A 144,179-nucleotide genomic window follows, 5' to 3' on the forward strand; every position below is an offset into this window, starting at 1 on the left:
TGATTCGGCCAGTCACAGTAATATTCCAACCTTGGGTAATCTAAGGGTGATTAAATCTTAACGCAGCAAAGCAACAGTCCACATTAGCTCCGGACCTCCCAATCTAAGGGTCATACAATGCTAAGGTAATTTGACCAAGATAGCCAACAAAGCCAATAAAGCCATCAGATGCTCATCTCCAGAAGGTCCAATACTTTAAATAGCTGCATGGGTAGATCCAGGGGGTCCTGGAGATCCGGACCCCCCCTAGTCACCATAAAATTACAATACTTTTTCTTTAATGCAATATTGTACTCAGGCGTTTTTTTTTTAGTAGTTACTATTGACCTCAGAATATCTCCTAATATCATGTGCATATGGCTTCAAAATGGCTTCAAAATACTCTTGATATTGGACAGATTAAAAAAAAATGCCGTGAGGGCTTACAGCGCCCCCTCCCCTTCTGATATTCCTGGATCCGCCCCTGAAATGCCGATAGCTTCTTGTATTACCCTCTGTCTAACAGACAGTAATACCTGTACAGTACTTATAAATGTGGACTTACATACATTATGTTTATATAATTACTACACTCACGGTAATTAAACTATGGGCAATTCGGGTGACTCGGGTCACGGATTTGATAAGCCGATTTTACAGCCATCTCTCTCTCTCTCTCTCTTCGTTCATTAACAATAAATTCAGCAGCGTGTTTTTTAATGTTTTGTATGTGTTAATGTGTGCTTGTATACATACTGAACAAAGCTACTAATATTGTATGAAGAGTATTGTGTAAATCAATAAAAGTACGTGTATAGGTATTTACAGTTGAAGGGGTATTTTACTATTAGTCAGCAGTAAAATGTTAGAAGCACCGCTTTTTGATCAGCTAAGTGAAGCAACGTTAGGTGTAGTTTGTAGTGGGATGGGTGACCGCTTAGCACAGATGCTGCTGGCATAAGGACTCTACTAGAAACAAGATTCTCATGACCTGTGGATTATATCTCTGGTAGAAGCTCCTTGGAGACTGCAAGATGGGGTGAACAAGAATTTACTTTCATGAGCATTCTGGGCCCGTCGTGTGTGGTGTTGAAGTAAGTTTTTAAACTGTAGGTTTTATTGAACGGTAATTCCTCCCGTGACTGCTCAAGGTATTTCAAAGTCTGGAAATATAAGACCTATTACTTCTTATCAAATTTATGAATAATCTGATTGTTTTTCAGTATAACCGTCCCCAAAATATCATGGGGGAATTCTTTATGCAATTTGTGACTTGTATTCTCGAGGGAATATTTTTACCTGAGAGAACACGTATACTGTATACCCCTGGAAAGCACGATAGGAACGTTTTACACTGTTCATCTGTCCATGCAACCTGATTTCGTTCAAGAAGACCCACACGCCCTGCCGTCATGTAGAGGAGGTAGACGCCAGATAAACGTGTCTCTACGAGCAGGTCACACGGGGTATCGTATATATGAGCCTTCAGGATATTTTCGTGTTCTAAAACTACCCTAAATATTGTCTAATTTCTGGGGAAGTCAGGAACCTTTACTAAGGAGGGCTGAAAGTAGAGTCTCAGGGTATCTGCAGGACCATCATGAGGACTGAGGTACCAAGTGTCAAGTTTTGAAAATTGGGGATCTTGTTTGTGTTTGCCGGTTAGTCTCTTGCTACGCCGAACTGCCAATGGGGGAACCAAATAAACTGTTACAGAAACACAAGTGAAAACACTCATCGAGGAAAACTTGTGTCACTGATTAATGTCGCATGAGGCATTTGATGTTAAAGATGTGTGAGGTAATGGAGATGTGATGGTGGAGATGTGTGATGGTGAAGATATGCGATAGTGAAGATGATTGTGATAATGAAAATATCGATGGTCAGTAAAGGCGTCTCTGTGTTGTATAGTGAACAAATGATCGAAAATCCCCCCCACACACACATGACACTGCCTCTCACACACTTAACCTTCCTGGTATAAACAGCACAGCATCACTAACACACGATTTGTCTTGTGTTTATGAATTTCTTGATGTCAACAACTCTCAGAGACCTTGACGCCTTGATGCTGTTCTATTGTAAAATTATTTCTATTTACAGATTATTGAGAGCGCACAATGTTGGTAGTAATACCCGTACACACCTGAAGATTAGGTACCTCAGTTTATTTCACCTGATGATTAATTAAATGTCCTGGAGCTACCTGGTGGGCGTTGTGTGTAAATGAGATTAAGGGAAGAAGAAGGAGGAAGGAGAAGTGGAAGAGAAGGAGGAGTAGGGGAACGAGGAGGAGGGTAGTGTAGGTGTCCCGTTATACCCAACGACCTACAGACAGAGATGGAGTAACCTTAGGGCGTCAGTTATTATCTAATGATCTCCTTTTCTGCGTTGTGCTACACCCCGCCCCCTCTATTTACTGCTGACTACAAACACCCTCCTCATACCTCCCTCCCTCCCTCCCTCAGGTTAGGTTAGGTCAGTTTAGCGTTAGGGAGGTTAATCTTCAGGTAAAATAAGCTAGGGGCGACTCATTAGGTAATCCCAATAAGGCATGTGGGCAGGTGTACGCGCTTGAGGCAGACCCACGCAGTAGGGGTCGTCCTGTGTTAATGGGTTGGCCCCTAGGTAAGGTACTGAGGGAGGGGCTGCATACCTCCTGACACAACGCACACACACACACACACACACACACACACACACACACAATTGTTACTACGACTATGAGAAGCCCACTGTACCTGTAATCACCTCCACCTGTATTTCTATAACTAAATCTATACCTGAATTAATTTATCTGTACGAATTATCTACATGTGCTTTAAGATACCAGATAAACGTCCCTCTCCCCTGCAGCTCCCACTCTAACACAACACTGGTCCCTTGATGGTCACCTACCCCAGTTATGGGCGCCAAAACCACAGCCATTTGTAACTAGATCTATGATGTTTACGATGATGTAATATCTCTCCCTTCCCCCCTCTAACTCCCTCACTACCACCCCTCCTTCCCTCTTCTCTACATTCATCTTCCCTCCCTCCCTCCCTCACTGCCCTCCTCTTCTCTACATACTCTCCCTCCCTCCCCTCACTGCCCTCCCTCCTTCCTCTTCTCTACACACCTCTCCCTCCCTCCCTCCCTCACCACAATCACCTTCCATCTCTCCCCCTTAGCCTTGGGTTCTCCTTGGGTGAATAGTTGTTTACCACTGTATGTATGCTTGTGGTTGCTAGGTATACACTGAATCAATGTATATTCCTGTGGTACGATTTCTTTCTATCTATCTATCTATCTGTGTTGCGTTAGTGAAGAATTAGTCGTTGTCAGGACAGTTTATACACACACACACACACACACACACACACACACACACACACACACACACACACACACACACACACACACATATATATATATATATATATATATATATATATATATATATATATATATATATATATATATATATATATATATATCTTGATAAAATCACACGGGAAAAGGGAAACAACGGAGCACCTAAGAAGATGAATTTGTAGTGAGATAACAACTACACTAAGTCACTCATGAAGAAAATATCCTCATCACATCAAACAGCCATCAGTTAGGTCAGGAAGGACTTGTAAGGAGGTACAAAATGCAGTCAAAAGTTGATAAATACTCTAGATGAATTTAATTATATTGCTATACGTTAACAGTCGCGCCATCAGTGTTTAATTCATTACTCCTGTATGTACGTATGTCTGTAGTCATGGGTAAAGGCTTCCGTGTTATGCATACAGATCATCAGTTATAGATGTGTCAGCAGGTGTATTGTTTCCTGGTGGCAAAATAAGCTAACCTTACAAGAAGTAGTTTCACGACACCCAAAGTTGCATCAGTTTGAGCGTAATTACCAGCTTCTCGGTCGTGTCCGCTCGAGCATACGAATATTGCCACACGAACACTACTACTCGCTATTGCACAGGCTCAAGACAATATTTGTTTTTTGTAGATATTCGTAGAAAGTCTAACATGGCAGTCACTTTTCTGTAACCATTAATCTGAAACCTGCATTCAATAAAATGTAATATTGTATTTTAGTAAGTGAATCGTATAGTGACGTGAGGGACGGAGAGCTGAACGTAAAATAAAATACGTTTGGCTGCGTCACGCGACCAACTCTCCCTTTCCTTCATAACTGTCTGTGAACAACGAGTTGAATTGATTCTATTCCCCTGTGTCTTGAAACGTGTAGGACGCAAGGCTTAACTTTTAACTCTCTCTAAATGTGTACTATCTCTCTTTCTCTCCTTTTCTCTTTTTCTGTCTCTCTCTCAGACGTATATACTAAAGACACCCCCCTTGTCCTTATGTCCAACTTTTATTTATTATTTCGTCTCCTCTTCTTATGCTACATCTTCTAATCTATTGTAGTTTGTAAATGAGATGAATCTTAACAAACTCAGATAATGTAAAAAATACTTAGAAATTTCCCACACTCCTATGAGGAAAAACTATCAGAATAAGGAAGTGTAGAAAATGAGAGTTAAATAAAGAGTTAACATGGCCAGAAAATCACATACTGAAGATATCAATAATTTTATCTAATTTACAGCTGTTATGTCAATCTCAAAGCTGCCGAGATTTGAAGTAAATCAGACGCGCCGTTGTTGGAACTCCCATATTATCCAGGAACTTGAGAAAACAAACGAACATCATGTATAAAAGATAAAAATAAAGAAAGATAAAATTATATGATATTCACGAGCCGCCAAGACACGCATCATTGTAGGTTAGGTAAATGTGTAGGAAATGACAGATATATCAAATGCAGTGAGAGAATGACTCGGTGACACGTCCTCATCATTCACGAAAGTCGAACTTGTCTCACATGTTAGGTAAAAAAGATAATTGTCTTCCTCATTCAGGGTTTATTAAGGAATGAGCCCAAAGAAACCTACGCGGAACTTCGAAGGTTTATTTAACAAGAGAAATATGAGGATGTGACTAAGCTTTATCCTGATACACCAGGGGCGGATCTAGGAATATCAAAAGGGGGGATCCAGGAAGACCTTGTGAGTGGAAGAAATGGCGAGCCCAGTAAGGCCCCCGGAATTTGTTTTGAAATCCGCCTAATATCATGGGCATTTTGAAGCCGTGTGCATGTGATATTAGGGGATATTCTGAAGTCAATAGTAAGTACTTTTTACTGTAAAAAAAACCCTGAGTACAATACTGCATTAAAGAAAAAGAATTGTAATTTTCTGATGAATCCGCTCTAGTACACTTTACCCACACTTGCACCTACCGGATTATATTATTCTAATATATTGTACTAATATTTCAAGATAAATATTTTTGGAACACTTGAAAATCCATCCCTAGCTTATTTCACAATTCATTATGAAACTCCAGTCTTTCGGCAATTATACGAAACGAAATGCTACGTATTTTTGGGATATACATCCTACTAATGTTTCAACACCAACAACAAGACAAGTAAAAATCATGTAACAGTACGCACCTTCCCTACAGTGTGCACGATGACTTGTCATGCGTTTCAAAAGACAGGAAGTTACAGGCACAAATTTGCGTCACAGTCAGCGTAGCTCCAACACGGAAAGGAATAATTGTAGTTAATAATGTATTCCTCTGCCTCTCTGGCTTAAAACATTAAACATTTCATCGTTACAATCAATTCGATTTTTTTCAATTTCAATTGTTTATTCCTTGATAGAGGAAGCGGGACCCTAGTGCTGTCACTTGAGGACATTCTTGCTGTTTATCCCAAATTTGCTAGCCCACACTGATTAGTCTTCAATTAGAATATGACTCCAATGTATGTGATCCACTGACCTATATATGCTGCTGGTGAATGTGATGTATTTCCTTCTTTGTGTACGAACCTCTGTCCTGCGTGGCAGTGAACAGTGGCATTACCCACATGAATCTGACCTATATATAGTGTCAATGAATATGATGCATTCTTTGTGTACGAACCTCTGTCCTGTATGGCAGTGAAAAGTGACATTACCCACATGAATCTGACCGACGTATATGTATGTATGTGTGCGTGTGTGCATGTAAATGTACGTGTACGTGTATACGTGTATGTATATACGTATATGTATGTATATGTGTGTGTGTGTGTGTGTGTGTGTTTACATATATGTATATGTACTGTCAATGAATATGATGCAACTCTTTGTGTACGAACCTCTGTCCTGCATGGCAGTGAACAGTGACATTATCCATATGAATCTGACCTCTATACATTTATAGCTGTCAATGAATATGATGTATTTCTTTGTGTGTGAACCTCTGTCCTGCGTGACAGTGAGAAGTGATACCACCCTCAGTGTCAAGACCTGACTGAATTACTCGGAATAGGCAAACTGTACTACAAGCTCTGCCAATAAATTTGTTAAACTAAAAAACTAGGTACCCCTGAACAATGACACCAGAAGCATCTGGCAAGTGTTACAAGTATATACGGTATAAATATTATAAAGGGGCTTACAAAAGCCTAAGGAAGGAAGGATATTCCTTTAACACATAATCAATGTTATTTACATAATATCTGGCCGGTATGGGGAGGATCATCGTGTCTCCGTCAGGGGGTCGTGGTCCAGCAGGCGTCACGGAAGCGTTGTGTGTGGGGACATCTTAGGAGGTAGTGGATAAGGGTGCTGCTGTCGGGTCTTCTGCATAATGCACAAGAGCGTTGCTCAGGGGATGCGGGAATGCTAATCTCCCAAGCAAAGTCATACCCAATGATGATACGGGCAGCGATCACCTCCCCTTTCCGCGACCCTCCTTACAATCTCAAATAAAATAGCATACGTTCATCGTCATCTCTACTGGCGTTTATTTTCACTGGCGTTCACACAATTCTCTATTATTATTATTATTATTATTATTATTATTATTATTATTATTATTATTATTATTATTATCATCTTATTGTTATAGGTTAATGACACATAAAAGCCTACGGTAAAAGTTTCAACAATATATATAATGATAATAGCACCTCTTGATACGACTCCTCCCTAGCTCTTTGAACCCCCTTCCTCTCTCTCTCTCTCTCTCTTTCCTCGTTCTACTGTATTTTGTTTTCTCTATGTGTCTAATATTTATCTCTCGGCCTTCCTTCCCTTCTTCCTTTTACGTTCTTTCTTCTATTTTTCTGTCTCAATCTATTTATTTATCGCGCGGTCTTCCCCCCTCTCTCTCTTCTATTCTCTCTCTCATCTCTCTAATTTCCCCATTCGTTTATTCACTCTAATTATCCCTCTTCCCTTTACAGATCCCCCTAAATATCACCTCCCCATGATGTGACCCCGTCCCTCACTCCCCCTTCCCCATGGTGTGACACCCTTCCCCCGCCCCTCACCTCCATCCACCCCTCCCCTTGTGGTGACCCCCCCACCTCCCTCGCCAGTGAAAGTAAGTGAGTGGGAGAGCAGCGGGTGTGTGTGCTGTGGTTGGCCAGTACACTACAAGTATTACTAGTGTAAGCGACGCTCCAGTTACGAGTGAGATATTCTTCGTCAATTCTTTCCCTCCAAAAATCGACTTAAGGTGGGTTTGAAATTGGTGATTTACTGTATGTGGGTTTTTTAGAGTAAGGTGGTTTTGTAGGAGTGTTTTTATGATTCAGTAGTGTGATTGTGTTGGTATTTTTAATCATATTCATTGTTATTCATGTCATAATTGTATAATCACCTTGATATCTGGATACTAGTCTATTCTTGGTAATTTACTGTGGATACGTGGAATGTATTTTGTTTTTGTTTTTGTTTTGAGATTTTGTTAATGTTAGCATCGCATCAAGCACATACCTGATAGTTAACAAATCACACAGACGACTGGATGTGAATGTAAACTTGATGTCAATAAATTTGTTAAACTTAAAAAAAGAAAAATGATTTACATAAATATGACTCTCTGTGAATTTAGAAGAGGATTGGGCAATTTTGTGGAAGTATCTGATCATGGCGAATCATCCACATGGTATTCAGAATGTAAGCGAGGCTCCAGTCCTCGGGTGGCGCTGTTGCTAATTAATCACTACAGAAGCGACTGACAGGATGTAAACATAAAACTTGTGGATTTGTTTGATTTTCATTAGTTACAGCTGGTATAAGAGACATGATTTCGTAATTTAATTTTATTTATTTCTTTTGAGGGGGGCACAAGTTGGCATTAAAACTTACAGCAGTGTGAAGTAAATAGGACCCTCTATCAAAGCCATTCGTGAGGCAAGAAACCAAAAAGTGACTAGACAAGAACTGGACTGATAAAGACACTGACACAAAACAAAGCCTTGAATACTATAAACATACGCAGTAGTTTAAAACATTGTTATTTAAATACCTGTTTTACAAGCTATTAACACTCTTAAGGTCTTAGTTCTAAACAGATAATGAATCTGTTTTTTTTTTTTTACGTTCAGAATAGATACGAGTAACATATGAAAGTTCGGTGTTTATTTTATGATATAGTGTTTATTTACTGTAAGAACTCAAGGTGCTAAATGATCCACACGCAGACTCAAACTTTCAATTCCGTAAGTGAGATGACGGTGAGGTTTAGATAGATCAGGGGTGGGCAAAGTGCGGCCCGCGGGCCACATTTGGCCCGCCAAATTATTTCTGTGGCCCGCCACTGCATTTGGCAATCAGAAAAAAAAATTCTTATTAATTACAGAAAGGACAATTTTGGAAGTTGGGTGGACACAGCAGCAATACTGGCTCGTCGCTGTTAACCTGTGGCCCGCGAAGTGTGCCACCATTCATATTGATTCAAAATGTACATAGACAATACCAATATATAAATAACATATATAGAGAATGTAGGTGTACAAAGAATGTGTGTAGATACTGCAGGTATACAAACAATGTCTATAGATAGTACAGGTATGCAAACAATGGTAAACAGTGAGGTGACTCGACCAAGGCCAGATGAACAACGGCACCGTAAGCATATTTCCAGTAGCCTCCCCCTCCCCTTCCCACCTCCCCCTCCCCCCACCTCCCCATCCCACCCCCCCTCCCCCTCCACACCGTAACGCGTAATGGCCGTAACTCTTGACAGTAACAGTAATAATACTAAATGATAATTATCTAATTGTTTTTATCATCCAGTAATATCATCCAGGTGGGTTAGCGGTTACGTATGATAATTTGTTTTACCTGATGATTAGACACCTTAGTTTATTTCACCTAATAATTAAATACCTTATCGATAACCATGACTTGCAAGGTGTATGTTGTGTTACAGGTGTGTGTTGAGTGTTACTTGTGTTGTGAGGTGTTAGGTATGTTCTCAAGAGACACAAATTCACCTGTTAAGTAACATTAAGACAACACAGTGGACGTGAAGCCATGGTCAACAGGGTTCACACACACACACTAATGGTGATGAAATTGGTATATGTCAGAGAGGGCATTTGTTGTTACTACTGACCTTAATACAAGATCAAGTGCCTCACCCCCTCTCAGATCCCACTCCCCTCCCCCTCAGATCCCACTCGTCCTCCTCCCCTGCAAACCCCCCAATCATAAGTTACAACACTATTAGCCTCTCAGTGTAGAAGAGAACTATGCTAGATAATCCTCGTAGGTACTAGGTTACTGTCAACCAGGTGTATGTGAAGCTGTAAGGTCGTGGTCGGGAATGATAAGTACCTCAAGTAGTTACGTTTGTTTCTTTACCTTTCACAGCTGATGAACTACAGGCTACACTAGACTGGTTAACTCGGAGAGATAAACAAACAGTAGAATGTTAATGGAGAGGTGTAAGAGGAACGAAGCTGTGACGAATAATATTGATGTGAGAGAGAGTTTCAAGCTGGCGGGAAGGACGGGTGGGCGGGTAGACGGGCGGGACAGGTATATTCTCTATTTTCAATGTTTATATACATTTTGAATTTCAGTAGATAGTGTGATGAGGATGTGGTGTTGTAGGATGACTCGTGTGCTGATGCTGGTGACAAGCTTCTACCTCGCCCAGGGTATCCGCGTCGACGATAAGGAAGGCTTCACTCTGTGCAGTAAGTTGGGTTAGGGTGTGTGGCGTCTTGCGATCTCTGAAGTGTGAAGTGTTTGTGTGGTGTTTTTCAGTCAGTATATCATGACAGACTCTATAAACATTCGCGTGATGCCTTTTTATAGTAGAGAGAGAGAGAGAGAGAGAGAGAGAGAGAGAGAGAGAGAGAGAGGTTAATGGACAATACCCAACTGTATAACCCTGCGGGACAGATGAATAACGAGAGTGTTTACATCACAGACGTGCCGCAACTGGCCCAGCTAAATTCCGTGGAGGTGAGGGAGTGCACCAAATGGCCCTGTCTTGCCCGTGCTGGACGCTCAGGCACCTACCAGATCACCCTCACCCAACAAACTAGTGAGTCACATGTAAACAAACAGTCTCGGTCACTTGTGTACTCGACGCGGGTAAGTACTGTGTTATGCGTCGTGTTCAGATGTAAACGAACGACGTTCTATGGGAAGTCAGTTTGAGTTAATATTTCACCATCAAAACTAAACATAAATCTCAAGTTATTTTGTTTTTCACGCTACATAAACGCCTGGGGGGAGGTCTTGTATCTGACATTATGTTCATTCCAGACGAAGACTTGTACAACATCAAGAGCGACATCTACGCCTGGGTGAGACTCCCCTTCATTAACGCGAACAATAAGCCTGTGAGAGTCTCTATGCCCGGGGAGAAGAAGAAGCCGCTGTGTCGCTTTACTGACACTGGCTGCCCTCTAGCGCCAGGAGTCCCAACTACCATCAGGAAATCTATCACCATCCCCATCCAGGCTCGTATGGTCAGTACCTCACAACACTCACGTTATTTGGGGAAAGAAATGATAAAAGAAGGTTATTTTATGAGTGATAGAAGGTGTTTGGGTCTTTACACTTGAAGAGATGATTGTTCTGAGAGATGAAAGGCGTGTGTAAGTGAAAATCATCTTATCACAATCTACGAAGTCTCAGAGATGAAAGGGATCATGACTATAATTAATTAACTATAAAGAAAGAGAGATTACAACTTACCTTTTATATATTAGAAGTTAATGAGTCTCTGGTCCTCCTTCAGGCTCAGGGCAACGTCGTGGTGGAGTTCCGGGTGACAGATGACAACGAGAGGGTCCTTACCTGCTTCCGCGCCCCCGTCATCGTAGCCTGAGTCCTCCCATCTCTTGACTCACCCTCCCCACCTTCCTTCAGACGTCCCACAGGATCCCCAAGAAACATGATGGATCTTGTCTTAGTTTGAATGCTGAAGGATGTAATGGTGTCCTGAAGAATCCTGATGACATTTATCTGTTCCAAAACCGCCATAGACTCTTATACTGAAAAGGACGATTTCAGGAGCCGTATAGGAGTCTTATGTACTAAAGAGTCCTGTCAACGCCCCCCACGTCCTACGAGACTCAAATAGCCTTAGATCCACTCAACAGATGCCCTTACTATACCAATTGTCCCTTACACGACCCCCACCTACCATCCCTACCACCCCACTACCCTTACCACCCCACTACCCCTACCACCCCACTACCCCAACCCCTACCACCCCACTACCCCTACCACCCCACTTCCTACCACCCCACAAACTACCCTCCTACCTACTCCTCCCCAATTCTACTCTCCCCCCACCCGCTACCCCTACCACTACCACCCCACTACTACCCCACGAATCAACCCTTAATGTACGATCCATTCAGTATTTGTTTTTGTTCACATGATCGAGATTGAGTAAGTTTGTTGATGACTAGAGGAAGTTAGATAAGAGTTAGTTTATTCAGTACAACAATATTTTGGTCGTCATCACGGTCAGAATAACCCTTTGTCTTCCTCAGTTAAGTATTACAGTATAAGTATAGTTAAAGTTTATTACTATATGACCTGTTATTACGAAAAATGATAATAGATTTCACGAGGCACTATTATGAGTTGATCAGTCTTCCATCCTTTATAATCATCAACTTGGGATCAGAACCTCTATAGTATCTTAGCAAAAGTACAACGAGATCTAATTCTTTTCGTAACTTTTATTCAAAGTTGTCTACTAACAAGTTGTTTTTATGTACCAACAATAATAAACTGGACTTTATTGAGGGAAATTTTGAAGAATTCTTTTATGTTATCTGTTTTGTAATTCTTTTCATGTCTTCATATAAATTTCCTTCATTTTTAATACTTACAAATTGAAATGAAATAATAAATTGCCTTTCTTTTATATTTCTTGTCCTTTATTGTTATTCCTACTATCTTTTTTTATTAATTATGGCTATTATTATCCACTGCAGGTAACTGATTAGAAATTTAGCTGGACTTGGAAGATGTGAGACATTAATATTTATCTCCCAAACAAAGGTGTATCTTTGTAAGGCGATTTATTTGTTGATATTAATATAAATATAACAGAATACAAGAAAGTCAGGTGTAATAAGCTCTTCGTATGGCGCTAGTGTGTGGTTTATGGGATCGGCTTCAGGAGTGAGGTGCTTCCCCGTCTGGAGTAGTCCCAGAGATATGCTAGGCTTACAGTAGCTACCCTGAGAGATTAGAACGCCTGCAATTGCTTAGCTTACACTACAGACGGACAAGGGGTGACCTAACTGAGGTGTATAAACATCTCAAGGGCACTATTCAATGGAGTGCTCATACTTGGAGCTGGCGGACGCTCGCCCCACAAGGAGTCACAGCTCAAGGTAGAAGAAGCCACAAGTCCAGAAAACTGTGAGGGGTAACTTTTACAGAGTGAGGGTTGTGAACTCTTGGAACAATCTTCCAGAGAGTGTTGTGACGGCACCGAGTGTGAGCTGCTTCAAGGCCAGACTCTACCAACACTGGAGCAGGTTCAGATACATTCAGGAGTCAGTGCATGCCCAGTACTTGGCAACAGTGGGAAACAGTGACGTGACCGATCGCCCAGGCGATTAACGAGCCGATCAGTGGCGAAGAGGATAAAAGTAAAAGTAAACGGGTACCGAACTTGAGATATAATGAAGTCATTTAAAAAATGAATCCGAACTTGACCTGCTTCGATTAGATAGATACATATATAATCGAAAATTGAAAATAAAAACCAATAATGTTAACTTAATAACAAATATTATGAGAGGACAAAGTTGTGGTACGCAACTTATAAGCGACGTCAGTAGAAAGAAAACGTTATCTGGGTGTTGCTAACTAAGCGATGTAAATAATGAAATAGAGATAGCTGAGATAATATTTATTTTTATCTAACACGTACATTACTGGAAAAACTACTTAGTTACTGTAATCGATTAGAAATAATTCGTTACTTGTCAACCACCAGTGGGCTCTCAGTTATGTTCTGGGTCCTAGCTGTAACTGGACAGGTGAGAGTAAGGTGTTTAAATCCCGCTCCAGCTTTTCCAGGTACTCCGGCTTCCTCCTGTATTAATACCAGACAACAAAAGTCGTAAAAAACTGTAAATAACAGAGCAACCAATTAAACAACCTGTAAACAAAGTGGTAAAATAATAACTAAAACACCAGGGAGGAAAGAGTTTGTTTTATATCTCCCGGGACTCAACTGACCAATCACACAGTAACATCGACTCCCAACTGACCAATCACGTCTCGAGTTTGGAGTAGTCGGCCATATTTGTGTTATTCCAGACCCGTGATGTTGTTAGGCGAGTTACCCGGGTGTTTGGGGCCTTATACAGGTGAGTCACATGTCTTTAATACTCTATAATTTACTCGTTAGATTCAAATACACCCAAGAATAGAATAGTTATAAATTTTATGAAGTAAAATAATGTTTAGACACTAATACCTTGTTAAAAAATGTACTCCCTGGGCCAGGCATTTAAAGTTGTTTCAATATACAAATGCATGTTTATGAGTCTTTATTTCTTCCTTACTCTATTTAACTCTCTTGATCAGTTATTATAATTTAGAGTACAGGGGGTGATGGTAGAGCCATAGATCTTTAATTATTATAAGAATTAACAAGCTGTCAAGATGGTTATAAGGTAAAAGAGACTGACCTCTAACGACCTGATGGACCTCGCTACTAACCACTAATACTAAATAAAAAATAATAACCTTAAGACTAATTCATTATCCTATTCAAGCTCTAAATAAACTGTTTTAATAAGCCATGGTTGAATACTAGTGAAAGATTAATAAGTTTTGAGTTCATTAAGAAATTAAAACTTAATTCTAGTTATTATTTAAACCCAGAGGTTCAGCAGGCGGTCGCCACTTTATATATACGAGTTATCAATGAATTCCTTTATTTTTTGTTTGAGTCATATAACAGATGTAGTTGGAGAGTAAGGAAAGAGTTTAACATAATATACTTGTTCTAATATTACCTCAATGGCTTATCAGGTCAATTAACTTGTTATACTGAACTTGTGGAATGAGCTAACATAATAAAAATACGGTCCGACTAATTACCCAAATGTAGCCGCAATGAAGTCAAGTGATGGTCGTACAAGCGTAATTTGGGCTGTGAATCACTTCTCGATTATTATTTGGTGTCATAAAGTAAAAAAAAAATTGGTAAACTTACTTTAATCTGAGTTGTGTTGTGTTAGGTTAGGTTCGGTTCAGTACATGCACTCGATCTATTAACTCAGATTAAAGTAAGTTTTCCATTTTTTTGTGAATTTGTGACACCATATACTAGTCGAGAAGTGATTAGCAGTCCGATTTATTCATGTAGGACCATTATTTGACTTCATTGCAGCTACATTTGGGTAATTAGTCGGACCCATCTATCAATCTATCTAAGGTATCAATCTATCTATCTATCTATCAATCTATCTAAGGTATCTCTATCTATCTATCTATCTATCTATCTATCAATCAATCTGTCATCAGCCGTCCGCCACTCTTAATAGCAGAAGCGTCTTATCACCACTACTGTTCTGAGTAGCTGAGTCTTGGGATACAGAGGTGATTTCCTTATCCATTTGTGAATAAATTTTGACGTTAGTGGCAATTTGTTCACTCCGATTGTATGCATCTTAAATGTTATCCTCAGTCAGTATGTATGTATGTATGTATGTATGTATGTATGTATGTATGGAGTGTAAACAGTAAAAGGCCATGGATAGCGGACAAAGCCATCAAGTGCTTATTGCCGGGAGATCATAACAGCTTTGTATTTTAAGAAACCATTGTCGTAAGATATGATCAGTTTATTGAAGTAATGCGTTATCTTTACAGTAAGCGATTAATGATGAGTGAAGGTACACGGATAGCTGTAAGGAAGGCGGAAGAAGTGTCCAAGATGGGGGAGGCGGGATTGACACCTGGCATTCCTGTCGTTTGCTTGGTGAGTACTAACCCAAATATACTTTAGTATTTTAATCATACAATACAGGTTATCTCTATGCTTAGAATGGGAGACAAGATCAGAAAGTTTAATATTAAATTTGTTACAGGTGTGTGACAGAACAATAAAAGACATTCATGCCCAGGACGTACACAACTTGTTCTTAGAGTCGAGCGTTACGTCACACACCCGGCAGCAGCTCGGAGACATACTGGAACAGATCATCAAGTCCCCTCTGGATGCTACTCAGGTGGGTATTGGTTTATGTTAATTCATCCATTATCTACAATTTATCCTGAGCTTTTTAATCAATTATCACATATGCTGAATGTTTCATATACTGTACGTACAGTAGTTTATTTACATGCTGGCTTTTAACTCGATCATTGGTTAAAGTTGGGATAACACACAATCTTAATCTTTATTTGAGTTACAGGTATATTGTATTGGTGTGACTAGGTAAGGTTTAAACCATTTATTTTTTCAGGTATATTCAAAGACTTTGTGTCGTCGATGCTTTAAACTTCTTGATGAGTTGGATGAAATGCAGCACCGCTCTGACGTCATCAAGAATACAATAGCCGGCTGGTACAACCGATCATTCCTTAGAAGACTTAAGTTACCAGGTGGAGAGGAAGGAAACTTAGGTATGAATTAACCTCCCTCCCTCCCTCCCTCCCTCCCTCTCTTTCTTGGAGAAGTTAGGAGGTGTTCTAACAAGTCATAGTGACTGGGAAGATTTTGAGTGGGATATGCAAGAAGCTAATTTGATGAAGTGTTGTGTGACTTGTGCTTCTGTACCAGACTGCCTCACATAATACAGGCCACCAGTTGGGTCAGTCATTGTCTTGTCCTCATACAACCCTCAGTTATTCAGCCTTGTTATGATATTTTGATCTAAATTGGGATACCGATCTCCCAAATAGTGGCCGGTATTATGAGAAGCTATTGGCTGTGCCAGAAGAGAGTATTTCAAAATCAAAGCTGCCAATTTTTTTTTTACCCAAAACACTGATAAAATATAATAGGAGCAGTAGAAATGAAAACCTAATTCATTACAGGTGACAACCCCTTATCCGAAATTCCGAAAACCGAAAGTTTTTTGTGGAGCATTTTTTTTTTTAAACAGGGATTAGCCCACCCAGGCATAGATCACTGACCCACATTGGGGCCTGTGGGGCAAAAATGTAATAGTAATACTAATTATAATAATAATAATTATTCACAGTAAATACACCAAAATAAAATAATAATGATAACAATAATAATAATAATAATAAAATATAATAATAAAATTTATGATAATAATAATAACAATAATACTGTGTTAATAAAATAATAATAATAAATACAAGAATGAAAAAAGATAAAAAGTGAGAAACACGACCTAGACCTATGAATTATTATTAATATTATTATTATTATTATTATTATTATTATTATTATTATTATTATATTAAAATACACACACACACACAAAAAAAACCATTCTGAAAACCGAAAAATTCCGAAATCCGAAATGCCTCTGGCCCCAAGGATTTCGGATAAGGGATTGTCAACCTGTATCACATTTTTCACACTTGAGCACAGGATGGCCAGAATTAAGAGCAGCATACTGTAGACTATCATTGGGTAAAAAATGAACATAGGCGATACATAAGTTGTGAAATTCAGGATAAGTGGTAAATGAATGAAGAAAACTTATGATAATGTGCAGTTAAAGGTGGAAAGGGAAAGCGAAACACATACTGTAGACAAAAATACAGTACAGTAGCCTGTATTATATGACGCACAGAAAGGATATAATATCTGATATACAATATATGATTTGTCTTCAACAGAACCAATGGATATAGATAGTCCTGATGAGGATGAAGAGTCAATTGACGAGTTAAAAGTTGAACCATTAGATGACGAGGAAGACCTCCTAGCAGATGAACTGAGGCCTGAAGACCAGGGGATCAGACCTGACGACCCTGAGTTTAACCCCGCCTATGATAATGTGTGGATGATGGGTAAAACTCGCGTCAGAGGTCGTGGCAGGTACGGTACTGTAAATTGAAATTATGTTTATGTAGAGGTGTATGTATTATGTATATAAGAGGCCCTCGGAATGAGTGTCCCGTACTAAACCTGCTTGTGAGAATATAATATATTAAGTTGATAGTCATGAAAAGTATAATACATGTGGACTTAACAGATGCAATATACAGTACAGTATGCTAATTTTATATTTTTCTTAAAGAGGGCGCGGGAGAGGGCGAGGTCGTGGAAGAGGTCGCGGACGAGGCCGTGGCCCCGGTAGACCACCAAAAAACCCAAAGGATGGTTTGGGGCCAGGCAAAACATCTGTCTCTCTGGGGGAGAAGTTAGGCCAACTGGTTACAAAGATACTAGGTAGCTAAGTTTAATATTGTACTTTTATGTTTATGTACTTGATGAATCAACTTAGTGTGCATAATGAATTACTGTATTGTGAAATACTGTACTGTATGGTGCAGCAGTATGGAGGGTTAGGACCCACTCTGCTTACCACCCATGTGAGGAAGTGTGTGTGGAATATTTACACTTGTATCAGCTCTTATACACTCTTCTCCTACCACTCTGTACTGTTATATCCTCCCACCTCTCTTGATGAGTTTGTATTTTATAACAGCTATCACACAACAGTGGAAGACGACTAAAGATGATATGGAAGTAGATAAAGTCTTAGGCTTTGACTTATATCATTGATCCTCTTTTTTTTAGGAAAAGAGATTATAGAAATTGGGAGCTTCTGTTTGTATATACGTACTGTATTCTCGTATGTTTGTGAACATTATTTGTTTAGAACATACAGTGCTGTATACTGTACTGTACAATAGTATATAGGTTTTTAAAATTATTTTCACTTGTTTCTTGAAAGTTACTGAGATATTGTTGGTATCATTTGCCCAGTTGAAAGTTAACAGTGCAAATTTTGGTTTCAGCAGCCATTGTATATGAGTGATCGAGGGTCCTCATGGAAGATTGTTTTACCTGTATTTAGTTCCTGGAGGTGTGTGGAAGTGGGAAACAAGGATTCCTTACCCTGACACAAATGTGGCTATTTGTTTGATTACTGACTACATTATAGTGTTAGTGTGCTGATTAAACAGACATGGGTCAGAAAGGACCTGCTTTTAAGGGTAACTGTTGCACCTAGTCCTCCTTATTTGGGGTTGATAGTGTTATGGGGAGGGAAGGGTGATTGATAAACTCCAATGGGGTGACTGATCAACACTGTCTTGCATATGGAGAATGGTCTGGAGAACAGTTCCGTACTAAGCACTGTGAGTAATGTGGGCCACCTGACTCTGCACTCTGTTAGAAAAAAAGACAGGGTTAATCTTTCATTTTTCAAGTAAGAAATTTAAGATATTTGGAGCATTCCCCTGGATCCCATCTTCAAATGATTTAAAGCCAAGGATATGGGGAATATCCGGTGAAAAAAAAAATGTACAAAAATGTAAATTATGTGGAAGACTTGTCATTGCTCTCATACACAGTTTTGAAAATATAAATTTGATTGCAGGAGATGATGACACGGAGGAACAGCCTAGCTTGGAGACTGAAGAATCTGCAGGTGCTGAAGAAACTGATGATGCAGCTACAAATGTTGAAGACAAGAGTGAAAAGGTAAGACACTTAGATTGTCATTGTTAATGTGTAGATTACTTGTTCTACATTGTTGTGTTAGGATGCAGCTTAACAGGTAGGTTCTGCAAATGAGTTAACAGTTTACAAAAAATTACAAATTGATTATCATTGTTACGATAGAGATACAGGAATTGTTTTGGGTGGTAAATACAGTACAATACTGTATAAGGGAATTTTGTTGGCAGGAACAGTAGGGTCAATTTATATATATCATGAAATCATTGTTTATGGCAGCTGGGGAAAAGTGACCTATTTGTTTGGGTCCTTTAAGCATAAGGAAGGAGCAAATTACAAGTGCCAGAAATAACATAACTTAGAACAATATATGACATGAATAGAATACTGTATTGGTAGTACAGTACAGTAAAAAATATAAGTGATTCTGAAATGGCAATGTAAAGATATTTTTTATAGTATCACTTCAAAAGACTAATATCTCTTGTGACTTTGATCTTCGATATACCGTACCGGCCTGATTCTGGTGATTCCCTCCTTGTCTAGTGATGTTTTGGACAAGAATAAGTATACTGTGTATTGACTCCCAGGTGAATATATTGGTACTACTTTATAACCTTATGTGTATGGAGCTGGGGTCATCTATGGTTGGAGGGAATGTGCTAATTTTTTGTGGTGTCTTTTACCAACTAGCAAAGAATTATGGGCATTGATTTTTTATTGGTACAGGGTGACTCTCTTATCTGGCATTCCGTTAACCAGCAACTCCAAATTAATGGTATTGTTATAGATGAGGCATTTCCCGGCAAACTTCTCAATTGACGGTACTATTATAGATGAGGCATTTCACGGCAAACTTCTCAGTTGACGGCACTATTATAGATGAGGCATTTCACGGCAAACTTCTCAGTTGACGGCACTATTATAGATGAAGCATTTCACGGCAAACTTCTCAGTTGACGGCACTATTATAGATGAGGCATTTCACGGCAAACTTCTCAATTGACGGCACTGTTATAGATGAGGCATTTCCCGGCAAACTTCTCAATTGACTTCACTGTTATAGATGAGGCATTTCCCCGTAAACTTCTCAATTGACGGCAGGTTAGGTTCCACCACCACATAGTTGTCCCATTTGGCCACAGACCTAATTTTACCATTGTTTCATGACATTCAAACAGCAGTTACCCAATAGCTACAACAAAGTAATGATCATGAAATAAAAATCAAATGAAAGGCTAAAGTTCAGTGGCAGTTCATTTGTTTGGGCTGAAGCTGAAGCTCTTACACTGTATAATACTGGCAAACATATGATCCTGAAGCTGATATTATCTACACTGATTGTCTGAAATATTTGTTTATGTCTCAACACTACCTACACTTTGGAAAGATTGAATGAATGTGTACAGGTATATGAGATATGTGGGTTTACTGAGTGTCCTGAAAGGTAACTTATTGTTTAGTTGGAAAATGTCTTATTTGATTACACAGTGCATGCAAGTATTTGTGTATGTGTAGGTATGTTCATCTGCCTGTATTGCTGCCTATGTCAGTTTGTATACTGTATTTGAATGTTTGGTATCACTTAGAGAATTATTCTAATATAATTATGGCAATCTATGCATACAGTCAATGTCACTATCTGATTAAAGAGTGTTACATAGTATATAACTATAGAGTAGATCTATTCCATCAAAGCAACACCAGCATATATTAATGATTTACCTTTAAGTGTTGGGTTCATATACAGTACTGTACAGTATTCCTAATGTATCTACTGTACAGTAAACTGTCAGTTAATCATGTCATATGCTATGTAGGTACTCAGTAGTAGCCTTGATTCCCCTATGTTTCAGGGAGGAATAGGAACTTCTTCTGAGGCTGAAATGTCCACTCATGTTCTCACACACGCCCACCACAGCTGCCCCAATTGTGGTCTGGCTCTCGCTAGACCAAGTGCTCTCAGACACCATTTAAAGATTGTTCATAATATTGAGATGGAGGTAAATAGGGATAAATTTGAAAAGGAAAAGTATCATTGCAAATTGTGTGGAAAGGCATATGCTTCAGCTGGAGGGCTACACAGTCACATGATTGGCATTCACTCGGGGAAGGTCTACAGCTGTAAGGAGTGCGGCCGTAAGTTTAATCACCCCAAGAATCTTGCAAGCCATGTTGTTAGACATAAAGAAAGACTTATCAAGTGTAGTGAGTGTGAGGCAGCATTTTACCTTCGTAGTGAGTTGAACAAACACATTAATCAGGTGCATCGCAAGTGTCGCCCTTACAACTGTGTAGACTGTGGACGATCTTTCTGTCAACGCTCGGTCTTGAAACATCATCGTATGGTTCACTCCGACCATCGTCCTCTCACTTGTCGTCATTGTGGACGCACCTTCAAGCACAGACATGCATTTAATTACCATCTTGAGCAAGAAAGAAAACTCAACACTCAAGAAAATGGCCATCAAGTGCATGCTGTTGAGACCCAACATTCAACTACAGTAGACTTGTCACAAACAACAGAATTGATTCAGACTCAGGATAAATCTAGAGAATGTATTCGAGTACGGAAGGTGAATGTGACGGGGAAAAAATCTGTCATTAAATGTACGACAATCAAAAGTGGAAAAAAATACATCAATGAGGACACCAAATCTTGTAGCCCTTTAAGATTTATTTCTCTTCTACCAAATCTAACCACTGGGTCAGACTCTAGTTCTGTCAGTACACAGGAGCCACAGAGATACCCAGATATAGAGCTGTTTGAGAGTAACACATACGGTGACTCTCTAGAGCCTCCCGGGTCATGTGTAGATGATGATAGACACATTATGTTAGTTAAAGATATGAACGAAGAACCAACTGCAGTAGCTACATTTGTCCTGGGTAATGGATCAGATAAAGTATTGGAGGTAGAGAACTTTAAAACTCAGAATGACCCATCTATTGGTGCCTGTGATTCTTCAGAAGATGCTTTAAGGAATATTGAACTAAGTCACACAGAAATCACATGCATTACAAACACCCAGCCAGGACCCAGCAGACTAGAGTCATCGGTTACCCAGTATATCAAAGAGGGTATTACTGACTGTTGTGTTCTTGGTGATTTTATATCTGTTATTGACAGTGAAGTCTTGAGGGGTAAAGATTCCTAACATGGTGGTGCATCACACTAATGGAAAAGTAAATCTTGTTTTATTTATAGCAAGTTGTAAAATTTGTGAAATATTATACACTCTCCAAAAAGTATCATCACGGAGGGGTCCAATGAATTTTAAAATGAACACCGTGACTCCTGTTGTCTTGGTAAGGTTGTCAAGATCCCTCATCTGTTGTGTAATATTATCTTCACACAAAATTGTAACAATACTTTTTGGAGCTAGTGTACAGTACAAAACAAATTACAGTGTTATAGATTTAAGTATAATATGACAAACCTGTAAGTACAAACATGAACAAAATATAACTCAAATAAATGAAGAGGTAAATATAATGTGGCACCTTTCAAAAATTATAGAACTTACAAGATGATTCCGGGATTAAGAAACTTAACATATTATTGTTTAGTGTTGCAGGAACAGAGCCGGTCTCTCTCACCTAAAGACCCAGGCTTAAGCACACTCCTTTCTTATAAGATATGTCAACTCTTCAGAAGGTGGAAACAAATGAACCCAATTTCAATATACTTCCATGTACAAACTCTAGGACTTTAATGGTAAAAGATTGACCATTAATTAAAAGTTTATAAGTCATTAAGTTTTGGGAAAGAGAGACATATAATTTATCGATGGAGAATTGAAGATTAAAGTCCCATTTTATGAGATTAGGATAAGGGCTCAGAAGATTAGGATGAGGATTGCAAGAGGGATATAAAGGCAGAGAGATTGGTCTGAAGGATTGTACCACCATATAGTGTTTAAGTGTCTGGAGGGTGTACAGTACAATTAGGTTCCTCAGATATACAGTCAGTGAGTATTAAGGACAAATTACAAGATATCCTGTAGTGCTTATGTGTTTCATGTGATAAATTACAATTATTATGTATCATTATAAGATATACTGTAACAGGAACTGAATTATGTATCCCAATTCTATTTGTCGTCTGATTTTATAGTTTACAAAGTACATGCCTTCTGCTATATGTATATACTGTACTGTATGTTCATGGTTGCAAGGTATACGTACCCCCAATCCCTATAGACTCTGACATTACCTAATAACTGAGAGTGGGACCCATTTGAATTAGGTTGGATCCTATTAACCCCTTCACTACAGGGACGCCATTTGTATTATTTTATTTGGCTAACGATAATTAGTTTAGATTGGGGAATGCTCATTTGTTTATTTACTATTTTTATTACCAGTATTTCTCACAATTTGGTCAACTTCATGAAACAAACTGTGTTGTATGATGGAGGGTTCTGGTTTGGTCAACACTTAACGTGCTAATTAAAATGTATTCCTACCATCAACTTGTGTAATGAGTCTCAGAATATTGATTTGATCCTGTCAGTTGAATGGTCTTATAATATGGAGCATTTTAAGTGATTATGAGATTGAATTTTTGAATTTTCTTCATTAATTGAGTCTGAAAGGCATTACTGATCCATAATTGTCTTCAATACTCTTAAGAAAAATTATTCTTATACGGTGGTTTTGTAAGAAAGTTGTAATTTGTCTTTGAAGTGAAATAAATTTGTTTTAAGTTACTAAATACAGGTACATCTTGTTATCCACCTGTCTTTATGTTCCCAGCTGTCTTTCATCTTTACATTTCTCATATTTTTGTGTGAGGTCAGGGGATACATGATCATCAAAGAACGGGGGTAATAATAGGGAGACTAGTACGGTAAACAGGATGGCGTCGGGTGCAGTGTGGCCCTGACCCAGCCTCATATACAGTGCACAGCTATTTAAAAAATACTACTGTACCTCCACTGTAGATCATGCAAATTGTGGTACAGTAATAGGAATTATAACAATACTGTCCTGTTCATAAATTGTGAAGAAAATTTCCCGGTAGTCAATGATGCTTACGACTGGTGTGAGAGGCCTCGGAAAGGTGTTCACCTCGCTTCCAGACGACTGAGAAAATGGCTGCATGACTTTAAGCCATGGCAAGGAGCCTTCTTACCCTACTGCATCTACTTCTGAGAAAAAAAGGATGGGTGGGGGGTTGGACAGGGGAGTTTTCCCCAGTGGTGTGTACAGTACAGTCACCCACAAAAGACCTGTCGTCTCTCCTCCTGAACCACAAACCCTGAGATTCAAACCAGTGAATCCAAAGCATTTATAGACAGAATAATGCATCTAATATATTGCTTCGGGTTCATGAGTCTGAATCTCAGGGTTTGTAGGACAGCAGGAGAGACAACAGGACCTTTGTGGGTGACTGTGCCTGGTATGGTTATAAGATATACAACAGAGTGTAAGCAGTGGGAAATATAAATCTTGAAAAGGTGTGTAGAAGCAATAAGTTTGGAAAGGAAGAGATGTTGATTGAGGATGGAAACAAAAAAGGAATTCTTCAGCTCTTACTGTACTTCTTTTTAACAGCATCATCAGTCTTCATCATCATCATTTTACGGCCGTTTTCTACACATGCTTGGATTAGTCGTGATTACTTGATGGCAAGTTTTATGGCTGGATGTTCTTCCTATCGCCATTCCACTTTTACAATGTTGGACCTGGCATTAAGTACTGTATAGGACTTCCAAGTGCTTTCCTAGCTGACAAAGCAGGTTACTACTCGATTAAGCTTTATTATTATGTCTAAGGAAATTAGATTGTATAAATGTTTAAACCTGGTGCTATTTGTACTGGATGACTAAGTGCACTTATACAGTATTGGAATCCTAATTTTTTTTGTTTTGTCTTGAAAAATATTTCTTACAGTATAATACTTTTAACATCTTTTGGAATATAATAGTGTGTGTGTGTGTGTGTGTGTGTGTGTGTGTGTGCATGTATTGTTTTAAGGGGGTGTTCTTGAGCATAATAACTACGGCAATACTTTACTGTAATTTATATAATATTACCCTGACTTAGGTGGAACTAGTTAGAATGACAGATCTTCCTCCTCTCTCGCTCCTGATACAGATCTCGTGCTTTACAGATAACTGTGGAAGAGATAGTGGTGCTGAGTGGTGTCAGAAGAGAGGGAGGAAAGGGGAAGTCTATGAGGAAGACTCCCAAACTTGAGGATGTGTCTTCTAAATCCGAGAAAATGACTTATAAGAACAAGACCCACATGTGTGATTTGTGTGGGATAGAGTTTGACTATGCACAAGAGTTCAGAGATCACATAAAGACTCACGGAAGTTACGAATGTGCCATGTGTGGAAAAGTGGTCGCCAAACAGGGAATGTTGACTCAGCATTATGTCAAATTCCACGGACTGAAATTAAATCCAGATGCTCAACACGTTTGCTGGATATGTGGCAAAAAATACAAATCTAAACCGGCAGTCACATACCACGTTACTACTGCCCATAATGACGCAAAACTTAAATGTGATATATGTGACAAGAGCTTCGGTCATTCAAAAAATCTCAAGGCTCATATGAAACGTCACGGAGAGAAGGAAGTAGCGTGTGATAAATGCCCCTCTAAGTTTTATACCACTTCTGAGTTAGGATATCACTACAATTCTGTCCACCAGAATGCAAGGTGTTGGAAATGTGAAGTGTGTGGAAAAGAATTTAACCGATCTAGTATTTATCTTAATCACGTAGAGAAGCACAGACCCAAGAGATTCGAGTGTACCGTATGTTTTAAAATGTTCCGTCGAAAAGCGCACATCGAAGCTCACATGAAGCAGCATTTTAACACTAATGCCGAACCCGATCCCTCCCCCAAGGACAAGATTAAGAAATACCTGAGGTGTAACGACTGTGGTGCGTTGTTCGAGAGCGAGGACAAACGGAAGGAACACCTCTGTGGCGACCACGTGAAACTCATCGAACAATACGTCTGTGTTGGATGTAATGTTTCCTTTCATTCCAAAGAGGACCTCGACACCCATGTTTGTGGTCAGAATGCCGCTCATATTTTAGTACAGTCTGAAACGATCACTGAAGACGTACAGATATACGCAGAGCCGGGCAATTTTGAACCTGCTGCCATTGGTATCAACACAGACGAATGGGACACTTGCTATGTTGTACTGGGATGAGTGGAATAGTTTCTTTGTTGTACAGAAATAACCATGATGCCTGCCTTGTTATACGTGTTTAAGAGGTTTGTCTACTTTGTATTCCTTCAGTTTTAACTAAGTGAACATTTGGATGAACTTAGAGCCCTGTTGACCGTAGCCGTACAGATTGTTTGTTTTGCCTTTCTTCTTGTTTGTCAGTGAACAGGGAACTTATCTTGTGCTTGATTGAGTACTATAGCTCTAATACTTACTTTGTATATTCTTTGATAGATGTTATTTAAATGAGTTTATTCTATACTAAATATTTGTCTTTTTATCTTGTGTACCTTCCATGTCATACCAGAATCATCCAGTACTCTCTCAGTTGAAGGTACTTACAGCAAAGAAATATTTACAGTTTTCAATTTCAGAAAAAGTAGGACTTAAATGGTTTTTAGTTATATATAAAAACCAAGGCTGTGGAAACTGCGTATCTGAATAATGTACATTTATTTTGTCCACTTATTGTTTAGGCACAAAACCACAACCTTACTGGAGTTGTATCAGTTAAAGCTGTCAGGGGAATTATACAATTGTATTGCTTGGCACATGTACAGTACAGAACTTTGATATTGAAGCACAAGGCAGTACTGTAGTTTCATATAATTGAGAAAGAGTAATAAACAAGTTTTATATGATACTGTCTCTCTTACCCTAGTACCTGTAGAACCCTTGTGAGTTGAGTGACAGGACAATGATAAAGATTATACAGATATAATGATGATAGACTGAAAGCCTTGTATTGTCTTTCAGACGTTACAGGTGACCCGTCCCAGGGAACCGGGCAAGAGAGTACCAGTTCTGTCCGAGAAGATGCGCCTTAGTATTGCCGAACTCTCTAGAAAATCGCGAGCTTTGCCACACATAGACACATCTAGTACTATAAAGAAGGAGTCAAAGTCACAGGAAAATGCCTCAGAGCCGCGTGTTAAGAGGCCATATCGCAAGAGATCGCACATCATCCATTTGTGTAAGTTTTGTATGAAAGTGTGTCCAACCGGCGAACAGTTAAAAGAACATCAGCGTTCCCACGATACAATCGAGTGCCAGTTCTGTGGGAAGGTTCTGGCCCGGATTGGAGCTTGGGAAAATCACCTTAAGATATTTCATAACGTTGAGATTCAAGTGCCGGGAAATGAGGAAGCGTTAAATCGCCCCAAAGAGGAGGTAGATTGTAGTGTGTGTGGGAAACAATTTTCATCAAAGTCTGCTCTTGCTTATCATTTGAAACTTCACGATGGCAAAAGTTACCCATGTGACAGGTGTAGTAAAGTATTTAGCCACCCAAGTAATTTAAAAACCCATCAGTTAAGACATGAGAAAAAGAAATATTATTGTGAGAAATGTGGTAAAAAATTCCATACAAACTTTGCCCTCTTAATGCATGATAACCAAACTCATCGCATGGCCAAGTCATGGAAGTGTAAACATTGTTCTAAAGCCTTCACTAGATGTGCTGCCTTTAAGGAACACATACGAGTCCACACAGGAGAGAAACCATTTGAATGTCACGTGTGCGGTGTAAAGTTTCGAAAGATCCATCACCTGAAGAATCACACCAAACAGCATGAGCCGAAGACATTCAGAGGTGGACCCTTTAAGTGCCAACAGTGTCCCAATGCAGTATTCTTACACAAGGTCTCATACGATCGTCATAGAAAGTTCAAGCACCCTCAAGTCTCGGTGAATGCTCTGATTGGTGGAGAGAATGACATGTTCACTTCAGAGATTGTACTGAAGAGAGAATATAAGATTGAAGATGGAGGAGAGAGAGTGAGCACGAACTATATGGTTGGAGATCTTGACGGGGTGGAAGGGATCGAGATGGTGGGTTTGGATGATGGCAGCTTTGGTGCCATAGGACAGGGTGGTCAGTGTATTATTGTCCTTTCTGAAGCCTCTGAAACTGTTGAAAAGGATGTAAAGAGCCAGTCACTCCTACAGCAGATGGAGGCATCTAGTGATGCCCCAGAAGCCGGGATTACCATAGAACCACAGCTGTTTAAACAAGAAATTGACGATGTCGTCGTCGCTGATGATGACGAAGATAATGAGTCGGAAGTACAAGAGTTGGATGAGGCTCAACTCGCTTCACTACAGGAACACATGCAGTTAACTGAACAGATGACGGCCACACAGTTACAACAGATATCTATGGCTACTCTTGAGAGCGGGAAGTTCCAAGTTCAGATGGACGGAGAAACTTTTGACGTGTATACAGTCGCTCCACCAGAGTAATGTGTGACATATTTATTCTAATGTCGATGCCATCAGTGTATGAGTAACTGGCAGACTAACTCTCCTCTATTCTTCTGTTGTCTATTGTACAGATAAAGAAGACAAAAACTAACATAAGAGTGGAACATACAGTACAGTACCTCAACTGATGGCCCACAATATTAAGGCTACATTAACCAAGGAGATTCAACTTTTGATATTTTATTTCTCTAATGCCAGACGATTTTATTCAGTTCAGAAGCGACCTTGTACACGAGGCGTTAACCGGTATTTTTATTTATAAAGGAAATCTGTAATTAAAGTTTATGTTCTTGTACAGAAACGGTGACAAAAATCGTTGTGTAAATACTTGTATATCATGAAGAATCATGTTGAAGCACCAGTGAAGTTTGAAAGAATTATTTTCCAATACAGTATTAACAGCATACACCAAGGTTAACATAGTTCACCACACATTGTAGGAGATGCACGGATAAAATATTTGTCATTTTCTGTAATTGAGTTTCACAGTACTGTATCTTGGGGAGCTTTTTCAACAAACTGATGACTGTAATTATGCAACAAAAAATATTACTTTTATAATCATGTTATCCTTGTGTTCAAAGAGATGAACATTTAATTTGGGTAATATTTTTCTGGTCTGGTAAGTACTGTGCAGGTTGACAATCCCTTATCCGAAATCCTTGGGGCCAGAGGCATTTCGGATTTTGTATTTTTTTGGTTTTCAGAATGTTGTTTTTTTTTTTTTTTTTGGATTAGCCCACCCGGGCACAAGTCACTGATCCACATCAGGGCCTGGGGGGCGAAAATATAATAATAATTATAATAATGATAATAAAAATAATAATAATAATAATAATTCGTAGGTCTAGGTCGAGTTTCTCGCTTTTTACTTTACTTTTTTTTTTACTTTTATCCTCTTCGCCACTGATCGGCTTGTTAGCCACTTGGGCGATCGGTCACTTCTCTGTCACGCACTGTTGGTAAATACTGGGCATGCACCGGCTCCTGAATGTACCTGAACCCGCTCCAGTGTTGGTCAAGTCTTGCCTTGAAAGAGCTCTTCTTTTTTCATTCTTGGATTTCTTTATTATTATTTTATTAATACAGTATTATTGTTATTATTATAAATTTTATTATTATATTTTATTATTATTATTGTTATCATTATTATTTTATTTTGGTGTATTTTTTAATTAAAAATTTTATTTACTATGAATAATTATTATTATTATTATAATTAGTATTGCTATTACATTTTCGCCCCCCAGGCCCCGATGTGGGTCAGTGATCCATGCCTGGGTGGGCTAATCCCTGTTTAAAAAAAAAAAAAAAAAAATATATGCTCCACAAAAAAACTTTAGGTTTTCAGAGGTTTTCAGAATTTCGGATAAAGGGTTGTCAACCTGTACTGTGTTAAGATGCCAATTAATTTCTTGTCAAGGCAAATTATCCATTATGTCTGATCTCATGTTCAAATTAAAGTCAATTGTTTTATATAAGATTAATAATTCATCTTTTAGTTATTATGCACCATACTTCACTATACTGTATTATACACTACCTGAAGAAAAGGAAAACCTCATCTTGTTTACACATACTGTACCTTAGTGCAGGCAAGCACATGTTGTTGATTTCAAGTTATGCAAAGTTTTTTGGTCAACAGGTTGGTTTCACAGAAGTTGGTTTCCTAATGGATAGATAAGTTAGCTTGGCATCTGATAGAACTGATGCCTGTTTAACCATCCTGTCAATTATTATTTCACTTTTGTTGTTGATATTTGAGAGTGTTGGGATAAGGTAACCAGGATGTCAGAGGAAGAGGGTGCTAAGTCTTCTCTGGTGTGTGTACAGGACAGAACAACACAATACCTACACATGACATACACTGAAATCATGACACTCCATACATTACTTCTCGAGATATAAACTGACATCTGTTTGATCCCTAGTATCTCTATATTTTCCCCTGTAAGAGACCCATGACTACCTTAAACTTGTCCCTCACCTCTTACTGGTAGGGAACCTGGAAATGCTGTCTTATCTGTTCATCTGTGTGTATGTCTGGTCAGGTGTCTTGAGTTGTGGATGCAGTAGCTTGAGTACAAATGAAAGCAGAGTCCAGTTCATTATCTTAATGCTTATTTATGTGTGCCTTCAGTCGTCATTAGTTTCCCATCATATTTTAGGAAGTAAGTTTTAGTCTACTCACATTAAGGTGTCGAGGATTACCCGATTCACCCACCCCTTATGTTGGAGTCACTGGTATTCATTTTTGGTCTTTAGTCTTAACATTTATTAATCATCTCATGGTATTTTATGGTCATTGTTCTATTCTGCTTTTCTCATTCACTCCTCTGTTAAATTATTATAGTGCAGTAAGTGAAGAGAAGCAACTAATTCTGGCAATGCTAGTTCAGTGTACAGTCGCTACAAGAAATATCTCTATGTAGGGGTCCGATGAATTTCAAGATGAACACCACGACTTCTGTTGTCTCGGTAGGGTTATCAAAATCCTTCGTCCGTTGTGTCATATTGTCTCATATATAATCGTCAAGATAGTTTTTGGAGTGAGCGTGCGATATATTTGGCCGACACCAGAATATTTTATTCAGCTTAGAGGGGATCCTGTACACAAGGGGTTAAAATATTCCTCCAGGCGCATTATTGTTTCTCTTTATTTACAGTATCGTTGTATTGTATTATTTTGAAGTGAATTTTGAAAAAAAAGTGATGAATTTCAGTTCCATTCAACTTTCTTATTTTTTATATTTTGTATATATTCCATCTCCCATGATCAACTATTCTTGGTTATGTAGTATATACAGTCACCAGCTCTTATACCGTAGCTCGTCTAGTATAGTGCCTGGTGTGTATTGTGAGATGTGGCACCTCTGTGTTTGTTTACATTGTATTTAAACTCTTGGAATGACCTTAAGGAACCTCGCAATAGTACCCAGACTAAAGATGCAAGATAAGCCTTCCACAGAGTTGCCACATCTCACAAAATACACCAGCCACTGTACAAGGTGTAAGTGCAAGCAACTGTACATCGTTTATTACTTTGGTTGTCCGTGGTATAAACTAATAAACTGGAGACTTGTGGTGTAGTGGTTCGCTTTCGTGCCTTGCGGTCGGGAGCTTCTGAATCAGTTCCTAAAAGGTGGTATGCTGGGAAGGTTCAATTATACTATTTGCCTCCTTCTATTGAGCAGTATTTTGGGACTGGACTGTGATGTGAATGTCAGTCATCGTGTGTATAATATGTGGCCCTGAACTGCCAATGCCATTAATATTATTCGTGTAATACTGACTAAGACATCCATTTATCTCTCACACGTTTGTTTTCCTTGATTTTGCAGTCATTTTTGTCCCAATTCATGTATATTATTTCATGTTCAGTAAATCCCAAGTTTTTTGTACATCTATCTACTGTATTAATTATGCTCTACATTATACCAAAGCCCTTGTTTCGGTACATATCTGACTGACTCGAACTTTATGCAATACTTACATTTGGAAAAGTGATATTTACCAAATTTGAGGTCAAGTGAGGTTGTTATTTTGATCTATTTCCTGTATAAATGATCATACACCTATACTTTCTAGTTTATTGTGTTTTTGTGGTTCTATTCATATCCTGGTGTCATAAACATAGTCTCACATGTATATTCCCATTCATTTTTATTATGTACATATGTAAAAAGCTGTACAATTTCATTCAATAAAGTCTTTGTAATTTTCAGAACTTATAACTGTAGTTTAATTTCTTACTACATCACATTGAAACTTTGTAGAACTATATCTGAATCTGGAAATGTATTGTTGTTATGGTGTTTAGTACTGTTGTTTTTGTCATCTTTATATACATTACAAGGGTTCTGACGTATGTGATCTTGGTACTGTATAATGTTTACCATCAAGTAGTCAGTGTGGTGCTTGACTGTGTGAGGGTACGGGGATGAAAGGGGATGATTTCTTGAGGTCTTGTTGTGAAAGGTAAACGTCATAACAGAACACATATTATGTTAGTTGTAGATTATGTGGCTGAAGGTAGACTCTTATGTTGCTCCTAGGTCCAACAATCGAACTTAGCCTCTTCACTATAGGGACGTCACTTTATATATTTTATTTGGCTAACTCCAGATGATTTTATTCAGTTCAGAGGGGAACCCATACACAAGAGGTTAAAAGGATTAAAAGAGTGAAAAAATATCAGTGTGTGGAGCAGAAACACACACACAAAAGAGCTGGGTAGACAGTAGTGAAAGAAAATGAGTACTTTTAACATCTTGTCAAAAGTATAAGAGATTAATCAGGTAATTGAAAATGGAAAATGTACAAGACAGTGATAGACACAACTTAAGAAACTACACTAAAGAGTTCCAGGTGTCTTGTTTGGATATGTAATGGGACAAGAATGTGTAAAGTTGCTGAATGACTGTTGGTACAAAAAAGACCAGGTTAAAAGCAGGAAAATATATAAATGTACAACTATTACTGTACTATAATGTTTGTTATACTGAAGGCAGAGAAAATGACTCCATTGTGTTCTGTATCTATGATGTGGAAAGGTGTTTGTAAAGTGTACAGTATATTCCTCTCGGCTGGTTAAACTACCGGCATGTCAGAGATGCTGGAGTAGTGAGTCAGTCGTCACTTTGGGTCAAGGAAGAATGTGATGAGTTACTATGGATATTCACTAAAATAATGATAGATAAGGGAATTCTTTGGTAGGAATATAGAAAGTGTGATTGAATCTAATTGTGTTTGCATAAGAAATCATAGAAATTAGTTGCTGGTGTAAGCTCATAAATGGCTTTTATTTTTATTTTATTTTATTTATTCCTTTTTTCGGGAGAGCAGTTTGTAGCTCCTCTCCTTCTCCTTGTGTAGCTGCCTTTGGATTATGAGAAGCCACTTGACAGATAGCAAAAACCAGACTTGTAGGATATTAGGTACTGTATCAGGGGGACCGATCTGTCACCAAATGGAACAATGAATGAAAAATTAAGTCACAGTCATTGAAAAAGAAAGTAATAGATGCATTCAGTTATTAAGATAAAGAATTATGTCTTAAGAGGTAAAGGATAGGCATTAACCCTCTGGTACTCCTGGCCATGGTCGGAAATCTCACCCCCTCGTAATCTTTGGACGCAGGTTGTCTCTGTAACAGGAATGTTTTTTTGTTTTTTTAATTTTAGTAAACATTGGGTAGAATGAGCCAGACCCAAATTGCACCCTTAGAGATGCATCTGCCAGCCCACCCCACAAGGCTATTGGTTGATAGGACCGGTCCGCTGTTCCAGTCTTTCTGCTTATGGGAGGGAAGTGCTCTCAGTGTGAGATATGGCTGAGTGGGAGGGGTCAGGCCAGCACGGGATCTCTTAGCGACGTATCCTGCATCAAAAGACCATGAGAGGTTAAGGGGTGCAGTTAAGTTGACAATATTTTATGGTTAAGAGAAATAAGCAAATTGGAAATGAGACAAAAGTTCTCCTTGATAAAAGTGTGTAAGATGGAAGGAAGAGAGAAACACAGAGACACGTGAAATTGAAAATAAAATTGGACACAGTTTGACCAGGGTTTGCTTTGGTGATATAGACACGATGAGAGAAAGTGAAGAGAATATAAGTTAAAAAGAGTATAATTCAAGAAATGGACGGTGGAAGAGAGAGAAGGATCATTGTTAATAACAGACTTCACATTATGATCCCTCCAGCCTGGCTAATAACTGTGACTGGAGTGGAAGCTTCTGACAGTATAAACAAACCTTATACAGTATACGTGTTGAGTTACCTTATAAAGAGAGGAATTTTTTACCATCTAACACAGTGGTTCTTAACCTTTTTTTAGTCACGGACCCCTTTGGGAATCTGGTGAAAGCTATGGACCCCCTCCCTAGAAAAATGCACATAAGCACATAAACACGTCTTTGCGTGCAATGAATGTACTTTATTTTATTGAAAATTCATTGCCTCATACAGTGTATGACATACACAAAGTATGAATAAAGTAAACAATCTTAACAAAGAATTATGTTTCACACTTTTTTATGCATAAATTAATGGCCACTCCATACAAAAATGAAATACAATCATCTTGTGCAAATTAAACAAAACAAAACTTTAATTCTGCTTAAAAGTTCATTTCAATGTGAAGGTTGTTGTTGTTTGGATTGAACATAAGAAAATAAGGAGTCTGCAATAGGCCGGTTGGCCTGTGCATGGCAGCTCCTGTTGAGAGTTACTACCACTCTCTATCATCCATGAATCTATCTAGCCTCCTTTTAAAACTTTCCAGCATTCCAGCACTTACTACAAAGTTGCTAAGCTTGTTTCACTCGTCCACCACCCTATTTGTGAACCAGTTCCTTCCTATCTCCCTCCTACACCTAAGATAAATGTTAAATTTTTATCTGACCTTCAGGGACCCCCTGAAGCCCATCCATGGACCCCCAAGGGGTCCATGGACCCCAGGTTAAGAACCCCTGATCTAACATAATAGTGTAATCCTTTTTTTTGTTACAGATCTCAAGAAGAACAGGTGCAAGAAGAGTTGTCTTCCGCTGCCCGTACTGTACATTTGCTGCACCTTCACCCCAAACACTTCATGCCCACAAGTCAGCTGCACACCGGGACATGGACTGTCCTCACTGTGGCAAGCTGCTGTCAACATGGTGGGCTTACGAGCGACATTTATCAAAGTTTCATGCTCACGAAATTCCTGAAGACGTAAAGCAAGAAAAGGCAGCTCTGGAGGTAAAAACCAAATGTCCTTCAGAAACTACACTTGTTCATATACTTCTCTGTCTCTTATTGATTCCTCTCTTCATTTTACAGGGGCCTGAACATTATGGCATTTGACAATTTTTTAAAGATCTTTTTTCTAATGAATGTTTTTTTTTTTTCAAGCACCATGGGTTCTCCCTCACTTACTACTGTACATCCTCCCTTACATGTTTCCCAGAATCAGTTCAAAATAATCCTGGCAAAATCATCACAAACACACAGAAGCTTCGTCTCAAGTCAGTGAAGTGTATCCATAGGTTTGGTTTGGCCTGTAGAATATTTTATTATTTTCTAAGCTCTAATGGTTTTGTGGTGTTCAACAGGCTGCCCTAAAGACACCACAGATACCCGGCAAGAAGAAGAGAGGACGGAAAAAGAAGATACAACAATGTGAAACCTGCAATGAAATATTCAAGTCTCGTCCAGCTCTTACGTACCATATTGCCACAAAACACTCGAGGTGACGTATTATATAATTTCTGTACTGTACGGTATTCATTAAGTAGAACGTTTAGGGTTAAGATATTTTTAATTGTCATGAAAATCCTCCCAGGAATATTAAGGTCAGCAGTTTGTTCATATTTTTTTCTGGGTAAACAGTGAAATTCAGGTGTCATTGTCTGCTCAAGTGGTCAGTGGTCAGACAATTTTATTCACCACAGAGGGGACCCCATACACAAGGGGTTAAGTCCCTGTTTTAGACCATTAATGTCTTGTTATTCTCAGTGGATAAAGTATAACATACTTATAAAAAGGAGTTTTCAGTTTATTTTCCATACTTACAGCACCATGCATATGTGTGATCGCTGTCCGGCTGTGTTCCCACATCGTGCTCTCCTTGCCTCACACATTCTTCGTCATGGTGAGAGACGTGTCATGTGTCATCGCTGTGGAAGAAAATTTTTCACTCAGAAACAACTCAACAGTCATGAGGTATGGCATCATGTACAGGGGTCTGATAATGAACACCACGACTCCTGTTGTCTCAGTAGGGTTGTCAAAATCCTTCCTCCATTGAGTCATATTCTCTCTCACAAAATCATAAGATACTTTCTGGAGCGAGAGTTCACATATCCTATCAAAGTTTATTTATCTCTTTAACACATCACTGGTTATCCCCAGCACTCCAAGGATGCACCAGGAGATATAATAATATAAATCCCCGAACAGTATATGGGTTATGGGTAGTGACAGGGAGAGTATTAGTGGAAGAAAGTAAAAGCCTGGGTAGAAGGGTTGAGCTTTTGTCTGACATTAGGCGAGATGGTAGTTAATGAATGTGTTGTAGTAAATGAAAAGACTGTGTTTTAGAGGTAAGGAAATACATTTTAAATAAATATAATGGTGAATTTTAATTGATTTTGTGTTGTTATAGTTAAACCAGTCTAGTTATCATTGGTTCTTTTATAAATTATTACACTATTATTATTTAAGTGTATAGAGTTATGTCTATTCTGTCTATTGTTGGTATTCTGGTGTGATGGGTTAAACCATAGCAGAGATGCAGTTATACCAGTGAATATACAGAGAGGACTATTTTCATTCCAAGAGCAATAGTTTTAGTTACCTTCCCGGTGCAGTAGGTCGTGTCTTTTATTATATTATTGGAGGATAGAAATGGAATTGACTTTATTCCATATGAGGGGCCAAGTGGTAGAGAATATGTTGTATGTGGAAGATGTTCACAATAGGCACCCTGAGTTAGTGTTTATAGAACTTTAAAGATAGAAAAAAATAATTCCCTTTACATTACAGGATATCATTTTGTATTTGATGTATCCTTAAAATAAACTGTTTATATTGCTAATTTTAACATATTTTCCTTAGAATCTGTTCCATAGAAGAGCACGCAGCTACAGTTGTGAGACGTGTGGTGGACGATTTTCTACTCTACGAGTCCTGCGTCACCACATTCGCACTCAGCCTCATCACAAGTTTTATTGCCAGGAGTGCGGAGTGTCATATTCCCAGAAACAACAGTACCTGACGCACATGCTGACACATGGTTTGCGTTGCTCGTTATGCAATCAATCATTCTCGTCGGCCGTTGCTGCGCATCAACACTATCGCACTACACATTCACAATCGGAGAGTAATACGAACACATCCAGCACTACAGTTAACAAGTGTGAAATCCCTGAAAATGTAACTCCATGTATTCGGACTCACTCGCTGTATGAACCCAGAGATAAGGGAAACAAGAGACAAATAGAAATATCAGTGAAAGATAAGCCAATCGAAAAACAAGAAGCTCTAAACGTCAAATGTGAAGGTGATGAAGACGACAGTGTTGTGATCGTGGTGTCTTGTGAAGGTTATGCAGAAATTGTTCATTACACCCAGGCAGAGACACAACAGACGCTGCACCAAGACACAGAAGACGACAACCATGTCTTTAGCATTGAAGAGAAAGATTTACCTCACGTTACATAACCTTAGGACGCAATGAATGGGTAACAGAACCTGTAGAGTCGTGTGGCACCACCTGAAGTGTTTGTTATTTACATGTCAACCTTGATTAGTGTTATATTATGGGAATGAGATTGTCATTTGTCACTTGATTCCATGTACCATTATAACATCATGGGATTACTGTAAAAGTTTATAGATTTTTTTATATTTATTGTGTATTAATGTTGTGTAATTATCTAGAGTGTTTATCTTGTGCAAATATTTATTCACTTAAAAGTGTTCATAAATAATCAATTTCATACAGTTTATTAATGCAAGAATGATTGCTAATATGGAAGATTTATAAGTTCATTTTATGAATTGGGCTAAATATATTTATTAACACGTCATGTTATCTGATAGTGTACAATATATTTAACCTCATCATTTTGTTATTATTATTTGGTCATCTGTATCTGTATGAATTTTAGTAATGACAAATATTGAAGGTGTACATTGTTCATGACTTTACAGTATTTAGAGTTTGGCGAGCGGTTCCTACTGTATACAAGAACTACCGGTAAGTGCATACAGAGTTCACAGTAAACACATGAAATATAAACTGATCAATTTTTACACTTGGTCATCATGTGTAAAATGTATATTGAATGCAGACAAAAGCTTGGCTGTCATATCTTGTTCTTTGTTTCTCCTGAGGACATACAATCATACTGAAAGGAGTCAACTGAGTATCACTACATCAGAAAAAATTGTGGTACTGAATAGGGAAACAAATTTGTATGGTGTATAAAGACTCTCTGGATCATAATATTGTAAGGTAATCAAATCATGGTATCTTATAACTAATATACTTGTATTAGATTATAAATAAAGAAAGCCATTTGCCATTTATATCTTTTTTCTTAGGACTATCATTTGTAACAAATATAAAACTGACAGATTCATCATTACAGTTTATATAATTCTTCCATTTTTATCATTGTATGTTCCTAGTATACTCTGCCCATCTTCTATTAATCCCTTGTGTTCAGGTGATGGCTTACATTATACTTCAACTTTTATCTTATTTTTGTGTGAGGTCGATGAAGGGATACGGTAACCTTCAATAATGGGGGAAATAATATGAGAGATTAGCGGATGACTTGAGTGGAAAATGTTAAGGCTAAGATGAGTAGACATATCCTCATGTACTTGGTCGTACTTTTTTGATCAACTTCTCTTCCAAATGGAGTTTTACAGTACAGTTGCAGAGTTCCTACACCCCCTGTGGCAATGACGGATGTGAGTGGAGATGACCGGCTGTTTGGAGGCACGGGTTACCACGGGATGTAGGAACACATTTCCGTAAGTGTACCAGTGAATCCCCCTTGAATCTGCCAGTGTAGTTGTATTAAGACCCCTTCCTTTAGTTCTAGACAGATTGTAAGAACATACCTCAGGAGAAAGCCAAGGAACACCAAAAACTATAATGGATGTGAGTGGAGTAAGTGATGGCCTACTAGTGTCACTTTGCTTGGCCCAAACCTGCTCACCAAACTATTTTCTTCAGATCAGAGGTGACCCTGCACACATGGGGTTATGCAGCTGTAAATTGTGGTGGTATTGAAATATATTCCTTCAAATAATGGGCAATTTCAATGCTTTTTGTCGATACAGTTTTCCATGGTTGGGTCATTCTTGCAGTCATGCTTCTGAAAATATTTTTTTTTATACAGAAACACATAAATCGATATAGAAATAACATGAAATACTGTACAAATAAATATATATTGAATAAATAATAAAGTACAATTGAAGGGTGTGTTTACAAACTATTTCACAGCCCTGCAAGTGACCATCCATTACCACCATCATCAACCCACATCAGCTAGCCAGTACAGTCCATCCATCTTTACCCTCTTATGATATTAAAACAATACACATGAGTAGACACGTGGCACTTGGAAGGGAGTGTTGAACATCTGTACAAGTCTGGAGAAACTCTAGAAAATACTTATATAACTACTTGAGGTCCTATGTGGTATCTTAATCGACTGTCTGATACAGAAAAGCACTACAGTAGTTAGATATTTAATTAATTATTAAAATGACGATTTCTCTTTATTAACAGTATAAGAATATTGATAGAGGTTAATGGTAATTTTCCTTGGCTTCTTTACAGTACAGTATCATGATTACTGCTCTGTAGATTGTCCTTCAGTAAGCAGCACTGGGCTGCAGGAATTTTACATAGGAGAAGGAGTCCGGGCGCAAGGCATACGAACTTCCTTCTGTGTTTAAAAATTATGTGCCGGGTATGTCTTGATGGCCATACCCCAGGAGGCAAAGCCCCCAGTGCCACTCAGTACGGCAGGCACCCTTTTATATTACGATAGATTAATTCAACTCCCTGTAGTCTTAGCAAACGAGTATTATATTTGTAAATAAACTAATATCTTTATGTAATGATTATCTTAAATACACGATAAAACTAATATAATTAAACTAATTATATAAACAGTAATATATTCACATTTATTATAATTTTGAATAACTGAAGTTTAGTAACAGGAGGCAAATTATTGTCATTTTGAGAACTTCTGAGAGGTACTTTTAGTTCACAGAGGAAGTATATATTTATCCCATATCATTCCCACTTTGCTGTACAGGGGCAGATCCAGGAATATCAAAAGGGGAGGGGTTCAAGAAGTTGTGGGTAGGGGAACATGGCGGGCACAGCGAGCCCACCCAGCCTGGGGGTTGGGGTGGGGGGTGGTCGCTGTAAGCCCCCAGATTTTTTTTAAAATCTGACCAAAATCCTGGACATTTTGAGGCTATTTTGAAGCCGTGTTCACTTAGTATTAGGAGATATTCTGTGTCAATATTAATTACTCTTTACTATAAAAAAGCCTTAGTACAATACTGCATGAAAGAAAAAGTATTGGAATTTTCTGATGAAAAGCGGGTTGGGACCCTCCAGGACCCCCACCTGGCTCCGCTCTTGTGCTGTATTATAATTTTCAATAATATATCAACGGTTTCTTAATATATGGTGACTATTAACTTTGATTATCCTTATTTATTGTTATGCAAGGGTAAAGACCCAACAATATCCATAAACGTCGTTTGTCAGAGGAACCCTTCAAGGTGTTTCCTTTTTCTATGAGTCGCCCGAGACTTCCCAAAGAGACAGGGGAAACTTACTATTATTGCATCCCAAAGTTAATAGTGATTAGTGAATAGATTTACTCTTTGTGTACGTAACAGATGACTTAGATGCAGTATGAAATAGTTCTTTATTTTACTATTTGAATTTGAAGTCATGAGTTATGCGGTGAAAGAAGATTATTAAGGATTGAAGAAAAGTGGTGAAACTGAAATATAGTAGGAGTAGAAAGAATCTGGGCTCAACCAGATCGCTTCATCTTTTCTATTGTTTTTTATCTTTGTTTTTACTACCCTATTCGCTCGACAATATATACCTAGATTTCGCCAAGGATTTCGACAGCATACACCAGTGTACTCAGTCGAGTGTCCTGACTTGGAGCTGGCGGACGCTCGCCCCACAAGGGGTCACAGCTCAAGATTGAAGAAGACACAAGTCCAGAAAATTGTGAGGGCAAACTATTTCGGAGTGAGAGTTGTGAACTCTTGGAACAATCTACCAGAGAGTATTGTGACGGCACCGAGTGTGAGCTGTTTCAAGGCCAGCACTGGAGCAGGTTAGATTCACCCAGGAGCCAGTGCATATTCAGTAGTTGCCAATAGTGTGTAACTGAGACGTGACCGACCGCCCAAGCGGCTCACGAGCCGATCAGTGGTAAAGAGGATAAAAGGGAAAATTGAAAGAGCTCATCCTTGGTGCCGTCAAAACGCTCTCTGGCAGGTCACGACTCGAGCCCAGGACAGAATAAGTGAAATACGCGCTGTATCACCAACTCTAAATAAATAAGTAAGAGAGCCTTTAGAGAAGAGCGTAATTATCGGTACAGAAGAATATTGATATCAATTTTACATATGAAAGATTATAAAGTTTGATCTTGAAAGAGCTCACACTCGGTGCCGTCTCAACACTCTGGCAGATTGTTCCGAGAGTTCTAACACTGGCGCAGGTCCAGACACATCAAAGGACGTTCACCTAGATTGATAGACAGATGCGTGAAAAACTCAATATATTTTTAACGGTATATAGACAGACAAAAATAGATAGAGGTAATGCTCTATAAGTTTTGGTTGGTGGATGGCTCGTTAGAAAGATAAACATAAAGCTTTATTAATATTAATTGAGAAGTAAAGATCACGTACACATTAAAAAGTTAAGTTAATTACTAATGTACGTATTTATGGTGTTATTGGTCACCACAAACAACCACAATGACCATCACTTAACCCAACACCTTGTTCCTAAGCTCCGCCTACCCCTGACGTCATATTCAAGGCCTCATGAAACACCAAGGATTCGAAACTCTTCATGAACGAAGATCCGTATCTGGGGTCATGGAGCTGTGAATCCGGTTCGTCAAAATCTTTATTTAGCTAAGTACAGGTCAGAGTGTTATTATTAGTGAGCCACAAGTTGAAATGTTTTTTAATTGACGTAAATGATGATCGTTTAAGTATGATTATTCAAATGAAGGTGGCTCGGCTTGCTGTGTGTGTGTGTGTCAGTGAGATGCTTCGAGCCTACTGTAAACTTGAGAACAGGGGGTAGTCACGCGCTCGTCGGCTCATAATACGTTTGATTTTCTGCCGGGCTGGACCACCTCGCTCCTGGGACCTACTGATTGTCTGTCGTAGCTAAGTACACCTGCTGGCGACTCCGATTAACTGATTGTGTGGTATTAAAAAACTGATTATGGTGCTGGGGTGCTGTGGTGGTGGTGCTGGGGGAGTGATGGTGCTGGGGAAGTGACTGTGGTGGTGCTGGGGGAGTGATTGTGGTGGTGGTGCTGGGGAAGTGATTGTGGTGGTGGTGGTGCTGGGGAAGTGATTGTGGTGGTGGTGCTGGGGAGTGGTGTGTGGTGGTGCTGGGGAGTGATTGTGGTGGTGGTGGTGCTGGGGTGGTGTGGTGGTGGTGCTGGGGAGTGATTGTGGTGGTGGTGCTGGGGAGTGATTGTGGCGGTGCTGCTGGAGTGATTGTGTGGTGGTGCTGGGGAAGTGATTGTGGTGGTGGTGCTGGGGAGTGATTGTGGCGGTGCTGCAGAGTGATTATGTGGTGGTGCTGGGGAAGTGATTGTGGTGGTGGTGGTGAGTGCTGGGGAAGTGGTGTGGTGGTGGTGGTGCTGGGGAAGTGATTGTGGTGGTGGTGCTGGGGGAAGTGATTGTGGTGGTGGTGCTGGGGAAGTGATTGTGGCGGTGCTGCTGGGGAAGTGATTATGTGGTGGTGCTGGGGAAGTGATTGTGGTGGTGGTGCTGGGGAAGTGATTGTGGTGGTGGTGCTGGAAGTGATTGTGGTGGTGGTGCTGGGAAGTGATTGTGATTCATAATACCGAGGTGATAAAACTAACGAGTACATTTCACCGATTCAACAGGTGTGTGGACGAGTGGGAAGATAACGAACCTAAACCTTTCCTTACTCATCAACTCTTGCTGATGGTGGCGACTTTAAATACTTCTGAAAAGGTTTGTATATATTGAAATTTTTGTTAGTTATGTTTATGAAGGATGTAATTTATGTAGCTATTAGTAAATACGGGATTTGTATTGTTTATATTACATTTGGTGATGTTGGTGGACATGTGGGGTGGGGAGTCTCTGGAGGTGGTGTGTGTGGGGTGGTGTCTGGAGGTGGTGTGCAGGGGTGGTCTCTGGAGGTGGTGTGTGTGGGGTGGTGTCTGGAGGTGGTGTGGGGAGGGTGGTCTCTGGAGGTGGTGTGTGTGGGGGTGGTGTCTGGAGGTGGTGTGTGTGGGGGGTGGTGTCTGGAGGTGGTGTCTGGAGGTGGTGTGTGGGAGGGTGGTACAGCATTGCATAGGTCTTTCATAGTAACATAGAGGAAAAGGGGCTTTTATAACAGACAAATTCCTTCAACAAATTCGGCGATCCTTGAATATTAAAGGCTTATCTTGCAGGTTCAAAGCTTACATGACCCTAGAAGCTTGACATACGCTTTTTCAGTGCACGAGGGTGGGGTGGGGCGAGTTCTGAAGCCCACCTTAAATTAAAAAAAAAAAAAAAACATCACCTTGGATTTGATGTTTAGATGTGTACATATAATCACGGTATAGATAGTAATTGAATGCATTGAGTGAAAGAAAACTTGAGGTCTTGGGTATGTAATGGGGGTGATGCCTAAGGTGAAGGGCGGAGTAGGAGTGAGCTGGGGACAGGTGAAGGAAGTAAAGTCCTGAGTGTTTGAAAGAGTGAGAGTTAAGTTGAAATGTGAAGTTATGTGATGAAATGAAGTACAATGACAAGGTATTATGGAAGGTGTGAGAGGCCGTTTATAATTATTAGATGTATGGATTGTATGACCATTATAAGGCAGAAGTGAGAATATTCGTGGATAGATGAACCAGTGTGTGAGATTCAAAGATGTGCAGATGATTGTAATAGTAAAGGAGGTGGAGGAGTAGTGTGGGGTGAGAGATTTAAGGGACTAGAAAGGTGGTGTGGAGGAGAGGTTGAAGAAGAATGGGAGACGCTTGAGTTTTGTGGAGAGTGGAGGGGGCGCGGGTGGAGGGGGCGCGGGTGGAGGGGGCGGGTAAATAATGTATAAGAGCAATGAACAGGAGAGTATAAGGTGGTGAGTGGTCATGAACCCTTTGAGTCCTGAAGGGTTAAATATTCGTCCTCAAAGGGTTAAACCATCATCCTCAAAGGGTAATATACTCGTCGTCAAAGGGTTAAGGGGGTAAAGGCGTCAGTCTATATAGTGACTGAAGAAATAAGGCAGTGATGGAAAGGTGTGGAACTGTAATAGACAAACTTAAAGTAAGAAGAGAAAGAATTAAAAAATAAAGTGGTAAAACGGAAGAATGGCTAAGGAGATGGAAGGAACATCCAGGCAGCAGCACTGTGTGACCTAAGTGTGGTGTAGCGTTAATGGGAGAGTTGTTTGTGAAAGGTAATGGTGGCTTGTGAAAGTAGTTTTACACATTTAGTCCAGCAGTGTGAATTGCAAATGATAGCAGAAGAACGACACGTCAAATTATTGGCACTACAATATACCTGAGAAAAATATTAGCACTTGTCTAATTGTTATTCATTTTACAGGCACAAACAGAAGTTACCTGCCCAAGGAGGAAGAAAACCACAATCTGGTGTCCAGATGATGAAGCAACACCCAAGTTAGACGAGAGGAAAAAAGAAAACTGAAAAACGTTGGAATTGCCGTACATGAATTTGCGTTACCCGTCTTAAGTTGTGTGAAAGTAAGTGTTACAGTCTGAAACGTCCACATAAAAATTAAGCAGATTATAAGTGTATTAAAGGTTTGTGATTAGACAAGTGTAGGAGGGAGGGAGGGAGGGAAGGACTCGCTGTGATGTGTAGGAGTGAAGGAAGGACTCACTGTTGTGTGTAGGAGTGAAGGAAGGACTCGCTGTGATGTGTAGGAGTGAAAGAAGGAATCACTGATGCGTAGAAGTGAAGGAAGGACTCACTGATGTGTAGGAGTGAAGGAAGGACTCACTGTGATGTGTAGGAGGGAGGGAAGGACTCGCTGTGATGTGTAGGAGTGAAGGAAGGACTCACTGTGGTGTGTAGGAGTGAAGGAAGGACTCGCTGTGATGCGTAGGAGTGAAGGAAGGACTCGCTGTGATGCGTAGGAGTGAAGTAAGGAATCACTGATGTGTAGAAGTGAAGGAAGGACTCACTGGGATGTGTAGGAGAGAGAGAAGGACTCACTCTGATGTGTAGGAATGAGGGAAGCTGTGATTGTGGGAGTGAGGGAAGGACTATGTGATGTGTAGAGCAGGAAGGACCTGCTAGATGTGTGTGAGGAAGGACCCATGTGTAGGGAGTGAGGGAAGGACTTGCTGTGATGTGTAGGAGTGAGGGAAGGACTTGCTGTGATGTATGAGTGAGGGAAGGACTGTGATGTGTAGGAGGAGGGAAGGACCGCCAGATGTGTGTGTGAGGAAGGACTGATGTAGGAGTGAGGGAAGGACTACTTGTGATTGTGTAGGAGTGAGGGAAGGACTCATCAGATGTGTAGGAGTGAGGGAAGGACTCACTGCACTGATGTGGTAGGAGTGAGGAGGAAGGACTCCCCAGGACTCCTGATGTGTAGGAGTGAGGGAAGGACTCAGACTGTAGGATGTGTGTAGGAGTGAGGGAAGGACTCACTGTAATGTGTAGGAGTGAAGGAAGGACTCGCTGTGATGTGTAGGAGTGAGGGAAGGACGCGCTGTGATGTGTAGGAAGGACTCGCTGTGATGTGTAGGAGTGAGGGAAGGACTCGCTGTGATGTGTAGGAGTGAGGGAAGGACTTTACAGTACTAAGGAGGACTTTGTGATACACTTATAATCTGTGTGTGGACGTCGTCACTAGGGTGTCGAGGATTAATTTTGATTAACTTAAATTTGTCCGTCATAATTCTGTTCATTTAATATTTGTTGATTTTATTGTACAAGTCAAACACTGTAAGTTGCTTCAGTCCCACCAATGGGTAGACTGCTGACGTGGTCTGTTCCACCAATGGGTAGACCGCTGGTAGTGACGTCACTGCTGACGGTCTGTTCCACCAATGGGTAGTTAACTAAGGTGACTACCCCATTTAACATGTTATGCAGATAAGTTGTAACAATGGTTACAAGAAAGTTGTAATAAGTTACAGGTTGTATTTCAGTGCCAGCAAGAGTAAATACATAATTATGTACATTATTGTTCACTTAACAATAAGACTCTTGCTGGCACTAATACAACTCTTGTGAGTTAACTTATTACAGCTCTACAACTCTCTTGTAATCATTGAGTTCTATTGTGTAATGATGAACTATTTGAATAATTTGTTATTTTGTAAGAAATAAATTTGTCGTTGTCATGTAAAGTCTTTTACTTAGATTTTAGGAAAAAATTTCGACGTGTAAACTGGTCACTTCAAACAAGGCAATCGAGACAGTCTATAAATTGGCATTAGCATTTATTAAGTACATATATAGTCAGGCTATGTTGAGCCAATCAATCTGATGATGGTTGAAGGTCTGGTCACTGGTGCGGGGCACGCCTCTTGTTGAAGGTCAGGTCACTAGTGTGGGCACGCCGCTTGAAGGTCTGGTCACTGAGGTGTGGGCACGCCTCTTGTTGAAGGGCATGTCACTGGTGTGGGCACGCCTCTTGTTGAAGGGCAGGTCACTGTGGGGGCGCGCTTGAAGGTCTGGTCACTGAGGTGTGGGCACGCCTCTTGTTGCAGGTCACTGGTGTCTGAAGGTTACTGAGGTGTGGCATGGGTGTGGGCACGCCGCTCAGGTCACTGGCTGGTCACTGGTGGGCACGCTGCTTGTTGAAGGCCAGGTCACTGAGGTGTGGGCACGCCTCTTGTTGAAGGGCAGGTCACTGGTGAGGGCACGCTGCTTGTTGAAGGCCAGGTCACTGAGGTGTGGGCACGCTGCTTGTGGAATGCCTCAAGTCCAACTCTGGATGGGTTAATCTCTTCACTCACCTGTAATGATTAAAAGACAAATTTACTCAACATTTTACAACACTTAATTTAATTTACTATAACATTCCATTTTGAAAACAAAATAATTTAACTAAAAAATAATTATTATAAAGTCTTTACAAACCTCAGGTACAACATTATTTCTAGCAAACGAGATTAAGCTTTAAAGATTAACTCAATGTAATCAATAAAAAGAAATTTAACAAGATAATTTAGTTTAAAGCCGATTTTATAAAGACTACGAAACAAATTTATCTTTACAACTTCCTGAGAAAACCAAGACTACTTCAAACTGGTTTAAAGAATATCAAACATAACCTATTGAAAATTAATTTTACTTTACGAGCAAACCTAATTTACTTGAGCTCAAGATAAATTACCTCGGTGTAAAGTTTATTGAAGGACCATCAGGCGTTAATGTTGACGAGGAAACCAAGATCTCGGCTGGCGGCGGTCACAAACTGCTGTCATCCTCCCCTCTCCCAGCCTCGTCAGATCAGTCACTCCTGCAGTAATAAATGTATCTGTTATAAGTATGCTTTCGTACAGTCAAGACGACTGTATATTTATGTAGTCAAAATAAATCTACCTACAACGTGTTTACATCCACCTAATGTGCGTTAAAAAAACTCTTGGCTTATGTCATTGTCCAAGTTGGTACAGCGGTAACTGCCCCCGCCCCTTCTGAAAGACCTGGGTTCGATCCCCGGCTAGGGACAGATGCAAGAGGTTATCTAGTAACACTCCCCAACACGGCGGGTTTTCTCTGTGTATTCCAATTTCTTCCTTTACTTCACCCGGAGGGAAGGTCCTTTGCCGTCAAAAGTAGCACCTCCCTAAACTCCCCCCTCCCTACTTCTGACTTCCAAATGAACAGCCTTCAGCACCCCCACCGGCACTGATCATGTCACCCAGGTAACAGAACTCAACATAGACCAGGGCCACATCCCCAAAGGGTTTCTCCAGTCACACTGTGGGCACCCAGTTTCCTGCATACAAAACACTACACTTGTCAGCATCATACTGCAGTCTGACATCTCTTCCATTGTCCCTGTTGTGTACTCTGCCAACACCTTTCAGAAATATTTTCCCACAGGTCCCTCACCCACGCCACTAATCTATACAGCATACAACTACTCCCAAGAAATTGCCTCCAGCTTCCTGATGAACAGAACGGGAATCAAGACACTTGATAGACTTACGTTGACCTCAAATTACTCCCTTAACCATTTCTGAGGTGTTTGATCTCTCAACGCCGTAACTACTCGTTACTTCTCATTGTGCACTTTACCACACGTGGTACACTACCAAATGCCTTCCAAGTTTACTTATAGAGCAAAACAACATCTCTCCCAAGAGGTTTCCCATCTGCCTGGCCATAAATATTGGTACAAACCCAAACCATTCCGCTCCTGTTTATCTTTCCTTTATCAGTTTCTCTACGACTTCCATCACCGAACTAGTATATTTGGGCTCCTTTAGTTCCCATGTTCAAGTGCATCATAATTTACCCTTCTAAATATTCTAGACCACACACTTCCTCCTGTCGTCTGTCACAGTACATTTTATTCGTCCATATGGTCAACATTAACACGCCTAAATCGCTGGATAAATTCAACAACTATCCTAGAGCTTTAAGCCATCTTTCCATTCATCATTTTGTCAATTGCTTTCTCCACCCTTCTCTTTCAATCCGTAGGCATAGTCCCTATACTGGCCAAGCCGTATAACTTGTCAGAAAAGATTATCAATACTCTAATTCAGCATTATACATCAGACGTCGAAACAGTGACGTAATGCCTTGATGAATTTAAAGTTATCTATATAAAAATAATCATTAGCTAAACTTCGTCTAGCCAAAACCGATGAGAACCAACTGAATCCAACCAAAAGTATGCAACAGTTAACGGTTCAATACACCTGTATATGTTCGGAAACACTTCCCACTAGTCCTGTCCCGAGATTTTCCAAATTATTTAAAATAAATCCTAACATATAGTCGACAGTCGACACCTTCACACTCTTAACTTAGGTACGGCCTTGAAACTGCAACAACTTTACTAGAATTATATTTTTTTAAGATATTTGTGGTTGTTTGTAAAAGGCTTTTGGAGAAACTATAGAAACCTCGGGATACCCAACACTTGTCCCGGGGTTTAACTGAACGATTTACCGTCCAGTATCCCGCTCCATAAACCCTATTTGTGACGCACTATGAGGAGGTATACAGTTGGTAATTAAGGGAGCAGTAATATATGACGTTATCTGTACAATAATGAATTAGGAGTGGAACTAACCGGTCAGCAGAAGCGCCCAGTAGCATCAACAGCAATCAGCGAGCAGTATCCAGTAGCATCAGCAACAGTCAGCCAGCCAGCGGAAGGACAGAGAGCGAGGCGAGCTGTCTTGAGTATCGTCAACCAGTAACTAACCAGGAGCAGTACACAGACTGAGGCAGGTGGAGGGTGTCGGGTAAAACATCGTCCCTGTCCCAAGTTCACTGTGAAACTTGATAATTTGCGAACAAGGCCTCGACTCCGCCATACTGAACCCTCATTCATCCAAATTCCAGTTTACTAACGAAGATATGAACACTATTACTGAACCACCAACGAGAAAAATAACTTTAAGTTATATTAATTAGCAAATTAACTTAATAAACCTTGATTACTTAGAAATTTACTTAAAATTCTCGCGAGAATTGATGCATGTTCGAATCCCTGGTTTCGAATCCTCGGTGTTTCGTGGTCCTGGTAATGACGTCATCAGTGGGCGGGGCATATAAACGAGGCGTTTGGACTATCAATTGATCGTTGTGTTTGTAACTGTTATTTGTAAGACAATAGACATACAGGCACGTGCATGCTTTTATTATTATTATTACTACTACTAATTTGTTATTATAATATTGTTACCATTATCATCATAATAGCTTATCATCATCATTAAGTGACGGACAGATAATGGGTTGGGAGGTGAGGAGGCGTCTCGAGTCATCCTCTCTATTGTGTTAGTCTTGGGGTCATCTGAGAGGTCACTTGGTTCTCGAGCATCGACCATAGCCACGTGTTAATTGTGCTTATACCTTATGCATACGAATAGTTATAATAAATTGGATGGGGTGGGGGACATGGTTTGGTGATGAGGTGGATGCCGAGTGTTTTACGGGGGATGTGGGAGTGGCATGTTTATGTCAGGTGTGGGAATTTAAACTAAAAACCATTGCGTTAAAAATCTAGTTTTTCTAAGGAATATCTTCGTCTCGAGAACAACTCACCAATTGATATAACTATACCATCAGGCGGTTGGTCACGTCTTTGTTACACACTGTTGACAAGTACTGGGCATATCATTGCTCTCTCTTATGCACTGTTGGCAAGTACTGGCCACGCACTGGCTTCAGAATGTATCTGTACCTACGCCAGTGTTGGTCAAGTCTGGACACTGTGCCGTCACAACACACTCTGGCAAATTTTCCCAAGAGTTCACAACTCTCATTCCATTAAAATTTTTCCTCACAATTTTCTGAACTTATGGCTTCTTCAATAACCTTAAACTGTGACCTCTAATGTGGCGGCCATCCGCTAGATCCAGGTATTTTTTACTTGTTATCCTTCAGGAGATGTTCTCTGTATGTGGATTAAAATAACCGCCGCTTTCCTTCACTTGTATATCATCATAGAATAACCAAATTGAAATCACCGTGTCTCCATTCCAGTACAATATTTGAGTTTACCATTAATTTAGTCCGTTTTCTTTGATACCCACGTAAGAGAACTGAAATGGGTAACTAAAGTATTATTTAGGAACTTCATTTTTTCAATTGTTATATAAATTTCACCACTTATCAGCCCTCCATAACATATAAATATATTTATCTAATCTAAAATAATCATGATAATGTTTATATAAGACACAAATAGACAACTAACTTACATTGAAGTACATAAAAAAGCTAAGTTTTATCATTTTAAGTTGAAATTAAAAATTATCTGATCTACATGAATGAGTTTAAACGACGGAATTAAATAACAGTTAAATGATATAGTAAACAAAGTAGTATTTGTAGTATTAAACACCAGGTTTAAACTACCGAGTTAAAGAAGGTTAAATGATATAGTAAACACAAGAGTAGTTGTTGAGTGACGATGTTTTATGAATGAGATTAAATAGTTGCTTTACAAATATTGAAATTCCTCTTATTTTTGTGGCGAATGGAAACATTAATTTCCCGCCATTTTTATAATATTTTACGGGACATTAATTTCGAGTTAGTCAAGTAGATGTTTCTAATGGAGTATTATTATCACTTCAGTTTTATTTAGAGTTTAAAAGAAATTAATTTCGCGACAGCTCAATTATTGTTAGTTAGACTTTATCTTCGCGTCACTATATAATATTTTAGCGCCAAGTTAATTGATTGTTTGAATTATTATCATTTTCACGCCATTATTATTGACTGCAAGAGAGTTTATTTTCGCGCTAATTTAAATAAATATTAATAAGAATTTAATTTCGCGCTACTTTAGATAAATGTTAATAATAATCTGTTTTCACGGTAGTCCAAGTAATTGTTGATAGGAATTTATTTTCGCGCTACACCAAATGATTGTTGATAGTGTGTTATTTTCGCGCCAGTTAATATAGTGTGTTGTTAAGACCTAATTTCAATGTCGAAAGTACACAGGACATTTAAATTAGCGAGAAAATTATTTATAACAAGTCCTATTAAGAGATGTAAACTAAATATTGAAATTTAACAAACAAAATTAACCTAAGAAATACTTTAAGAAATCAATCAACACAATATCGAACACAACAAAATTAGCATTGAAATAAGTCCCCACAATTACTCTTCACCAAATACCTGGATTAAATAAATACACCAAAAAACACATTTCAAATTTTATTAATCAACAAATTTGCCTTTATTTTTTACAAGGATTGTATTCCAAAGTTAAGTAGATCACATGAGTATACTAACACGTCTTCATCACTCATACAGAAACAACAAATAATAAATACTTAACCTAAACGTCACATCTTTGGGCAACTGGTTGAAGGGAACCTCAGTATAAATGGGGCCCAGGACTAATGGGGCCCAGTCTTAATGGGCCCCAGTCTTAATGGGGCCCAGTCTTAATGGGGCCCAGTCTTAATGGGCCCCAGTCTTAATGGGCCCCAGTCTTAATGGGCCCCAGTCTTAATGGGGCCCAGTCTTAATGGGGCCCAGTCTTAATGGGGCCCAATCTATCAGGACTTACGCCCCCCCACATGACCAGCCACCCATTTCTCACCATACAACGATGAACAATACTGATATAACATATAGCCTGACAAAACATATCCTGATATTTACAAAGAATGAGAGCGATCATGTTAATATAAAATGATAAAAATAATAAACAGACACCATTGGCGACCACCAGAGCACCCCCCCTCCCGACCCATTTGTTTACATTACACTGGCCCGGGTCCTCTCCACCAATGAGCGTCCTTCACACGAATTGATATGTTCATCCTGATTGGTTGCTCATGGCTGGTGAGTCTTTGAGATGCACCAATGAGGGTTTAAAGTCGATTTCTCTTATTAAATGTATAGTAACCAATCAGAGCTCAAAGTTTCTGATGACGGGCCAATCAGCATTTAGCTCTCGAGAAGAACATCACTTGAGTATTTTGGAGGTGAGGGCCTCAGAGAGGGTTATTTAGGGGGTCACCAACTCGAAAAAAAATATATATATAATAAAATATTACAATAGCTGTGTTGTGAACCACCACCATTACTACCACTACTACAACAACTACAAGTATTGCAATAAGCATTAATTCTCCATTTACCATTACCTACTTAACTACAATTAACATTACTTTTATTTCATCTAACTTCAACCACAATTCCCACCACCACCACCACCATTCGTACCTTTACTACCACCCAACTACTAGCATTCACAAGCATCTAGTACCCTCACCAGCCACCTAGTTGCATGCATTAGTGTTTTAAAAAGGAGAGATGGGAAAAAATAATTGGTAAGAATTAAGATGATTGATGATGATGATGATGAGAGAGAGAGAGAGAGAGAGAGAGAGAGAGAGAGAGAGAGGTGCCAATTTTAACCTACAACTAACTAAAAACATTTCACTTACACTTACGAAAATTATCACGAACCAAAAAAATAAATCAAGAAAAAACAACATATATCTGCAGCGTGTTAACAACTACAAGCAAAACAAACAAATTCTAAAACTATAATAATTTTGTCCTGTTAAACCAAAATAATGATAAACTACATAAATAATAAAACAAAACTTTATCTTACTTTTCTTCCATACTATAAAAAAATACAGGTTTAATTTTACAAAGACAATTTAAAACAAATACTTTCTACCGAAGCCAAAACAAAAGAAGTCCTTGTGTACCTATAACAAACACTGTAATTGTTCTTGTTATACGTACATAATTATATACCTTATTATACCGTGAAACCTCCAAATAACGGACTTTCTCTCGATATAATGGACTTTCATCTATAATTCGTTAAATGGAGGTTCACATTTAACGAACCCTCCAAATAACGGACTTTTCTCTTAAAATAATCCGTTTTATAAAAGTTTCACTATAACAAGGTGGATATAACACAAGAACCAAACAATGACAATAAAATCCAGTATATAAGGTGAACAAAGACTTATCACTCACCCTCTAACTTCATCCTAATACCAAACAAATCACAAGAGTACACAAAATAAATATTGCCATAACGCACAGCACCAATAACAAGACTAGGATAATGTTTCCTTAATTCACTACACACAAACATCTTCATCATCAAAGTATTCAGGTAAACACAAAATAAACATCTCGGTCTTTTTATCTGGTCTCAGGTGGACAATACCCACATCTTAAACATTTGGAGGACTCAGAACGTGACCTGACTTATGATGACAATTGGTTGAAGATAAGTTTAAAATATAGGAACTTGGTTGATATGGTGATACAATGGGTTAATGTGAGTCTTTTACGGCAAGATATCGTGAAATTGGTTATAAAATAGGTTAATATGAGTCTCTTTCAGCAAGATATCGTAAAATTGGTCGTAAAATAGGTTAATAGGAGTCTTTTTCGGCAAGATATCGTAAAATTGGTCGTAAAATAGGTTAATAGGAGTCTTTTTCGGCAAAATATCGTAAAATTGGTTGTAAAATAGGTTAATATGAGTCTCTTTCAGCAAGATATCGTAAAATTGGTCGTAAAATAGGTTAATAGGAGTCTTTTTCAGCAAGATATCGTGAAATTGGTTATAAATGAGTTAATGTGAGTTATTCCTTCGGCTTGGGGATCGTCTTAGATCGTCAGTACATTTCCCAACACTACAAAAGATTCCCTCAAGTCAATGCCGATTTCCATGACCCATATCTTGAATCAGGTCATGTGTGTACAAAACAATCTAGGTGAATTTGATTGCTCTAATGGCACCTTGTTTGAACTAATGGCACCCTGTTTGACGTAATGGCACCCTGTTTGACCTAATGGCACCCTGTTTGACGTAATGGCACCCTGTTTGATTCAATGGCACCTTGTTTGAACTAATGGCACCCTGTTTGACCTAATGGCACCCTGTTAATGGCACCCTGTTTGACGTAATGGCACCCTGTTTGATTCAATGGCACCTTGTTTGAACTAATGGCACCCTGTTTGACCTAATGGCACCCTGTTTGACCTAATGGCACCCTGTTTGATTCAATGGCACCTTGTTTGAACTAATGGCACCCTGTTTGATCTAATGGCACCGATCTATGGCACTAACTTGGATATATGGCACCATGTTAATTCTAATGGCACTCTAGTTTAGAAGAGTGCCATTAAATCTTACAACATAGAGAAATAATAATAAAAACATACAACAACTAAATTCTTTCGTCAATATACAAAAACTTTAGGTGGGGTTTAGTTTCCTCATGGCACAAGTTATGACTAGAACAAGAATGGACACACACACACACACACACACACACACACACACACACACACACACACACACACACACACACACACACACACACAAGGGGTATTCAGAACACAGTTATTGCACTTTGGTTATTACACGTAAGAACCATCAATTATCATTACGGTTATTGGTTGAATCATCCATTGAGTGAGAGGTGTGTAACGTGACCCCCTAGCTAGTGTAGGAGGGTGAAGGGGAGAAGGGGTGGAGGGGGAGAGGTGAGGAGGAAGGGGAGGAGGTGAGGAGGAAGGGGGAAAGGAGAGAGAGGGGGAGACGGAAAGGTGTGGAAGTGAGGAGAGAAATTTTGTTGTTGTCCAACCAGAGTGGGACGTACACAGGATAGGACGTACACAGGATGGGACGTACACAGAGTGGGACGTACACAGAGTGGGACGTACACACCTCTCACACGCTGTAGACAAACTTACTAAGCTAATGATGATGAGGCCTCAACGGACCCTGAACTTAGTATGTGTTCAGGTCACATAATATCGAGGGCTCACATATGGCAACAGTGAATTCAGGGTTTGTCCATAATAAATAAGTTTGGTTCACCTGAAGATTAGCTCCCCCCATGAGCTTATTTCACCTGAGGATTAAACACCCTAATGCTACCTGGGGAAGAGGGGGGGGGTTAATGTTAGGGTGGTTAAAGGTGAAATAAACTAGTGGGGTGTCTAATATTCAGGTGATCCATGAAGTTAACCTAATGATTGATACACTGTACAGGATAATATGACACAACAGGGCGGAGGTGCACCAACACAGCCTAAATCTGACATCAAATTTCTTCAATAAATAAAAAAAAAACCACTAAGGTAAACTAACAGAGTATTCGACTGTATTGTACAGAGACAGACGGAGAGCTTCAGCAGCATCAGTGCAAACGTTGACAAATGGTACAGTAGTGCATAGAGGAGACGTCATTAATATTAAAATAGCGACATTGCACAGTTGATCACTTTACAAAATAATCTGACAGCCTAATAAGGTTGACTTGTGCTGTCTCCGCCCGACACACAGAAGAATTAATTCCAAACTTTTCTTGGCTAGAAAAAGTAATACAAAATCTGTGTTGACAGTCTTTAAGCTTCAGACATTTTGACTTTTGTGTAACTTTTCAAGACTATGACACCAGGTGAGAGAATATAAGATTTACCTGCCTAAACACTTTGTCATTAAGAAGTTAACATGTCGAGGACCTCGTCGACCGTCATGTTGTTTTTGTGGTATTCCTCCATCGTCTCCTTCGGGATGGTCCACTTCAGCAGGAGGAGGACGTTCTTGCGTAGTTCGTCCAGACGAGAGAGCGCCTTGTCGTTGATGGGTTCGTGGCCAGATGACTCCAGTGACAACTTCAGCACGTCGTCCACCAGCCGGCTGCCGAAGCCGAATTTACACCGTCTCTCCTCAGAGGAGATGCGATATAAGAGTACGGCCAGACGGTTACGGAGACGAGCCAGAGTGGACTCTTCCACGATCTCCTCAGCCTCTTGCTCCGCCGTCTTATCTATGCCGTGTTCTGTACGCTCGTGGTTCTCTAACTCATTCTGGGTCTGGAAGAAATCTTTACAGATTGTGCACAAGTAAGGCTTGGCGGCGTTGTGGACACACTTCATGTGCTTCTTCAGGTGGGGGAGCTGAGAGAACGCCGCACTACACAACACACACTGGAATGGCTTTTCTCCCGTATGGGAGCGCATGTGGATTTTACAAGCTGATGAATGTGCAAACGCCGCCCCGCATATTTGGCACTTGTATGGTCTCTCGCCCGTGTGGATCCTCATGTGTACAGTTAACTGAGAGTTCTGTGTGAAGGTCGCCCCGCAGGTGGTGCACTCAAAGGGCCGCATGCCGAGGTGAAGTCTCATGTGCTGCTGCAGGTGGCCCTTGAAGGCCTTCCCACACAAGTTGCAGGTGTAGGGGCGCGACCCGCGGTGAACAGTACGGATGTGTTTGTACATTCCTTCCACACGGATGAATTTCTTGCCACAGGCGCCACACTGGAACTCCTTCACACCGCGGTGAGCCAAGAGGTGGCCCTTGAGGGTGTGGTAAGAGGCGAAGCGCGCGCCACACTCAGCGCATCCATAAGCCTTCTCACCCGTGTGGACCCTCCAGTGTTGGGTCACCTGGCTACGACGAGCGAAGGTCTGGCCGCAGCGGTCACATTTATGCGGCTTTTCTCCCGTGTGAACTCTCATGTGGAGCCTCAGGCGATCTTTTAAGGCGAAACTCTTGTTGCAGAGATCACACCTAAAAGGCTTCTCCCCAGTATGAATAGTTTCGTGTCCTCTGAGCGCCGTGATCTGGACGAAGGTGGCTTTACAGATCTTACACTTGAAGGGCCTCTCGCCGGTGTGGATGCGGACGTGCTTCAGAAGATCGGCCTTGGCTGAGGACAGTTTACCACATATACCACACTTAAACCTTTTACGTTTATTATTCTCATCTAAATCTGATTCATGTTGTTTAAGAACTATAATATGCTCTTCGTTGGGGTCTTTAGAATCCTTGTCGGAGTCTTTACTGTCTGAGGAGTCTTCACCACTCAGGTCCTCAATATCGATCTCCATCCCACCTTCAGACTCGTCGGTGCTCTCGTCACTCGGGTCATCCTCTGGTTTATCCTTCGCCCCTAACTGGTCGCCCTCACCTTCCTGTGTCTTCTCTGCATTCTCTTTATCGGATGTATCAACCACCTTGTTACTGGCCTTAGGTTTCCTTTTACTAGCCTGAGTTGCGGTCTTCTTTGGGCTTTCTCCTCCTGCTGTTTTCTTGGCTTGTTTGGCCTGCGCTTGTGTGTCTTTCTTCGTGGGTGTTGTCTTCTTTATTCTCTTCTTCTTGGTTACTTTCCCTGGACTCGACGTTTCGCCAACTTGTTCCTCTTCATCCTCCTCCCCCTCCACCGCCGCCTTGTTCTTAGAGGGGGACGACACTGGGGTCACCTTTTCCTTAACCAAATTGGAAGAGATGACGATTTTATCAGAAGATTTACTGGTCTTCGCTGGGCTGGAGTTTGCCGTGTTGATAGCCGTGATTTTCCCCTTCCCTGTGTTGGAAGTTATTGTAATTTTCTCCGACAGTTTCTCCTTCTCTTGACTAGAATTCACACTGGTCGCTTTAGTCTTGGCAACATTGGTAGTCTGAGTAATTTCCTCATTTTCTGTGTTGGTGTTTTGGGCGGCTATTTCCTTCTCCTCGGTCTTGTCTTTCTCCTTGGCGACATGTTCAGCAAGACCGTTCTTCAGGAGGGCTCTAAGTGACGACTGTTTCTTACTCCTACTGTTGGTCTTAGCTATAACCTTACCACTGGTCTTGTCTTGTTGTTGCTGTCCCTTCATGCTCTGTTTAGCACGCATGGTGACGTATACTGTAGCCCTCGGAAGGTGTTTTTTTTTTTTTTAGATCATGAACGAAAAAATAATATAAAATGAAGTCGAAGTTTTGGTTTGTTGTAGAGACGTGATGAAGCTGGTGAAAGTTAGTTCTGAAGGAAGGTTAAACGACCCACCACCATCAGAGACTAGAGTGTGTTAGCACCTGCAAGAGAACCACAGCCACTGTAAGCATTTATCTGGTACTACTGATATAATTGAAGAAGGCGAAGAAGAAGGGGGAGGAGGAAGAGGCTAGCTAGCTCTTAGTAACTTAACCACAACCATATTAGACATTCATTTGACTACACTATGGTCTAAAGAGGCTAAAACCTGAAAGAAAAAACCACAACCATTTTAAACATTCATTTGACTACACTATGGTCTAAAGCGGCTAAAACCTGAAAGAAAAAACCCACAACCATTTTAGACATTCATTTGACTACACTATGGTCTAAAGCGGCTAAAACCTGAAAGAAAAAAAAACACAACAATTTTAGACATTCATTTGACTAATAAAAACCTGAAACCTGAAAAAAAAACCATAATAAACATTTCATGGTTTCTACTGGGCTGAGATGGCGAAAACCTGGAAAAGACTGAAACCAAAACCATTATTTACAGTTCTCTAACACTACGAGAGTCTCCTCTTTCGGTACATAGATTCCTTATACGGGTTAATGCAGGAGACAATCTGTTACAGAGCTTTGGTTGATGTTTAAGACAGACAGACAGACAGACAGAGACACCCTTGATAAGACCCCCAAAAGCAGACAGACAAACATGTAAACAGAGTGACCCGTGATAAGACCCCAGAAGCAGACAGACACCCCTGATAAGACCCCAGAAGCAGACAGACATACAGACAGACAGACAGACACCCCTGATAAGACCCCAGAAGCAGACAGACATACAGACAGACAGACAGACACCCCTGATAAGACCCCAGAAGTAGACAGACACACACACAAGACCCCGTGAGCCACCAAACAGATTGCCTCTACATAATCAACTCGTCATGCACTGTTTACATAATCCACAATACCCAGAGTCTACCATGCATCAGCCTCCACGTAGTCTCGGTGTTCATGAGGCTCCAGGAAGACTCAGGAGGTATATTAGTCTCCATAAGGCGGGGGAGGGGGGTAGGAGTCTTAAGATTGTTATACAAAATTAAAATTAACTTTATATAGTTCACTGACGGTGTGTGTGTGTGTGTGTGTGTGTGTGTGTGTGTGTGTGTGTGTGTGTGTGTAGGTCATGTTTACACTACCTGTTTAACAATTACGAGATACCTAAACGACTTCTTATGAGAGAGAGAGAGAATCACCCAGGTGTCAAATTGCGTTTTACCTTATCTTATTAGTCCATGGTGATAACAGGTGAGGAAGTTTTGTTACCGTTAGAGAGGAGAGAGGGAGAGGGAGGGGGAGGAGGTGAGGGAGGGGGGAGGGAGGGAGGGAGGGGGAGGGAGGGAGGGAGGGAGGGAGGGAGGGAGGGAGGGAGGGAGGGGAGGGAGGGATCTATCTCACAAGCGTCTGAAATGAGGTTGACACGAAATGGCACACACACACACACACACACACACACACACACACACACACACACACACACACACACACACACACACACAGTATATTAAATGGCATTAATTATTTCCAGAAGTCGCAAGAGACCAGGAGTGTTGGAGTAGCCGGAGTGTTGGAGGAGGCAAGGAGTGCTGGAGGAAGACCGGAGTGGGAGGGAGGTCAAGGAGTGTTGGAGGAGAGCCCAGGAGTGTTGGAGGGGTCAGGTGTTGGAGTGGAGTGTTGGAGGAAGACCCAGGAGTGTTGGAGGAGGTCAAGGAGGTTGAGGACCCAGGAGTGTTGTTGACCCAGGAGTGAGGAGGAGGAGCGACACTCAGATATTGATTCACGTAACACAGGTCCCCCCTCACCCACGAGACAACGCCCCTCACTCCACCCCCCACACCTCACACACCTGAGCTTCTCTGCTACACTACACCTGCTACACACCTTATTTACAACACTGAAGTTTCCATATAAGTTATTTTTTTACACTGTACCTTTTATGGGCTGCTGCAATACGTGTGTGTGTGTGTGTGTGTGTGTGTGTGTTAATTGAACTTGAGATTAATATTTAAACTCCCGCGTTTGTCAAGAGTTTTAAAACGTAAAGTAAACTATTTAAGGTAAAGCAAATATATAATAATAATAATAATAATAATAATAATAATAATAATAATAATAATAATAATAATAATAGGAATAACCATTAAATATTAACATCTCATTTAAAAATAATAATAATAAATTTAATCACCCCGTTTATAATATTTTTAATCCTAATATGGCATTGAAATCTCCACACACACACACACACTCTAACCCGTATGTAATGTATTGATCACCCTAAAGATTCCAGACCGTCTACTCTATACAAATCAACTATACCTTATTTAATATTTATATACATTATTCAATCTGCTTAATGGCTTTCGGGTTAAAATAATAATATTCCAAGGTTTGTGCGTTAAATATCATAACTAAGCATCGGTAGGAACTTATCATCGCAGTCAATACATTTTACAGAATTTCCGACGTTTCAAACAGGATATTTTACCTTTTTCACCGACATTTCCACAGCAATAACTCAATATAAAATACAAACTTGATACACAATGACTGAGGTGTTTATTAATTTTGGTAATAATTACTGAATAAAGTAAAAACCAATTCAAAGAAAACGTAAAAATTAGTACAATTAAAGAAAATGCAGGGATAACTAATCAAACCTCAAAATTGCATTAAAATTGTCGAAGCCCAGTTATTAGAATACACCAATTAGAACACATACATGGATGAATATTCAATACTATCTAAAATTCAAAACAGTGGCACAAAAAATCAAGAAAAACAGCTGAAACTACAAAAAAAAAATCGAAAATGAAACAAACAGTAAAACACTGAAGCATTACATAATACACCAACAACTTCACGTAAAAGCAAACAAACAAACGAAATCGACCATACATGAAAAACATCACATAAAACAATCACACAAAGTAACAAACATCAAGAAACAAACAAAAACAAACACTAAACAAACAAATAACAAACTTTATGAAACACTAAAACAAACATCAAGAAACAAACGAAAACAAACACCAAGAAACAAACAAACTGACATAAAATTACACGAGAAAAATCTCTATATATAATGTGTTCACTATCAGTAAATTCCTGACGGAGAATGGTGAGGAGAGGGAGACGTCTATGCATGAGTGGGAAGGGGAGAGGGGTGTCTATACTTGAGTGGGGAGAGGAGAGGGAGCGTCTATACTTGAGTGGGGGTACGGGGCGTCTATACTTGAGTGGGGGTACGGGGCGTCTATACTTGAGTGGGGCGTGGAGGGGAGAGGGAGGATGGGAGAGGTTTATCCTTGAATAGATAAGGGAGGACGTGGGGGGTCCATCCGTCAGTAGACAGAGATAGTTTGAAGGATGCTCGCTAGAATGACATCAAGAGACACTCGACATTTGATCTTAATACCACACAAGAACGATATATCCCCGGGAAATCCAAACATTTAACAAGCATCCCATAATCACAAACACCATACGAACCAAATATAAAAAAAAACACATCATGAACGAGGAAAAACATGACGAAATCAAAGTAAAAAAAAATATTAAAGAATAACAGAACATAAAATAATCAAACATCGACTTCTATCAAATACACAACGCAAAAAAGAATCACCCAAAACATCGACTTCTACATAAAAATTTCTCGTGAGTGAAACACAAACTAAACATTTGGTAAGTTCACTTGACATGAATATTAATTAAAGTTTATATAGAGTCATCACTAAAAATAACATTACTTATTCGTCTTCGCAAAGGTATGAATATCCTGTTAAGTCACCCGGCTGGTTTACGGCACATGACGTCCTCTATCACCTTATCATCCAACAGATCGCTAGGGTATGTTATGGAGGTAATGTTGGCAATACTGCATGGGCAACACACATAAAACCCATTGCTCAATACTCATTATGTTAATAAATTCTTCTGATTCGAGATTATTACTTTGAAATGCGTTTATATGAAGCTAGGAAGAGATTTATATATCTGATGGGTAATTATAAACATTCTTACACTGTTTGTCCCCAGATAAAGGAACATTGACTTGGCTGGTGGATATTAATACACTTCTTGTTTTGACACGTTGACAATTATTCACTTAGTTGCAGGATAAATTAATCTATTCAGGGGGTGGGAACTTTTGGTCACATAAACATAACCTCGGAGGCCACTGTGGACTTACATATGGTTAGTAGATCGATTTATCACGTGTGGATGAGTGTGTGAGAATGAGGTGGGTGCGGGAGAAGGAGTTTGAACCTGGCGCGGTGTGGCACTGCGCGGCGGTGGTGGTGGTGTTACAGGGCGGCGGCCACACCACACCACTAGCCAAGGCACTCACCACCACCACCTCGGCTATAAATACTCGCCAGCCCTCCCTTCCTCACACCTCCACCACACACTCCCTATCTTTCCTTTGCACTTATTGGCACACCTCAACAGGTATTTCGTCGCCAGGTGGACTTTAAAAACAACCTTCGTCTTACTTTCTTCCCCTTGTGCAGGTTTCGGTTTAGCCTGGGGCGAGGCGGACGAGCAAGGACTTCAATGCAACCCAAATAAATGTCCCCTGTTGGAGGCATCCTGGGTTACTACCACCACTTCCACACATTAGGTCACTAAATACATCACTACCACCGCTATGTCGCGTTATTAACACAAAATGGTCCTCGGAGGGAATATATTTACCCCAAGAACAGAAGAGCCCCGGCTAATGCCTCACGTCCACCCACTCTTCTTTACCATCGCAGACTGAGCGCGTTCGCCTGCCTGCTATTGATCCAAACTTAGGCGTCGAGGTCTCTTGCCGCGTTAAGATGCCACACAGCGCCATCTGGCTCTCCATACTGTGCATTAATCCCTGCCACTTATTCTATTTTATCCTCTCTATCATCCTGAATGATAACATAACGCCAGGTGGAACATATGACGTCACACCTGAACGCGGGAATGTGGTGTTTAATGACATGATGAAAGGCATCACTTGGCACCTCTGCCACGTGCTATATCTGTGCCGACTCCCATCTGGACGGGTTTCCATTCTAAATAATCGCTCTTTCTGCTCTTCAAGTATACTAAATTGTTTACCTTTTGTAAACTGTGAAGGGACCTGCGGTTTATTTTGGTCTCACACATAAACACACAGTAACTGGCGCGGGGAGTTACCTAAATAAGACAAAAGTATCTAAGGAATTTGAATATATTCTAGATAATAATCAAAGAAAAGAGCATTGAAATTACTCAATAAATTATTTGTTGTCAATAAGATCTCACAAACAACACGGAGAGATTCACCTGATGACACATTACACCACAGAACACATAGGCAGTACGTAATTAACCTGACTATAGTGTAATGCGTTATAACACTATACCCCTCCCACCCTATTACAGGTTCAGGCACTAAATAAGGCGACTTTTGTCATGTGGTACAAGTCATAACACTTATTCTCCGTAACTATAGTAAATAACAATTGGTATTTATTTTTTAATAATAAGTAATAGTCATAAATAATACAAATATTCTTAGGTGGATATTTGACACGTGTCTTTGTTGGAAAAGTTGGGATTACCTCAAAATCCCTCTCCCACCCAGCATAATTCGCCTAACGTAACGTAACGTAACGTAACGTAACGTAACGTAACGTAACGTAACCTCATTTTATTGACAGTGGCTACAGATCCGGTTGGTGTTCTTTTTATTTATCTGCCAGAGCCGGATATAACAGCCTGTGTGTAAGATAAACCGACTTCCCATGACAAGGTTGGTTTAGTTACAGATCACGAGAGCAGTGAGTGACGTGGGATATTAAACCAAAGACGATTAAACCAGGTTTGTCTTGTGGGTTTGTATGTGTTATGTAAACGATAATTTTATACACTGAGAGGAAACACAGGTCCATATTGTGTTGTAGTAGGAATAATATAGTGATGACTTAACCCCTTGAGTACGATGACTTAACCCCTTGAGTACGATGACTTAACCCCTTGAGTACGATGACTTAACCCCTTGAGTACGATGACTTAACCCCTTGAGCAAGATGACTTAACCCCTTGAGTACGATGACTTAACCCCTTGAGCAAGATGACTTAACCCCTTGAGTACGATGACTTAACCCCTTGAGTACGATGACTTAACCCCTTGAGTACGATGACCTAACCCCTTGAGCACGATGACTTAACCCCTTGAGTACGATGACTTGATGACTTAAAAGACCACATCACCGTACTCAAAAAGTTAAGAATTTCTTCACTAATTCCGTAAATAAAAGATACATATTAATATAAGAATGTATCACCGTCCGTCATCACTTATAAGAGGTCTTCCTGCATGTATTCAAGGGGAGGATATACACTTAAGTGACTCATTTGGGATGTAAACAGACAGACAGACATACAGACATATAGACAGACAGACATACAGACATATAGACAGACAGACAGACAGACATACAGACAGACATACAGACATATAGACAGACAGATCAGACACATATACAGACAGACAGATCAGACACATAGACAGACAGACAGACATACAGACAGAGTATATCACAAGCGATATCAACGCATGTCAGACTGTGAGCCTAGAATCCAACGTTACCTCTCTCTCTCTCTCTCTCTCTCTCTCTCTCTCTCTCTCTCTCTCTCTCTCCACTTGAGGGATCTGTACCTCTGCACTCCATCGATGTATCACGGTATCACACTAATCCTATGCGTTAAGTTCATGTATATTATTTCCAGATCGTTAGGTTAAGTTAAGTTAGGTTAGGAACTTGTACCTCTGAGGTCCTCTTGGCCAGCTTAGTATCTAATCTTATCTGAGGTAATCAGACACCCTGGCCGCGCTCTGAACCTGAAGTTCCCGTACTGCTGTTTGCTGCGTGTTACAGGGAGTCTGTCTGCTGTACTATACCCTCTGTCTGCTATTTCTGCGTGTGTGTATGTGTCCACCGGAAACGAGATATATGATAATATTTATATCCTGTATTACAATGACATCTTGTTTATCATACTCTCTCTCTCTCTCTCTCTCTCTCTTCATGACACCTGTACATTAATTAAAAACAGGTTACTATCATCAGCTGTTTCACACACACACACACACACACACACACACACACACACACACACACACACACAGTAATAAGGGAGCACAAGCTAGGTGTTGGATAATGTGGTATTTCTTCATAATGTAGAGACTCAGAGCCACCACTACACATTGACTGCTAGATAAGAGGAGTCACGTGAAGATTAACCCCCCTCCGTTTATTTCACCTATTGATTAAACACTCTATCTTAACTTAATCTAACTTAACCCAATCTAACTTAAACCACTCTAACCTAACTTAACCCAACCTAATTTAACCTACCGTAACGTAACTCAACCTAATACTCAACGTAAGGTAAGGTAACGTAACTTAACGTATCCCCTATAGGTAACCATATGAGGTTTAATTATCAGGTCAATATAGGGCGCCTCATCTTAAGCTGACGTAAACATTACAACAATGTTTCCGAGAACTAATTACTAATCAAACATTCACCTGTATTACCACATAGCAACAGGTACAGCTAATCAACACTGTGTTTATCATACAATATGTGAAATGTATATAAATGTGTTGAATGTATATTATGTATATTATGTATATTATCGTAGCACGAGTCGGTCTTCCCAGGTACTCCACAGCGACACAGTTAAATGGGTTCTACTGTGTGTTCCTTCACACTAAACACTCACTGAACACTGAGGAGAGTTCATCAACAGGTAAAACTTATCCTATGGTCTATTATGGACTAAATTATATAAAGGTGACGCTGTATGAAGTATTTAAAAGACGGAAAAATGCTGTGATGGTTCGCCACAACACGTCACATCGCCGCCGCCGCTGGTGACGTGGAGTCGTTCAAACGCAGATGGTCAGTGTGGCGATCGATAAACGGGACACCCGCCATAACCGTCGCTAATTGGTACTACGCTCACACTTGGAGGTTCGCGTGCCGTTTACAATACGTACACAGGCTGCGTATACTGCAATGGTAACGGTGATGGAGGGGGATGGTAGGAGTTAGTGGACATATTGGAGCAAAATAACTCCCTGGAGACGAGTGGCAACGAGAATGCCAACGGATGTGGCAGTGTGCCTCCAGTTGCCGCTTACCCTTAACTAACTCGAGTTTATTATCCAATTGTGCTTTGTTTTTTATGTTATTTTACTTCATAAAACAACATAATTCCTTCCTACATCACCCACTAACCAGACGACAACACAATATACTTCTTTATCCCTTCAAACTCCTTTATTATTTACTTTAATATTCCCCAAAAGGTATTACTTACCTCCCATAATACACCTACAAGTATCTACACACCTAAAACGAACTGATAATGACACAGGAAGGAGTAGAGTGGGGAGGAATGTCAGTGAGCGGGAGTGAAGATTTTAACTAAGCGGTAGCAAGGAAACCACAGCGGAGTCAGCCAGCCACCCTGCCCTACCCAGCCCCGCGCTAATATCTTCTATACAACCTCTGACACACGCCTGCCCATTGTATAATTCTATTCACATAATCCCTCTCATTGTATGGCTTCATTCATACACCCTTCTATCGATTTCTTTCATCCTTAGAACTCTCTTAGTGTATTATATGCCTTCATTCATACACCCTTCTATCGATTTCTTTCATCCTCAGAACCCTCTCAGTGTCGTGTGCCTTCTTTCTTTCACTGTATGTATACTTCCCTACAATCTCTCACTTGTATACATATCCAACATCTCTCTGGATACTTCATCAACCTCCTGTATATCTTCACAACCAAACACCATTAAATCATTTCATACACTCATACAATCACAACCAGATGAAGTCAGTGAGTAATCTGGATATTTTACGTAAATCATAAAATAAAGATAAATTATGTGATTTCATTTATGGTATTGCTATTTTAGTTATAAATTTACAAAGTGTTTTATAGTATTTTTAGTCATATTGTCTTTCCTTACACACTTTTACGTTTACCTCTCCTCTCCGGGGTTTCAGAAGACTTTATTTTTGATTATCTAAAAAGGTTATAATTTTGGAACAGATTTTATATGAATCACGATGCAGAAATTACGAAAGGTTTAACTTATACGTAAAATCTGTGAAATATTATAATTAACTAACAATAAGTAATTATAATAAATGGATTTAATTGCCCTTTTTTTTTAATTTTTACTTGGTATTTGTTTACATAAAATTCATAGGGAAACGAGTGTAAAATATTTCACCATTAAATTTATACCAACTCTACATAGAACTTTAACAAAACATTTAAACAAATATAACCAAAGTATCCCTCTAAAGCAGCAAATATTATCAGCCAAGACAGTGAAGTGTGACAAGGTTAAGAAATGCCACAGACGGTAAACAAACACAATCAAGTAAACAAAACAAAAGCAGTGATCCTTAAGCACCAGATGTCACGAAGCTGATATAATGCTCACAAAATTATACGAGGATGATGACGATGATGATGACGATGATGATGATGATGAGGATGACGATGACGATGACGATGACGATGATGATGACGATGATGAGGATGATGACGATGATGATGACGATGATGATGATGGTGATGGTATAATAAGAGGCAAGGATTATACGTGAGAGAGATAACAAGAGACGAGATCATTATACCAGAGAGATAAAGGGGTGGAGATAGTAGAGATATATAAATAGGAGAAGTAATCTGAGGTTTTTTTTATTGATGTGTGTGTGTGTGGGAGGAGTGAGGTTGTACCCCCGAAGTCCTGCACAGTTCACTCATTTAAGTCCTGCGGTGTTGCCCTCGCGTGTGTCACATTCACCACCACTCAGTACCCCCATTGTTTTGATGTGTCTCGGGGTGTTGTGACATACGTTCACACCATACATTTATAACCATTGGGAAATATGATACAATATGGCGTGAAATGTTAATATTTTTGTTAATATTTATCATCTCATCCTCCACCTCACATTTCACCCCCCTCTCTCTCCCCCTCCCTCCCCTCTCTCCCCCCTCTCTCCCCTTTCCTCTCGGCAACGTAACAAGACCCTTCGCATCCCTCCCTCTCTCCCCCCCTCCTCCCGTCCTTCACCCCCCTCTCTCTCCCTCTCCCTCACTATCTACCTCTGTGTGTCCCTCACTCACTGTCCCTCATCCTACCCTCACTGTCCCTCATCCTTCCCTCACTGTCCCTCATCCTTCACTCACTGTCCCTCATCCTTCCCTCACTGTCCCTCATCCTTCCCTCACTGTCCCTCATCCTTCCCTCACTGTCCCTCACGTCAAGCAAGGGAGAGAAGTACAACCGTGAATTTTAAACTATTTATCTCAACAATTAATTACGATTTATCAGTTTTAATTGAAGAAAAAATGACTCAACCTAATTTCACTAACTATATCTCTGATCCTTGTAACTTTCTAATGCAAATTGTGTTTAAACTCGCGGTGAATTTTAGTGTCTGTTATCCATATACTGGTTCAAACTTTACTGGACTATATATAAACGAGATACAGTTTATAAGGAAGCTCAGTATAAGGTGTTGGGTTACGGGAGTGTGGTGTTGAGAGTAACGTGAGAGAAGATCCGGGTGTGTTTATGATGCTCAGCTGGACGGTTGAGAGGATTCACTATAGGGGATTCAGTACCCTAGTCTTAAATCCTCTTTGGAATACATTATAGAATGTTTAGTTCCTATTAGTTTATTTCAATGTTGTGTAGATAGATCGAGATATGGTCTAAAAGCCTTGATTTATATTGAAACGTCTTAAATAATAGCAAACATATTAAACTACACATATTCTCACGACTACAAACTCGTAGACATATTATATTAACATAGTCTTCAATAATTACTCATTAATCAAATACCTGCAGTGTTAAAGACAATATTTCTTAAACACTTTCAAAAAGTAAACAACGAAAACAAATTATAAGTAAATAAGTAAAAATAAAGGAGAATCGAATCCTATTTTAATCTCTCATGTGACTGAGTTTGTCACAGGCATCAACAGGCTCACAGGAACCAATCCAACCACGCCCAGAGCAAACGGATCTCCAGTGTGTGTTGAGGTGGTGAGGGGAGGAGTCGGCTGGTGACGGCATGTGGGGTGAGGGGTAGTGAGGTGACGAGGGGGGAGGGAGGGTCGGGAGGAGAAGGGTGGAGGGGGGTGGTGAGAAGCATTAGGGGTTAGGAGTGAGTGAGCTGTGTGTGGGAGGAGGAGGTGCAGTGTGGGAGGTGAGGGCAGGGTGGAGGGTGAGGGAGGGGCAGGGTGGGGGGGGGGATGAGGAAGGGAGAGGGAGGGACGGGATGAAGGGTAAGGAAGGAGGGAGAGTGAGAGGGAGCGAGTGAGAATAAGAGTGAGTGAGAGAGAGAGAGAGGGAGGAAGCTCTTAACTAGCAACACATCCACTATACCCAGCTAGTAATTAGGGTTTATGAGTCCTAATCGATGAAATGAGTGTCTGTACCTCCTGCCTCCACACTCGGGTATACCCCACTGACCAGGCCCCTCTGTTATACCCCCAGTTAAGTATACTCCACACTCTTACACCCAATATACACCTTACTAAAGTATACTCCACCGACCAGGCCCCTCCACACTTAACTCTCCCTCACGTATATCCAAAGTATAACAACATAAACTTTCAATTGGATAAAAGTATTAAATGAATGACTGAAAATACTATACACCATCTAACAAGACATAAAAATATCTAATACACTAACCTAACCCAATTACTTAACCTAACTCAACCTAACGGAGATTCTTTAGGTTAGGTTAGATTATGTTTGGTTAGGTTAAGTTAGGTTACATTTCTTTATCTTCTTTTGTTATAGGAAATAGATGGTTGTGTTTTGTTTATTATTTATCCTCCTCGTGTGATAATAGTATCCATGGGTTAATCCTCGCTTGTCACACACACACACACACACACACACACACACACTGGTCACCAACTCACCACTACCAGCATCGGTCACCAGCATATACACCGTCACCTTCACACACCACCAAAGACTACAATATCACCAGCATGGCTATCACCTATCACCAGCATCATCCTTAAACCCTATCACACACACAGAAGCGAAACCTGAACGATATCTGTGGTGATAATCATTTTACTGTCCATGACAACCTGTTCCCTGGGGCCATCTGGTGTTAACTGACGGTGTTATAATACTAAAGGCTACATCTCGGAGTTAAGAAGTGCCTGCCCTTAGTTTACGAGACGATAATACTGATAACGATTGGAAAACACTAGTGTAAGTTATAATACATAATATACAGAATATACATGTCCCAATCACTCTATCCTATTAGCACTATGAGGTAAAACTGCACATTGATTATCGTTAGTCTCATTGAAATTGACATAACGAAGAGATGATTCCACAATATTACGCTCACATCTGTGGAAACAAACTCAATCAAAACAAAAACAAAAATATACCAATTATAAACTAATTCACATACTGTTTATTATAAGATTGTCAAGTAATACAGGTCATGGCATCGATTCTAAATGACGTGTGTAAATAGTTAATGATAAACAAGGGAAGAGAGGTAGGTCACAGGTCACAGGTCACAGGTGTTGGTTCACACTACACCGAGGGGCTGGGCTGTGAGAGATAATAGGGACGTGTCAATTAATCTCCACTCCTCACTACACCATCACCCACCACTGTGCTATTAGATGGATGTACCTGTGTACCTGTGTTTGTTGATGAGTTCTATATTAACTAAGCTACTGTACAATACGCTTTTAATGACCTTAATTATCGAAGCGATGTGTTACGTTATAAGAGACGAATACATGATTTTGTTAATAACTTACTAATGACACTAATGACACTACGAACTCAAACAATTAACTAAAATACTCGTTGTTGGTGATATTTCGTACCTTTTAGCTAGAGCGTCCCTAATATCGTAAGCTTCCACCACATTCTTTAACCGAGGATAAAGCTACGGGAGCACTAAATACTTAAGAAAATACGTAACTTAAACCTAAACTAACTTAAACCAACAGAACGATACTTTTACGTTAACCATTTAGTAGAATAAAACCCAAACAGACCTTTATAGAAGAACTTAAAACATCCACTATAAACCAAAGTCAATATCTCATGAATACACAACAATCCAAACACTAAAATACAATACAAAAACACCCGATAATACAAAAAAAAACATACCAAAACAAAATATATACATCCATCAAACATATACAAAAGGCCTCACGTCAACACAGAGAGAAATGTAAAAAAAAACACGACCACATCAGACTAAAATTTCAACGCTACGATAAATAGTGAACGAGCATCAGAAATTACTGTACAATTAAACAAAAAATACCTTAATTATTGTACCTTAATTATATATCATTAGAGGAAGATATAGTGATTAATTAACATAGGGAAAGAAGAATTATTATACGTGAGATCGTTTACAATTAATTGGTTCTACCTGGGCAATAATGTCCCTCTCACATCAACACCTGATGGGTTTTTCAGGGTTACTTTTTGGTGTATGTGTGTTACTCTGGATGTATATGTATTATTTATATGTGAGTGTATATGTAAGGTATCCATGTGTGTGTATAATCCCGAGGTATAAATTATGTGACTGTATTTATGTATGTATGTATGTATGTATGTTTGTATGTATGTACTGTATGTAATATAATATAATACGTTTGTCTTTGCAATATTATAAGTGCATGTGTGGGCGTCATGTGTGGGCGTCATGTGTGGGCGTCATGTGTGGACGTCATGTGTGGACGTCATGTGTGTGGGCGTCATGTGTGGGCGTGACGTATATGGCTGAGAATATCCACATATGTCCCAGCACGTGACCCTTATCTCCTAATCTCTTGCATTTAATGAAAAATATTGATCTATATGCAACTACCACTCCCTCATCCCCCTCCCTCCCCCCATCCCTCCCCCTCCCCCCCCTCCTCCCCCCTCCCGTTGCATAGAAAATAATAATATAATGTTTTAATAGTAAAGTCAATATATTATCCTTATGATCTATATTTGAGTCTATTGATCAAAGTCGTGAAATAGATTTTGTATTGTGATAATAGATTATATAAAGTTATATTGTAAGCTTCCGTGTGGGGGTAGTTAGGTAGGGGGTACAATGTGAGCGCCCCCTTCCTCTCTCTACCTACCCATCACCACACACACACAGGAACATCTGCCCCATATTATTGATATTTTTTTCTTCTCTTTATTCCCCTTCACCAAATGAGAACATATAGCATTCAGGTTGAGGATCAGTGAGGGCGTATGTGTAGTAAGTCTGTCGGATTTTACGGCGTCAACTTAGCGTATTTTTGTGTTTGTGCTAGTTAAATTAAGCTAAAATTCACGTTTAGCTGTAATATACCCCATTTAGCTTGTTTTGCTTTATTAGCTTTATTTTCTATTCTAGCTTAAAAGAGAGACTGATTTTAGCTCTGTGTGGTTAATGATTCCCAGCTCAAGAACGTCATTAGTAGGGACCACCACCTGCAGATGTTGTCACGCTACTGAGAGTGGAGTACACGATGGTGGGGAGGGACACAGGAGTTACCACAGTTTGATTTATATACCTGCCACCCTTTCCCTCCTCCTCCTTCCCCCTCCCCTCTCCTAGAATTATGAAGATGAGAGACGAGGGAGAGGGAAGGGAAGGGGAGAGGGAAGAGGAGGGGAGAGGGAAGAGGAGGGGGAGGGGGAGACAAGAACCACGACGACGACACCCCCAGAGACTCCGGCAGGCCAAGGAAGCTGTACAACACAGATAATGAGGGGAAAAATCACTGACTTATTGTGCAGACGGGAAGAAGGAACAGCTGCTACCATAATGCCACCCATTACTGACCTCTTCCCCTTCCCCTTCCCCCTCCTCTTCCCCTTCCCTTTGTTTGTATTATATTTATATTTAGAACAGTTTTAAGAGAATAATTAGCATTTTACTTTAGGCCTATATTTGACTTCGGTTCCGTTGCTTCTAAATAATCTCACCAGGGGGCTCTGATACGTGACTGAAGTAAAGAATTCTGTCCAGATAATGAGTAAAATGTCACATAAATAATAATATAATGTGGGTGAGCAGCAATGAGGAGGGGGGAGAGATAGTGTGGTGACCTAACCCTCGTGTATTAAGTCAAGATCTAGCCTACGTCATCCTCCGCGTGACACTTAGAGGATGACTAAGATTTCCCGCCACGTACACCACCACCACCACCAAGCTATTAAATGAGAGACTATATTGTTAACTTATCTTATACTGATAAAAAAGGACATACTCAGTGTGTTTTTAGGTCTAACGATGGATATATTTCTTAGTATACTTCACTATCTTTAACAGAGACACATGTTATACTTCAGGTGATGTATATACTGGGATAATATGTACCCATTTAACACCTAACCTGAATTATAATAACGGGTTGTACAGTATTCTCTCTCCCTCACCTCCCTCCCCTCCCTCCCTCACCTTCCCTCCCCCCCTCACTTTCCCTCCCCTCTCTCCCTCACCTTCCCTCCCCTCTTCTAACTCCATAATAGAGCGATGTTAAGCCCTTTCTCTCCCTCCCTACCCCTCCTTCCCCTCATCCTCACCATTCTTCCTCCCCCTCCCCTCACATTTGTGGTCGGAGGGGCGGGGCGGGGAGGAGAGAGACGGAGGGAGGTAGGGAGGGGATTGAAGAGGGGAGGAGGGGTGAGGAGGGGGACAGAGAGGAACGGAGAGGTGAGGAGGGGACGAAGGAGGACGAAGGGGACGGAGAAGGACGGAGTGGGACGGAGAGAGATAGGAGAGGTGTGGAGAGGGACGGAGGGGTGCGGAAGGGGATGGAGGGGTGCGGAAGGGGACGGAGGGGTGCGGAAGGGGACTGAGGGGTGCGGAAGGGACTGAGGGGTGCGGAAGGGGACGGAGGGTGCGGAAGGGACGGAGGGGTGCGGAAGGGGATGGAGGGGTGCGGAAGGAGGGGTAGGTGTTCCAGCTTGGTGCTAACAACGGCTGATATCGATCCTGGTGACTGAGATTGGAGAGTCGTTGATATAAAGGTTCGTTTTCTTTGTCCCGGAGTCAGCTGGCGGTGGTGGGGGGTCGCGCGCTCTTTATTGATTCCGTAATTCATGGAAACTTTTCACGTGATCTTTTTTTTTTAATGAATTACGCATGACGTCATAAGGTAATTTCGTTGTCAAAGGGGTAGTGGGTATTTATTGATCCTGTTCTACGTGGGAACTTGACAAATGTGTTTTTTTAACCTCGTTTATGTATGATATGACAGTGGTGTATGACATGACTGGTGTATGACATGACTGGTGTATGACATGACTGTATGACATGACAGTGGTACCCAGAGCCCCGTGTCCCCCAGAGCCCCGTGTCCCCCAGAGGAGCGCCGTGTCCCCAGAGCCGCGTGTCCCCCAGAGCCGCGTGTCCCCCAGAGGAGCCGCGTGTCCCCCCAGAGCCGCGTGTCCCCAGAGCCGCGTGTCCCCCAGAGCCGCGTGTCCCCCAGAGCCGCGTGTCCCCCAGAGCCGCGTGTCCCCAGAGCCGCGTGTCCCCCAGAGCCGCGTGTCCCCCAGAGCCGCGTGTCCCCCAGAGCGTGTACAGTTTGTAATCCTCAACTGGCGTGAATGCCTGGAGGAGTGTGAGCGTCTTGGTGAATGCTGAGGCACGCGTCTCCCTTCCTCCCCCCACACACTCCTTCCTCCTTCGTTTATTGTCTTTCTCTCCCTTCTCTCTCTCTCTCTCTTTATTAGATTTATGTTGTTTTTATTCTTCTTTCCCGTCTATAAATTGTTTAGTCATTTGCCTTTTGCTGATATGTTATTTTAAGAAGATTTATTCCTCTTGTTTACATTAGCTTGTGGTAATGGCGGCTCGACCATCCGGGTTACATAGACGTTACCAAAACTATCGTGAGTATTTAATTTCTTTAAGTTATTTCTTCTTGTATATATTAAAAACAATAATTAATCGTATTTAATAACTTGTAGCTAATAAAATATCTTATATTTAATAAAGTAATATATTAAAGAACGAGAGAGAGAGAGAGAGAGAGAGAGAGAGTAGTGGTGTGGTGAATGATTAGCGTTATCAGTGGTGGTGGGAAGGTGAGATAAGATAGTACACCTGACTACCTCCTATCACTACACACACACACACACACACACACACACACACACTCACACACACACACACACACACACTTCACCATCATAGAAACACAAATAAAAACTCAAATTAATTCCTACACAAATATACAAATTAACTTTAATAAATTCGTAAATAAAAAAATAATAGTAAATCTGTTAAAAAGTAATAAAATTCTTAAATAATTTCTTTACTAATATTATCAAACGAATAAAAAATGATTACTTTTTTTTTACTTTTATAAACTTTCTATGATTGCTAATACACTTGGACTCTACGGTTCAGTTTGGTCCCCGTACTATAGAATGGACTCTGACCCGTACTATAGAATGGACTCTGATTACCTAGACAGCATTCAGAAGGTGACAAAGTTAAATATGGGTATTATGAACCTTGAGTACAGAGACACTAGGTTAAAGTATCTTAATTTGCACTCCCTCGAGAGACGTAGAGTGAGGGGCGATATGATAGAGGCGTATAAATGGAAGTCAGGGCTAAACAAAGGTGACATAACAAAGGTACTCAAACTATACCTACCAGGAGAAAACTTGTAATAATGGTTTTTTAAAATAGATAAAATTAAAATATAAAACATACAGTATAGTGTTTTAGGAGTGAAATATAACACCACCACACACCACCACCATACACCACCACCACTACCACGCCACCACCACCACACCACACAACCACACCACCACTACCACGCCACCACCACCACACCACACCACCACACCACACGCCACCAAGTGTTCTGAGGTAAGTTACGAGCCTTGTGTATATACTGTAGTGTGTTTGGATTCCCACCTCATGATGCAGGAGTTTTAAATAGATATAACTCCTGTAGTGATGTAGACTGTAGTACATTATTATTACTAGTGTTCGTAGATACTTATTTCTCAGTGTTGAAATTTCTTGTTAAGGATCGGTATCTAATGTTTAATAGGTTATGTTAAATATGTTAGTTTGATGTTAATGGCATGTTTAATTCACTCTGGGTTTGATATATTGTTCTTGGGTGTTAGTTAAACCTTGATAAATAAACCACGAATAAAACCGCAATATTCCTCTTCAGATCAAACCTAATTAAACCTAACCCAACTAAAAGTATATAATAATTCTACATCAAATTTGGATAACTTCACTTCATATCGTTACCTACGCCTTAAAATCGTAAACACAATAGCCTTAATGACCATATATCTTGTTTATTTATCCTCTATTATAAAACTTACGTAGACAGATTTATAAACAGACGGATAGAGAGACAGTTGAGACAAGGGACGGAGGATCCAACTGAGTTAATAAGTTTGGCCTTGGGATCGAGTCGTCTTATCAGGGAGTTACGGATGTCCGCTCAGAAGAACAGCCCCTCGCTCCTCTCTCTCTATATCGTGGAGTTGAGAGAGAGAGAGAGAGAGAGAGAGAGAGAGAGAGAGAGAGAGAGAAACAATCTGTACAATATTTCTCAGTAACTCCGAAAATTTCACTCGACAACAAAATCCAGTACAAAAACAAAAGAAGATCAAACATTGGCATTACAAGATACTATAAGTGACAGAACTCTCTTTGTTCACGAATAAGTAACCTCAACTTTCTCCAGAGACTAATCCTATACCTGAGATACGCCTTTGTTTAGCATTGGATTCCCCTTAAACCAGGTCAATATTTATCTTGTGACCCTGAAACCCTTGACCGTGGGAGCGGTAAATGTCTGCTTCACCTGTAATAATACTTATCTGATTTACTTTATCTAATTACTATCACGTAAGTATCTTCACTATCTTACCTTATTTTGAAGTTTTTCTTCGACTGTAGAACTGTAGAATTGTTTCACTATCATCCCGTCTGTCTGTGTGTTGTTGACGAGGCTGAGGACGTAAGCACAACCACACGAATCATCACTACGCACACACAGGTAAGTACAGGCATATTTATCACTATTTCACACTAACAATACTTCACACTTGTTCCCTCAACGAATGTTCTCCCTCAACTACCTGATTTTATTTGCTGGCTCCATCATCGTCTCGGTCCATTGGTAACTACTGAATTGCCTAATTATACCCTCGATAGCAATTAACATCATTTCCCGCTATACCCTCTTGGTTGGACATTAGTGATAGAATTTGTTCTGGTAATTAATAAAAAGGGGACTAAGGCGATATATAAATTCAAAATATTGTATTTAACTGTTTAATATAGAAATTATAAACGAAGAGTATTGTTTATATTATAATCATTTAGGCTCGTAGTCTGTGTTCGATCATGTTGTTATTATAATGTATTACTACGCGTGTAAAGTTTGTAAACACGTGCACTAGTTTAGTCATTATACTGTAAAAACCATTCAGCTCATCACTCTTAATAAGGGATCTAAAGGCATTATGGAGGACTATGAGGAGATACTAAACACAATTGCCAAAATACTTTTTATTTCACTAAAAGAACAGAGACTCACGTCCCCCTGACCATCACTGCGGGAACTACATAACTTGACGTACTTAAAACATACCTGTGTCTTATGCTTTAATTTATATAATGTTAACTAAAGCCATCTTATCACACGACTCAAACACTCAAGTATTAGTTCAAGCAATTTGTTTTAACAATATTAATTTGTTATTATTATTTCTATTTATGTTTTAGCGTCCGGAGACGAGCTATCCTAATCTTGACTTGTTCAGTGTATAAACTTAACATTATTTACAGGCACTGAGAACTTATACACTACTGTTTATGGTCATCACACACACACACACACACACACACACACTGTTCCTGATGTGACCTTTATATACCTGGTCCCTTGAAACACATATAATACTGAAGCTTGGAAGTGAGGTGTTTGGCCTTTTGGTACAGTACCTCTCCCTCCTAGGTAATGTGCTCCTAGATCGCCCAGGGAGTGAAGTGTACCAACCAGGTTTGAGGTACAGAATACTCAGACCATCATTCGTACAGTACAGTCACGGGAAAACAGTCCTGTCAGTGCCCCCGTCCCATCCATGAACCCTGGACTTAAGAACCTGTGAATCCGAAACCTCACACAGCCATGGGCGCACTGTGTGATATCTCGGATTCACAGATTCACAAGTCCAGGGTTCATGGCTGGGACGGGGGCACTGACAGGACTGTTTTCCGGGACTTTACTAAACTAGAGTTACGAGACAGGTGGATGAGTTGATTTATAAAGTCAGGTTAATTAATGACGCTGAGATTTAGCTCCCCCTTTTCCCCTGAGAGTCAAGTACTTGGTCCTGGACTCCTGAGAAACAGCTACCTAACTCTTCCTGCGATTTGTTCAAACTTGTAAACTCCGGATAAGGAATACGTCACCCTCTGTAGATAAATGTCCTTCTCTAAGGTCCTACTCCAGCCTGAAGACGCATCACAATCTTCCTTCCTTGTGGTCGTCAGCGTCATACAACACCTGAAGGAGGAGGACTGAAGGACCCATGGGCGGCACTATAGGGTCGAGTAACGGCGTGAGATGACTCCCCATTCCGCTTTGATGAGGTCGGCGGCCTTCTCAGCTATCATGAGGGTGGCGGCATTGGTGTTGGCCGAGACGACGAGGGGCATGATAGAGGCATCCACTACCCTCAACCCCGTCACTCCCCGCACCCTGCAACAACACACCAGGGATAACACACTCTCTACTCTCTACCACATATGTATAACTTAACCATCTGGCTATGCATACTTATACACCTGGTTACACATACACTTAGGGGTAGATAGACGTAAATTATAATGTATTCTATATCTGAAGGCATTGAAATAGACATAGAACTTAGAGAAGACGTACTTGAGTGTATGGTCCACTACACCTAGAGGGTCAGAGGGAGGTGCCATCTTACAAGTGCCAACGAAGTGGTAGGTAGTGCCAGTCAGATGGCGAACTACACACTCCCAGTACGCGTCACTCTCCACCACCTGTCCCTCACACCCCGGCACCACCTGTGGGGAGAGTATATGGGGAGGGTATAGTTGAGTGTGTGGGGAGATTATTTGATTATCTGGGGAAGAAAGTGTCTTTATGGGGAGAATATCAAAGTCTGTAGTCATAACATACACAGACACAGACACAGACATACAGACATTACCTTATCGTGGAATTTTGAGCCATATTCGTCCCGCATGGCAGGAGTACTGCCAACTGCCAGGGCGAACTTGATACCTGATGGTGAGAGAGAGAGAGAGAGAGAGAGAGAGAGAGAGTGGAATTAATTACGTGGCTTTGTATTATCCGCTGAACTTACTCAATGAAACACAAGACAAATTATTTGAATATTTTAACATATAAAGAAAGAACAAACACACACACACACACACACACACACACACACACACACCTTTGATCAGGTTTTTGACGTCCGTGGGGTCACTGACATAGTTAGGGTCAATCACAGGGTCACTCTTGGGGTCACTAGACTTAAGTGTGACTGACCCCCGACTTCTGGCTCTGGTCAGCATGGGGGCGATACTGAACCCTTCCTGATTCCGTATCGGCAGGAAGTATTTGTAGAAGAACTGGGGGGAGAGAAGGAGTGAGGGAGTGAGAGGGAGTGAGAGGGAGTGAGGCAGGGAGAGTGGATGGAAGGGGATGAGGTGGGAGAGAGGGAGAGGGAAGGACAGGAGGAGTGAGTGAATGGATAAAGAAGGGAGGGGAGGGGGCAGAGAGTGAATGATTGAGTGAATGAATGAAATATTTACCTTCTTGGTCTAACTAATCAACTGTGGTGTCTATCTAATCATATCTAATCACAAATTAATCATAGATAATTAACCTAATCTACCAATCTATAATAACTAATTAAAACCGTAATTTACTCCCCTGTTAAATATAATTTAGTAACGATTATATATAAGTTTAATAATCTTCTGTGTTATATTATCAATGTAAATAATTATACGTTTGATATTTCTCTCTTCATAATTAATCATTGTGGAGATAGTCAATACTGGGAGATAGTCAATACTGGGAGATAGTCAATACTGGGAGATAGTCAATACTGGGAGATAGTCAATACTGGGGGATAGTCAACTAACACCCAATTTCTCCTCTGAGCTGAATAAAATCGTCTAACGTTAACTAAATAAAATATACAAAATAGTGTCCCTGTAGTGAAGGTGTTAAAGCTCCTCCATTACCTAAGAGAGACACATCGACGGACCCCTTACCTCTCTGTCATAGCCCATCAGGTCAGGCATAGCGATCCCGTGGTCGAACATTGAGGTACCTGCTATGAAGAGGAACTGAAGCTCAGGCCAATAGGGGTCGCCCTCATCTGCTTCGATCCAGGCGTGGGCTTCTATACCGAGGGGCGCCGTGAAGGGACCTGTAGAAGAGGATGGTACCCGTCAGTAACCTATTGATGGGGTGAAGATGGGAAGGTCTTAAATACTAATCCTTGTGATGTTAAAAAAAGGAAAACAAAATACCATGAATGAATTTATTGTCTCTTATGTCTTCTGAAACTTTAAGGTAAGAGACTAAGTAAACAGATTAAAGACACCACTGAACCTTTCCTCCTGAAGACGTAGTCGGCGAGGGCTGTGGGACTGGCCAAGGTAAATAAACTGATGGAGGTATCAGGTGCAGTGGTCCAGGTGAGTCCCCAGATTGATGCATGATCCTGTAGGTTCTGACCCACTCCAGCCACGTCCGCCACCACCTTGATCTGTCCCCATCACAACAATGATAAACTGAGATTTGGTATTTTTTTAATTGTTCTAAAGTCTTCACTGTTGTTTTTTAGCTCAATGATCATGGATACTGTTTTTTTTTTAGATTAAAGTTCATGATTATTAGTTTTAGGTTAGGATTGGTGAGGCGAGGTTAGATTAGGTTAGGTTAGGTTAGGTATACTCACGCCATGGTGGTGAAGGTGTTTGGCTGGTCCTACTCCAGACACCATCAAGATCTGGGGTGAGGATATGGCGCCCCCAGACACCACCACCTCCCTCTTCGCCAGAGCCATCTTCACCTGTCAACACAACCGCTTCGTCAGGAGAGAAATAAACCTAAGAGACACGTACAGAAAAGATTAAACCGAAGATCAAATATGTTAGGGAATGTGTGAAGTTTATAGACTTTAATTTATTTCAGCTGATGGTTCAATCTAACTCAAGCTACAATATGGAGACGTTTATAGATCAGGTGGGTTACTCACCATTCCCTGATGCTCAAAGCGCACCCCTGAGGCTCGCTTTTGCTGGTCAAACAGTATCTGTCAGGGAGGGAAGAACAGAGGTTGAATTTTATGAGACGTAAGAATACAATGGTTGTTTCTTGGTGTGGTTAGGTTAGGTTGAGTTGTAGTTTAGCCAGAGGAGCAGATTTATGTGACGTCATGGGTTGTTTACATCACGGGGGGATGGTATAGAGGTAACGTGGTCAAACCCCTGGGTGTTGATGACTCACCTGGGTAATGATGACTCACCTGGGTGTTGATGACTCACCTGGGTGTTGATGACTTACCTGAGTTACGTGGGCATTGAGGACGATGTGGAGGTTAGACCTATGGGCTGAGGGCTTGAGGTAGGCCTCGGCAGTGGACCAGCGCCATCCTTCCTTAACAGTCATGTCCGGCACACTGAACCCTGAAGGGGGGAGACCAACACTAAATACTTGACAACAGACAAACAGACAGACAGACAGAGAGAGATAGACAGATAGACACACATACATAGACACAGAGACAGACAGAAAGAGATAGACAGACAGATAGACACACATACATAGACACAGAGACAGACAGAGAGAGATAGACAGAGAGAGAGAGACAGACGACATACCTATCATCTCAGGTCCATTGGGATCTATAACACTGTAGCCCAGGTGTTGGCCGGCCTTAAGGAAGCCCTGAAGGATGGGGGAGTACCAGCCCTTGTCCTCCACACTAAGGGCGCCCCCGAACCCGTGGTACTCAGCTGGGGGAGATACGAGGTGAGTTAGTGTGTTAGTAGAGACGGAACGGAACCCTCTGGCCGCTGTTGTTACTGACTAGATGATAAAAAAAACCTAACCTAACCTAACCTGACTTAATCTGACCTGATCTGACCTAGTAGAGAAAGAAAAGAAGGTATTTTACGAACTTAGAAGCTTTAAGGAAACGCGGGAGTGTATGATGACAAAAATACACGAGTTACCGATGAAAGGTTCTAGTTTTCTTTTATAGTTAATGGTAAACTTAACTAAATTTATTTTGCCACGGGATTCTACTGGTTGTTGTACTGGGTTGGTCTTATGTGTTCTATCTAGCCCCTTTTTTTTGGCTGGTATAGTGAGGTTAGATATGCATTAATATAAATGTGTACATGATACGAGTGTGGTCGATGTCTGCTTTCAAACAGTGGTGGTGATAGTGCGGTGATCAGCTGACACCAAGAGGCACAGCACTGGTACAGATGAACTTCACCGCCTTAAGGAACAGGGTGTACTAAATAAAATCGTATTGAATTAGCCACAATAAAATACCTTAACACGACAAAAATATTAATAAAATAGACTTTAATCATTTGCTCTATCCTCTTCACCACTGATCGGTCTGTTGGTCAAGTCTGGTCACTCCAAAAAAGTTTATCATTACTAGAATTATTAAAAACACCTCAGGAATGTCATAATATTCATACTTTTGTTATAAATTATGGTACACCTGAAGTGACCAACCAATACGTGAAGTCAGAGGAAGGTGCTTATTCCTGGATGACTGAAGCTGCCAGAACTGACTCAACTTTTTACACTTTATGGCACGTGGTCACTGAGGGAGTTGTAACATAACTTTCACTCGGTAAATATTGTTATTTTTGTCAATAATTTTTTATGATAACATGAAAATTACCCGCAGCAGCTTTTACTGACTTACTGATGGAAAATAGTAACAATGTTATACTAAATTAAACGTCATTCAACTCAGCAATAAAGTCATTCCCACCAACAGAAACAAATTGACTTTTTCTGATGACCTGACTTACCTGTTAACTTGTATTTAATTCCCTTATTATTGGCTTCGTTAGTCAGCTCAATGATAATTTTTTACTGACTTAAAACTGTGACCTGATTATATTGTTATTATGTTGTTCTGTGTTCTAATGAAACACTCATTTATCACAACAAATATCAACACAATGACTAAGTGAGTTTCATACTATCTACTTTTTTTTATCACCTGACAGTTCTGTGGTTAGTGAGTGTAGGGTTTTTATGTGTGGTTGAACAAAAAAAAACATAATAAAAACAAACTACCAAGTGTTCCCATTAGAGCTGACCCGTTTTCTATGATGGTGTAAATTTAAGAGAAACTCCTCTGTTGACATTACTCATTAGCGCTAAAACAATGACACTGCAGTTATGATATATATATGAAATACGCCAACAAAGAACAAATAAAAATGATTCAACATTTGTAAGTGAATGTAACGACGGGAAAACTTACTATTGGACCGTATATTGTGTTAGGGAGTGTCGTGTAGGTCAGTAGGCCGTGTCGTATAGGTCAATAGGCCGTGTCGTGTAAGTCAATAGGCCGTGTCGCATAATTCAATAGGCCGTGTCGTGTAGGTCAGTAGGCCGTGTCAAGTAGGTCAGTAGGCCGTGTCGTGAGGTGGGGTGTCACTCATTAGATGGATAGATCGCAGAATGACACGTGGCAGATAGAGAGCTGGCAGATATTGGTGGCAGAGAGATGGGTGACAGAGATATCAGTACTGAAAGTTTACATAGAATGACAAACTAACATTCAAGAACATCTATTACCTGTAGCAGCATGTCTGGTGCCTCTGTAGTCTTCACTCTTCTTAAAGTAAGGCAGGACGGAGGCATAGTCCCACCCGGGGTTTCCCATGGCCGCCCAGTTGTCGAAGTCACGTCTGTTTCCTCTCACGTACATCATGAAGTTTATAGAGGAGCTCCCCCCAGCCATCTTCCCTCGGGTTACTGGTATGGCCTGTGTGATGGAGACTTGGTTAGGTTAGGTTAGATTAGGTTAAGTTAGGTTGGGTTAGGTTAGGTCTTAAGGGGGGTTAAAACCACAACAATGACTCACCTGATCTGTGAATCCCTTGAGGCCGTGTTTCTGGCGGACGGTCTTGAAGTTCCAATCAGCGTCACCCTGTAAGAGTATCCCGTAGAGAGCTGGAATATTACTCTCTAGGGGCGGTATTCCTCCCGCCTCTAGTAGAAGGACCCTCCACCCGTCTACCTCCGACAGACGAGCTGCTAAGGCGGCTCCTGCTGTCCCTGCCCCAACTGTGTTGACGAGGTGATAATAATAACAATAACAACAACGACAATAATAATAACAACAACGACAACATCAACAACACTACTATTACAATACAAGAAAATTATACAAATTATATTACCCAAAATAATCACAATATAGTAAATTTATTATAGGTGTCAACAGGAAAATATATACAAATTACCAACTATAAAATCGTAATAGGATCCGAGTCTGTCTGAGGCATCATAGTCGTGTTGTCCCGCCTCTCTGATGACCGCCAGGAGGAGTAGACGTAGGAGGGACACCGGCAGGAGCCACGTGCCCTTGAAGACTACTGCCCTCCTCATGATGTGTTAGTTGTTTACTTCTGGGGGATGCTGAAGGGATGGGGGGGGAGGATAGGGAGAGGATGGAAGGATTGGGAGATAAAGGGATAGGAGACAATGAAGGAGGATTTGCTGACACGTCTTCTTAGAGGTGCTGACTCCTCAGATCGTCAGCAGCGCCCCCTGGAGGTACAATCCCTTGGTTCCTGACGTCTGACTAGAGTTTCCTCCTGCAAGTGAGAGAATGAAGGACAAACAAATTAACGAAGAGAGAGAGAGAGAGAGGGGGGGGGGGCGATACAAACACGTACATGTAACACAATTATTAATCTGTATTTATTTTACGCAGTGAAAGCAGTATCCTCTTCACCTAACCTGACGACTTTCCAAACACGATTTCAAGCACCTTTTCCGACAGACATACGTACTACCAGTTTAATTCCTCTGCATCACTTCATCCATCAAAAAAAACTAAACCCAACACACGTCTCTAATTAATCTAAGGAGTTAAAAAATAATTAAATAGAGTATATGATAGAGCAACTCGTTTCGCTTCGTAAACATGACTGCGTGAAGAAAAAAGAGAATGAATGGATGAATGAATGAAAGAATTAAGTCTTGAATATTTCTATAATGAAGATGACCATTATAACACACGTACGATAACTTAGTATGACACGTAAGATAACTTGATGACACACTTACGATAACTTAATATATGAGTTTAATGGTTAAGTAATTATTATTTTTTTCAATATAAATTAAACATTGACCAAAAATACTTAAAACAATTATTACTTTATCTTAAAAATTACATCCTTAAATAATTAAACATTTTCTACAAAGGTCACATGAAGTAGAAAGTTAAGTTCACTATTACCAAATGCGTAAATACCAAACTCGGCAACAACAAGTCTCACACCAACCAAACTTTCTCTCGGAGTTAAGTTATGGCCTTTGCTTAGTATAATTTTCCCCAGTATGTTAGAGAGCTCCTTGGGTGAGATCTTCAACGCAAGCAAAGTTTTCATTTCTCGGATTTACTGTACACGAACTGGTCTTTGTAACCCGGTTGTAAAAGAGAAGAATGAATGTGGCGGGAATTCGACTTTCTTTATGGATCTCAAGTGGAAAATTTACTGTTTTGTTTAATTATCGACTTTGTGTTTATTTACAAGGTGGTGTTGATGTTACGATGTATAGTTACGGTTGAGGGATTAATTAAGTGGGGTGTTTAAGAGGTATGTGAGCTTGTGTAAATCTCCTTTTCTCTATTCCTCCTTTTATCATCTCTCTCACCCTCCCTCCCACACTCTCCTCTCCCTCACTCCCTCACCCTCCCTCCCACACGCTCCTCTCCCACACTCCCTCATCTCTCCCTCTCACACAACATCTTCCTCACCACAATTCCTACACTACTTCAAGAACCAGATTAGTGTTTGAGTCTCACCTGTCGATTCCTTCAACACTAGTGGTGACTTCTACTCGTGGCCAGGTACTACAGGTAAGGTAATGACAGGTGAGGTCAGGTAATCATCACTTAGGTCAAACGTACAGGAATTAGGTTTATTGGACAGACACGTATATACACACTAGTACAGACACACACACACACACACACACACACACACACACACACTAAAACGTAGATCTTGAGCATTTTCATTAGGGGAGAGAGAGAGAGAGAGAGAGAGAGAGAGAGAGAGAGAGCAGGATATGAATGGTGCAGGAAAAGTTGCCTGGCGGATAGCAGATGATTGAGAGGAGGAGGAGCTAAGATTTGAGGGAGGGAAGAGAGGAAGAGAAAGGGGTGACGTAGGAAGAGGGAGGATGGAGGAGGAGGGGGAGGAAGGAGGGTGGGAGGAGAGTGGAAGAGGCGGAAGAGGAAGGGAGAGGGAAGGCTATCAGAGCAGAGACGTGAACTATAGTGTGAGATTAAGACACAGCAACATCCGGCAGTACGAGTATATACAGTATACTTAACAAATCTATCAATGGCATTTTCTACGAGTAAGGAATTCCTCTTACCAACGCTGTATACAGACCCGTCTCCTCGACCCGCCTCTCGCGAAGTGAAAACGTTAAACTTTTTTTTGCTTGACCACCACTCACAAGAACTCGCCCCGGACACCAAACGCTTCTCAAACTCTTATTTCATTTCTCTCCACAAAATCGTAGGTTTATAATATTCAATGAAACTAGGAAATAAAAGATTAAAAATTACCTTCTTTTTATATCAGGGTTAAGTTCAGGTGTGGAAAGGTTGGCAACTCTGAATTGAAAAAATGCGGGGTGAAAGTCAATGAAAAAGTGACTAGCACCAACGTGGGGAGACTCTGTAGGTGTGTGAGTTATGTAGGAATGTAGTATATGTATAAGAAGTGAATAATCAACATCCACAATAGTAAATATGTATAAGACTTATGAATAAACAGACGATAAGACTTGAAACTTTCTCTCTATAGTTTAACAGCATCAAGCATTGGACTGAGGAGGCTGGATACTCACCCACATTCACTGCGGTAGAGTGTGTGGGGGGGGGGGATGGTGGTACTGTATTGTATTGTGTGGTATCGTATTGTATTGTGTGGTATTGTATTGTATTGTGTGGTATTGTATTGTTTCTCGTGTGTATTTTTGCTGCAGTATAGTCAGACGATGTCGTATATTTCTGTATGGTTATAGTTATCAGGATAAAATACATCACTTTTTGTAAATATTGGCGCTTAGTATGATGGAAGTATGATAAAAATAAGATAAAAGCAGAATAATACACTCAGAGTAAGGTTAATCTAAAACAAAAAACACTCCCATGATTTAAAAATATTCTACATACTTGCAAAATAAAGAACAGATCACAATAACTCACCAGAAACAGTTGATAATATCCCCCAGATGCTCCTTCCTCGATCATATCCAACATACGATAACTTGCTGAGCTCATACGGCCGATGTTAACACTATCACCATGGACACTTTTCACTTTACGTACACATCCTTGTTATTTACGTATTATGTCGACTTGATTATGGAGTATGTATGTTCGTTGTCGACTTGAGGATTATGTGTGAGGGAATGATGGTTTAAGGGTGAGACTGGTGTGAGTGTGTGTGTGTGTGTCTGTGTGAGTGTGGGGAATATACTCGACCGCTCAGAGAGAAAGTTAAACCACGACTGAACTCTACTCATGCAACCTTACCTCACCTTACCTCACCTCAGCTGGCATTCGACCCTCCCCCCCCCCTCAACTAACCCCCCCCACACCAAAACCCCCCAACCCCCCTCCAACCTCATTAACCCCACACACCTGACTCCTACTAAAGACCCCTGGTACTCGAGACATTTAAAAAAGGCAAAACAAAGACCAGGACCAACTGAACCAAAAATAAATGACCTAAATCCTTTAATGAGACACACATACCGGGAGAGCATTGACACTATTACCGGGAGAGACCTTCTATTACCGGAGAGTACATTGAGACACCTATTACCGAGGAGACCATTACCACCACCTATTACCGCTATTACCGGGAGAGTTACCGGGAGAGTTACCGGGAGAGTTACCGGGAGAGTTACACTATTACCGGGAGAGTTACACTATTACCGGGAGAGTTACACTATTACCGGGAGAGTTACACTATTACCGGGAGAGTTACACTATTACCGGGAGAGTTACACTATTACCGGGAGAGTTACACTATTACCGGGAGAGTTACACTATTACCGGGAGAGTTACACTATTACCGGGAGAGTTACACTATTACCGGGAGAGTTACACTATTACCGGGAGAGTTACACTATTACCGGGAGAGTTACACTATTACCGAGTTACACTAGTTACACTATTACCGGGAGAGTTACACTATTACCGGGAGAGTTACACTATTACCGGGAGAGTTACACTATTACCGAGTATTACGAGAGTTACTATTACCGGGAGAGTTACACTATTACTAGTTACACTATTACCGGAGAGTTAGACTATTACCGGGAGACACTATTACCGGGAGAGTTACACTATTTACACTATTACCGGGAGAGTTAGACTATTACCGGGAGAGTTACACTATTACCGGGAGAGTTACACTATTACCGGGAGAGTTACACTATTACCGGGAGAGTTACACTATTACCGGGAGAGTTACACTATTACCGGGAGAGTTACACTATTACCGGGAGAGTTACACTATTACCGGGAGAGTTTATATTCCAGGTCACTTTCTCCAGCTCATCGTGCGAGGCAACACGTACTGTTTACTTCGTCATATAATTCTACTGACAGGAAGAGTAAACAGAGATGACTAAATCTTTCTCAGTTTCCTCAGTTTTACAGGATTCCTACACACAGTTCCTCAAGGTATTATCACTGAGTATATAATAATTTTGTTGTTATGCCGAGAGTGACAGTCAGTGAAGAGGTGGTAAGAGGATGAACCAAGGCAGTACCAACAGTGAGGAGGCGTATCATATGGTCACGCCCAGTCTAACTATAATCGTCTATTGAAACGTCGACGAACTGATGTTGATGAGAGAGAGAGAGAGAGAGAGAGATAGAGATAGAGATAGAGAGAGAGAGAGAGAGAGAGAGAGAGAGAGAGAGAGAGAGAGAGAGAGAGAGAGAGAGAGAGAGAGAGAGAGAGTCACTTTGGGTCACGGGTGGTGGTCACAATGGGGTACTGACACTCTGATGAAAGTTTTAAATTCTTTCTAATGACTTTCACCGTCAGAGGGATATCAGGTGTCAGATTAAATAGGCCCCAGTCCTATCAGGCCCCAAGTTGACCTAATGTAACCTAACCTATCTCTTCATTAGGGATAAGTACAAGTTTTAATAGTTCTTCTGATTTAATAGGTACAAATAAAACCAGATGTTAATAGCAGTTCCTAATATTAGAAATACTGCAAAGTAATTATGTACGTATTAAAAAGGAAACACTAATTGAGGCAATGTAGGAAGTATACATATCTACTTTAGTTACCCATTTTATTATTTGGTTTTCTCTGATCGTGAATAGAAAATGGAATTATTTTCTCTTTAATAATGTCTCCCTAGATAGATAGATAGATAGATAGATAGATAGATAGATAGATAGAGAGATAGATAGATTACAACGTGGCTTAACAGTACAGCAAGTATACACTAATAAACAATAAGGTATTTAATACATGGATAACCAAAGAGACATTGAACGACATAGGACCAAACACAACTTAATCTATGTATACTATGTACACTATGTATACCTGCGCTGTCTATGTATATTGTATAAATGTACTGTCTATACACAAGCTAACAGTGAAGTACAGGGCTATGATGATCAGGGAGCTAAACCGGACCTTATTGGGAGGAAAAATACGACTTATTTTCCTTATTTAAGTTGTTATATAATGTTTATTAAGGTTGTGTTTGTGTCTGTATGTCTGTCTAGCTCATAAAGAGGATATCAATCATAAAATCCTGTGTTTATATAAGGACGCATTATATTATACCTTAAATAAACGCCATCTATGGGTTGAAAATATCCCTATACTATTTTGACCAGTTGGTATTATGAGTTAAATATTCCCATCTGAGTTATATAGTGAAAGTGACAACAATAACAAGTTGTAGATCAGAGAGGTTGTGATTGGAGATGTTTATAACCACGGAAGATGTTGAATGTGTAGTGTTGTGATGTTATTGTGATGTTATTTGTGATGTTATGAAGACAGACTCCATACCAAGAGCATCCAGACAGAGTTTTTGGCCGGTTTAAAGGTATGAATCACTAGTAAACGTCTCCAGCTTGAGTATAAAACTTCCTTGAGTCAGATTAAAGCTTTAGGATCACATGAGGATTAGACACTGTAACTTATTTTACCTGAAGATTAACTAACCTATCCCTACCTGAGGGTTAGGTTAGGTTGTTTAATTTTCAGGTAGTATAAGAGAGACCACCAGTATAGGAGACCTCCACTATAGGAGACCAGCAGTATAGGAGACCAGCAGTATAGTAAGGAGGTGTCGGGGTTATCATTGGAGTTCATCAGATGGAGGGAGTGAGGGAGAGAGGGTGGGAGAGGGGGAGGGGGAGGGGGTGGGAGGAAAGGAGGGAGGGAATTGTTGCTTCTTGGCCGTTACCTCCCTCCCTCCCTTTGACTCACCCTGTCTCCCTTTATCACAAATCTTATCCATTTTTTGATCCATCCTTCACTACTCCTTGTCTCCTCTTCGTCTTTATTTTATTGTTAAATTCTTCTTCTTCTTCTTCTTGTTATTATTATTATAAACTAACAGTATCTATTTGGAATGAATTATATAAACATACCTTAATTCACGTAGATATTATTGTGTTTTCATAGTTTAGGAATACATAGGTGAGGGACGTGGTTAGGTGTTAACATGGTTCATAAATGATAGACCTTGATCACTGTTGACTGTATGGTTATGACAGGACTACAAGCCTATAATGTGTTTTGATACAGAGCTTCGTAAGTGCAAATAAATAATCATCTCTCTACGTAGCCACATAAAATAAAGTACTTGGGTATTGTAGTGTCATTTTGTAATATGTAAATTCTCCAAACACCTGAATATAACCAAGGCATGACTACCACTACTTCTTACAACTTTATTCACAATCAGATAGGTCGACCAATCGTCCTTCTGACAAACGAAAGATGAGTTCGTGTCGTGTTTTTTACTCCATGCAAATGTTGTGGCTGATAACTGAACGTGTGTGGGAGGGTAAGGCTTTGAGACACGCTGGTTACTTTCTGTTCTTACTTAATAATAATAATAGGAGTGGAGGAAAGGGAGAGGGTTAAGAAGCAAGAGTGGAATAGGCGGGGGGAAGGAGGAGAGGAATAGGAACGAGAGGAAGGAGAAAAAGGAGAGGAATAGGTCGTAGGAGAGAGATTAAAGAGGGAGAGGAGGAGGGGAGAGGGGTAGGAGTGCTAAAAACAATGAAATATAACCAGTATGATTTAGTATAATGTAGTATGATATATTTTGACTCGTGTAACTGACTGGTAGTGTTAGTGGGCCCAGGAAGTGACACTGCAAGATGTGGGGGGTAGATTAGGGTTCGGGGTTCAGCTGTCATTCATGTGGGTGGGGGACGGGGATAGGAGGAGTGAGGTGGAGAGGGGGATAGGAGGGAGAGAGGGGTAAGAGAGGGAGAATGATAGAAGGAGGAGAGGGAAAGAGATAGGGGGAAGAGATGGTGGGGTAGAAGAGGAAGGAGGAGGGAGGAAGGAAAGGGGTAGGAAAGACAGTGAGAGGAATAGGAGGGAGGGATAGGAAAGGTAGAGGGGAGTGGGAGGAGAAGGAAGAGAGGGAAGCAACGACCGTATGTGACTGATCCTATCTTCTTCTGTCTCTCTGTCTGTCTCTCTCTAACCTAACCTAACCTAACCTAACCACGTATACAATTATAGGTTCTTGGCCACTGGACGAGGAAGCTTCAACACAAGTTCTCAGTTCAATGGGAGGAAGAAGTTCAGTTTGTCCCTTAGAGAGGTTACTATCTGACCTACGCTGACCCACGTTTTAAGGTATGTGAACCAAGTTGTTTTTAGGTTGATATTTTACGCTTCTATACCAAGATGTCTTGTTTCGTTTGCCACTTGTCAGTCTGTTTATTTGTCTTTCGTGCCGTCTATTCGTCTGTTTTACTGTCTATTCCTCCGTGTATTCGTTTTTCTGTCCCTTCGTGAATCCGTCCGTCTGCCCGTCTCTCTGTGTTTACAAGTTCGTCAGAGAGAATTCGTCGAACACATCCGGCTCAGAATGTTGGTAGTTTTGTCAACATCTTACAGGCAAGAGTTACTTTACCTCATAAGATTTTTAATCTGTTATTATTTTTTTTGCCTAAATTGTACCAGTTTAATTAGATTTATTTTTAATTCCAGGTTGTTAATATGATGAGGATATTTAGTATTGATTTGAGTTACCGTGAGAATAAGTGTAGGTTATTACGTTTTCTATGAATAATTTTGATTTTTTATGTAGATTTTAACAATTTTATGGGATCCAGTCAGTAAATCCAGAAAGGTTTTGACGAATATGTATTTTTATTTATTTTTTATTCAGTTCGTAAATTCTTAAGGTTTTGACGAGTAAGTTTTAAAATATATTTCTTGATTTTTTCCTCAAGCTCGAATTCCTCCCTGAGTGAGTTACGACCCGCTTGTGTTGATAAGTCGACGATATATATGCTGTGTATAACTTCCATTCCTCGTGTGTGATATACAGTATACGGCTCTTGATGACACTGACCTATAGGATTAACCTCTCTTGTTGAACACACCTTGAAATGATAGGGTTTAGCTGACATGGGGGGAGATCATTGATGTCAAGTCGACGGTTTTACAAAGTTTACATGAATCCTCTCCCTCTCCCTACCCTCACTCTCCCTACCCTCCCTCTCTCTTCTCCCTCACCAGGTAATCAAGTCTTGTGTTTATATGCCCATATGAGAGCTTCTTATCTACCTGTAATCATGATAAAGATAACCATAGTGAAGATAACCAGTAAGATATAATCTCATCCCCATAACATCAATCTATTGTGTTGGTGCAATTAGAGTGTTATTTTCACCGTGATTTTTTTTAAAGCATTGTTGGGCCTGGAATGGGATGTCATTTTTCACTGGAATGTAAAAGAACAACATGAGACCTTAGACATGTGGGAATGAACGTGTACAGAAATGCTCTAGATCTTTGTACATCTCAAAATTTATCTCTTATAAGCTAGAGAATCTGAACCACGACGCAACGCCCTCCCCTTATCATTATCAGACATCTTGGAACGTATCTGCTCCTTTATCTTTCCCTCAAATGAAAAAAATAGATCTAGTTTACCCGGTTTGATCTGAATATATATGACTCAAAACATAGGCCGAGCGGGACTTGGGGTCGGGTTTTATGGGAAGATATGAGCAGCTGTGGACGTGAAGTAGATCTCAACTCCTCCCTAAAACACCCGACTCATATTTCTTCTCCTTTATATAAAAATTTATTCCCTAGTATTATAAAACATAAAAATCTGTACATAAAAAAAAAAAAACTAAAAATGGCGAAAACCTAAAGGAATGTGGAGCAATATGTCGTTTTATAAGGAGTTTTATTTCCGTATTGTGTATGAGAGATATTTATTGATAAGTTTTCTTGATTACGCAAACTGGTAATAGTGCCTCCGTTATCTTTAGCATTATTTCTAGTTTATTAGTAAAATGTAAACAAATATAGCTGTGTAGTGGATTAAATTGATAAAATATTGATTATACGAAGACAATGAAAAAAAACACACACACAAAAAAATATTGGTGAATTGAGAACGAGATACAAACAGGAGGAGAATTATAAGATGACGGCGCCTTCGATTCCCCCAAACAAGGTTCCACCAGCGGTCCAGTTCTTATAAAGATCACTGGGAGTATATGATCTTCACTCCACAACCTAGTAATAAATATATCCGTGTTGTGTACAGGAGATATTTAGCAATATGTAATCATTACCACACAACCTTGTAATAAATATATCCGTATTGTGTGCAGGAGATGTTTAAAAATATATTATCGTCTACACAACCTTGTAATAAATATATCCGTATTGTGTACAGGCGATGTTTAAAAATATATTATCATCAACACAACCCTGTAATAAGTATACCCGAGTTCAGTAAAGGAGTTTTTAAGAGACGTTACTTTTAAAGGAAGTAATGAATAATTGTATGTTGAAGAAACTAGTTGATTAATGAAGCTTCTTTCCTAATTGACCACAGGTAAGACTACACCTTGACCACAGGTAAGACTACACCTTGACCACAGGTAAGACTACACCTTGACCACAGGTAAGACTACACCTTGACCACAGGTAAGACTACACCTTGACCACAGGTAAGACTACACCTTGACCACAGGTAAGACTACACCTTGACCACAGGTAAGACTACACCTTGACCACAGGTAAGACTACACCTTGACCAATAAGAAGACGAGGTTTTGGGATCTTTATGTTTGACGTCATTAGAAAACATGAAGAAAACAAGTGAAATTATCAATTACGTGTTGTGTACAGTATTCGATAACACTATTTCCGTGTTCATTACCAGACCTCATCAGCTACTGTTCTCTAATTAACGCGGTTTTTAGATCTATTTCCGTGTTGGATTAATATTTCCAGACCAGGACTAGGATTTTTTTTTGTTATTTCCAGATTAGGGAGAGTACATTGTTGATCGTACTTGAGTACAGTTTGGGGTACTAGACATATGAGTACTGTACTAAAGTGATATCTTGTGTTCACTGTTCATTCTCACCTCCACTTATGAACAATCTATATATTTAAACTGTACCAATGTGTACTTACGTAATTTTACCACTGTGTACTGACCTTAATGTACCACTGTGTACTGACCTTAATGTACCACTGTGTACTGACCTTAATGTACCACTGTGTACTGACCTAACTGTACCACTGTATTCCTAACTGCTCCCTCGTGGTTACTAGATAATTGTACCAAATTGTTCACATTACGTCAGCTTCTGAACAATTGGTGTAATAAAACTGTACTCCTGACCAACACGGTGCTGGAGTAGAGAGGAGTAGGAGTGAGGCAGCCTGTGTTACCTGTTTGTCTTAACTTCTGCAGGATAATAGTAATTGTTCCCTCAAGGCCATGGTAGACCCCGTACACAACCCTGAGTTATGGAGGGATCGTCTCTGCCGGGTCCAATATCAGGTTTGTGTAGCGGTGTAGTAATAACACCCCCATTGAGGAAAGTAAATACACCCGCCAGTGTGTAATCCCATACAATACACTCCCTAAAATAACTTGTGTATTTAAATATATGAATAGTTAAGAGAGTTGGTCTAGGGAAGAGTGTTTGATAATCATTGATGTAACCCTGAATTAGGGCAACCGGGCTGGTACACTGCGGAGGTGCAATATGACGGAGATGATGCCCTGGGTCTTTAGTTCAGCACCAACCCGTAATTATTATCATCTGCCCTTTCATTTCCTTCTATTTATTGTCTGAACTTTTCTCTCTGTGTTTCGTTCACCTGGTTTTCGTTCCTAAGTGTACCAGTGTTTATTTTCTCTTAGTGTTTGAAGTAAAAGTCGTATTTGTTCAGATAATTTTTCCGTTTTCTATGATAGTAAATTTTTGAGGGTAACTCTTATATTTTCTTTTGACTTCTGAGGATTTTGAGTTTCGGAGTTTATAACATTTCAATCGGTCTCTTTTGACTTTCTCCATAATTTACAACTTTCCCATATACTTTCCCTTTAAACACTACCTGCCTCTTAGTATTATCCCCTAAAAACACTACTTTCTCTTACATACTTTCACCTGTACTTTCCAATAGAACTTTCCCTAAACATCACAATCTAACTAATCCACTTTATGCTTTCAATGCTTTCTCGAAATTACTGCTGGGTTTTTCATTCTCACTTTCTAACACTCTCCACTCTCTCTCTACTTTCTGTATCTACTTTCCCGGGATAACCACTACTTTCTCTCACTTTCTAACACTCTCTACTTTCTATCTCTACTTTCCTAACCCTTATCTCGTTCTAATCACTAATCGTAGACGTCACACGCTATTCTTATCGTATTCTCATTGGTTCTACGAGAGGTCAAAGGTCAAGCTGCGATAATCGGTCATTTTTACCCCCTTTGAGTTCATCCATCGATCACTCTCTGGATGTCACCCCCTCATCCATCTCATCTTACGCCCCAGAGTTAAGGGAGATTATTGTAGCTTTCGAAGGGATTATTATAGCTTTCGAAGGGATCATTATAGCTTTCGAAGGGATTATTATAGCTCTCGAGATTGGTATAGCTTTAGTGGGGATTACTATAGGTTTATCTTCCGTTGCTATAATTTATCTTAAGTTGCCATAGGGTATCTTAAGTTGCCATAGGGTATCTTAAGTTGCCATAGGGTATCTTAAGTTGCCATAGGGTATCTTAAGTTGCCATAGGGTATCTTAAGTTGCCATAGGGTATCTTAAGTTGTCATAGGGTATCTTAAGTTGTCATAGGGTATCTTAAGTTGCCATAGGGTATCTTAAGTTGCCATAGGGTATCTTAAGTTACCATAGGGTATCTTAAGTTGCCATAGGATATCTCACGTTGCCATATGTTAAGTTGCCAGTAATAACTTGGACTCCACAGGGGTAAATGTCAACCTTGGCTGCTACACTGAAGGTAAGTTGAGAGGAGAAGAGATAAACTATGGCTCCCACGACACTGATGAGTGGAGTTACCTGTAGCCGGTATGTTAATTGTTTCTCACCGACGCCCACGCCCTTAGGTAGTCGTTCCCTTAGGTGGGTCGTCATTATAGGTGAGAGGGTCGTCGGGTGGGTCGTCGGGTGGGTTGGTTGGGGGTTGATTGTCGGGTGGGTTGGTGGGTTCGTTATTATAGGTGAAGGGTGGTTGGTGGGTCGTAGGCTGGGTGTGATCGTTACCTGGTTGAGAGAGAGAGAGAGAGAGAGAGAGAGAGAGAGAGAGAGAGAGAGAGAGACTGTCCTGTGAGCCATAGAAATTTATACCTCACAGTTGGAGTCCATTTTGTCAACAATAAGTGTCTTGTACTCTGAGTCATAAATTTCATATCTCACAAGTGAAGTCCCTTTGTTGAGTGTATCCATACGTGTTCAGAGTCATCAAATTTTATGTCTCAGCTGAGTCTTTTCATTGTGGTTTTGTTATGAGTAAAATTGTGGTACTTTGCTTGGAGCTATACAATTCTATCTCATTTATGTCGTTTGTGTGTTTGTATTTGGGTCACATGAAGAATAGCACCCCCCTCCCTCCCCCCCTCCCTCCGGTACAGTTTATTTCACTTGTTAATTAAATACTTCTAACGTTACCTGGGGGTGATTAGGTTAGGTTAGGTTAGCGTTAGATTAGGTTAAGCTATGGTATGTTAGGTTAAGTTTGATTAAATTAGCTTCAGATTAAGTTAAGCTATGGTATGTTAGATTAGGTTAGGTTAGCGTTAGCGTTAGGTTAGGTTAAGCTATGGTATGTTAGGTTAGGTTAGCGTTAGGTTAGGTTAGGTTAATCATCAGGTGAAATAAGCAATGTGGCTTCTCGTGATGTGTTCCCTCAGGTACTGTACTGTAGGTAGACCTCGACTTATGTGTGTTGGTTTAGGAAGGCATAAGGCTTCATTATTATGCTTTACACAACTATAACACTCCGTCGGGGCATAATTACCAAACATATTTTTACCTCTGTTCTATAAAGGTGTAATTAGAATTGGGTATAATTTTTTTTCCTTGATCCGTAACTTGAGAGTATAATTATTTACTGAAACTTTATTAAAACCGTGTTACTTTATAATTATCTCTATAACTTTCATCAGGGTTACATTACAGTGAAAAATTATTCTTTATGTCCTTCTTCAAGTTTATAATATAGCGAGAAATTTTTATATCCTTCTTCAGGGTTGTATTACAGTGGGGAAATTTCATTATATCTTCCTTCGGGGTTATATAATAGTGATAATTGTTTATATCCTTTATCAGGGTTGTATTAAAGAGAAAATCAGGGTTGTATTAAAGAGAAAATTGGCCTACGATGTTTATCTCTAATTCCCTTGTGTGTTTATGGGGGGTATGGCTGGTGCTGAAGTGTATAGCTGTACTGGGGGGTGTGGTTGGTGCTGGGGGGAGTATGGCTGGTGCTGGGGGTGTGGGTGGCTGGCTGAATTAACAGAGTGTATGGTTGGTGGTGGGGGGTATAGTTGAGTGCTGGGGGGGGTATGGCTGGTGCTGGGGGGTATGGTTGGTGCTGGGGGTATGGCTGGTGCTGGGGGGTGTATGGTTGGTGCTGGGGGTGTATAGTTTGGTGCTGGGGGGTGTATGGCTGGTGCTGGGGGGTATGGTTGGTGCTGGGGGGGTGTATGGCTGGTGCTGGGGGGGGTATGGTTGGTGCTGAAAAAGTTGTAGGTTGGTGCTGGGGGGTGTGGTGCTGGGGGGTGTATGGTTGGTGCTGGGGGGGGTATGGCTGGTGCTGGGGGGGGTGGGGGGGTGCGGGCTGGTGCTGGGGGTATGGCTGGTGCTGGGGGGTATGCTGGTGCTGGGGGGCTGGGGGGTGTATGGCTGGTGCTGGGGGGGGTGTATGGTTGGTGCTGGGGTGTATGGTTGGTGCTGGGGGGTGTATGGTTGGTGCTGGGGGGGTGTATGGTTGGTGCTGGGGGGGTGTATGGTTGGTGCTGGGGGTGTATGGCTGGTGCTGGGGGTGGTGTGCTGGGGGTGTATGGTTGGTGCTGGGGGGGTGTGGCTGTATGGTGGTGCTGGGGGGCATGGTTGGTGCTGGGGGGGGTATGGTTGGTGCTGGGGGGTGTATGGCTGGTGCTGGGGGGTGTATGGTTGGTGCTGGGGGGTGCTGTATGGTTGGTGCTGGGGGTGTATGGTTGGTGCTGGGGGGTGTATGGTTGGTGCTGGGGGGTGTATGGTTGGTGCTGGGGGGTGTATGGCTGGTGCTGGGGGGGGGTGTATGGTTGGTGCTGGGGGGTATGTTTGGTGCTGGGGGGGTGTATGGTTGTTGCTGGGGGGGGGGGGGGTGTATGGTTGGTGCTGGGGTATGGCTGGTGCTGGGGGGGTGTGGTTGGTGCTGGGGGGGGTATGGTTGGTATGGGGGGGGGTGTATGGCTGGTGCTGGGGGGTGTATGGTTGGTGCTGGGGGGGTGTATGGTTGGTGCTGGGGGGGGTGTATGGCTGGTGCTGGGGGGGTGGCTGGTTGGTGCTGGGGGGTGTATGGTTGGTGCTGGGGGGGTATGGCTGGTGCTGGGGGGGTGTATGTTTGGTGCTGGGGGTGTATGGCTGGTGCTGGGGGGGTGTATGGCTGGTGCTGGGGGGTGTAGCTGGTTGGGGGGTGTATGGTGGGGGGGTGTATGGCTGGTGCTGGGGGGGTGTATGGCTGTGCTGGGGGGGGTGTATGGTTGGTGCTGGGGGGTGTATGGTTGGTGCTGGGGGGTGTGGTTGGTGCTGGGGATTGTATGGTTGGTGCTACTACATATATAATTCCTTACTATTATTATTATCTTTCTTCAGAGCGTAAGGTTAGGTTAGGGTTATTGTTTAAGTGATGAGGGAGGGTTAGGTTAGGTTTGGTGATGATGGGAGGAGGGAGGTAGGGGAGGGGGTAGGGGAGGGGGGGGGAGGGGGGTAGAGGAAGGAGTGATGGGGAGGTAAGCCACAGCCACAGCCCCCAAAAAACACAAGAGGGGGTACACAGGTAAATATATCACTACCTCTTAACCACTGAGTAAATCAAGAAGTGGCACTGAACCAGGTAGGAGCTTACCTTGTAATTACAGGTGAGATAGCCATGGAGAGAGAGAGAGAGAGAGAGAGAGAGAGAGAGAGAGAGAGAGAGAGAGAGAGTTTCACCTGTACTGTTGTAATTGCAACAGGTAAGACGAGCCATGGCTGGTTCTCTCTCTGGTTTATTGAATAACTAATGTTTACCTTTCAGCTCCCGTGCTCAGTGCTGGACGCTGGAACATTGTACTTACAGCCTCACAAACTGCCGGCTACTGCCCCACATTGACACATCTGATGGCCTTGATTGGTGGGTTACTTCCCCCCGACACACACGACAGTATCAGGTATCATGACCCAAGCAGATAATTACCTCTAACTCCTTTAAGGTAATCCGCCCATAGTGATGATCATAGTGGACAGTTAACACCAGGGCACACGGGTGGTCTCTCTCTCTCTCTCTCTCTCTCTCTCTCTCTCTTCCAAATTCTTGTATCTAACATTTATTGTGTCTAGATCATGTGAAGATTAGACACCCCAGTTTAATTCACCTGCGGCTTAAACACCCTTATGGTTCGGGTTAGGTTAGATTAGCTTTAGAAGGTTTAATCACCAGGTTAAATATGTTAGGGTGGATAAAGATTAAGTTAGGTTAGGTTAAGGTGTTAGGTGAAATAATCTAGAGGTGGTTAATCTTCAGGTGAGTGATCCAATTTTCCCTAAGAGTTGATATGGTAAATTTACGGTCCAATTTAATGTCCAAAATTACCCTCAATACTTTGGATAATATCTGTCTGTCTGTCTGTCTGTCTGTCTGTCTATCTGTGTGTATCTCTGCCTGTCTGTGTGTATCTCTGCCTGTCTGTGTGTATCTCTGTCTGGTCCAGTTTTTTACTAGACTAAGAGGTGCCATGATAAACAGGCTCCCGCTGTGCTTTAACGTCTCCTGAACTGAAGCAAGAAGCGGCTTTACAATGATAAGTTCAAGATGACGCACAGGTTAATGAATCTACTCACCTGTAGTGCAAGGTGAGTGGGTCTTAGGACACCTGAGGATAATTACCATTTATCTAAGACGCACGGGTGAGGGGCGCGGGTGAGGGGCGGGGGTGAGGGGCGGGGGTGAGGGGTTTAAATGACACCTGAGCGCCTCGCCTCTAGGTGTAGTGTGAGGTATAATAACTCCTCAGGTCTTAGATGGTGGTGATGGTAGTGGTGGTGATGGTAGTAGTGGTGGTGGTAGAGGTGGTGGTGATGGTGGTTGTGCTGGTGGTGGTGGTGAAGGAGGGGTGGCTCACAAGGCCTTTCTGAGAGAGAGAGAGAGAGAGAGAGAGAGAGAGAGAGAGAGAGAGGGGACAGGCAGACAAGCAAGATGTATGGGACAATTTGTCATATAAGCGACCATTACCTCAGTTATCCCTCCGCCTGACGTCACTCTCAGCTCGACCTTCATCCCTCATCCCGACACCTCCAAGCCCTCAACACAAACTAAAATCACGACTATAACACAAAACAACAATATGTAACCCCATTAGTGATGTATTCTGTATTATTAACCACTAAAATACAAACATATTTATCAGACTAGTTTATCAATGACGTGGGATGACGGTGTGGGAGAGGGAAGGTTGAAGGGATGGTGGATATAAATTTCTTAACACTCCTGGTTGAGGCTGTACCGTGTCTATATGTGATAGTATAGCTTCATCTATTGGTAAATATATATATATAATTCAGAGACGCGTTCTGGCAATTGGTGAATCTTGTTAGCAGTATGGGAACTCAAGCGCGTATAGGTGGCATCATTCTCTTACATCTCCTCTCCCTCTCTCCCTTCTCCTCACCCCTTCCTACTCTTCCTCACCCCACTCACTACCACCTCCCGACCCTCTCCCACCTCTTCTCACCCCTCCTCCCCTCTCCCAACACCCCCATAGTCTCCCCACGGACGGCTGGGTGGTCCTGAGCTCATCTTGTACTAAAACACTGTAAATCAGACATTAATTCGCCTTTGGTCTTCATCTATGGTCGAGGAGATGACAACCGTGTGATGGATTAGTGGCGTGTGGGTGACCCGCTCCTGCCCCGTCTATGGCTGTTACCCACGCCCCTTCTGCTGCACCACGCCTCTTCTGCTGCATCACGCCCCTTCTGCTGCACCACGCCTCTTCTGCTGCACCACGCCCTCTGCTGCACCACGCCTTCTGCTGCACCACGCCCCTTCTGCTGCACCACGCCCCTTTGCTGCACCACGCCTTCTTTTGCTGCACCACGCCCCTTCTGCTGCACCACGCCCCTTCTGCTGCACCACGCCCCTTCTGCTGCACCACGCCCTTCTGCTGCACCACGCCCCTTCTGCTGCACCACGCCCCTTCTGCTGCACCACGCCTTTGCACCACGCCCTTCTGCTGCACCACGCCCCAGGCTGCACCACGCCCTCTTTACCGCACCACGCTGCACCACGCCCTTGCTGCACCACCGCCCCTTCTGCTGCACCACGCCCTTCTGCTGCACCACGCCCTTCTGCGCACCACGCCCCTTCTGCTGCACCACGCCCCTTCTGCTGCACCACGCCCCTTCTGTTGCACCACGCCCCTTCTGCTGCACCACGCCCTCTTTGCTGACACCACGCCCCTTCTGCTGCATCACGCCCCTTCTGCTGCATCACGCCCTTCTGTTGCACCACGCCCCTTCTGCTGCACCACGCCCTCTTTGCTGACACCACGCCCTTCTGCTGCACCACGCCCCTTCTGTTGCATCACGCCCTCTTTGCTGCACCACGCCCCTTCTGCTGCACCACGCCCCTTCTGCTGCACCACGCCCCTTCTGTTGCCCCCACGCCCCTTCTGCTGCACCACGCCTTCTTTGCTGACACCACGCCCCTTCTGCTGCACCACGCCCCTTCTGTTGCCCCACGCCCTTCTGCTGCACCACGCCTTCTTTGCTGACACCACGCCCCTTCTGCTGCATCACGCACCTTCTGCTGCATAACAATTTTTCTATCATTCGTATTGTTTGTGTAGACCAAGCCACAATCATACAACAATACAGTCATAGAACAATACAGTCATACAACAATACAGTCATACAGTCTTGTTTACAGTAAGCTAAATTAAGAGATTATCTAAAAATCTCAATATTTCTGAAACCTTACATAAAAAAAAAGAGGTAGGAACGGCCGCCCTAATGATCACTACACCATCTTAGAATGAGAGACAATAGGTAGGGAAGACTTTAATATATAACATAAATAACCAAGAAGTATATTTTCCTACATCAAGAAGGGTAGATAATAACCGGCTCTTTTTATCCGGACTTGTGTTGAAAAAATATGACACAACGGATGAAGGATTTTGACTACCCTACCGAGACAACAGGAGTGGCAGTGTTCATTCTGGAATTCATCGATCACCTCAAGTAGAGATAGTATTTTGGAGTGAGTGAATGTCGTATATTTTATCCGTTATTATCGTCAAGGTTTAGGCGCGAAATTACTCCACTTACGACATTGAGTTTTAGGTCAGTAAGTTAGGCTAGACTGCTACCTAGCCTATCCTAACCTAACCTTAACCTATCCTAACCTAACTCTAACCTAATCTAACCTTAACCTAACCAAACCTGTCAGCCATACGGTGGACTGAAACATATTAGTGGAAATAAATAAGGCAAGGAACATAAAATCAGGAACATTACCTTGGATAAATATGTACCGGGAATAACATAATACCTATTTCACCTCAGATGGTTATTACACTGCACAGGTAACACAAAAGGTAACACAAAAGGTAACACAAAAGGTAACACAACAGGTTCATCATCTTAGTGTAATTATATAGTTCCTTCGTTATCCTTACCGCTATAATTTAAGACAACATATTAATTGTATTACTAATAATGTTAAGGTGAATGAGACACAGGTAGATCTTATCATAGGACTAATTTACGTCTGGGAGAACTATAGGTAGGTGTGTGTGTGTGTGTGTGTGTGTGTGTGTGTGTGTGTGTGTGTGTGTGTGTGTGTTAAGCAGTGGTCTAGAGGCTGTCTTCTCCTTCAGCATCCAGTCAGTCATTGAGGATGGGCAATTATAGGCCTATGGTCCAGGTGTTATAGGCCTCAGTATGAAGTTACTGAAGTATCGATCACCTCAACTTGTTTAATGAAGGTATAGACTCGTAACTTCAGGGTCGATGTCTCTGAAACTTTTGTCAGCGACTATACCTTCAGTTTTCCTCCATTAAATCTATGGCTGTAATGCGAAAAATCGAGATAAATAATGTTATAATATTTTTCGAGTATCTGCCGCCATCATTCAGGTATATTTACAAGACTATCAAAAAGTTCCTTAGATCGCTATCGTCTGGAGGGGAATTTATAATATTTACCATAATCCCAGCGGGGTGTTGAGGGGGGGGAAAACAAATTTGCCTGTTTGTCTCATTATGCTTATGACGACGCCCATGACAAAGAAGAACCCCGCCAAAAAAAAAATAATAATAATAAAAAAAAATTAACGTGTTTTTTTGTTGTTGTGAGGAGTGCAAGTTGGTGTGGCGTTAGTGAAGATGACAGGCGCGGCCCCACGCATCCTACCATCACCAGGGCTGGGCCATACACACTAACAAACGTGGAACACAACAGCTGTCAGGTTAAACCATTATTGATCGTCTAGGTGGTACACGCTCGGCCTGAATCTTTAAACCTATCAATTGTCAGCGAGTTTTGGGGAGAGAGTTGGAGTGATTAATGCCGACGTTAGGGAGGTCAATTGTCTTATTAAGTTGTTAAATGAGACTAAACCCACGTCATTGAGTTTCTTTATACGTTTGATTTTACTTCTATTTGATGTAATTAGACGTACAGGAAATACCTTGATCTGACTATAAGAAGATAATTTTTTTTAGGATATTTACTTACGGGGAAATGATGATAAAAAAAATCTTAAATATTTTGTTTACCTTTTCCAAATTATGACGTCACTGAGCTTTGATTTATAACCCTAGATGTAATAATTTAGTTAATACTTTAATACATAAACCTTTGTGTAATTTATAGTCTACCTTATTTTAAGTATTTTAAGATATACATTTTTAAAGCAGGGAAATTCATTATCATAATAGAATTAAAAAAAAAACCCTCATATTTTTACCTAATTTTAAATAGTTGTTGTCTTGTGTAAAAACTGACCTCGTGTTTAGTTTATTAACACCTTTTTTTACCTATTGAAACAGGTAAACACAGCATCAACAATAGGTACCAATAAACCACCTTACCTTAATTAAAACCTCTTATCTAGTTTATAATTTTAAGACATAATAAACACATATTAATGACCTTACATATATATATCTATCTACATATAATATTTTTTAACAACACCAACAACAAATTTACCTTCACTTGATTTTTATTTACATATTTTTATAATTATTCAGGTTATCTATTTTAGTTTTTCCTCGCGGGTCAAAACAGATTATAAGTCATTCATCAATTTTTTCATATACGCCTTTTTTGATAAGCATACAAGGGCAGGTGTCGAGTGAATACATTAGAACTCTTGTATGTTGTGTATATACGTTGGTGTATACAAGAGAGAGAGAGAGAGAGAGAGAGAGAGAGAGAGAGAGAGAGAGAGAGAGAGAGGAGACGTGTTTTACTCTACAGTCGTTCACACAGACACGAACCCTTGATGATATAATTGTACCACTTAAAACCATCACATTAGCCCATTCGTTCCTTTAGGCTACGTGTGGCCACTTACAGTAAGTGTTCTCTTTAGCCTATGGTAGCCATTAGCAGTAGCCTTCGTTAGTCACTGGTATCGTTCAAGAAGTTATTATATTTTATTTTGCTTTAGGCTATTGTAGTATTGTTCAGGGTTTAATATTTCTGTTCTTTTTTATCTTTGTTATGGCGTTGGAGGTTTAAGATGTGTTTACCTGGTGTGTTAGTCTCTACAGGTGTTTTGGGGATCACGTGAAGATTAGCCACCCTAGCGGATTTGACCTGGTGATTAAAAAAACCATTCTAATGCTAACCTAACCTAACCAACATTCACCCGTGACCTTTAAAACGCTCTTACTAGCCTGTGGTATATCTTGGTGCCCTCTGGTGGCTGATGGTAGCGTTTGGTAATGAGATCTAATGACTTTGGTGACACAGGGTAATTTACCGGTGAGTGTGACGTGGCAGATAACCGGGATGAGACTGGGAGTGCTTAACCGGGGTGAAACTGGGAGTGGCGTTCTTTAGGGTTTTTCTTCATATGCTGGGACCTGTGGCGTTTTTATGAGCTGGGGTTCCTAATTTGTTTTCATTTGCTGGGTCCTATTGTGTTTAGGTTAGGTTAGGTTAGGTTAGGTCTCATAATGTTTACGTCTGTCACTCACGGTAAACTCAATCACTCAAGGGTTAACTCGAGTCATTCAAGGTTAACTTAAGTCCTTGAAGGGTTAACTCAACTAGATTATCACCACATATATAGATTAACACCACTAAAATGCACTTACAAAATTATATCATATCATTCTTCTTTTTCTGTCACCGTCACCCTATTAGACTGTACTGTACCTGGACTGTACCTGGACTGTACCTGGACTCTCTCTGACAACAAGTATTTAACACGGTTGCTAAGAGTCTTTGGAGCCTTTTCATGCTGGAAGGAGGTGGCCTGTGTGTGTGTGTGGGGGGGATGCTTGTGTGTGCGTGTGTCTGTCTGGCTACGTGACTATACCCTTGCAAGTCATCCTTAAGCCCAGCAGGTTAGAGTGTGTGCATTAGACGTCAACACGCCCACCACACTCCACCACACTCCACCAATGTTACATAAATGAATAAATATTTTCACTTCACTTAAACACATCAATCAAACATTAGATCACAAAATATAAACCAAAATACGAAATTTATATCACATTAAACACACACACACACACACACACACACACACACACACACACACACACACACACTAAAAATCATATCCTAAAAGCTCTTTAATGTTTGGATGAATTTTTTTTTTTATGAACTGGATTTAGTTTTAGTCCCTGGGATACCTTTATATGACCCTGAAACAATAAGAGAGAAGCTATTACGTTGACTGCCAAGGATGGTTAGGGCTGAGTCACTTAACACCTTGACTCCTTCCTAATTAGAGGTAATTTGGGTTATTAATGTGTTCGAAGAAACTATTAGTTGATAAAGTAGTTTATTTTGTTTCTCTTCCTCTCTTTATTTTCCTTCTGTTTATTCACCTTTTTATCATCTCCTTCCCTATACCTTCTTCCTTCCTACTCCCTACCCTTTTCTTATCTACGTCTCCCCCCTCTCTCCCCCTCTCCCCCCCCTGTCTCCCCCTCTCCCCCCGTCTCCCCCTCCTTCTCCCTCTCTCCTCGACCATTAAAAAAGATTTCTGTCTGTTTAGGTAAATTAATTGCTGTTATTTCGAGACAGAACAACACAGGTGGAGTGACAGGTGCTGATGTGACGGTAGGGGATGAAGGAGGAGGGAAATAAGAGGGGAGAGTAAGGAGAAGAAGGGGAGGAAGTAGGGAGGGAGAAAGGAGTGATAAGGAGGGGAGAGTCTTGACTAAGTCTTATATTTGTGTATCCAATTGTTCTCCCTCTCCTCCTCTCCCCTCCTCCCTCTCCTCCCCTCCCCACCTCCTTCCTTCCCTTCTTTCCCCCCTCCCTCCCCTCCTCTCCCCCTCTCTCCCCCAAACGATACTCACCTCTATGGGGCCGTGTTTAAAGACCATAATTACCAGAAAAAACTTTACCTTGAGCCTATAATGTGAGTAGATGTAACAATATCCATACAGACACTCGGCCCCCCAAAAAGTATCTGCACGGAGAGGGTCGATGAGTTCCGTAATGAACACTGTGACTCCTGTTGTCTCGGTAGGGTTGTCAGAATGCTTCGTCCGGTGTTTCATATTGTCTCACATTAAATCGTATAGATACTTTTTTTTCATTTTTTTTAAGTGTACAACATAAGCTCCTGTCTTTATCGTATTTTTCTGTCTGTTTTATTAATTCTTCCTGTCTGTTTCTGTCATTGTTTTAGCCTACATCGATTATATTTTTTTTTGTTAAATTCATTAGTCAAGATTTCAGCAACATTCAATGAAAACATCAGTCTCTCTCTCTCTCTCTCTCTCTCTCTCTCTCTCTCTCTCTCTCTCTCTCTCTCTCCATTACCAGGTCAATTAAATACTCGAGTTTATATATTCGTACTGTAGACAAATTTGGTGCCGCAGAAGCAAACAAACCTACCCACATCATGTTCACCCAATCGGGAAACGAGACGCGGCTACCTAGATCTTGTTCAACCAATCAGAGTGTAGGTCGAGACTGCTTAGATATCTTAGAGCCAATGACAGAGCAGCCCCGAGGTAGGGATGTTTATTGTCGTGACGTCACTGCCACCCGTAGAGATGGCACGTCGTATTTTTTGCCCCCATCAATGAATTACATCTTCATTAACGAAACCTTCATTATTTCCGAGTAAGAGTAGACCAGAAAGGCAGAAACATTGTAAATAATTGTCGAAATGACCATAATTTGTGTCTAACTGCGTAATGACTGTCGTTGGCTCCTTGCTTTACCGATAAACTCTAGCATTTAGCCTCGTTATCGCATTGTAAAGCACCATTTATGGCCCAACTATCGTATAAAAACACAAACCCTCCAAGCAGGTTAAGATAGGGCTTTTAGTAAACGTCTCAGGGAACGTCTTTTACTCAGGCGATATGCTCCAACACTCCCTGACCGTGTGTAGGGGATTAATCGTCTCCCAGGCATCCCACACTCGACACACTGCCAGAACCACGGACCCAAGTAGCAGTTATAAGAGAGAAGCGGCTGTAAAACTCTTAAAATGTCCCTAATTAGACTAAATGTAAGGGAGTTAGGCCGTGTTTATCGAAAGGGAGTGAGATCCATGGTTGATAATTGACATTGTGTGAGGTGTAAGGCTTTTTACTCCTCCTAATATCCACGGTACACTCTTTAGGATTCATTTGGGAACCTCTACACGTCTGTACTGTTAAAATCAATGCTTTATTCACATTAACTCAGTGGTATATGACTTTAGATTACACAGCACTTGGGTATTGGCATTAAAACATTACCTGAAATAACAGATGACAAGAATAACTAAGAAACTATTTTTTTTCTACATATACGATTCAACGGACATGTTAAACAAAAAAATTACACGTTAAGTATTAAAGGGGGAAGGTGGTATATTAGAGAGGATAAAGATGGAGAATATTGGCTACATAATCTATCAAAACAAGTCTTGTATTAACATAACCACACATAAGTACTTTAATTCAGACCACCAAACATAGTACTGAAGACCAATGAGACGTGAACTATACAAAAACAACGTATAATAATTCATCACAGAGGGGCATGGTTCACCCCTCAATGTACATAAACAAGTATTATAATCATTACCATATTACACACTTAAATAAGACTCTTAGACGTTTGTTATGAATACCTTGGTGGGTGTAAAGTGTATATTTACACCTCGACCAGGTAAGAGAAACGACGCAGGTGCTAATTAGATTATAATAAACATCAACCTGTACTGAACACCTCGAGTCATCAATACCGTTCACGTGGTCAATTATTTGTAATCTTTGGTGATTAATTGTGAGTGTTCTGTATAATAAATCGTCCACTAAACTAGGCTTTTATCATATCAAGGAACCCGCGAGTCATAAATTGATCCCAGCGAAGCGTAGGTCAGGTGAGGTCAAGCGGGTCAAACGTGTAGCCTCATCTGAGATTCATACCTGGATAAGAATTGATTAGTATGTAAGGTGTATGGATCTTATATTTTACCTGGGTGGATGGGATGGGTGGATAGATGGATATATGGATGGTTGGAGGATGGGATAGGTGGATAGTGGGGTGGATGGATGGATATATCTAACGGACTCTCGATATAATGGACTATCCTCTCCATGTAATCCGTTAAACAGAGGATTTCACTGAACTTATATAATTCTCTAAAAATAAATGAATTCAAAACACCGAAAAAAGAATTATATTGTGGACTTGTATCATCCAGCGACAATTTCCTAAGTCCATATTGGCTGCCGTGTCTTCCCTAATTTGTCTTGCCTCACTTCCTCAGCTGTTGAAACCCCCCCAGCAGGTAAATCTTCGTCAGGCTCACGGTGTTGTGGTTCCTTGGACACCTGCCATTGAGGTGGTGGTAGACGAAGCATGTAAACAATGATTGATTCTTACGTATCTCTCCTCGGTGTGGTACCTTTGAGGAGATAGTCAGGAGGTGTTGAGGAGTTTTGGTGTTGCTGCTGGTATTCTGGGCCGGGTTGGTATATCAGGCCAGCGGTATACTTTGATCCTAGGTGCCATGGCCATCTCTCCAAACACCTCCGCTACCTGTATCCACATTTGGTTCTTCTGTATTTCGTCAACAATATCCTCCTCGACGTTATCAGTGACAAATCGATCCAGAGAGGTGAACTTGGCTGTAGTTTCCTTGAGCTCTTTTAAAACTCTAAGAACTCGAGTGCCTTTAAAATCCTCACCTCTTTTTTTGCTTTAAACTCTGAAGTAATTTGTCCGTCTTGTTATCTGTGCCCTAGACTGTGACACTAGACCACGGCCAATCCATCACCCCGCCGCGCCACACACTAGTAAGGCAAGGAACACCTCACCACAACACACCCTCTAGTCCACGCTCGTCTACGCTCGTCCGTTTTAGTTTGTCTCTCGTTTTAAGTGATGTTAGCTGGTTTAAAGTGGATTTAGGTAAGGTTTAAGACTATTATTCCCCGGTTTTTGTTATCGTTTTTCTGTATCTCATCAAAGTTCATCTTGTCAGGACCCAGATGTGGGGTTATATAGATCCTGAAGTTCCTGACTGATCTGACTGACAGTGTTCAGTCATGGAGAGTGTCAGAGATGAATCATATATGAACATCGACAGTAGAACACATTTAGATTTTCTTGATAGGTTAGGTTAGGATAGGTTAGGTTAGGATAGGTTAGGTTAGGATAGGTTAGGTTAGGTTAGGTTAGGTTAGGATAGGTTAGGTTAGGTTAGGTTAGGTTAGGTTAGGATAAACTAGATAACGTTAGGATATTTAACCATCAGGTACAATAAACAAAGGTGTCCCTATTATCCACGCCTTTCAATATATCCACAATTCCTTTTAACTCTGAACTTTAACACAGACGATCTAACACATTATCATTACTAAATTATATACAAGTGTTACGTCCATTATCCTTATATAGCGCCACGCTCCTGCCAGGGTGATGTAGGCGAGGCTGTAGAAGACCTCAGCTTACCAAGATTATTTAAGTGAGATTCTCGGCTGATGTGAAGATTTGGTCTCCAGTTTATTTTCATCATGAGATTAATTACCCTAACCTAACCTAACCTAACCAAGCCTCACATAACCTAACACTAACCTAACCTCTGAGAATCCTGACTCACTATCGATGTGTGTGTGTGTGTGTGTGTGTGTATCATGACATCTTGGTTGACGTAAATACTAGATCAGCCATCATTAGGAGTTTCTAAAGGTTCCTTCAGTTAATTGCTCCCCGTGGTCCTGGTAGTTGCAGTTAACTGGCTCATTTAAGTTCCTCTACAGAGATAGGAGCTAAATAATCGTCGTGGAAATTATGTAGATGTGATTGTAAATAATTATCTTCTTCTATTTAATTAAGCTTAAAAAACACAGGTGAATTATAGACGATCAGGATTATAGACAGTTGCTATTAATTCAGGGTTGGGTTACGTTAGGTTAGGTTAGATTAGTCTAGTAAGGTGCTTAATAGACCCTGGTAGTTGAAGCACCTAAAACTAAGACCAAATGAACTCTGCTTAATAAACCACGACAATTAAAACATCCTCAAACAATTAAAACATAAACAACAAACACAGGTACAATTTTAACATCAATTACCTCCGTATCTAATAATTTAACATTGATAAAGTATTCAGAAATGTTAATGTTTGAGTGAATGAGTGACAATCCCGAATAGGAGGGGGAGGAGGAGACGAAGAAGAAGAGGGAAGAGGAGGAAGAGGAAGAGGAGGAAGAGGAGGAGGAGTAAGAGGAGGAGAAAGAGGAGGAGACGAAGAAGAAGAGGGAAGAGGAGGAAGAGGAAGAGGGAAGAAAAGGGAGGAGGAGACGAAGAAGAAGAAGAAGAAGAAGAAGGAGAAGAAGGAGTTGGAGGAGAAAGAGGAACAAGAAGAAGGAGGAGGAGGAGGAGGAAACGAAGAAGAAGAAGGAAGAAGAGGAGAGGGGAGGAGGAGGAAGAGAAGAGAGGGAGATAATAACTCTGTAGGTCCCATATATACGCTGACAAGGGGAGAGAATCAGACCGCTATGTTACCTGTCCCAGATAACTTACTTGGGTGGAGAGGAGGGGGAGGGAGAAGGAGGGGGGAGATGGTGGAGGGGTGGTGGGAGGGGGTGAGATGGTGGAGGTGTTGGGTGGAGATGGTGGAGGTGTTGGGTGGAGATGGTGGAGGTGTTGGGTGGAGATGGTGGAGGTGTTGGGTGGAGATGGTGGAGGTGTTGGGTAGAGATGGTGGAGGTCTTGATTTAAGTGAGTGTAAGGTGTCCTATGCCCCTATATAACGACCAACCCACACAACGACCCATGCAGTAAGCAATACATCACGCGAGACTTGATAACCACTCCACAAATGCGCAGCCAAAGTTCGCGCATTGTGCCTATTGTTAACGCGCGTCTATAGTTGTCAGCTCGGCCACTAGGGGAGTCGGACCATCCATCACTGACAGAAGACAAGCGGAGTGCGCCATCATTTTTGCGATAGAGCGACTGGCAAAGTGAGATAGATTGTATAAGAGGGTCAAGTGTCGTCCTAGTAGGTGTTTAGTCATGGTGGAGAGAGAGAGAGGAGAGAGAGAGATTTTTGTGCGTGGAATCGGAAACTGCAGGTTGGGGTAAGTGAGGTGAGGAGGGAGGGGGGGAGGAGAGGAGGGGGGAGGGGGGTGAGGAAGGATGGGAGAGGAGGAGGAGGGGGAGGGGTGAGAAAGATGGGAGAGAAGGAGGGGAGGAGGAGAGGAGGGAGGAGGGAGAGGAGGAGGAGGGAGGAGCGACACTCACTTGTTTCCTGGAACTAACTCGTCCTCGTCCCAGCCCTTAAGAACATTCGATCACCTGGATATTAAACACCCCAGCTTATTTCACCTGGATATTAAACACCCCAGCTTATTTCACCTGGATATTAAACACCCCAGCTTATTTCACCTGGATATTAAACACCCAGCTTATTTCACCTGGATATTAAACACCCATCTTATTTCCGATACATTTCCTGATATAACACCCAGCTTTTTCGTTGCTATTTCACCTGATATTAAACACCCCAGCTTATTTCACCTGGATATTAAACACCCCAGCTTATTTCACCTGGATATACCCCAGCTTATTTCACCTGGATATTAAACACCCCAGCTTATTTCACCTGGATATTAAACACCCCAGCTTATTTCACCTGGATATTAAACACCCCAGCTTATTTCACCTGGATATTAAACACCCCAGCTTATTTCACCTATAGCCACAACACTTTTTACTTAAGATCATTTCAGCTAAAAACCGAATAAGGGACAAAGAACATTAAACTATGACTTAATTCAGGTAAATAGTGTGGGCAGGGAGTCGAACCCTTGACCACAGACAACCAAGACGAATCCTCCACTTGGTTTGCCACAGTTCTGGATAACCTGGAGGTTAGAATTGGAGGATTTTTTTTTCATACCTATGTTAGCTTTCGTTAGCTTTAGTTAGCTTTTGTTAGCTTAAAATTAATCTATTGTTTACTACACTGATGTAAATAGTGGGGATTACTCTTGAAAGATCTGACCAATCACAACACATTATATTTACGTTATGAAGTTAAATGGCGTCCAGTACCCAGTCATCGAGTTGATTTAGGAGATAAATAACAAGAAAATTTTACTAAATAAATAAAAGAGTTATTAAAGAAAAGATTAAACTTAAGATAAATACAAAAATTAAAAAAATAAAACGAAATTAATAAAGCAAATCTGTATCAATGGTGTTCTTGGAAAATAAACAAATGAGCATCACACAGCCTCAGAGTGGAGTGACGTCACGTACCGAGTGAACATTGACATGCGCAGAGCTGACCATGTAAACACTGTGTTCGTCTGGGTTTTTCTTTTAGGTATTTCAGCAACACAACAACAACGACAACACAACAACAAAACGCCAACACAACATAGCACAACACAACACAAGAACGACAACACAAGAGCAACACAACGACAACACAACCAGTCTCATCAATGTTATTTTTCCCTCTTCCTTGTGTTACATGGTTGTCTTTCTCATTGTGTTTTCCTCTCCTCTAAATCTGGGATAATACCTGCTGTTGTGTGGGGGAGGGTGGGAGTGAGGGTGGGGGAGAGAGTGAGAGGGTGGGAGGGAGGGAGGAGTGAGGGGGGTGGGGGGAGAGGGTGAGAGGGGTGGGGAGGAAGGGAGGATACTAGAAGATGCAGTAAAGCTTGTGTGTGAAGGAGAGGGAGAAGGAAGGAGAGATGAGGAGGAAAGGAGATAAAGGGAAGGAGAGGGGGTGAGATGGAGAAAGAGGGAGGAGAGAGGGGTGAGGAAATAGAGAGAGGAGAAGGAGAGGAGAGTACCAGTCGATACGATATATAAACATTGAGGCTAATGAATGGTCGATCTCTATAGACAACATGAAGAAATAACATTAAAACAAGTTAAAGAACAGATGAAGAACAAGTGAGAGAAGGACATAGAACATAGAGAATAAAAAGACTTTATATTAGACCAAGAGAGAAGAGAGGTCATCTTGAAGGTGTACCATAAAGGACCCAAGACCAAGTAAGCATCGTAGCTAACCAACCTAGAGAGAGCAAAGTTTCGCGTGTCGACAAAATGTTTCGGTTCTTCCCGCGACAAATTGATTCCAGAGGTGAGTGGCAGAACTGCACATTGTGTCGGAGAGTCGACCTGACCAGACCAGTCACTGATCTGGGAGACTCAGTGGACGTTATAATGGGGGTGCCCAGTTAGTCAGTTATCTTGAAGTCTCATCTATCCCAGTTTATAGTTTAGTCTCATATGTATCACAATGAACCAGTCAGTTAGTGAGTAAGTGATTCGGAGCTTCGTAAACAACTCCAATAATCTGTGGTATTCTGAAACATTATATCAGGACTGAACCAATTTATATCACGTTTCTTTTCATTCATAAATATCCACTAAACAGTCAACAATCTAATCCTTCTGATAACTGACAACCAATCAACAGTCTAAACACATGATGATACAACAGTCAAATCAACAGTCACTTAAACAGAACTGTATATGAAAGAAGAGAAACAATTTTTTTTATTTAGCTAACGGGAAGTTTGATTCAGTAGAGAGGGCGACCCCGTATACAAGGGGTTAAAAAAACATTGATTACTGAAGCATTAGAACATCAACAGTAAACATCAACAGTAAACATCAACATCAACAGTAAACATCAACAGTAAACATCAACATCAACAGTAAACATCAACAGTAAACATCAACAGTAAACATCAACATCAACAGTAAACATCAACAGTAAACATCAACAGTAAACATCAACATCAACAGTAAACATCAACAGTAAACATCAACATCAACAGTAAACATCAACAGTAAACATCAACAGTAAACATCAACATCAACAGTAAACATCAACAGTAAACATCAACAGTAAACATCAACAGTAAACATCAACATCAACAGTAAACATCAACAGTAAACATAATCTTGGGTACAGGTTGTCAATTCGTGTTTGCTAGAGAGGCGTTAGTCGTGTGTGTTATACCTTACCTACAATATAAATGACCTTAGCACGCACAAGGCCGATTTGGTCAGGTGTGCGTGGGAGGAGGTTAGCCAGAGAGAATAACATACACTAGAAACGGAATCTTATGGTGGTTAGGTTAGGTTAGGGTGTGAGGATGTGGTTAGGTTAGGGGAGGGATTGTGGTTAGGTTAGGGAGGGATGTGGTTGGGTTAGGGGAGGGATGTGGTTAGGTTAGGTTGGGGGGAGGGAGGGGGTGTGGTTAGGTTAGAGGATGTGGTTAGGTTAGGGTTGGGGAGGAGGGTGTGGTTAGGTTAAGGGGGAGGAAGGGTGTGGTTAGGTTAGGGGAGGGATGTGGTTAGGTTGGGTTAAGGGGGGAGGAGGGGTGTGGTTGGGTTGGGGAGGGATGTGGTTGGGTTTAAGGGGAGGGATGTGGTTGATTGGGTTAAGGGGAGGAGGGTGTGGTGGTGTGGCTGGGATACTTTTTGACGAGTTAAATATAAAGTTTTTTCGATTTATATGATAAGTTAGTTAGTTAGTCAGTCAGTCAGTCAGTCAGTCAGTCAGTCAGTCAGTCAGTCAGTCAGTTAGTTAGTTAGTTAGTTAGTACGTTAGTTAGTTAGTTAGTTAGTTATATAGTTGTTTGGAGTACCATGCAGTATATATATTAAGAAAAACAAAATAAATGCGTGTGTCTTCTCGCCTTTCGTAACTCACAAGACATAAATTCGGGAGGACATCAACTCAGATTTTTGTAGTGGTGCTGTTGTTGTTGTGTGTGTTACTGTATTATATAATAAATCATTAACTATCTTGTGCTCTGTGTGTGTGTGTGTGTGAGGCAGCACGGGTCATCTATTAAGGTTGAATGGACGCGGGAGGAGAGAGTGTCGTACTGGCGGTTGTCTTCCCGCTATCTCTCTCCCATCTCCGTCAACAAATTAGCTACGACGGGGAGAACAGGTAGAAATCTCCTCCTCCCTCTCCTATGTGTGTGTGTGTGTGTGTGTGCCCTTAACGACGCCACCAGGGTTTAGTGCACGTTAGTATATTGGTTAAGTCCGTTCAGCTACGAGGCAACTTCATTGAGTGGGTAGGACTAGGGAGGACTAGGGAGGACCAGGAAGGACTAGGGAGGACTGGGAAGGACTAGGGAAGGACTAGGGAGGGACTAGGAAGGACTAAGGAAGAGGGCTAGGGAAGGACTAGGGAAGGACTGGGGAAGGGACTAGGGAGGACCAGGAAGGACTAGGGAGGACCAGGAAGTACTAGGGAAGGACTAGGGAGGAGGGACTAGGAAGGACTAGGGAAGGACTAGGTAGGACTAGGAAGGGACTAGGGAGGACCAGGAAGCACTGGGGAAGGACCAGGAAGGACTAGGGAAGGACTAGGGAGGACCAGGAAGGACTAGGGAGGACCAGGGAAGCACTAGGGAAGGGACTGAGGGACGTTCTGTAATGGGTCTATGGTCAACGTGTAGTAATCCTTATCTTATATTTAATCTATTTAATACACATGGTTCTATATTTGGTCTTCAATGCTTGTAGAAGTCGACACATACTATACAAGCTATATGCACTACTATACCCCCAGCTATTTGGGTGTGGTACTACAGCACAGTGTGTGGCACAACAATGAAACATGGCACAGACTGTGTGTGGGCTGTTTTTGGCTGGGACTGTCTGGGTTTGTGTATGGACCCCTGCTACCCTATATACCCTACTGCCACCTATACCCTACTATACCTATATACACCTACTATACCCTATATACCCCTACTATACCCTATATACCCCTGCTATACCCTATACCCCTACTTTACCTATATACCCCTGCCACCCTACTGCTCCTACTACCCCTACTCTTCCCCTGCTATACCCTATGCCTGCTATACCCTACATACCCCAACCTCCCTGAAACTATCATGTTACCTCTCTCCCTACACTCTGTACTATAGACCCTCAGCCTCTCTGACTTGGTTGTCTGGTTGGGTCATTCTTATACGTTTCTCCTGTGGTTAATGATTGTGTGTGTGGGGGGTGGGGGTGTGGGGAGGTGGGGGTTGGGGTGTGGGGGGAGAGTGGGGGTTGGGGTGTGAGGGAGGTGGGGTTGGGGTGTGTGGGGAGGAGTGGGGGTTGGGGTGTGGGGGAGGAGTGGGGGTTGGGGTGTGGGGGGGAGGTTGGGGTGGGGGGTGTGGTGGGGAGGGGGTGTGGGTGTGAGGTGAGGGGGGTGTGGGGTGGCTAATCATCACGTGATCTAAGGTATTTTTTTAGCCCTATGAGTACGATTATTAGATTGAGTACATGATGATTTGATTCCTTTTGAGTACGATGTGTTAGGTTAGGTTAGGTTAATTAATCTTCAGGTAAAACAAACTGAGGTGTCTAATCTAACCAACACCTGTGAAAGAATTTATTCCAATAAATTTATATGTTGGGATGCTCCTTACAGAATTTATTTACATAGAATCTACTTAAAAAAGATGGAGAGTGGATAGAATTTATTCCATTATGATCTACGTGGGATGAACTTAAGGAATTTATTTAGAGATCAGCGTACAGACACAGGAGAAGATATTATCATATAGAACATTATGTATAAAGTCACACCTGTAGTTTAGTATAGGACCTACCTGCATAGACACACGCACACACCTGTAATCAGTATATACCCTCATACACACACCTGTAATCAGTATATACCCACATAGGACCTTCAACCCACAGAGATGCCACAGGTAAGATTTGGGCAGCATCTCACACACGAGGACCCGAGTGATGGGAGGACAATTTATGCCTCAGATAACAGATTGTGTTGAGTTATGTTTTGACTCTCGTTTCTCGCCTTGTTTTATGGTGTGTGTGTGTGTGTGTGTGTGTGTGTGTGTGTGTGTGTGTGTGTGTGTGTGTGTGTGTGTGTGTGTGTGTGTGTGTTCCTCACTTAAATTAATTCTGGAGGATTTTTGCTTTAATTTAGGTTAGGTTAGATTAGGGAGGATAGGGGTTTTTACTAGCTAGGACAAAGGGTTCTACTAGTACAAGGGTTCTACCAGGACAAAAGGTTCTACTAGGACAAGAGATTCTACTAGGATAGAGGGTTCGATGTTGACAAGGGTTCTACTAGCTAGGCCAAGATGGTTTTACTAGGACAAGGTTTCTTTAGTACCAAGGTTTCTATGCCGAGGGTTCAACCAGCTAGGGTTCTTTGCCAGAGGTTCTACTAGCAAGGTTCAATAGCAAGGTTCAACTAGCCAAGGGTTCTACTGTGAGGTTCTACTAGCCAAGGGTTCTACTAGCCAAGGGTTCAACTAGCCAAGGGTTCTACAAGGTTCCCTAGCCAAGGGTTCTACTAGCCAAGGGTTCTACTAGCCAAGGGTTCTACTAGCCAAGAGGTTCTACTAGCCAAGAGGTTCTACTAGCCAAGGGTTCTACTAGCCAAGGGTTCACATTAAACCTCCTTCTCCCCACTCTGACCAGACCATTAAACACGATTGAAATTCTCGTCAGCTTCATTGTATTGTGGGTTAATCTTGTCTCTGTGCTTGGAGCAACATGAGCGATCAGACGGGCGCCTTATACACTGGGGCGTGGGCTGTGTGTGTGTGTGTGTGTGTGTGTGTGTGTGTGTGTGTGTGTGTGTGTGTGTGTGTGTGTGTGTGTGTGTGTGTGTGCTGTGTGTGTGTGTGGGGTATGATCGTGTATATTTCGACCTTGTGTTTATGAACTTAATGAGTTTCCAGCTTACCTTGTTTTATGTGTGTATGTATGTGTGTGTGTGTGTGTGTGTGTGTGTGTGTGTGTGTGTGTGTGTACTCCTGACCTTGTGTACACCATAAATCCGTTGCAATACTACTGCCACACACAGTAAGATCATTATACCACATCACCTCTTTTGCATCTCTGTCTTTGTTTGTTTGTTTATTATGCATTTTGTTTGTATCTTCTTCTTATTTGTTTGTGTGACTTGTTTTATGTTTGTATTCCATATATCTTGTTTACTTTGTGAATGTCGTATGTCTCTACCCTTTTTTTTTAATGTAGGATGATCAAGCACCACCACATAGCTTGTATTTAGGTGAGTGATTCTCCTTGGAAAAAAAATAAATATCTACTCAGCAACTCGGTTTGGTCACCCATAGAGAGGGGAGAGAGACAAAAAACCTAAACAACACAACACGTCATTCTAAACCACAAATAAAACTACAAAAAATAAACCCCAAAAATAATAATGCAATGGAATTTATAAAGGTAGAAGGTTTAAATACATCTCAGGTTTTTAGTCAATGGCTGGTACAACATCTGCCAGTGGGCAGGGGGGAGGGAGGGTGGGGAGGGAGGTTAGTGTTGGAACAATTTATGCATAGATTAATGATACAGCTGAATTATGTCTAGTGGGTGTTTGTGTGTCTGGCAATATGAGCTCTGGTGTTGGGTAGGTGTGCAGGTGATGGTGGTGATGATTAAGGGGTAGGTATCCGAGTACCTGTGAGGGGGTGTAGGTGTGTGTGTAAGGTGTAGGTGTGTGTGTAAGAGAGAGAGAGAGAGAGGGGGTGTGGTGTTGTGGAGGAAGCAGCTCACAGGTAAACAAACATATGAGGGATTCTAATAGTTTACTCCAGGTTTGTTAATTAAAGACTTTTACAGGTATACTTGTGTTATGCCCGTAACATATATTGAGTAAAGTGAGGGCGTGATTTTAGTGTTTTATGGCTGTCTCTCTCTCTCTCTCTCTCTCTCTCTCTCTCTCTCTCTCTCTCTCTCTCTCTCTCTCTCCTCTCTCTTTCAAGAAAAAATATACCATTATATTCACTTTTCAGTCCACAAAATGGCTGCCAAAAACTCAATTGAAATTCTTCTTCTTTTTATTGGACAATGGATTAATCTGGCAGGTATCTTTAAGCTAACATAAGTGACTAGACACCAGCCTTGTACACATGACCGTTCGCTGTCACTGCCTCACAAGTCTACAGTGTGTGTACGTGTATGTGTGTATGCTCATGTAAATGTCACTCTTGTCTACTTAAGCATACACAGGTCTCTCGATTAGTTTGTTTACCTGTGAGCAACGTGACAGGATGTGTGTGTATGTTTCGTTCATGTGTGTCGTCCGTGTGTACATGAATATATAGATTGGTTAGGTTTGTTTCTTGACGTGTATGTGAGATTTATGTGTACATGTGTGTATGTCTCTTATATATATCGCCTGTGTGTACATGGATGTAACATGGTCTTGAGTTTCTTTGTTTACGTGTAGCTATGTATGTATGTATGTTGGTGATGTGTACATGAACGTATACATCCACTTAGCTCCCTTATGTAAGTATATATAACTATACTAATTGGCTTCCTCATCCATGTGTACGTACTCAGGTTTGTTCATGTACGTGAGTGTATGTATGTACACTGGGTCATGTACTAACGTCGATGGAATATGTAGTTGTAGTAGTGTGTGTACCTGTGAGGGGCATGGTTGATGGGGACTAGTGTGTGTATGGTTGTGGGATGTAAGGTAACCATCCCACTTCAGAGGACAGATTACCATTAAATAATAACCATTTCCGTAAGGTCACATCTTCACTCACGAGGAAAACTTAACGTAAGAATCTCTGAGAAATCCTAGACGCTTAACGGGACGACCAAGCGAGACATGTAAACAATGGCGTCTTGCACTACAAGCCTAAATAAGTTACTTGGTTGTCTTGAGATTCGCCTGTGGAGATTTGTGCCGTGGTGCTGCCATCTACAATATTACCATAAACAAGACAGATGACCCGGAGCTTAAAGAGGTGCTGACGTACGATTCATAAGAGGAGGCTGGTTATCACTTGAAAGCTCTGGTGATCATTGACTACGAAGACTTTTAAATGACCTTTACTTCATTTGTTTTTTTACATTTATTTGATTTGTTGATTCTGTTATCTTAGATGCAATTATTGTTTCAGATGATTAAGGTTTTGTTTTAGGTGTTTGCTGTGCTAATCTGTGTTTGGCTGGGCTCTTGGGTCCGGGAATGTTGTATTGAGGGAGGTGGAGAGCGTCAGGCAGGATTTGATGATGAAGACAAATCGCGCGCCCCCGCCGCCCGCCCCTGGTGGCCGCCACCCGTACTACTGCTGACCAACATGGCGGACCAAACAAGGTTGCTTCACGGCTACTTAACCCCGTAGGAATAACACACAGGGTGTCCCAAGATAAAGAGGCCCCCATGTGGTGATTCACTACATACTGGAGTTGATAATAAGTTTAAATCAAATGACTAGAATGTTAAGGGATTGTTATTACTGGATGTTAATAATGGATTACTATTTTACTAACCCAATCTTTTTTTGTTGCAGGCATTATGGGGCGTCTTTTTTATCTTGGGACACCCTGTAGATGCGTTAAAGCGAGGTTACCCCTAATCTCCTCCCTCCTCCTCCGTTTCATTACAATGTTGCCATCTTTAATTAATTTGGGCAACCTATTACATGATAAACCTGGAAAAAAATAGTTTACTGATTAAATTTTACCTTTATTGTGTATTGGAGAAGCAAATATCACTATAGTACTCGCCCCAAAAAGTATCTGCACGGAGAGGGTCGATGAGTTCCGTAATGAACACTGTGACTCCTGTTGTCTCGGTAAGGTTGTCAGAATCCTTCGTCCATTGTCATATTGTCTCACACTAAATCGCACAGATACTTTTTTTACAGTGAGTGATAAATGAATTTAATTACTAAGCTACTTTATAAACCTGTCTATGTGTTTGTGTGTAAAAAGAACAGTAACTCGAGGTATGTGGTTTGGGTGTGTTTACAGAGTGAGTTTGGTTCAGTTGGACTCAGTGGGTTGGTTAGGTTAGGTTATGTTAGGTTAAGTTAGGTTAAGAGTGTAGTGGGTCGAGTGTGTTTACAGAGTGAGTTTGGTTCACTTGGCCTCGGTGGGTAAGATATAGGTCAAGGGGTCATGTATATAAAATGACTTTCCGTCTCTGATTCCTCTCACTACCGTCTCCTTGTCCTTCATAGTGTGAGCTGTGACAACACAAGATGTCTGTTCGTTTGTTGCTCCGTCCACCTGTCTTTCTGCCTCTCTCGCTTTCCACAAATGGTTAAATCTTGTGTGTGATAATAGTTATGATTATTAATTACTCTTAAAATTGATAATGGTTAGTGTAATTACTGAGGTTATATACGTTTTTAATGACCTTAGACGTTGAAGCGGTTTGGTGCGTTATAAAGAGTACAATATCTCTCTCTCTCTCTCTCTCTCTCTCTCTCTCTCTCTCTCTCTCTCTCTCTCTCTCTCTCTCTCTCGTTCTAAATGTTTCCCTAGAAACATAACGAAAAAACAACAACACACACACACACACACACACACACACACACACACACACACACACACACACACACACACACAAACACCACACCACACAACTTTTAGTTATGCACTAAAGCTTTAGTGATACCAGCACCAGTAAAATGTCTATAGAGCTGGGATGCCACCATAAGAGGGAAGCCAAATGTATTTATACAAGATGATGGGATAGCCTAAGTGTGACCCGCTAGGCGAGGAGGATTCAAGGATGGAGGATGGTCTTGGCACGTGAGGATGGACTTGTGTTGGATGTAATGGATGCTATACTCGTGGTGGATGTAATGGATGCTATACTCGTGGTGGATGTAGAGGAGGATGGTCTAGGCACGTAAGAATAGACTTGTGGTGGATTGTCCTTTACTAATTCAGATTTAGTTATGGCGTAGGACAGGGGGGTAGCTTGGTGCCTCCTCTGGATATTATTAACGAATAAATGATATTAGAATACTGTTAAACTTCCCTGCTATGTAAGATTCAGTTCTGGCGTCGTGCAGGGGGATAACTGAGTGCTTAATTTAAATTCCAATGATGATCAGATGATAGTTAATTGCTGTTATTTGCTTTTATTTGGTGATAATGATAAAAAATGGTTTATTTTTCATTGATGACGTTTATTCACATTTTTTATCTTTCTGTTTAGCGAGAAGTGAGACCTTTTGCCATCTGTTTTTCTCTTAATGGATATATCTTAAGATGAGTTATCCCTAAAATACATAGAAAACGTTTATAGGATATACTTAAATAAACCTCAAGGCTCTGGTCATTCACCTTATAAACAAGTATATTATCTCTCACTAAACACGAGCATGGATATTAGATACAGTATTTATATATTAGTACAAGTAAAGAACCTTGGATTAGTATTCGCACTACAAGACGGTATTACTGGCGGCTTCAAATGAGATAATATTCTAAATACCAGTAGTCAGGACCGACAGTCAATGGGTCATTTAGAGATAAGTGAACAGTGTGTGGCTCAGTGTACCGCCTTGTGGTTGGCCCCCTGCTTGGTCAGCTCAGCAGGCGCCTTTAAAACTTCCTCCTTTAGACTCCTCCCAATAAGGCTCTCATACGGTCGTTTCAGAGTCCAAATGGCTGGTAACCTTTTCAAGATGGTGCTAAGATGGTTCTCAAATGGAGAATATACAATCCGAGATTCCGCTGCGTGTACCGACAAGGATCGCCCGTTGATCATGCACAACACAAAAAGAGAATCAGGAATGTCGCTTATGTACCGGACTGATTACCTCCTGCACTGGTCCCTTCGTCTACAGACATTCCAGACGACTGCTGTATGGTGTCCAGCTGGTGCCTACACTATCCAGATAGTTTCTATACCGTTCAGATGGCTCCTGTTGCCTCAAGATGGTCTCTACAATGCCCCAGATGGCTCCTGTGCCTTCCAGATGGCTCCTGAGGCCTTCAGATAGCCTCTACAACGCTCAGATGACTTCTGTGTACTCCAGATGGCTCCTGTGGTCTCCAGATGGCCCCTGTGTTTTGCAGATGGCCCCTACAACGCTCAGATGGCTCCCATATCCACCAGATGGCTCCTGTGGCCTCCAGATGGTTCCTACAACGCTCCAGATGGCTCCTACACCATCTACCACTCCCACCCGCCCACCTACTGTACACGGACCGCCAGCTGAGGTAATATGATAAACGGAACTTAGTAGTAGTATTTTTTTTTATGGCGCGACGCTTGGCGGGGGAGCCTTAAAAATGTCGCGGAACACAAACAGTGGCCGTTGGGGTTATAGTCACCCCGCCGCGCCCCACACCACTCCGGCCGAGAAACACGCTCGTAAAACTTCTAATTTTGGGCCGCCGGACCTAACCTAACCGAACCTGCCAATGAAACGCAGCTAATAAATTGGTCCGATAGCGAGGCTTGATTGTGGCACAGGCAGGGATCAAGATATCTCGCCTGATCCATTACCTTGGTCTGTTGACGGTGGTGGTGGTAGGTGGTAGTGGTGGTAGGGGGGGTGGTGGGTGTGCTGGTGGGGTGTTTGGGGTGGTAGTGGTGGTGGTGGTAGGGGGTTGTGGTAGGTGTTGGTAGGTGGTGACCGGTCTTCTATACTACTTGTACTGTCGGGGGCCAGTCCACCACAGTCACTACTACCACTACTACCAGCCACACCCACTACCACCATCCTTCCCTATATCCACATACAACACCCCAACTTCACCATTCCACCTACCACCACCATCCACCTACCCACCACCTACCACCACCACCTACCACCACCTACCACTTACTACCACCTACTATTACCACCTACTACCACCTCCTACCACCACCACTACCACCCCAACCATCACCTACCACCACTACCACCACTATTACCACGTCATAAATATTATCCACTAAGAAAATAACAACGATAATTTCAGATTCCTCTTAATTATCGTCTAGGGTAATACTCTATATTACCTGTGTTATTATAATTTACATACAGGTAAATTATTAATCAAGGAATTTAAGTTAATGTAATACCTTTAGAATCTGATGAGGGAATATTAATTAAACTGGTTTATTTTGTTGTTTTATCTTGAAGGTTAAACCAACTTTGAAAGGGGATTAAGTCTTTGTATTTAAAGAGTTCTGTATAACCTTGTCTAGCGGGTGAATCCATTATATACTAAGGGGGGGGGGAGTCCGGAGATGTTTTAATATACAGTTTTTAATAAGAGTCATCATTCAAGTTCAGATCTTTTTCTTCTGGTTGGAACTTATCAATTAAAATAAACTACAAAGGTTTTTTTTTCATAAAGGTAAAAAAAAAAAGTGGAGATAATTAACAGGTGAGGTGAATTACTTAAAGGTGGTGTTGTGTTGTAGTTGTCCAGGTGAGACGTGTGAAAGGCAGGTGAGATTTTGACAATTTCGCAATAAATTAAAAGTAGTCGGTGACAAGAGGTGGACGATGACTATATTTGGCTTCAACAGTCGTGTAGCATCCCAGTAATTTATTCAACTTTAGTTTAATTATCTTCACAAGTTCAGGCAGAGTCTGTTCACCTGTTAAGATCTTATCGATAGCATGAGTTATTAAAATAGTATTCTGTTTAAAACAATTCCTAATAAAACGATAAAACTCGTCGATAAATTCCAATAATATTAAAATTTCAGGATTACGAAACTCCTTCCCATCTTGACAACACTGATCAAATATTCAGTTGTGGGGGCAATCCGTCGCCATCTCTATTGTTGCTCTGACACCGTAATATATCTCCCTGGCAGCCTCTACCTAATTATCTCATATTACCTCCCCGCCAAGGGTGTAATTCATTATCCTACATATGGCGATCACAATCAGGTCCTGTACGACTGACCGTCTCATTTGTTTGATATACGATAATAAGTGAGAAGCTGTACGATGTCGCCGAAGCTGAACTGTGTTAGATGTTTATCAGCGTTCGAGTTTGGGGCCCCAACACTTTTAATTCTATCTTGATGTTTACGTTCCAGACCAACGTATGTAAATTATGATGAATGTTGAGTATTATATGATTCCCTCTGCTATGAATTATGAATGTTATTAGATACAACTTTGTGGGAAGAGTAGTAAGATGTCAGAGGCGATTTGGCACGCACATTATTCTATTTAATGGGAGGGAGGATCGAGATCTTGTCATAGGGGTGTTGAACCTATTTATTGACGGACGATACACATCATAGATAATGGCTGCCGATTACCTACCTTGTTATTTTCCCCCCCGATGACAGATAGCTACAGTGAAAAGATCTTACGGTGAATGTAACTTGATAAAACTCTTGAGAAACGACGGCAATTATGGAATCTTAACCCAAAATTCGATGGTAAATAGAAGCCATCAAGGTCGACTGTGTTGTGTGTGTCGGGGTGATGGGTGATAGTGGATGACGGATGAACACTTCAGTACAGATTTAATCCACTTCATCTGTATCTTGAGTAGAATCCAAGACAGTGACTCTGGTTTTATGGTGGGGAGTTGATCCTTGGATTTATATACGTGAATAAGATCTATACTTATCTTATGATTCTCTTCCTCTACCTTAGCTTATTTCACCTAACCAAATCTAATTTAACTTAACCTACCCCAAGCTTGACCCTAACTTAACTTAACCTAACCTAGTCTAACCTAACTTAATAAAGGTTTCACTATAACATGTTCGTATAGTCTACTTTCATCTATAAGTCATTAAGTTAAGTCTTTCTTATGATAAAAACAAATGTATTTTTGCCTTACGTTTTCTTTAATTTAATTGGAAATAATGACTAGGTATACCATCCTTCTATGTCCAATCGCCTCCATTTATATCTGGTACAAGGACTAGTGTGTTACGCAAGATGTGGCAACACTGTGGAATGCTTCTCTAGTACCCTTATTCTGGCTACTATTACGAGGTTCCTTAGGAGCCAATATGAGAGTTTAATACAATGTAAACAAACACAGAGTTGCCACATGTCACAAAACGCACCAATCACTGTACTAGGTATAAACGGAGGCGACTGAACATTCACACTTACTCTAAAGATGTAAATTATTCAACTCAACAACTTTATTGAGAAAAATGTAACGTGTTTTGGAAGAAGAATTTAACCAGCCTGAAGAGATGTTTATAAAGTCTTGTGGTGTTACGGTTGGCTGGTCTTCAATGCAGTTATGGTCCAGTGACAAATTAGGTGTTGAGTGGAGGCATGTGTATCAGTAAGACCAGTACTGATCTAGGTGTTGAAGAGGCTGGGTGTGGTAGGGGAGAGGAGGGAGAGGAGAGAAGGGGAGAGGGAAGGTGAGGTGAAAGAGGGAGGAGAAGAAGGGGAGAAAGAAAGGGAACGATTAAAGGAAGAAAGAGAAAAAGAAGAGGGGAAAAGATCTAAAAAAAAATATCGAACCTCCATCTAATGAACTATAGAAAATCCGTTATACCGAGTGTCCGTTAGATATGAAACCTCCATCTAACGGACTACATGAATAGATAAATCCGCTATATGGAGGTTTTCACTAATAGATTCTGTGTTTGTTTGTGTTTTTTATTGTTTTTTTTGTTGTATTTGTTTTTCTCCTCTGGTCAGTAATCACGGCAGGAGGCTCACGCTGGGTAAAGGGGTGTTTGGTTTTTTATCTATGAACGGTTGTATATCTTACCATCACCTCCTTCACTAACCTACCGTCCTTTCTCCCGTCCTGCCAGCCTACCGTCCTGCCGTCTGTCCTGTCTACCGTCCTGCCGTCTGTCCTGCTTCTGTTTATCTCTTTTTATTTTCTTGTGGTCATTAGTGTGTGTGTGTGTGTGTGTGTGTGTGTGTGTGTGTGTGTGTGTGTGTGTGTGTGTGTGTGTGTCCATAAGTCAATTAATATGTATTAACTGAATGAAGGATTACAGTATACTCTTTTGAACCCTAGAGTACAGATTTAAGAGGATACAGTGCTATATAGCCGGTGTGGAGGCTACCTGAGGCTACTGTACCTTATAGGGCTACTTTGACTGTAATCATAGACGTTTTTGTGGAGTTATCCGTTTAAGGAATGGCTTTTGTAACCGGATGGAACGACATGAAGGAAGAATTTACAGGGAGAGAGAATCCTATAACAGACAGAGAGACAGAACAGACAGACAGAGAGACAGAACAGACAGACAGACAGAACAGACAGACAGACAGAACAGACAGAGTGCATCTAAACACCCTGGTAGAAATTTATTGCCTTATTGTCCGTTTCCCTGGTGACATTTATCCCCTAATATTTGTAAATAAAAGTGGTGCTCAGACCCCATCTTTAGGTACACCTTTATCATCCTTGTTTGGGTACAGGGGCATCACAGCGGCGGCTCCTCTCCCGTGATGGTATCCTCTTCAACCCATAGCTTCAGGGAACAGGTGTGTGTGTGTGTGTGTGTGTGTGTGTGTGTGTGTGTGTGTGTGTGTGAGAGGGGGAGAGGGGGAGAAAGATAGATAGATAGATAGATGGATCGATAGATAGACAGACAGAGTGAGAGAGAGTTTCAGATACCACCCAATCTTAAAACTGACTGCCCCTTCCTACCTGTTTTACTGCATCCATCTCTTAATAAACCCTTAATTTCATTCTTATTCTCATGCAGGTAAATTAATTAGCCTTCATTGATGGTAAAATTAAATATCCCCAAAAAGTACCGAATTTTACTGTTGAGGGAGTGAAGAAGGTCGAGTACAGTGGCTGACCTCATTGTCTTCTTGGGTAACGAAGAAACAAAACAAAAAACAATAATATACAGTTTGTTGTCTTTGCATTACTTACGAACACCAATTAACTTTTCAGGTATGACTTATACACCTTTATACACCTGTGATTATGTATAGTATACTTGCGTGTTAGGTTATACAACCATATTTATGTATACTTGCCTGTTAACCACTGCCTCTCTCGTAACGTAAGATCCGAGTTTTACTGTTGCGTCCAATGCTTATAGTTAGAGATAAGCTTATATAATGATATGAATCAACTGTGCGTGGTTAGGTTAGGTTGTGCGTGGTTAGTCATATAATACCAAACATCGTATTTGTTCTTTACACTGATCTGATAAGCATAATACCACTAATTATTTCTAACCACGTTTTACCGCTGAAAGATTCGACCACATGAACAAATATTTGTGTTTTGTTTTGGTTTATTTAATAGCAACTAGCCATTAGGTAGCTCACTGGATCTAAACAGTACATTGATCTGTGCCTTTGATTTGATTTAAGTGACCTGAGTTAGCTTGAGGCGGTATTTTTGAGGCATTTGGCAAGTAGGTTAGATTAAGGTAGGAATTCATTATTGGTTACACATATTTTATTATTATTATTATTATTATTATTATTATTATTATTATTATTATTATTGTTATTATTATTATTATTATTATTATTATTATTATTATTATTATTATTTAAGTACTGTACATAGAGCTGCACTAGATACCTCAACTACTCGTTCGTGTAGCGGATTGATGAGTGACTTGCATCCAGACCGTTTTTATAAGCATAACTCCCTACTAGATTAAATTCCTTTATTTTTTTTTTACCAGCTGTAGCATCCCATACCACCCTTCCTACTGAACGCTTACACACTGATATTTTTCCTCGTTTACTTAAATAAATAAATAACTAAATAACTAAATAACTAACTAAATAACTAACTAAATAAATAAATAACAGTCGTAGATAAAATAATTAGTCAATATTTTTGGTATTTTTAGTTTAAATTAATATTGTGAATAATTTGATATGAAAATTTAGATACATGAAAAACTGATTGTTTGTTGACGGTTTTAGTATGACAACACATCATCATCTTCCTCCTCTTCCCCTTCTTCTTCTTCACCTCCTCCTCCTCCTCCTCCATCTCCTCCACATTCCTCCCCCTCCCCCTCCTCCTCCTCCATGGCTCGGCGTCTGCCTCTGATCAACTCCCTGATAACAGAATAATCAACAAAGATAATTAAGTTCTAATATTCCTTATTCTGCTTTGTAATCTTGTGACCTTGTTTTTGTGTCTCTCTTTGGGTCGGATTGTGTTTGTGTGTTTGTGTTGGAGTGGTGTTTGTGTGTTGGGGTGGTAGTGGTGTTTGTGTTGGGGTGGTGTTGTGGTGGGGTGGTGTTTGTGTGTTGTGGTGGGGTGGTGTTTGTGTGTTGTGGTGGGGTGGTGTTTGTGTTGGGGTGGTGTTTGTGTGTTGGGGTAGTAGTGGTGTTTGTGTGTTTGTTTATCTTCCTTCCTTATATCAAACATTTAAAACATCATAAAAAAAATCAAAACACTGAGAAAAAACACATCATTAATAAAACTTCTTTAACCAGAACACATTAAAACCAAACAAACAAACAAACAAACAAACCAAACAAACACTCCTAGATCAGTTTTTTCCCTCGGTTTAATCCCAGTGTTTTGTTGATTCACTGTGAAAACCCGACTCATTCATCAGCTTGTTTGAGTGTGGTTTAATTGATGACCATTGATAACTACCGAGACCATTGATGACTACCGAGCCATACAAGGCCTATCCCTCTATCCAAGGGGAAACAGGGACTAAAAATCTATCCTCCCAGCCACTAACAAGAGCTCTGGGTCCTAGGAATCCATTTTTGTCAGTTTAAGGTTTGGTTTAAGATTAGGTTAGGTTTAGGTTAGGTTTAGGTTAGGTTTAAGTTAGGTTATGTTAGTTGAAGGTAGTTTGGGTACTAGGATGAGATGGTGTATTCGTTTTAATATTTTCCGGTTTATTCGTTTTAATATTTCCCGGTTTATTCGTTTTAATATTTCCAGGTCTATTCGTTTTAATATTTCCCGGTTTATTCGTTTTAATATTTCCAGGTCTATTCGTTTTAATATTTCCCGGTTTATTCGTTTTAATATTTCCCGGTTTATTCGTTTTAATATTTCGGTTTATTCGTTTTAATATTTCCCGGTTTATTCGTTTTAATATTTCAGTTTATTCGTTATTGTATCTGATGATCTGTTCCTCACCTGTGTTTAATATTCATTCACCTGGAGAGAAAATCACTTATCCCTTTAGTGTAAGTCAAAGATAACCATTGGTAATTATCATGTAGAGGCAGCCCTAGTTGTTATCAGTTGGGGGTGTTGTTTTGTGGTGTGTGTGTGTGTGTGTGTGTGTGTGTGTGTGTGTGTGTGTGTGTGTGTGTGTGTGTGTGTGTGTGTCTCAAATCACAATAAGATCCACCACCAGTTTTCACCCGTCCGGCCTGTTGAGATAAGGATGAGAATCGATCAATCATCTCTCCTATCAGATATTTATTGAAGATCAAGAAAGGCATATACAAAAACGCTTTAAATCCATCCCTCCTCTTCTCCCTCTCCCCTTCCCCCCTTCTTCCCCTCCCCCTCCCTCTCCTTCACCCCTCTCTTCCCCTCTCTCATCAAAACGCCCTCATCAACAACACTCACCACCGAAATCTCTGGGTTCTGAAGCTTGACATCTGCTCGATAACATCACCTGCTTATTACCGACAGCAGGAGGACAACCAAAGGGGGAGGGAAGGAGGGAGGGAGTGATTATTGCTACCTGCTCCTACCTACTCTTCCCCTTCTGCTTACTTCACCTACCTGTCCTACACACCTGGTAATTAGGTACACGAGCTGATCGAGTCTGCTTTCTTTACCTCCTGTTAAGTTGCCTTCGTGTTGGGTCAGTGTTTTCTCTCCATTAGCCTGAGGGAAATGTTGTGTTGTGAGGTAAATGGCGGTAACTGTGTTGTTGTGTTGCTGTGTCTCTCTGTTGCCTCTCCTCCTCACCCACCTCTTCCTCCACCTCTTCCTCCACCTCTTCCTCCACCTCTTCTTCCACCTCTTCCTCCACCTTCTCCTCCTCTCAAGTATTTTATTTCATTCACAGATTAATCGCCCTTACGCTAACCTGATTTAACCTAATCTGACTTAACTTGATCCTAACCTAATCTAACACTAACGTAATCTAACCTAACACTAATCTAACCTCATCTAACGTAACTTAACCCTACCCTACCCTACCCTACCCTACCCTACCCTACCCTACCCTACCCTACCCTACCCAGCTTTTTACCACATTAGCTACTTTAATATTTACAAACACTGATTTCATTACTAACTAAACATACTACCTGGCTATTATTACCTGTACCCCTTATATCATCTCCGTAATCAAGGTTAATTAGTGTATTTAGGTAAACAGGTATTGAATATTGACATTATTTAATATTTCTCTAATTTGGTGTTAGTGGATAAAATATTTACAATCTTCGTCTCTGTTCTGAATATTTACAGCTGATTAGTTATCATTAATTATTAGAATATTCTCCTTATCAAGTCTTCTGTGTAATAATATTCTCATTCTTATCTAATTGATGTTATTTTGTTATTATGTCTTAACGTCTTCTACCTTTTACCTGTCTGCATACCAACCCAGCCACAAGCCAGCTACATTATCTCCTCATCTATCTCTACCTCTACCTCTACCTCTACCTCTACCTCATTATAGACTCTGAGGTAACCTTACGTACAGAATATTATGATCTATTAGCGGTCTACCTCGTCAGGGTCTTCTCGATGTTATCACCTAAATCCCGACGAGTAATTTTTTTTCATCTCTTCTCTTCCTTATAGCGAACACCAGAGCGAGGAAGATAAACGAGAAGCGAGGCCGCGTAACTGGGAGGAGATCGTTATCCTTTACGAAACTAGATCGATCGAAGGGGTTGAAATTGGTGGTTCAGTCATTCACAGGTAAATTTACACACCTTTCAGTTTAAGTAATGGTAACGTGTCATGGGTTAGTTGATGAATAAAGTTTAGTGGATTCAAGTTACCTGTTGTGGTTTGTGGGTCAGTATTTATTATTTTCACTTAATTTTTTGTTTCTCTCTCTCTCTCTCTCTCTCTCTCTCTCTCTCTCTCTCTCTCTCTCTCTCTCTCTCTCTCTCTCTCTCTCTCTCTCTCTCTCTCTCTCTCTCTCTCTCTCTCTCTCTCTCTGATGATGTGTTGTGATAAATTGTTGTATTTATTGTTGATGTTGTTTGCTGGGGGGGGGGGGGTTAAGCATGGTTCAATGGGTTTATGTTTAACCCTTTGAGTTCCTGGAGGTTTAAATCATCCTCCTCAAAGGTTTAAAACGTAGTCCTCAAAGGGTTAAAACGTAGTCCTCAAAGGGTTAAAACGTAGTCCTCAAAGGGTTAAAACGTAGTCCTCAAAGGGTTAAACCATCGTCCTCAAAGGGTTAAACCATCGTCCTCAAAGGGTTAAACCATCGTCCTCAAAGGGTTAAACCATTTTCCTAACCTAACTTAACCTCACCATAATAGAGACACAACACAGACGTATCATCACCACACAAGACTACATAAACGTTCGTACATTTACAATCCAAATTAACACATAAATTTTGAATAGAGGAACAAGAGAACTATAAGATAAACGAGTCTTATGAAAGGATTTATTATCAATTGGTGTATAATGTAAGGGTAGAAGAAAGGATGATAAGTAAAACACGACAATAACAAAGACACGATAAATTGGAAGCAGTAGATTATAATACTGCAAATATTCATAGGTTAAACCGCAAGAGAAGTGATGGTGGTTCTTACTCTAACTCTTCTTAAGATAGAAACATGGCTAACTGGTCCCCCCAAAACAAGGTAGGAATTATACTTAGACTTACCTTAATTAAATCACCTGAGATCACCTGTAATCAAACTTAAGGTAATTATGGTTATGTATGAACATGGTGGATATGTACACACACACACACACACACACACACACACACACACACACACACACACACACACACACACACACACACACTTAAAAACACCCATAACTTTACATTTAACGATAGAACAGCGTATTTCCCCCTCCCTCCCCAGTCTTAACCGAGTGAATGCCTCCCATCCAATAATTAAAACGACTCTTACCTGTTAACTCATTTTACAGGTAAGTCTTTATACCTATAGGACTCCAGGTACTCAGGTAGTGGTGTATGGACATGTATAGCAGAGTCTTATTAAGTCATTCTGTTTCCTAATATGCATAACAAAGGGGGCCGGAGCGCGCCAAACCGACCGGCGGGATACGAAGCTTCATTCAATTTTATAGCCACAGTAAACGGTGCTCTGATGGGCCGGGTGTAAGGCGCCGCTGATTTATAACTTCTATGAATATTTGCTCATGGTAATGGCGCTGCGGGATCGTAAATTTGTCTCGTCATCAACAAGAGGATGTGAGGCAGGGAGTATTAATATCCCGATCGCGCCAAAGCCGGGCTAGTTCACGCCACTCAACGCCAGCCTCCGCCTTCCATGGAAAGTCGCGCCAAATCGGGGCTAGTTCACGCCTGTTTGTGCCATCCACTTAAAATTAACGTCAGTCTCTATCTTGCACTTATTATCGAATCTGGTTTCCTACATATAATTACAATAGCTCCAGTCGGGAGTTACAGTGCGCCAAGTAACGCCAGTCGAAGCCATTAAAACAAAATCACATCGGATCGTGTTCTTTTACTTCAATTAACACCATTAGGCGCCATTCTCTTACAATCACAGCCAGAGCACATCAATCAGCTCCAATTTAATCGCGCCAAAGGAGGAGTCAACTCACGCCACTCAGAGCTCTAACTCGCGCCACGTCCGTAAAATTGCGCCAGTTCACGCCCGCTGGACCACCGCCCTCACACCCGCTCTGATTATTCATTACCGAGTTTAATTGCTCACATATTTACCTTACGTGGTGCAGGTATGTTCCTCTGACACTACCTTGTTGTCTGATGAAAAATGGTTCTTCAACATTACCTTATCTGGCGGGACTTGAGGTAGATCTAAAGGCTATTTTGGCCTCGTGTTGTAGTGTTTGTTCCAGCTCTCGACTAATAGTTGTTCCAGCGTAATTTAAGCATGTTCCAGCTTGATGTTGGTTGTTCCAGTTGATGTCGATTGTTCTATACCTGATGCTAGTTGTTAAAAAATGCTAGTTGTTCCAACATCTGATTGTTCCATCTTGACTCCATCTTGTTCCAAATCAAAACATATGGAACTCTTGATTAACTTCAATGAATATGTAGATACCTTCTCTACTTTGTATTTCTCATCTCGGTAGACTGAGTGAGAAATGTTCCTGATGACGTATAGGCAAGGAGTGAGAGACACGACCTATGGCTGTTAGTGATGAGAAAGATAATGGTTGGGTTTGGTTAGGTTAGGTTAGGTTAGGTTAGGTTAGGTTAGGTTAGGTTAGGATATCTTAGATGAGGCTACGTTAGTTTACCTTCGATTAGGTTAAATTAGAGAAAAATACGAATTAAAACCCGTATTAAAAAAAAACCCTAAATAATACCAGGTAAAAGAGATAAAATATATTACCCCTTTAACTCGTGAACAGTAAAACAGTCTCAAACTAACAGGAGAGACCGACTCTATATTATATCCGGAGCTTCGAAACGAGTGAATCAGGAATAAGAGTTTGTAGAGGGAAAAAACCCCCACTGATTTATAGTATTCGAGCCGTCACAAGATGATTATATCCCTGACGAGGAGATGGGGGAGAGATGGAGGAGGGTGTGGGGGAGGGGTATCGAGGAGGGTTATCGGTGATGAGGGGTATCGAGGAGGGGTATCGAGGAGGGGTATCGGTGATGAGGGGTACCGAGGAGGGGGTATCGAGGAGGGTATCGATGTTGAGGGGTATCGAGGAGGGGGTATCGAGGAGGTATCGAGGAGGGTATCGGTGATGAGGGAGTATCGAGGAGGGGTATCGAGGAGGGGTATCGATGTTGGGGTATCGAGGAGGGGTATCGGTGATCTATTCCTCTTTTTTTAAATTTACATATATAATGTTATTACAGTGATTTAATCTCCGCCTTGGTGTGAAAACTTGGCTTAATGTCCGGTAGTAACTCACCCTCGTCGACGTTTACAGAGGCCGACGTTTTCCATTGTAAATTTGGAGCAGACTGACGGCATAAAACAGTCTTTTACGAGAGGGGGAAAAATTTAAATGATGGTGATGAAGATATTCGACTCTATTATTCTTGTTCTTATGTTCTATTTTCTAAAACCAAAGGAAAAAGAAAAACCTCACAATTCTTTTAGTATAATAAGAGAAGAATGTGACCGGTATATTATTTTTCATCGGTTATATTGCCACAACAAATTACTCCCACAATGCTCACACCTTTTAGGATAAACGAGACCCCCCAAAAAACCTGCATTAAGTCAAAGATATTCTATGTTTGTTGTGCCTCGCTAAAACGATCTCTTTTTGCTTGTAAGTTTAGCGTTAGTGGACGAGCTGTTTACGTCTATCAGGTTAAACTGAATCTCCAATATAGCCGCCGCCTCGTTTACAGGACAAAAGGTCGGAGGTGTACAGTATTTCTCGGCGATGAATATTAATATTTCCACTCCTGAGAACAACTGAGACTGAAGGAAATGGTACTTTATCTCTCTACTGTTGATGGTACGGCGGCCATGACGGTAGCAGCTTATTCTAGCCTACTGAAATAACTGGTGAAAATAACTGATAAAGGTTTTGTAATTACCGATAAACTATGTAATTACCTGATCACCTAAAGACCTTAGCTATTCTTAATACCCCAAACATGGTCTTCGATCCTAACTTAACCTAACCAAACCTAACCTAACCTAACCAAACGAAACCATTTGTCCCTTTACCAACTACAGTACCATTATATTTCAACTATAAATATCACCCATTAGAGTCCAGGTATCTACCATTACGACCGCCATAACTCCTCTATAACCAAGTTCTCTGTTATAGATACGGTTTCTTTTACCCTTATTTTTTGTCCTGCTTGTTCGTTGTTTCTGACCTGACCATCAGCGGGGCCTCTCAGTGTGTTTATGGGGCGTTAACAGCGGCCTTTAGTAATGTACTGTATACCTCACCCCATTATCACCACTATCACCCCTACACTATCACCTCGACACTATCACCCCACTACATTATCACCCCCTACACTATCACCCCTACACTATCACCTCGACACTATCACCCCACTATACTATCACCCCACTACACTATCACCCCTACACTATCACCTCGACACTATCACCCCACTACATTATCACCCCCTACACTATCACCCTTACACTATCACCCCTAGTAGAGTAAATGTTTGAATATTACACCTGTGGAAATTTACCTGTGTTGATCGCCAGGTTAGGATGAAAACTTTCGTATCTTTGAGGCAAACTGTGGCTCGTGCGGGCGTATAATTAAAGAGCCTATAATCTTGGCTAGACAATTCTTTTATTAAGCAGTAAATACGAAGGCTAACGTTGTATATATTGTGATGCTAAAAGGAACGTTCGATAATATGTAATGGGTGTTGTCTATTGTACACGACACTCATATACGACACAATCACGACACATACACGCACATACATACACGCTATTAGAGACAAGTGATTGTACCAATTGATTGTAGGTGTGCTGTGGTATTAAGAGGCTCAGGTTGTGATTCTCTAGGTATTGTTGTTGTTGTTGTTATGTTGTATTAATGCCCTTTAATAACATACAACCAAAATACAACCTGAACTACAACCAATGATAAAAATACAATCACTCAGATTTTGGTGATCAATTTAACATCCAAGTAATACATACATACATACATACATACATACATACATACATACATACATACATACATACATACATACATACATACATACATACATACATACATACATACATACATACATACATACATACATACATACATACATGAACTAAATTCTTCATCACTAGTAACCATTTTTATATAAGGAAAAAAGTTCGTACCCAGATTCTATGTTGAAAAATACCAGATTTGTTACAGGATAAACAGACAATCAGTCAAGCTCCTCTGATCTGGCAGGTGACTTATGGTACAGTAATTGATACACACACACAATGTTTCGATAGTGGTAGTAGTGGTAGGTGGTGGTAGTTGTAGGTGGTGGTAGTTGGTGGTGGTAAGGAGGAAAGGAATGATTGATGATGGTGATGGATTGTGGTTGATGAGGGTGATGGAGAAGGATTTTGATGGTTGGAGGTTGTTTGATGGTGGTAATTAATTGTAGTAGGTGATGGTGGTGATGATGGTGATGGTGATGGTGGTGTTGGTGGTGGTGATGGTGAGTGATGGTGGTGATGGTGATGGTGATGGTGATGGTGGTGATGGTGATGGTGGTGATGGTGGTGGTGGTGGTGGTGATGGTGATGATGGTGGTGGTGATGGTGGTGGTGGTGATGGTGATGGTGGTGGTGGTGATGGTGGTGATGAGTGAAGGAGGAACTTATGGTGAAAAAAGGTGGTTTGATGATCATGATTATGATAGTGAGTTGATAAGCTTACTTTCATTTCCTTGTAAGTTTTAAAAGATAGATAGGTCGTCTCTCTCTCTCTCTCTCTCTCTCTCTCTCTCTCTCTCTCTCTCTCTCTCTCTCTCTCTCTCTCAACATCAAACAAGGTGACCCGAGTATCACACAAGGGGGCCGCGTCTGACCAGCTTCAGTAAGAACCTCGTCACGAATGAGAGAAAAACAGATCAACTCGGATGATGAAAGAGACTGATAAAGAGGATGATGGAGGGGGTAAAGAGGGAAGGATGATAAAACGAATGATTAGAAAATGGATCGAATTGAATGATGAAAGAGGTTGATGAGGAGGAGAGGGGGCAGTGAGGTGAGGTAGGTAGGGGAAGGGGTGGAAAGGGGTGGTGGGGGGTGGAGGGGGTGGAAGGGATGGTGGGGGGTGGAGGGTGGAAGGGATGGGTGGGGGGTGGAGGGGGTGGAAGGGGTGAGGTGGGTGGAGGGGGGTGGAAGGGATGGTGGGGGTGGAGGGGGGTGGAAGGGGTGGTGGGGGGGTGGAGGGGGTGGAAGGTGATTGGTGGGGGGTGGTGGGGGGTGGAAGGGGGTGGAAGGGATGGTGGGGGGTGGAGGGGTGGAAGGGTGGTGGGGGGTGGAGGGGGTGGAAGGGATGATTGGTGGGGGTGGTGGGGGTGGAAGGGGTGGGGAAGGGGTGGTGGGGGGGTGAGTGCTTCCCAGATTGGCAGGATGATGGATCATAGGAGGTGAGAGTGGCCCAGGTTTGCTGACTCACCTGTGTGAGGCACAGTCAACCAATTAGCCCCTCCCACAGTGGCTGACGTGAACCCGTGACCCTATACCTGGTGCTTTGATGGGGTGGTGGGGAGGGAGGGAGGGAGGGGTGTTGGTGGAGGGAGGGGAGGGGTGTGGGATGTTGGGGAGGGAGGGAGGAGGGTGTGTGGGGTGTTGGGGGAGGGGGTGTGGGGTGTTGGGGGAGGGAGGGTGGGGGACGTCTTGGGGAGGGGTTTGTGCATGCGGGGAGGGATTTGCTGTGTGTGTGTGTGTGTGTGTGTGTGTGTCGATGTTAATGAGACTCAAACAACAAACAGTCAATAACATGAGACTCACACAACAGTAAACACCGTGAGACTCAATACACCCCTGCAGTGTTACCTGACAGATGACCTTTGGTGAAGAGAACACAAACTTTTAATTCGCTACAGGTGTTGGTCACGGTGAGAATACCTGAAGGACCAGCTGCACATCTTAGAGGCTCAACAAATCCTCTCTCCCTCCCTCTCCTATACCTCTCACCCCCCTCTCATCCCTCTCCCCCAGCTTAGTACATCGGCACTTATACAACTCTTCGTCTATTTATGGTAGCCAATTATTGCTCTGCACACTTAGCCAATCTTGTTTACTCCACTTAAGCTGGTGAGAAGAGGAGGGTACAAATAGTGATGATTATGACGTGATTAAGGATGGGGATTCAGGTCTTATGGGTGGGTGTTTGATAGCGTTGTATTGGGGTGATGTGTCCGTCACGGTGAGGGAGATAACTAGGGGGAGAGGCTTGAGGTCCCCCCCTCCCCCCCTACAGTGCGATCCTCTTGCAGCTTCCTCGATCAACACAGATTTCACGCATAACGAGTCGTTAGGTTGGGGAGAGGTCGCCACGCCCCATCAAAGGTCAGGTCAGGTCCCTCCCTCCTTCCCTCACCCCTCTCCCCCTCCGTCTCCCCCTCCCTCCATCACTCCCCCCCCAGGCCACGCCACTCAAGCTTCAGCCTGAGTTGGTATTTACGCTACCCCAGTGTGTTGAGTGGTGGTGTCTTCCCCCTCCCCTTCCCCTCCTCCCACTCCTCTCCCCCTCCTCTCCTTCTCCCCTACCCTCCCTTCCCCCCTCCTTTTCTCATTCTTGCTTGTGACGTATGAGTGGGTGGTGGAGGAGAGGGGGAGGAGGAGGGGGGGTTGGGGGGTAACGTGGGTGGAGGAGGGGTGTACTGAGGAGGGGGAAGTGTGAAGAAAGGGGTGTATTAGGGTGGGGGTTAGGTGGGTAGAGGGAAGAGGGATAGGGAGGATGAGGAGAAAGGGTAGGGGAAGGAGGAGGGATGGGAGGAGGAGGAGGTGGAGGGAGGGAGAAAGGAGGGGAGGAGTGGGTAACACTATCAAAAGGAGGTAGGATAGACAGCCCGCCGTTCAAGGTCTGGAGGGAGGGGATGGAGGGAGGGAGGGGAGGGAGGGAGGGAGGGGAAAGGGAGGTGGGCGGTCAAGGCTTCATTATAAACATATTAAAGTATTGGTAGCATCTTACTCTCTAAAGTCTTCGAAGATAGTTTCCCCTCCTCACCCCTCCTCTCCCTCTCCCACCACACTACACCCCTTACACACCCTCTCACACCACCACTACACCCTTTTCTCACACCACACTACACCTTACCCCTCTCACCACAGTACACCCTCTTACACCCCTCTCACACCACTACACCCCTTACACCCCTCTCACCACAGTACACCCTCTTACACCCTCTCACACCACACTACACCCCTTACACCCCTCTCACACCACACTACACCCTCTTACACCCCTCTCACAACACACTACACCCTCTTACACCCCCTCTCACACCACACTGCCCTCATACACCCCTCTCACACCACACACTACACCCCGCCCGCCCCTCTCACACCACCTACACCCTCTGCACCCCTCTCACACCACTACACCCCTCTCACACCACACTACACCCCCTTACACCCCTCTCACACCACACTACACCCCTTACACCTCTCTACTCCTGGCCACCATCAGGAGCCGCTAAGGAGTGCAGCCACTGACTATACTAACGCCCGTCCTCCTCAGATTACAAGTTTATGGTTATGGTAATTATTCTTTTATACGTCTGAAGACATACCTCACTCCCTCTCACTCCCTCTCACTCCCTCTCACTCCCTCTTACTCTCACTCACTCCTTCTCTCACCTTCTCCCTCAACCCCGTCTTTCTTCCTGCTTCTACCTTATCCACCCTCCTTCAATCCCTCTCCTTCCTTATCCCTCACCCTACCTCCTTCCCTCCTTACCATACCCAGACACCTTCCCTCTCACACTCCCTCTCAATCCTTCTCTCTTACCCTCCCTCACCCCCTTCTCCCTCACCGATCTCCTTTTTCCTCCTCTTACCTCACCCTCCCTCAACTCCTCACCCTCCCTCACCCCTCCCTCACCCCTTCCTCCGCACTCCTGCCTTCCTCACCTCCCTCTCCTCCTTCACCCCCTCACCCCCCTCACCCTTCCCTCACCCTCCCTCACCCCTCCCTCACCCTCCCTCCACTCCCTCCCACCCTCCCTCCTTCCTCCACCCTCCCTCACCCTCCCTCACCCTTCCTCACCCTCCCTCACCCTTCCTCACCCTCCTTCACCCTCCCTCACCCTTCCTCACCCTCCCTCACCCTCCCTCACTCTCCCTCACCCTCCCAGACACACCTTGCAGCCTTCAGAATCATCCCCAGAAGAATTTCACGGCTGAGAGTCTCTGAGTGTTGTTTTTAAAATGTTTGAGATGAATTTCTTTGCCTGTATTAGTCAGAGAGAAAGGGATAACTAATTGCTTAAGTTAGTCATAGAGGAAGAAAACGGGGCCTTTAGATATGCAGTGGTGATCAAGAGGTGAGACTAATGTATTCTGGTGTAATTGAGGACTATGCATTGAGTTGTTTAATTGATTTATTCCGGCAATAAAACAGGGTGCGTTACGCCTTTTTCCTGATTTAACTGACCGAGTGATAAGTGTGTGTGTGTGTGTGTGTGTGTGTGTGTGTGTGTGTGTGTGTGGGGTAGGAGAACACAACAGTGGCGTTAGTTTCTTGTGTATATCTCAGCTATTTAACGTGTTTGGTCCGCTTTGTCTGAGAGAATGTAGCGGTGTTCAGTCTGTCTCACCTTAGCCAGAGTATCCACACCCCTCAGATTACAACACTGGATGTATATATTCATTTTAGGTTGATATTTGGTTGATATAGACTTAATTATAGGTGCCGGACGAATATTTTCACTTCTGGTTGATTTGGGGAGGATATACAGTACATTTAATTATAGGCGTTGGACGAATAGTTTCACTCCAGGTTGATATTAGGACGATATACACACAATTATAGACGCTGGACGAATATTTTCACTGGGCAATAAATCACTATCTCTCTACCAGCTCAGATCTTTCTTTTTCTCGTGTGTAAGAGGTATAAACACTCGTCTGTATCTCCTAGTCAAAACACCACACTCCGGCAGGACTTTATGGCACCTGTAGTAGACTCCTCCACGCCTCATCAATATTGACGCTTCTCCCCTGATTCATCAACATGGGAGTTAAAGTTAGAGGTTAATTGAAGTTAATTGGTAGTTAGGGGTTTTAATAGGGAGGTGTTTTAGGCAGTGTTTTA

The 144,179-nt window shown here is 41.3% G+C and overlaps 5 protein-coding genes and 1 non-coding gene across 19 annotated transcripts; 3 read left to right on the plus strand and 3 right to left on the minus strand.

The window, feature by feature from the left end:
- The first annotated feature begins 7,443 nt into the window (after positions 1-7,443).
- LOC121865724 lies at positions 7,444-11,537 on the plus strand. 2 transcript variants are annotated; one of them, XM_042365262.1, is made up of 5 exons: positions 7,444-7,545; positions 9,902-10,018; positions 10,255-10,371; positions 10,596-10,801; positions 11,074-11,537. In XM_042365262.1, the coding sequence occupies exons 2-5, from the start codon at positions 9,913-9,915 to the stop codon at positions 11,161-11,163; spliced, it is 519 nt and encodes a 172-aa protein (XP_042221196.1). In that variant the 5' UTR covers positions 7,444-7,545; positions 9,902-9,912; the 3' UTR covers positions 11,164-11,537. The 2 variants fall into 2 exon arrangements, with proteins under 2 accessions (XP_042221196.1, XP_042221197.1); XM_042365263.1 differs by having other exon boundaries at positions 9,905-10,018.
- A 2,039-nt stretch (positions 11,538-13,576) lies between these two features.
- On the plus strand, positions 13,577-38,459 carry LOC121865720 (myoneurin-like). Of its 5 annotated transcripts, XM_042365249.1 has the most exons (11): positions 13,589-13,678; positions 15,192-15,300; positions 15,410-15,550; positions 15,788-15,947; positions 17,142-17,343; positions 17,546-17,697; positions 18,854-18,957; positions 34,900-35,130; positions 35,484-35,620; positions 35,946-36,093; positions 36,988-38,459. In XM_042365249.1, exons 2-11 carry the CDS (start codon positions 15,202-15,204, stop codon positions 37,591-37,593), a joined length of 1,980 nt encoding a protein of 659 aa, XP_042221183.1. In that variant the 5' UTR covers positions 13,589-13,678; positions 15,192-15,201; the 3' UTR covers positions 37,594-38,459. The 5 variants fall into 5 exon arrangements, 4 of the variants coding, with proteins under 4 accessions (XP_042221180.1, XP_042221181.1, XP_042221183.1 ...); XR_006088799.1 differs by lacking the exons at positions 34,900-35,130; positions 35,484-35,620; positions 35,946-36,093; positions 36,988-38,459 and adding exons at positions 25,052-26,175; positions 26,885-26,993; XM_042365246.1 differs by lacking the exons at positions 34,900-35,130; positions 35,484-35,620; positions 35,946-36,093; positions 36,988-38,459 and adding an exon at positions 26,885-29,106 and having other exon boundaries at positions 13,577-13,678.
- Positions 38,460-39,807: 1,348 nt separating this feature from the next.
- LOC121865725 lies at positions 39,808-39,936 on the minus strand. Its single transcript, XR_006088800.1, has one exon. It is a non-coding gene; the product is annotated as a U11 spliceosomal RNA (small nuclear RNA).
- Positions 39,937-53,222: 13,286 nt separating this feature from the next.
- On the minus strand, positions 53,223-63,457 carry LOC121865721 (zinc finger protein 239-like). Of its 9 annotated transcripts, none has more exons than XM_042365256.1 (4): positions 62,872-63,365; positions 54,919-58,708; positions 54,798-54,857; positions 53,223-54,763 (listed from the first exon to the last, which is right to left on the minus strand). In XM_042365256.1, the coding sequence occupies exon 2, from the start codon at positions 58,525-58,527 to the stop codon at positions 56,344-56,346; it is 2,184 nt and encodes a 727-aa protein (XP_042221190.1). In that variant the 5' UTR covers positions 58,528-58,708; positions 62,872-63,365; the 3' UTR covers positions 53,223-54,763; positions 54,798-54,857; positions 54,919-56,343. The 9 variants fall into 9 exon arrangements, with proteins under 9 accessions (XP_042221190.1, XP_042221191.1, XP_042221189.1 ...); XM_042365257.1 differs by having other exon boundaries at positions 53,223-54,733; positions 54,788-54,857; XM_042365255.1 differs by having other exon boundaries at positions 53,223-54,643; positions 54,704-54,763; positions 54,798-58,708.
- An 11,620-nt stretch (positions 63,458-75,077) lies between these two features.
- Positions 75,078-75,407, plus strand: LOC121865718 (DBF4-type zinc finger-containing protein 2 homolog). Its single transcript, XM_042365244.1, has one exon. It carries the CDS (start codon positions 75,078-75,080, stop codon positions 75,405-75,407), a length of 330 nt encoding a protein of 109 aa, XP_042221178.1.
- A 2,901-nt stretch (positions 75,408-78,308) lies between these two features.
- LOC121865723 (glucose dehydrogenase [FAD, quinone]-like) lies at positions 78,309-88,612 on the minus strand. The gene is made up of 14 exons (XM_042365261.1): positions 88,319-88,612; positions 85,326-85,679; positions 84,944-85,146; positions 84,655-84,844; positions 82,695-82,829; positions 82,378-82,499; positions 82,070-82,126; positions 81,770-81,883; positions 81,421-81,577; positions 81,078-81,235; positions 80,249-80,426; positions 80,000-80,073; positions 79,702-79,853; positions 78,309-79,518 (listed from the first exon to the last, which is right to left on the minus strand). Exons 2-14 carry the CDS (start codon positions 85,468-85,470, stop codon positions 79,359-79,361), a joined length of 1,845 nt encoding a protein of 614 aa, XP_042221195.1. The 5' UTR covers positions 85,471-85,679; positions 88,319-88,612; the 3' UTR covers positions 78,309-79,358.
- Positions 88,613-144,179: the final 55,567 nt, after the last annotated feature.

Source organism: Homarus americanus, unplaced genomic scaffold (assembly GCF_018991925.1).
Source record: "Homarus americanus isolate GMGI-L3 unplaced genomic scaffold, GMGI_Hamer_2.0 scaffold5099, whole genome shotgun sequence".
Taxonomy (NCBI): domain Eukaryota; kingdom Metazoa; phylum Arthropoda; class Malacostraca; order Decapoda; family Nephropidae; genus Homarus; species Homarus americanus.

Excerpts from the sequence above, each read along its gene's own strand:
- LOC121865724 (XM_042365262.1), top strand. The coding sequence starts at position 9,913 with ATGAGGATGTGGTGTTGTAGGATGACTCGTGTGCTGATGCTGGTGACA. Across the intron at positions 10,372-10,595 it reads CACCCTCACCCAACAAACTA|ACGAAGACTTGTACAACATC; the intron begins GTGAGTCACATG and ends TGTTCATTCCAG. Across the intron at positions 10,802-11,073 it reads TCCCCATCCAGGCTCGTATG|GCTCAGGGCAACGTCGTGGT; the intron begins GTCAGTACCTCA and ends GTCCTCCTTCAG.
- LOC121865720 (XM_042365246.1), top strand. The coding sequence starts at position 15,202 with ATGATGAGTGAAGGTACACGGATAGCTGTAAGGAAGGCGGAAGAAGTG. Across the intron at positions 17,698-18,853 it reads ACTGGTTACAAAGATACTAG|GAGATGATGACACGGAGGAA; the intron begins GTAGCTAAGTTT and ends ATTTGATTGCAG. Across the intron at positions 18,958-26,884 it reads TTGAAGACAAGAGTGAAAAG|ACGTTACAGGTGACCCGTCC; the intron begins GTAAGACACTTA and ends ATTGTCTTTCAG.
- LOC121865721 (XM_042365252.1), bottom strand. The coding sequence starts at position 58,527 with ATGCGTGCTAAACAGAGCATGAAGGGACAGCAACAACAAGACAAGACC.
- LOC121865718 (XM_042365244.1), top strand. The coding sequence starts at position 75,078 with ATGACAGTGGTACCCAGAGCCCCGTGTCCCCCAGAGCCCCGTGTCCCC.
- LOC121865723 (XM_042365261.1), bottom strand. The coding sequence starts at position 85,470 with ATGAGGAGGGCAGTAGTCTTCAAGGGCACGTGGCTCCTGCCGGTGTCC. Across the intron at positions 80,074-80,248 it reads CGTCAAAAACCTGATCAAAG|GTATCAAGTTCGCCCTGGCA; the intron begins GTGTGTGTGTGT and ends TCTCACCATCAG. Across the intron at positions 79,519-79,701 it reads GTAGTGGACCATACACTCAA|GGTGCGGGGAGTGACGGGGT; the intron begins GTACGTCTTCTC and ends GTGTTGTTGCAG.